This window comes from Abramis brama (assembly GCF_963993115.1).
Source record: "Abramis brama genome assembly, chromosome: 5".
NCBI classification, from domain to species: Eukaryota; Metazoa; Chordata; class Actinopteri; order Cypriniformes; family Leuciscidae; genus Abramis; species Abramis brama.
Genome location: NC_139967.1, coordinates 36200086 through 36344264, shown reverse-complemented (window position 1 = coordinate 36344264; position 144179 = coordinate 36200086). Strand labels below are relative to the sequence as shown.

The window sequence follows — 144179 nt, the reverse complement described above, 5'->3', positions numbered from 1 at the left end:
TACACATCTAGAGTGTATTCATGCGTAGCTATTTCATATGACATATTAATGATACTTTACCAAAGATAAATGTTTCGCATATAAAATCAAGTTTTCTCCAAAGGCGAATCTTTGCACAGCTGCCCTTTGTGCAGACATTACAAATGCTGAGGAAAACCGTTCTAGGTAGAGCTGTCCAGTTACTGATGTTATGAGGTATAGGATATACAGTGCAATGCATAAGTTAATACACCCATGCTAAAGTTGACTAAAAAGAGGAATAAAAAATCATATTTTGGAAATTGAACTTAATGCCGTAATTTACAAAATTAGGAAAAATCCAACCTTTTAGGACACCAATTTTCTTTGTGAATGAATAATGTATCGTAAATAAATAAATGTTCTTCCTTAAAATACATGGTGCATAAGTGAGTACACCCCTATGTTAAATTCCCATAGAGGCAGGCAGATTTTTATTTTTAAGTATTTTTTTTAAATTAATTTTTAGGATACTATGCATCCTGATAAAGTTCCCTTGGCCTTTGGAATTAAAATAGCCCCACATCATCACATAGCCTTCACCATACCTAGAGATTGGCATGGTTTTATTTCAGTTAGCCTAAAAGCTAGTTTGATTTGCATTGAGAGATGATCTTATGGAAAGTACCCCATGCCAATCTCTAAGTTCAATTTCCAAAATATGATTTTTTATTCCTCTTTTTAGTCAACTTTAGCATGGGTGTATTAACTTATGCATTGCACTGTATATATATATATATATATATATATATATATATATATATATATATATATATATATATATATATATATATATATCATGGGTTTGCATACATAATATGAAATTTTATACACAGGAAAAAATAACCTAAGGCTGAATATCTTAATATATATTTTCTTAAATAATTCATTATAATACATTAAAAAAAATGCATTTTTTGTTATTTATAGGCCTGAGGGATGAAACGAGAGTTAAATTCAACAAGAACAAAGAGGACAACAAAGCAGTAATTGCCACCTTTGCTTGTGGTTGAAAATGTTTGGATATAAAATAAAGAAATTAGCAACATATACAAGAGATGACAATTTTGAGATTTCGTAATAAAAATAAATAATATCGTTAAGGATAAGACGGAGGGTCACATTAGTAGGCTTAAATATAAGAACTTAAATCAACCCTAAATGTATTCACAAAATAAATGGGCAGCAGTTTCTTCAAAAAGACCACAAAATGAGCAAGTTTAATCAATATCAAGATATTTACAGAGAGATGAATTAAACGTGTCGTTCAAATCTTTTAAGCTGTTGCGCGTGTGATAACGCGTCGTAGGTCACATGATAACGTCAACATGGCAGATGTCCGGTTCGCATTCATACTCAACGAGATCTGGCTATAAAGTACCTACTCTTTTAGCGCTCGTTAAGTAAGTACTCATTGAAATTAAGTACCTACTCATTGAGTATGCGGTTTCGAACGCAGCCCAAGTATCAGATGTTCAGCCAACGGTCCGTGGGCGTGACTTCTGAGGCTGAGACTAGCGCCTGTATGAAACTACCAACTAAATCAGTATCAACCCATCTTTGCACTGCAGAGTTAGCAAAGAAGCTGAAGTTGCTTTTAGATTACACAGTTAATGCTGCTCAGAGGGCAGTAAATATAGCCTATTTACACAACAATTGCACAACTTAACGGTCATCCACAGCCTACTTGCGCCTAAAGCGCAACTTATGACGTCAGAAGTAGCGTAGTGTGTCATGGCGTAGCGTAAATATCAGCAGTACTTCACATTACTCGCATAAGTTGCACTTAGACTAAAGTCAGATTTTGACTTTTGGCCGGAAGCTAGTTATTTTACATTATACAGTTTTAAATTTGAGTAATTTTCTTACACAAACTAATCGCTTTGCTTTAAAAAGCCTTTATTAACCCCCCAGAGCCATGTGGAGTTCGTTTATGATGGATGGATTCACTTTTTTGAGATTCAAACTGTTGGTTGCAATTCACTGCCATTATCAAACTTGAAAGATATATTTTTAGTATATAGCCAGTATATTTTTTAATATAATTTTCATTTTAAAGTGAACCTCTCCTTTAAGTCCAGGCACAACATTGTAGGATGATAAGATGTGTACAATTTTTATTTACACTTTAAAGCTGGAATATGGTAAATTAATTAAATATTCTCTCAAGAGACCTTTTACTGGAGCCATAAAGACTTTCTCCTGAGACTGCATTCGGGTGCCCTTTCAACGGCTAAAGCATTGCAAGCATTGTACATTTAAATAACTAAACAGAGGTTTAGTGTTGATCCCTTGTTATCAAGGTGCTTTGAAATAAGAAACTGATGGTTCTGTTCAGATGGTTAAATTACTCTTTTCCATAGCTTCATTCCCGTTTCTGTTTCAGATTCATTCACTTTCACTTTCCATTTTACCCATGTATGCGTGATTGTGTGCATGTGTTTGTATAGATTAGTCATGTGTTTGTGATTTAGTAAAATAAAATTGTGCACATTCATGTGAGTTTGATTCTGGGCACTGCTTGTGAATCAATATCCCTTTAACGATGCACCGTAGTTGTAAAACAAAATGTTTTCTTTTCTAAGGTATGTTTATAAAAGTCAAGTCAAGTCATCTTCATTTACATAGCGCTTTTAACAATGTAGATTGTTTCAAAGCGGCTTTACAGTAACGAACGGATAATTTAAGGTAACAGAGATTGTTTTGGCTTTATAGCGGTTCTTGAATAAAGATATTTTCCAGCTAAAGTTAGTTTTTATTGATTCACTTCCGTCGCAAGGATCATTAGTTATTAAATTAGAGGCCGCTAAGACAACATCGTTCTGTCTACACAGACTTTAAACGTGAACCTGTGAGAAACGCTGATGGCACGAGTACATCAGGATTTATGGGAATAAAAAAAGATTGCAAGATCGCAATAGACATGAAGGACTATAATGCGTTAAGAGCTTGCTCAAGTACTGCGGAGCTAAACCATTTAGTGCTTTGTAAGTAATCAGCAATATTTTAAAATTTATACGATGTTTAATAGGGAGCCAATGCAGTGTTGACAGAAAGGGGCTAATATGGTCATACTTCCTGGTTCTGGTAGGAACTTGAGCTGCTGCGTTTTGAACTAGCTGTAGTTTGTTTATTAAGCGTGCAGGGCAACCACCCAGTAGAGCATTACAATAATCTAGCCTTGAGGTCATGAACGCATGAACTAATTGTTCTGCATTTGTCAATGAGAGCGTAATTTAGATATATTTTTAAGATGGAAAAATGCGGTTTTACAGATACTAGACACGTGACTTTCAAATGAAAGATTGGTATCAAAGAGCACACCCAGCAGGTTCCTAACCGATGACGAGTACTTAACAGAGCAGCCATCAAGTGTTACAGTATTCTAGGTTATTACGTGTGGAAGTTTTTTGTCCAATAATTAGAATCTCTGTTTTTTCAGAATTTAGTAGTAGGAAATTACCAGTCATCCAGTTTTTTATATCAGCTATGCATTCCGTTAATTTTGTGAATTGGTAAGTTTCGTTAGGTTTTAAAGAAATATAGAGCTGAGTATTGTCAGCATAACAGTGAAAGCTAATTCCATGTTTCCTAATGATATCTCCTAATGCATGTACAGAGTGAACAGTAGCGGTCCTAGTACTGAGCCTTGTGGTACTCCATACTAAACTTGTGATCGATAAGACATCTCTTCATTTACTGCTACAAACTGATAACGGTCAGATAAGTATGATTTAAACCATGCTAGTGCAATTCCACTAATGCCAACATAATGTTCGAGTCTATTTAAAAGAATGTTGTGGTCAATAGTGTCAAATGCAGCACTAAGATCGAGTAACACCAATAGAGAGATACAACCACGATCGGATGATAAGAGCAAATCATTTGTGACTCTAATGAGAGCTGTCTCGGTACTATGGTACGGTCTAAATCCTGACTGAAAATCCTCACACATATCATTTCTTTCTAAAAAGGAACATAGTTGTGAAGATACTGCCTTTTCTAGTATCTTTGACAGAAAGGGTAGATTCGAGATCGGCCTGATTTGAATTGACTAATTCCGCAAGTTGCGTTTTTTTAACAAGCGGTTTAATCATAGCCAGCTTAAAGGTTTTTGGTACGTATCCTAGAGAGACAAAGAGGAATTAATGATATTAAGAAGAGGATCTATGACATCTGGAAGCATCTCTTTCAGTAGCTTAGAGGTATAGGGTCTAACATACATGTTGTCGATTTAGATGAATTAACGAGTTTGCAAAATTCTTCCTCTCCTATAGCAATAAATTAATCTAATTTTTCCTCAGGGAGACTACAATGCTCTCCCTGATGCGATACTGTAGTAGGCGGTTGCATAGTTATAATTTTGTCCCTGATATTATCAATCTTATAAGTGAAGAAGTTCATTAAGTCATTACTGCTGTGTTGCTTGGAAATTTCTGGGCTTGAAGCTTTCTTTTTCATTAGTTTAGCCACTGTTTCATATAAATACCTAGGATTATGTTTATTTTCTTCTAATAGGGTTGAAAAATAAGCAGATCTAGAAGCTTTTAAAGCCTCTCTGTATGAAATCGTGCTCTCCTTCCATGAAACGCGAAATACTTCTAGTTTTGTTTTCTTCCAGTTGCGTTCCATTTTTCTAGCTGCTCTCTTAAGGGCCTGATTGTGCTCGTTGTACCTCGGTGTTGGACTATTTTCTTTAATCTTCTTTAAGCGCAACGGAGCAACTGTGTCTAAAGTGCTGGAAAAGAGAGTTAAAAGTTTCTGTTGCAATATCAAGTTCTTCTAAACTATCTGGGATGCTGAGATGATGAAACTGATCAGGAAGATTATTGATAAAGCAAGTTTTAGTGGCAGAAGTGATAGGTCTAACATATTTGTAACACGGAGTCGGCTTTGCAGCCTTCGCTAAATGTAATTTACATGAGACTAGATGATCTGAGATGTCATCGCTCTGCTGCAGTATTTCAACGGCATCAACATCTATTCCATGTGACAATATTAGATCTAGAGTATGATTACGACAATGAGTAGGTCCTGACACGTGTTGTCTAACTCCAATTGAGTTTACAATGTCTTTAAATGCCAATCCCAATGCATCTTTTTCGTTATCTACATGTATATTAAAATCAGCAACAATTAGTACTTTATCTGCAGCCAATACTAATTCTGATAGAAAGTCCGCAAATTCTTTGATAAAGTCTGTATGGTGCCCCACTTCAAAAGAATTATATTTAAAACTAGATTTCTTAGTGGTTTTGAAAATATTACTTTAAATTACAGCAACACCTCCTCCTTTGCGTTTCAGACGAGGTTCATGTTTATAACTGTAATCTTGTGGGGTGGACTCATTTAAAGTAATGTAATCGTTTGTAAAGACCTGTTGATGGCTAAGGCCACACTGAATAAACATTTAATTTGAATGGTTCTAGTTTTCTCTTTATTTTATTTTTTTGTAAGAGAAATTGATATTTCATTTGCTCTGAGGGATTACAGTTTTTCTTGATTGCTTAAACACTATAACCAGGCTTTTGAACTAAAATTTCAAAACCATAATGCCATTTATCAAAAAGCACACCCATTTCCCTAAACTATAAACACTATTCCCTGTTTTGACACATGAGTCAGATTTGTTGAACTGTCACTTCAAAACTCTACACACAAATCCCTTCATTTCTCATTGCCTAGACCATGTTGTCATTTAGAAAGCACTAGCATTCAAAATTGTTCACTCAAGTCAGCACAGCTTCAACTCAGTTAGCACACAATTACCCAAGTGGAAACACTAAGAGTCAAAATTTAACACACATCAATCAGAACATTCAATAGATATATAAAAGGGCCCAAATCAGTTTATTGAGTTTTGGAACAATGGATCCAGAAAGACATGAAGGAAGAGGGATAAGAAGGAGGAGGAGGAAGGGCAAGGACAAGAAGACAAGCAGTCTCAGATGAAATTCAAGTCACTCTAGTTGCCCATGTCTTTGTCAATGGTATGACTATGAGGGAGGCTGGGCTACGAGTAATGCCAAATTTGAGTTGCTTTACCGTCGCCTCGAGATACTTCAGGGAGGTGTGGGGCAAACAAAATTCTATCACTGAATAAGAGACATTTCCAATAGTCTTTGATGAGGTGTATTTTCTTGCAAGAAAAGGCCAGCAGTCGTACAGTCACACAGAGTGGCTGCAGAGTGTGACGGTGAAGGGAGGGCATCCTTTCTCCTTTATAGTCTTGACTCCCAGAATGTTATCTTTCTAGGCCAATGATGGTATTTCAACCATATGTGGAACATTCTTAGACTTGTTCATCATATTATCTCCTTGAGTGGAGGCCCTCATGTCATGTAACAACACTCTTTACCACTCCATTACATATTAGAATATGGTTTGTGTGTGCTCTTTTACTGTCATATGATGGTCACACACATCTTAAGTAAATATAAAAAAAGATTTAGAGGAGAGAGTAAAAAAAGAAAAGAAAAAAGTAAAACAAAGTAAAACAGGAAAAAAATTTATATTAATTAGTTAATTAGTTAATAAAATTAATTAGTTTTTGTGTATGTGTGTTGTACTGTGTAGTATATGAATGAATAAAAATGTGCCAATGTATCCATTGGTTGTGTCTTTTGTGTTCATCATGTGAAAAGGTTTGTGATGGGGGGGAACCACAAGCAACATAACTTACCAGTTTTGGAAATGTTGTTTTGAAATTATTGCACCAGTGTGTTAGACTATGTTGTAGTATGTGTGATTTTTAGGGCTTGTGTGTCCTGTCTGAGGGCAAAGTTTGGTTTTTCAGCAAGTGAATGGTTTTGAGTGTAGCGCTTCATTTTGACCTGAAAATAGGATGTTTGGGGAATTGGGTGAGACGTTATGGATTTGTGTTTATAGTTTTGAGAATACGAGGCATAGTTTCAAGAAATGTGTTTAAGCAATCGAGAAAAACTGTAATGTTTTTTTTTGTCTGTTTATTTATACATTTCTATATAATTATTTTGTTTCTTTAAATATTATTTACCTAAACATTGGAAATGGAAGTGCTACTTTGTCTCTTTAGCGTGCGTTAAACATAGAGCGACAAAGCCAATAATTATTCAGTTCTAGAGTGCACGCTACTGAGTAAATGAAACCACAACATAGATAATGAGTTTGACATTTTATTTAATTTTGTTTGAATGTGTACATCTTACCCGTGGTTCCGCCGGGATCCATGACTGCATCATGGAACAATTTTGGAATTAAAAGGGGGTGGCCTTTCCTGGTGTCCTTTATATATTCAGTTGGGAATTATGGGAAATGTAGTTTTAGGGACAATATGTGTTGGGGTCGTGTGTTAATTCGAATGTGTTTAAAGGATATTTTTTGTGTGTGTATGTTTAAGTGTATTTTCATTATTGCTTTATGGTAAATGTGATTTTATGTTTATTTGAGTTTATGTGTGTATATATATATATATATATATATATATATATAAATATATATATTTCCCCCAAGTTTGATGTAGCCTAATGGAATTAGAATATTTGTGAGACCCTTGTAATTATAAAAATGGTTTGGTCTGTGTAACGAGGTTCAACAGTTATGGGAAGAAGGAGGCGGGAACCGGCGAACATTCAATATATTTTAATGACAAAAATAAACCAAATACAAAATGAAAGTAAAGGCCAGCAGCCCCTCACGGACGACTGCTGGCCACACAAAACAGAAACAAAACACAACATAAAATCAGGCCTGTCCTCTCTCCCTCGTCACTGTCGTCGCTCCTCCTTTATGCTTCCGCTCCTCCGTGAGAGATTCGAGACCGGTGCGTCTCGCAGGTGTCGCTCATCAGAGTAATCACGCCACCGGCCTCATGCCGCTCTCTCACGGCCCTCGGCCTCGTCCTGCTCGCCACAGTCTGGTTTGTTAAACGATTCATTTTATGTGGCTGGGTTAGTTCTGGTGAGGGATCCCTGAGAAACATCTGAGACCCAGAACTCAGAATGACGTCCCATTTATAGTCAGTGTTTTTTTTCTTCTTTTTTTTTCTCTTTTTTTCTGCACAATGTTTGATCAGTACTTAGGTGTTGCAGTCAATAAAATTACACTTTGTTGACTCTATGAATGTCTCCTGAAAATTTTATAGAAGAACCCTTACACCTGTCTATTATAGAAGTTATACTTAAAGTTATACTTATGCATATTATGGACCTTGTTGTGAACCATATGCATATTGTGCATAGTATATTTATATACACATTTGCGATTTGTGAAAAAAGCAGAGGGGGATGTTTTTTCTTCTATTGCAGCTGTTAAAGTATCTTTTATAGAATAATTCTAAACTTTAATGAAACAATATTGGAACTTTTTGACATAATTTTTGAATCCATTTCTACGTTAATTCAGAGCGATTTACATTTAAATAGAGCAAGATTTTCACTCTAATGCCCTTTCCTTTCCTCATTGGGAAGTACTCATACACATAATAAACATATACGTTTGAGCAGATTACCTCTCGTTGGTTTCATTTGGATTACATAATAAGAGAATATTTGTTCCCTCAAGCTTTCTATAGACATTATTCTTATCGTGACTGAGGCAAGTAGCCTACAGAGTTTTGGTTCATGTCTGTGGCTCCAGTTCATGGAGACCAAGACGGCAGAAAGCGCATCCTGTTTGTTTTCTTTAGGGAGGGAGAAAATGTTTTCGATTTGAATCCCATTTCCTGCATTTACATACACTTAGGGACTATGGTGATACAAAATCCAGGAAACAATTTGATTATAATGATAAATTCTACCAAAAAGAATAGTAGGCTACTAAACTATGTATAAGAAAAAGATGTCTTGCTTTCTTTATTGTTTAATAGGGGTCGATCGCTAAGACTTTACAAAGTCAAAAATGTTAGCCATTAATGTGTTGTGTCTAAATAAAATTTAAATAATGTGAGAGTCAATTTCCACTGTAATGCAGAAACAACATAAAGACAGTATATTTTAAATAATTGTTTAATGGCATCTTTTTATGAATGAAGGCCATTATCACTGATATTAATAGAGCTACTGATGTCTCGATGAAAATGATTTCCCCCCCAAATTTTAAACATTTATTAGGCTTCAAAAAATATAACAACTTTTAATTTAAGTGAACTTAAAACAGTCCTCACATAAACCCATAATAAATGTCATATTTACCTGTGCCTTTCCTGTCTAACAGGTATGAAATATACAGAAATTGAATTTGTGTTTGTGTAATTGTTAGTTCAAGCGCGTGTTAGTTCCCTGTCCCCATAGGAAATTACACCCGTGCTTATGTGTAAACTTACCCGGTTTTGTTGCACAACCTGCTTTCTGGAATACCCTGTCGGGTTCTAACTTTGAGAACAGGAATTTTAAATCGTGCTTGGGTACAGTACAAGGCAACTGTCTCTAATGCGAGTATGTGAGTCTGTCACTAGCAAAAAGTGTCAAAATTCACTTTTAGGAATATTCTAATAGGCTAATTTCCCTCTGAAATTAATGTAAAAATGTAGCTAATTGAAATGGCTTGAATAGCAAATACAAAATGTAGAGATTATGAATAGTGGTCAATCCTCTCAATTATAATTTCAAGACTTATTATATTTATTTTATTATTCATCAATATAAAGTGGTCTGAGTAACAAAGCAAATTAATTATTTGCATTTTAAATGCTTTTACAGCATAAAAAAAATCAGAACTGTCAACAGTTTAATCTCGGCCAACATTGTGTGTCTCTGTGGGTCGGTCGATTCGGTATAGGAGCTCAGCAGGGAGGAAGTATCCTAGGTACTCTACTGTGTTTGGGGTGGTATCTGTGTAGTAATGGCCCCCCTCACCATGGTGACTGAAGCCATGGGTATGCTCCACTCTCAGGTCAAGACCCTGTGAATTGTGCACAACAGAAATTAAATTGGGTACAACAAACTTTAGTTAATATGAAACATTTAGCAAAGATTCAAAATAATATCGTCAGAAAAAAAGGAAGGTATGACATTGCTACTGGGTTGGTACTCACTGGGTCTCTGGACACCATGACAGTTTGAAAGATCAATGGTGCACTGACTTCAAAATGCCTGAGCCAGTTATCGACGTCCTTATTGGTGTTAAGAGGGCAGGTAGGGAATTCACGTGGCTTAAAGACAGAGCAGTGAAAAATTTACACACACATGTAAGGAACTTCCATAATTTATGTTGTAACATTTTAATTTTAAATTTAATCATAGTTCGAGTAGCTATATAAACGTCTACAGAGTTTAACAGTGACTGCTTTCACCAAAAAAGAAAAAAAAGAAAAAAGAATCACAACATTACATCTGAAAACGGACTATGTACACTACCATTCAACAGTTTGGGATCAGTACGATTTTTTAATGTTTTTGAAAGGTCTGCTCACCAAAGCAGGATTAATTTGATAAAAAAAGCCCTCTCTGGTTGTTGTATGTCTTCTCGTGTTTGGAGAATGAATGTGTTACACTTATCAGAATTAATTTATTTTCTTTTTTTTCTTCTTTTTTTAAAAGACCTCCACTTTTCTTGAGATCAAGGGATTTCTGTATCTAATCTTTTGGAAACGCTCAAAGCTTATTTGCATGGAAAATAATTTCTCGTTCTGCTTAAATCAAGAAGTTGCGTAATAAAAAGCTCTGTGAACTATGAACAGATTGGTAAATTGGACCAGAAATATGTACAACATCCAACTCCATTATATAATGAAAAGCCTTTTTTTGTAATCTGAATATATCTTCTTTCTACTAGCTAAGCAGTTTACTTAAATCATGACACCGTTTCTATATGTTTGGTGATAAGCCAGGAAAAGCACTTGCATTTCAACTTAGACTTCAGTTAATCAATCAATTATTTTTTTACTCTTCTTTGTACCAGTCAAACTCCTTTAAATTTTCTAATCTTTTTTTATTTTTTTAAATCTCAACATCCCACAAATCAATAGTGAGTCAAAAGCCAAATTTGATGATCCTATTAGTCCAACTAAAATTCTGAAAGCCATTACACAGATACAGAGCAGAAAATCCCTGCAGAGGTTTTTTTTCTCCACAGCTTTCTACACTGCTTCTCTCAGTTTTTGAAGAATCTCTAACAAGTTACACCTCGTCTGGCTTTATCTCTCTCGATGAGAATGCTTTCGACTTTGAGTGGGACTATTTATTTTATACGTTTAAAAAAATTGGGTTTGGTGATAAATTTGTGAGTTTTTTCAAATAACTCCACCACATGAGCTCTTCCAACATCAGCTTTCCCATTCAAATTAGCCTCAGACAGTTTCCGTTAACTGGGAGTTACAGTAACGAGTTTCATTTATGACATGAAAACCCTCTCAAGTTGTATTTACCCAGCTAATTTCATTGGTTGTGCAGACCTCCTGCAGTTTTGCAGTTTATTAAAAAAAAAAAATAGATATACAAAATACAGAACCATTTTAAGCAATTTGGCAACCATTTCTTTCATGCTTAAAAAAAAATTCATTACGTACTGTAACCCTTCCCATAGCCGCCGATTTAGGTTTCTGACGGTGGGTGCCCACCCTCCACAAACCCCAGCCCAACCCCCCAAAAAACCCGTAAAAAACGCTTTAACATGCTCATTACTCAATACTTTGTACTTGGTCGTTTTTCAAGAGTACAAGTCTTTTTTTTGGTGTGATGGCAGTGTGTCTCGCAAAAAGCAGCAGGCAGATTGCAAACACATTACCAACCAAACTAAAACTCATCTTCATTTACATGAGTGTTGTCGCAAGTCACTCGCTTGCTGATATACACGATGAGTTTTTAGTTAAATTAGTATACTTAAACTGCAATTTATCGTTGTGAGAAAAACAGACAGCACAAGCTTTTGAGTCAGATATGTTTTAACACTAAATATAATGGTAGAACTGTATAGAGTGGTGCAGTTATCACATCAGTCATCGTCCCGAAGTCAATGTTTTTTTTTAATAGGTTTTTGGTTAAAGGGCTCTGAAATAAGGATCTTGACTAAACAGTTTCACATTTTATTCTACAACATAAAATACATCAGTATTACCCCACTCATGATTTATTAAAGTTGTTAAGTGTCTTGAAAAAGACGGTTGCTAAGTGGCTAAATGTGACTACAGAAGCTGTCGGGGACATTAAACGTCATCACGCCAAACAGGTATACAGCCTCGTTAAGCTTATAGTTGTGCTCTTATAAACAGTTCTAACTCAAATTGTCAGGGAAAATGTTTTTAGATAACTGAAAGAGTTGTCGGAAGCTTAGTGATGGTGACGTTGAAGTCGTAAGACCATGGTGTAGTTCATTAATTGCCTACCTTTAGCTTTTTTACTTCTGGCGACTGCATTTAGGATTCAAAATTCATACAAGTTGTGTTCATCTGTGAAAATTATCTTGATGGACAAAACATGTAAGTATCACAAACTTTTGTTGATCAAAGAGCTTGTTTTTTGCAATAATCCCAAAGTCTATGTAAAAATCCTATTGGGTCTGTGTCGAGGGAACCAGTGTGATGCTAACTGCCGATTGGCCAACAAAGTGACGTCATACCTGCACCACTCTATTATGACCGTAAGGTCCCAATGTGAGATACACCAATCAGAAAGGTTCCCAAATCTCAATCGATTTTTTGATTGGTTAAAATTAATGGAAAATATTTAGTGTTTTTCTGTGGGTGCTCGGCCATTATGCGCTCGAGCCCTCGTGCACCCACGGGATCAGCGCCTATGACAATTCTCTGCATTTGGTCCCTGCTGTTCTCTCTCATCCCTGATTTATTAATAAACAGAGAGCAAAGAATTATTATTATTTTTTTTTAAAGAAATTGTATTCTGTTTTCCCACTAATGGTAATAATCGTTTACATAGGTGCATGCATATGTCTTTTTGTTGTTTTTCTCAGTATTGTTTCAATTACTTCTTTATTTTGTCTATATATATTATTATTTATAATTACTGTTATTTAAATGTATATATTTTAATTTACTATTATTATTTTCATTTATATTGTATTTGAGTGTCTTGGTGCAAGCATTCATAATCTTTTTTATTGTACCTGACTCATCAAATGTTGTATTGTCTTTTTTATTTTTGTAACACTTTGATTGAAAAGTATCAATAAAAAGAGTATTTACAGATGTGTTATAAATTAAACCAAGCTAGGATGTTCCACAAAACTCAGGTGATCTGCAAATTATCAAAGCTCATAAAAAAAAATTCACAAGTGAAATACTGTTATTCAAAGAAATGCTAACAACTCCCTAACATCTTAAAGGGTCACCCAAAAAAATTAAATCTGTCACAGAAGATCTTTCTTCTACAGAAGACAAAAGTTGATATTTTGAAGAATATTGGTAACCAATCAGTTTTGGTGCGCATTTACTTAAATTGTATAGACAAAAACACTGAGATGTGTTTTTTTTAAAATATATATACAGTGAGGAAAATAAGTATTTGAACACCCTGCTATTTTGCAAGTTCTCCCACTTAGAAATCATGGAGGGGTCTGAAATTGTCATCGTAGGTGCATGTCCACTGTGAGAGACATAATCTAAAAAAAAAAAATCCAGAAATCACAATGTATGATTTTTTAACTATTTATTTGTATGATACAGCTGCAAATAAGTATTTGAACACCTGAGAAAATCAATGTTAATATTTGGTACAGTAGCCTTTGTTTGCAATTACAGAGGTCAAACGTTTCCTGTAGTTTTTCACCAGGTTTGCACACACTGCAGGAGGGATTTTGGCCCACTCCTCCACACAGATCTTCTCTAGATCAGTCAGGTTTCTGGGATGTTGCTGAGAAACACGGAGTTTGAGCTCCCTCCAAAGATTCTCTATTGGGTTTAGGTCTGGAGACTGGCTAGGCCACGCCAGAACCTTGATATGCTTCTTACAGAGCCACTCCTTGGTTATCCTGGCTGTGTGCTTCGGGTCATTGTCATGTTGGAAGACCCAGCCTCGACCCATCTTCAATGCTCTAACTGAGGGAAGGAGGTTGTTCCCCAAAATCTCGCAATACATGGCCCCAGTCATCCTCTCCTTAATACAGTGCAGTTGCCCTGTCCCATGTGCAGAAAAACACCCCCAAAGCATGATGCTACCACCCCCATGCATCACAGTAGGGATGGTGTTCTTGGGATGGTACTCATCATTCTTCTTCCTCCAAACACGTTTAGTGGAATTATGACCAAAAAGTTCTATTTTGGTCTCATCTGACCACATGACTTTCTCCCATGACTCCTCTGGATCATCCAAATGGTCATTGGCAAACTTAAAACGGGCCTTGACGTGCTGGTTTAAGCAGGGGAACCTTCCGTGCCATACATGATTTCAAACCATGACGTCTTAGTGTATTACCAACAGTAACCTTGGAAACGGTTGTCCCAGCTCTTTTCAAGTCATTGACCAGCTCCTCCCGTGTAGTTCTGGGCTGATTTCTCACCTTTCTTAGGATCATTGAGACCCCACGAGGTGAGATCTTGCATGGAGCCCCAGTCCGAGGGAGACTGACAGTCATGTTTAGCTTCTTCCATTTTCTAATGATTGCTCCAACAGTGGACCTTTTTTCACCAAGCTGCTTGGCAATTTCCCCGTAGCCCTTTCCAGCCTTGTGGAGGTGTACAATTTTGTCTCTAGTGTCTTTGGACAGCTCTTTGGTCTTGGCCATGTTAGTAGTTGGATTCTTACTGATTGTATGGGGTGGACAGGTGTCTTTATGCAGCTAACGACCTCAAACAGGTGCATCTAATTTATGATAATAAATGGAGTGGAGATGGACATTTTAAAGGCAGACTAACAGGTCTTTGAGGGTCAGAATTCTAGCTGATAGACAGGTGTTCAAATACTTATTTGCAGCTGTATCATACAAATAAATAGTTAAAAAAATCATACATTGTGATTTCTGGATTTTTTTTTTCCGATTATGTCTCTCACAGTGGACATGCACCTACGATGACAATTTCAGACCCCTCCATGATTTCCAAGTGGGAGAACTTGCAAAATAGCAGAGTGTTCAAATACTTATTTTCCTCACTGTATATCTTCTTTTATGTTCCACAGAAGAAAAAACTCAGGTTTGGAATAATATGAGAGTGGGTAAATGATATCAAAATCTTTAGGTGAACTTAACACATATGTCTATAAAAGTTTAGATAATTTGTTTTATTGTTATTGTCTATAGAATTGACAACGCTGTAAATATAGAAAATAGTAATATAGTAATTTACGAGGCTGTGATAGTCATCCATACAAATTACAAAATCCAATAATTACTCAAATGCATATTATTTAGAAACTGCATGTGCTAATGTATTAATTTTACTATTTTAATTTCCATAATCTTGTGCATTATAGGCCCTACAAATATAATTTTTTTAATTATTACCATGATATGGATCTTTGCCTTCCCCTTTTGTATGACAAAAGTTCCCCCCAGGGCCATGCTCTTCTCCCCATAATGTTCTTCCATGGTCTTTCTCATGCAGCTCACAAGACTGTCCTCTCCAGTCCTTCTGCAGGCTCTCACCTCAATGACCTGCAATTGTAGTTATTTCAAACCATGTTACATTTAAAAGTTTGAAGTCAGTATGATTCATGACTTCTGAAGGACTATGTGACACTGAAGACTGAAGTAATGGTTGCAGAATATTCAGCTTTGCCATCAAATGAATACAATTTCAAAACTTTAAAATATATTCAAATATAAAAACAGTTATTTTACTGTATTTTAGCTCAACTCAACACTTACTGGCCCAAAACTTTTGAATGGTGGTATAAATATTCAATCAAAACATTTGAAGTGATTTTTTTGGGTTCCTTTAATAATTATAAGTAGCTCACTCCTTATCTTTTCATTACTTATAGCCATTATTAAAGGAAAATCTCCATGTAGTAACTCAAAAGTACTGAGGATGTACAGAGATGCAAAGTCCCCATGGTTTTTACCTTTCCAGGTTTGCCCTCACATGCATAAAGGTTTGCAAGGAGGCCAAAGTCACAGTCATGAAACCTGTCACTGTACTTTTCCTGCAGACATTTTCCATCCACTGGGTTGATGGAGGAAAAATAACTGCCATTCACTGCAGGTCTCCCCTCAGTTTCGGTCAGCACCAGAGGCATTAACTAGGAGAAAACAAGACAATAAAGTGTTAAAAACCCCATTGAACTTTTTATTAAACCAACAAGAAGAAAAATAGGTTTTATAGTGATATGACTTTTTTTTATTATATTTTGCTGGTAGATACGACAGAGTGTTTTGGATTTTAGACCGAAACCACCATATGTAGCACTATGCAGAAGTAAACATTTTCATTTATGAATGCCACTGCAAATTAACATAAATTTAAACATATTTGTAAAAGTACTAAAAGGACCGTTAATTTTTTTAGGTCTTGAAATTCTAATGTGGAAAAACTGCCACTGGTTTTAGTGTAGCTATACAGACCTCTCCATTTATCCCAACTGTCTTGGAGGAGACAGCACCAGCACCAAGAATAAATGCACCAGGTAGCTCCACCTCCTTGGACACAAGGTTCATGTTGTAAACCTTTGAGGGGAATCGGTTAGTTTTACAAATGTGCTTCTTTCTGAAATTACATTTACAGTTCATTAACGCACCTTGTCCAGTTGGACCAGAGGAATCAGATAGGGTACACCTCCCACATCAGTAATACGTGGTTTGCCACAAATACCTAATACAAAGTAACAAGTGTTGTTTAAAGAGCCTGTTACACCTTGACATACACAGACATACATCTGTACTCACCCTTGACAGGAAACCTGAAAGGCTCTTGTGTAAGATCTGGACAGTCAGCAACAGACACTTTTACATCAGAAAAATTCTTATTCAGTCCTGATTCCAGCACTGTAATACATACAAATATATTAGTCACTATAAAGTATGGAAGCCCTAAAAATCTTAGATCATTCCTGAGCCTAGTATCCAGCCTAGTCTCTCTTGGCGCATTGGATAAGGATAATGGCGACACCATGTCTATGGCAGAGTCCGGTTTGGAAGATTGGTCTCGCAGCCATATGAAGGACTCTGCAACGCAGTGCAGCGACATGAGCGATTTCCCTGATGCTATAGATGAGGAAATCCTCCACATCATGACCAAGGCAGTGAAAAAGCTCAGCCTGGAATGGTCTTCCCCCACTGAACCCACCCTCAGCCAACTAGATGAGTGGTTCCCTCAGTCAGGCCGCTGCCAGAAAGCTGACCCTCTGCAAGCGTTTCAGGCCAAGATGCTGAAACAAAATAGCCCTGAATATATAGCCCTGACTCGGAACTGTTTAAAGAGCTCTGCAGCACTACAGACCTGGCTACAAAAATGTTGGCCATAGTATGAGGAGTCTCATTGTGCTGGACAGACATCTGTGGATTACCCGGACTGATACTGTATAAAGGACTCTGAGAAAGCCTTATTCTCCCTATCCTCCTTAATGCACGATGGACCCTTCTGATGCCAGTTGCATGAAGACAGTTTCAGTTGCTACCCAGGTAAGTTTGAGAGTAGTTTTATCAAGCTCTGTTTTTTCTGGCTCAAGAAGGTGGATTGGTTTTTAGCGGTGTTCATCGCCATGGTAACTTGCGTTCTGGAGCAGGTTTTATTCTGGGTAAGAGATTGCAAAACAAAACTGGACTAATTAGCTTTGATATAAGTGACAAATATCAGATGCAATAAAGCCATTCCCTCTATATCTCTTGTTCCAAATTAAAGCAGTTTATAGTGGAAAAATTGTAGACAAAATTGCCTGTCTTTTGCTTCTAATTATTACATTTATAATTTATGTATAATAATTATGTTTAATTGATATAACATATTATATATAAATTATATCCTAGAGCTGGCCCCCTTGCCAACCTGAGCAATCAATGGAGAAGGGCCTTGGTTAGAGTGGTGAACAAGAAGCTGGTAGTTACTCTAGTTGAGCTCCATGAGAGCATTGTGAGCCCACTGAACCTGATCTAAACCAGATTGGATTTTTATTGTTTTGTCAACTCTAAACCTACTCTGAAATGCAACAGGTCTCTGGCCTTTTCGGGACTGCGGTGGAGTCTTTCTCTGCGCGCTTCCTTGAGGTGCAAAAATAATCTAAAATATATATGTCCTCTCATTCCTCTTCTGCGCAGTGCTCTTTTAACAGCACACTGCCAGCCTCTGCTTCAGCTCCTTAGAGGGAGTCTGAACCCATGATGAGACCTAAGACTCGTGGCTCAAACGCTATCCACACCCGCCTGTGATTCAGCCTCGAAACTGATTCAATTTCAGAAGAAGAAGTGGAAGAGTTAATTATACAGGCTGTCATACAAGTCATTATATAAGAATGGTGTGACAGGTCTCCAACTCTTCCTGCTAAGGCTGGCCAGTGGGTGTGGCTAGGAGGCTCATCAAGGGAGTGGCGTCCACCTGTTCTTCCCTCTATAAAAGCTTAGGCTGTTTGTTTAACTTTATTTTGTTATTGGTTTTTGAGTATTTTGTTTTCTATCTTTGATACACTTACATCCATGCACCAGACAGACATTACAGATGACCATGTTCACTTAGGCTATATTGTTCTGTTTATGTTAATAAATGTTCATTATTGCAAACCATTCATTTGCCATGGCTTTGAACCAGTCATAACAATGGTAATGCGTTTTATGTATCACTCTCTACAATGTCGGACACATAATGGTAATTAATATGATTAGCCTTTTGCTTGACTACATTATCAAACAGCTAATAATGTGTTGTTAATGTTATACAAACCATGTTCCCGTTCACCATCTCAGTTTGCCTTCTAAAAATCTGTATACTTAGAAATGCTTTGAAAAACGTAGAATGTCAGTCGAGAAAGGAATATAGTTCATCATAACATCGTAATATACATCATATACTTAATTCACCCACTCTATTGCTAAATGTCCCAGATTTTTCATATCAACAGAAAAATATAATGGGATTCTATTGGCTTCTTTACAGGCTTCAGGCTCCAGGCTTCTACTGAGACTCCCCTGCTTCAAAGCATAGTAATGATATGCTAAAGCCCACCTGCACATTGACGTGATTGGTTCAAACATAGTTTGTGACGTAGAGAACACCAGACATTTCTATTCCGTGGGCAAAGATATTTAAATGAGTAACACTGTGACTTCATGAGATCCAGAAAAATCTCTTTGTAGTCCAAACATACATTGTTCATTGTAGTTCTTGAAAAGGGGATTCTGAAATATCTCCCTTTGAAGTGGACTTTGAGTTTTGTAACCTTGCAGATCTTTTTTAATGCTCAAATAGCAACATTACACACTAACCAAAGCTGAAAAAGTGGAAAAGCATAATAAGACTTCTTTAAAATCATTAACATTTTTGCAGATTCTGCAAGAGCTTTGTAAACTTTTGAGCACAACTGTATGTTTGATTTATGCTGAAGTGCTTGGAACATGGCTTTTAATGGTGAGCCTTTTGTTTTTGTAATCAGGCTCTCAAAAGTTATATCAAAATTTGGATTAAGATTTATCGGCCAATATACATCGGTTATCGGCTTTCAAATATAAAGAATTATCGTATCGGCCAAAATTTTCATTTCGGTGCATCCCTACTAGTTTAAATTGCTTTATTATTATCTATTATGAATTTCTTAAATAACAAAACTTAAAAATAACAACAACATGAGGGCAGGACGATCAGAGGGTTGTTCCATAAAACAAGATTAGAATACAAGCCAGGCTTATTTTGGTTAGTCAGACTTATTGTCGGTGGATTCTGTTTCATAAAGCAAACTTAAAATAGTTCAAACTCAGTTACCCTGGCAACTTATGCTGGGAAACTAGCCTGGTCCAGGGCAGGCTAACTGTCTGGCTAAGCCTCAGCTGTTACACAGATCCTCTAACACTGACCAATAGGAACACAATGATATTACCACTGACACTCTCTCATACCATTATTGGACTTTATTAACCACTATTAGTCCAAAAATATATACACAGTATACAGAAAATCAACTTAAATAAGGCTACAATGATAAATTAGACAATAGATAGATGGATAGATAGATAGATAGATAGATAGATAGATAGATAGATAGATAGATAGATAGATAGATAGATAGATAGATTTATGATTAGAAGAACATTAGAACACAATCTAAAAAAAAGCTTTGTAAAGCAGAAGTTAAATTCACAAAATTAAAAATAAATAATTACAAAAGCACAGTATAAATTTTAACTGGTAAGATGAATCTGAGCTTAGTAATTGACAGTATATTAGCCTACATTTGATTTACCCCATTACAATAGTCCCTTTACAGTTATTGCTATCATAAAAATACACTTGTAGGTTTAAAATTCTAAATAAGGCACATCTAATGTCCAAATAACAAATATTTTAGCATATATATATATATATATATATATATATATATATATATATATATATTAGGGGTGACCCCGAATAGTCGAAGATTCGATGCTTCGATAGGAGGAGCCTGATTCGACTACCGATCTCCCGGTCGAATCTTCGCAGAGGTGTTATGAAACGAGGATCATGCCACTTTGGCTATATGAGGGCGCTCAATGACTGATTTCACATATAGCTTTTATGTCAATACGTTAATATTCAGCCTATTATGATAATGCTTGCTGTATATAAAAATGTGCAAAGAAAGAAGCTTTTAATAAATATTTTTTAACGTGCGTGAATAAATCCAAACACCCCGTGACAGATTTAAGTTTCACTTTCAATCCGTGACCGACAGAGCGTCTTCGCGGCAAGGATTTAAATCTTTAACAATGTCTGGGATAAGAAAATCTAAAGTGTGGATGTACACCATCAGAAAGGATATTCTCCAAGGCTGGATTTAGCATCAGGAAAACCATGATCGCACTTCTGCCGGCCAACGTTAACACGTTTCACGCATAGACTGGGTTTCACGTTAGAATGTATTTTATCCGCGCGCACAATTTGAAAAGACTAACGGACACAGACAGAGTGAAAGACTGGGTTTGTTCTCTTGATCAGGTAGGGTACAAGTGATTTCAAAACTTTACAGCCGGTTCTAATTTGATTTTTGGATGCTGTGAACATTTTTAGCTAAAAAGACTGCCTCTCTAGTTTAGCATTTATTGTTGTTTCTGCAGTTAAAGAGACAAAGTCGAAAATTCTAGCTTCTATCGTTATTTTAATAATTTCTTTATTTTAATTTTATTTATTGATCTGTCAGGGTTATCTAATCTAACTATTTGTGGCTTGTGTTTTGAATATATGTTCTTCTGCACTTTAGGCATTTTGCACACATTTGCTCACCTTGTGACTTGATTCTGATTTATTTCGTTTTGTATTTTTATTTATTAGAAAGGTATATTCTGTTCTAATTTAATTTAGTAAATTAATTGTTTATTTTTTCGGTGCATCGATGTTGTGCTGTAGGCTGGCCTAATCGTAATTTAGCCGATTTAATTGGATTTGCATGTGAAATGCAAATCCTGTCTGCAGTGTGTCTGCAGTCTGCAGAGTTATTTCTGTTATTTCTTAGTTTTATTGATCCAAAATGTTTTTATACATTTTCTTCTATATCTTTGTGTGATTTTCTGTACATCGCGGCTTTGAAACGTTAAAGCCCCGCCCCCATACACATGATTCGACTATTAGTCGACTATAGGCAAGACATAACGATTCTGATTCGACTATGAAAATCCATAGTCGGGGACAGCCCTAATATATATATATAGTGTACTTTATTATGTCTTTCAATTCAAACACATTTAACACAATTATACAAATTGACAGTTCCTTTAAAGACATCATATTTTCCCCCAATAAATATTCCTTATTTTTCCTTCTACTTTTTTTCTTTTGTGATAATCCCCCAACACATAGCCTAAAAAACACGATTAGAACAATAACCAAAAAGTACATAGTTAGACACTTTTACATATGATTTAAGGGGGAAAGGACAAAAAACAATAAATAAATATTAATAAAAATTTAACATTCACATATTTATATCAAATTCTTATAATGACACATAATTCCTAATAGTTATTCAAGTAATATTATTTGAATACCAAATATTCAATATTAAATAAGTAAATAAATAAAATAACAAATAACTAGAAATAAAAATGTAGTTAATGTAGGCTAATATATATTCCTTTATTTTATGGAATATTCTTTGATTTTAGAGTTGCACATATCTTTTCAAAATGTATACATTTGCTCTTAATTTCATGTTATCCTCTCCATAGTGTACTTTAGAAACTAAATCTACTCATATAAAACTGGGGATTCTTGCTTTCTCCAAAAAATTATTGCATTAAAAGCTGTAATTCTCAGCATTCTAAATAAGTATACGTCATCTTTATTAAGTAGCATAGGTCCTATACCCAAAACTATATTTTGTATCTTTATATATTTAGTTTCTTAAAAAAAAAAATCTTCCCTGAATTAGGCTAGGCTACTTCTGTTCGCTAGAAGTTCACTGCAACTTATCCAACATCCTAAAGATAAATTATTATAATTAGAAGATATTTCTAGTGTTATAAAATATCGCATATTAATTTGCCAAGCAAAATTTATATTTTAGTCAGAATTATTGCGCTCCTATTTGGCGCGCATGCGCGCAGCAGCGCTCGTTCAATATGAAGATTAGCAGCAAAATGGATACATTTGCATGACTTTCTAACATTTACAGATGGAGAATATAACTGTAAAATGTAAGTTTTGCACTGAGGGGGAAAAAAACATGTCACAAATGCATAAAACAGCACAAAATATACGCTGTTTGATGGTGGATCGATTTGATCCACGATCGACCTCTAGGGCTGCTTCAGAAACGCGTCGCGTGCACACGCAATTATCTAGACTTGATAAACCTGGATCAAATTAGTGAGATTGCGTGAACTTCAATTACCTTTTATGGAACCACTTTAGCCCCAATTTATTTGTTAGGCTCATTCAAGTCCGGTTTTGGAGTTTAATCCCCGCTTTTCTAAGCGTCTTTTATGGAACAACCCTCAGGTGATCAATAATTTTCCAACATAAAAATAAAATTGTTACAAATTAAACATTTAACAACATAATATCATAAATACAATAAATTAAAACAAACATTTTATAAAATGTATATGTTTCATAGAATATTTGTTGCGCATAACCCGTATAAGAAAGACTAGCAAATTTCGTTTCATGCCGATTTTAAACATAAATGTTTAACATTGATTCTTCAATTCCTCTGCCTTTTATTTAGTAGGATATCAATAGAGAAATAATACTTGATGCCCTTAATTTCTTTCAAATACTATCAAATATGACAGTACTGTTATACACTATACTATAACTGTCTGCTACACACAGCAGAATATGTTTTTTTTACTATTACGCCTTTTGCTAGTCTGCTTTAAATGTGTGTAAAGATCAACATGATTTAAAATAGTCATGTTGAACTTTGGACTCATGTCATTTGGTTTTACTCAAGCACAATGAAAGAAAAATAGTTAGCCTACACATGCAGCAGCAATAGCCATACAAATGTTGCACACATTACAATGAAATGCGAGTATTACCCTGACATAATTCCTCGAGATTTGGAACATGCAGCTGGAACTTTTCGGTCTTGCTAGTGTTTGCCATCCGTCTTGGTGTGTGTGTTAATCTATCTCTCTCTCTCTGACTGACTCAGTAGTGTTCCAAACCATAGATATCATATATAAACGCTAGATGTCTTATGGCGCAGTCACTTCTGGCATCACCGTTCGGCCATCTTGTCACAGTGAAGCTGTGAATTAAGGTGAGTGATCAGCACGCACACAAATCCTCTTATCTCGCTGAAATCTTGACGGATTTACAAACGGTTTGGTTTCTTACAAATGTTATTAACGTGGCTATAATTCCGAATGCTTGAACATGTATGTTATAATTATTCATATGTATGCAGTGTATGTATGCAGTGTCATAACTACATCTCTGACGTTTATAACAAACCAAACCGTTTGAAAATCGGTAGAAAATTGAGCAAGTTATGGTTATTTAAAAGTACATGCACCATTAAACAAGTGAGCGAGCACACTGTGGCAAGATGGCCGCCACGTGCGGACGTCGACCTCCATTGGCCAGCAGCGCGCACGAGACATCTAGCCTTTTTATATGATATCTATGTTCCAAACTGCCAAAGTCACGTGATTTCAGTTACGTCATAACGGTTCTTTTTCTTCTTCTTTTGGTTTTATGGAACTTTAAAAGTGCATACCGCCACCTACTGTGATGGAGTGTGAAAAGAATGAACTAAATACTCCTATATCCTATTATATAACCCACTATTCTTAATAAACCTCATGATTGCATTTATTTGTTTTCCTGAATTTGGACCATAATTTAATAAGTTGGTTATAGTGAATTCCTGGCACCCTACTGCTTGTAATTCTTCCTTAAGAATCCTCCTTTCTATATTATACACTCTTAGAAGGAATGTGTAGAAAAATTACACAACTTATGTGTAACACTCTAATTTACACATTTTGTGTCAATATTAACTAAAACTGTGTATAAAAAAATAATCTATTTTACACATATCCATGTGTAGTTTAAAGTTTACACAACTTGGGTATTTACTCAAAGCATTTAACACAATATGAGTAGACTGATGTGCTTACACACTTTAATGTGTTATGTTTTATAACGCGACCGTTATTTAAATTAGTTAGTCGAACTGAACCAACCAATAAGGTGACTTTTGAGTGAACATAATCCAGTTCCAGTCAGTTCAGTAACGTTAGTAGATAAAAGTCTGTTAACGACAGCAACTATTTTGTTTTTACTATATTGTTGAAAATAAAACATGTAAGTTATACCTTATCACTTCGTTATCGACTACCCCTCGCGTCAAAACTGTTCGTGAAAACCACCTCTTTACCAGGGAGGAGATGATTCGCGCCGAATCACGCCGGTGATGCTCAAGGTTCTTGAGGTAAGCTCGCTGTACTTGAATTATAATTTTTTTACTCATGTTCATTTACAAAAACAATATTTCCTGCTACTGTTATTTTAATACTGGTTTAAAAGCTAGGTTACGACGAGATTTCGCGGGCAAAAAACTCGACTATTGTCAATACGTTAAAGTTAGCTGAAGCACGGCTAAACCAAGCAGCTTTATGTTGATCAATGCTGCGAATTTGCGTGGAAACCCCGATTCAAAATCGGCATAATTTTTTTCCACTTTCACACGAAATTCCAGATAATGAAGAGACCTTTATTAATAAATGGATTTTACACGCAAAATTTGGCCAAGCAATGGTAAACGTGACCGCACCTAGATTGTAACTTAGTGCTACTCGATTTACAATACACAAAATGTTATCTGTAAGGGTGTTTTAAAAATCGTTTTATCGTTTTATTTATTCATTTGATTAACGTTACGTATAAAATGTAGTCGTAGTAGTGGATTTGAAAGTTTGCTGAAATGATTAGCAATATGTCATAAGTGCTCTTGAGCCAGTGATGTGCAGGCTAGGTAACTGTTAGCATACAATACATGTGCTAACTTTATATCAAATAAGTGACCTTTGCATTATGTCTAATATTTATTACACAGCAAATGAACCAATCAGAAGATGGACCATTTTCCACCGACCACCGTGTTCAGTCTCACCAGATTTAATTTATTCAGGTAAGTTAAGCATTGCAGTAAAACTCACTAAATCATTAATTCATATCAAATCAAGCATTCTAAACAACTTAAGTTTTTATTTTTGCATTCTTTTGATCTATTATTAGGCCAAGGAGTCCGACCTTACCAGGAAGGTGCCTAATAAGCATAGCCTATCAGTGCACAGGTAGGTTAGCCTAACTACTGAGGGAAAGAAAAAGATCATCACATGGGGATTTCTTGCATCATGTATCTTACTGTGTATTTGTCTCAAACAGCTGTCCCTTCACTGCAAACAACCTGAAATTGGCTAGCCTAAATCCCTGATTGCAGTTAAGCCTACGAATCTCAGCATTTTCGGAGAGAATTAAGGAAATGTAAGTATTAAAATTTAATCTGGCATAATTTAGTTTACAGTTCAACTGAAATGTTTGAATGTGCTGACAAAAGGGTGTTACTTACAAATATATATATATTCTGAATTATAGTATGATGGAGATTAAAAACAATTTGATGCTTGTGTAATTTTCTCCTCTCTCTCTCTCCCTATTATATTTTTATATAGTGTTGGAACTGCGATCTTCTCTGAAGAAGAACTGAGCACATTTGTCTTGGTGGACACGTTTGCATCCAGGAAACGGGACTGATGCATATGTCACACTTTTCTGGAAACACTTCAGGAGTTTCAAAGTCGCGATCTGATTGGTTGAATTCTACAGGATGTTCGGGAGATGTGAGTGTCGTGTTCTTTATCGGTTCGCCTGGAAACAAATGCTGTGACACCAAAACCCCTCATGGAAGAAGAATGCTATTGTGCTTGCAACTGTGACAATGAGCGCTTACCAGGATCAACTAAACGCTGGATTTTCAAAAGTATTTGAAGTTCGCGCTCCGTTGTTGCTGTAAACTTGCTTAACGTTCTTGAATGAATAATTTATTAGATGCAGCCAGTCTGTTATTGTAGGGACATCAACATCATATATTATCACGCCCCTAAACATGACGCAGAACAAAACGAACTGTGATTGGTTGCGTTACATGTCAGTCAAACGTCCTCTTGGGTGGTCCTTGGTCAAGAAAAGCTGCAATAGAGTCTAGGGATAGGTCTGGCTAAACAAGACTAAGTTCTGAACAGGATAAGTTAATTTAGGTTTAGGTTCATTTATGTATTTTTCCCAAAGGTGAACAAAATGCTTATTCCCAAAAATTGGCTTATTAAAGACTGATTTTATGATCACTTTTACTTCAATGCTGTGAAAAAGATGGAGGAGTACAGACATTGATAATAATAATGAGAACTGTTTCTTGAGCATCAAATCATCGTATAAGAATGATTTCTGAAGGATCATGTGACACTGAAAACTTGGAGTAATGATGCTGAAAATTCAGCTTTGATCACATGAATAAAATAATATTTTTTAAATATATTCAAATAGAAAACAGTTGTTTTACATTGTAGTAATATTTCACAATATTTACTGTTTTTACTGTACTTTTGTATCAAATAAAATATTTGGTGAGCATAAGAGATTTCTTTCAAAAACATTAAAATACTTAATATTTTCTAAACTTGGCCACCAATGTACATCAAGCCAAATATGTTTTGGAAATAAGTGAAATTATTTTGAAGGTGGGGAAGTGTGTCATGTTACCTAATGAGATTGAGAAAATAACTGTTTTATCCTATGTTGGACATTTCCTTTTTGACTGCTTTAAATTGTATTGTTCTATTCTGGATTGAATTTAATTGTTGATATGTCAGTCATTATAATAAATAAGATAATCAACCACAGACTTTTTGTCAAATGCTTATTTTGTTTAGGATTTAGGATTTTAGATACCTTTCTTAACACAGTGTGTGTAGCTAAGGATAGCACATAATGTGGTAATGTTACACATGTTTACACATCTTTTACACATATTTTACACATCTTTATGTTAACCTTTCTGACACATTTAGTGTGTTAAACTCATTAACACAGTGAATGAGTTAAAATTAACACAAATCTAGTAGTCCTGGAGCTCACCCACAGATGTGTTAAAATTTAACACAGGTTGTGTCATTTTTGACACATTCTTTCTAAGAGTGTAAGCCTTACATTTCTTCAATACATGTTCTACTGTCTGCTCTATTAAACAGACATCACATAAACCTGTGTTATGCTTCCCTATAATGTGTAAAGTATGATTTAGATTTGAATGTCCTGTTCTTAAATGTGTGAAAATAACTTGTTCTCTTCTACTTAAGTTGTGAATTATATTGCCTCTCTTTATGTTTTTTTGGACCTTGTAATAGTGCCGACCTGTATGACATGAGTCCCAAACTGTCTGCCATTTCTTATTGCACGCTACTAAAATAAAATGTTTTCCTTCTGATCTACTGAGTGAAATGTGTATATTTGGTTCTTTCATTTTTAATGATTCTTTGGCTATTTTGTCTGCTTCCTCATTACCTTGAATTCCCACGTGTGCTGGAACCCACATACATTGAATTATTATTCCCAACTGTCGTAAACTGTACAACCTGATCATGATTTCTGTTAAAATGTCAGTTCTATTTGTTTTGTAAACTCCCAAGAACTGCCATTGAATCAGAGCATATTATTCCTTTATAGGTTTAACTTCACTCTAGTGCCATTAGAATAGCTGTCATCTCAGCTGTATATACTGATGTGCCATCTGTTATCCTTCCAGCCTTCCTCACCTTAAACTCTGGAACATAGAATGCAGTCCCTGTCCTTCCAGTCTCTATACTCTTCCAACCATCTGTATATATTTGAGCAAATGAGTAGTGTGAGTTTTTTATATACTCATTAACATATTTGTTTATACTAACAACTTCCATTTCCCTTCTATTCTCGTGTAATTTTATGTCAATTTCAGGTTGAGTTAGTATCCAAGGTGGAACTGGGTATATTTTGAGTCTAGACCATCTTCATTAACCCACCCCTTTATTTTCCATGCAAAGCCTTTACCTGTTGCATTTAAAATTTCCCAGCAATCATTCAGGACTTCCCTTACAGGATGATTATCTCTTTGTCCCTGTAAATTTATCCAGTTTGCCATAGCCAATCTCAATCTTTTGTCATCTTATAAATAATGGCATTTCTGATGTTTACTTGCAATGCTGCAATGGGTGTGGTTTTAACTGCTCCTAAAATGATTCTTAATGCCTTAGCTTGCATGACATCGTTTCTTTAACAACGTTGACGATGCTGACTCATAAACAATGCAACCATAGTCTAATGTTGATCGCATAAGACCAATATAAATGCCCTTTAATGACTGTTTGTTGTCAGCACCCCAATCTTGTCCTGCTACTGCTCTCATTAAATTTAAAACTTTACCACATTTCTTTACTATATAATCTATATGGTCCTTCCAGATTAATTTGTCATCAAACCACAATTTCTCTAAAGAATACCCATATCATTTTAGCATTTTATTCTCTTTAATTTTCTTCCTTGTAAATATCTGGTAACATGTTTTAGATATTGAGAATCTGAAACCCTATTCTAATGACCATTTTCCAACTACTTCTATAGCTTCTTGGATTTTATCCATATTAAAAGGTATATTCCTTCCTCTTTTCCACATTATTCCATCGTCATAATTCCCGGAGCCACTTTTCCAAAAATATCGTTAATCATAATATGAAATAATATAGGACTAATCACACTTCCCTGAGGCGTTCCATTTTCCACAGAGTTTGAGATACTTCCCTACCCACTTGAACTTGAATTGTTCTGTCAAATAAAAAACTTAAAACCCAATTAAACATTCTTCCTTCTATTCCAATTTTCTTAATTTTAATAAGTAATCCTTCTTTCCATAACATGTCATATGCCTTTTCCATATAAAAGTAAACTGCCACTAATCCCTCTTTGACTGCTATAGCTTTCTTTAGATCTGTTTCCAGCTTTACTAATGCATCTAATGTTGATCGGCCTTTCTTAAAACCATATTGATTAGGTGCCAACGCTCCCTTACTCTCAAGTACATAAATTAGCCTATTTACAATTATTTTTTTCCATCAGCTTACATAAATTTGATGTAAGCGCAATTGGCCTTGAATTCCCTGCTATCGATGCATCTTTCCCTGGTTTAGCTATTGGAATTATTATTGCATGTTTCCATGACCTTGGCATTCTTCCTTCTACCCATATCTTATATCCAATACTACTTTAAGAATTCTGTCATTTGCATATTTGAGCATAATATAACAAATTCCATCTTGTCAAGGTGCTGTTCGTTTTATCCTGTGTAATACCCTTTTAAGTTCCCATATTTCAAAGTCAGCATCTAATGCTCCTTTTTCCATCAGGTCCTTTAATATATATGTCTTGATGTTGATTAAAAATGTACTGTCTTTTCATTCTATAATTCTCATTGAGATTTTCTTTACTTTTCTTTATGTGCTTTCTGAAAGGTTTTAACTAATAATTCTGCCTTGTCCTTTTCTGTAATAGCTTTCCTTCCTTCTCCTGAGATTAATGGCATTTCTGGTTTTATATCATCTTCTTTAAACAAATTCCATACCTCTCCTAATTCAGTTTCCTTCCCTATGGAATCACAATAATCTCTCCAGTATTTATTTTTTGCATGTAAAAAAATAAATATATAAAAAAAATGTATTTTTTTGCATGTCCTTCTAGCCTTTGCTCTCTCCCTCTGATATTCTATTACTGCTTCTGGTGTCAATGTTCTTTTCAGCATTTTAAATGCTTTATTCCTGTTTTTAATTGAATTAATGCATTCATAGTTCCACCACGGAACAGCTTTCTTCCTCCTATTTCCTTCAAATTTTGGTATACTCTCTTCTGCCGCTTTGACCAAACTCAAACTTAGTTTCTCTGTACTATAACTCATTAATTCTAACTCACATATTTTATTATACTTCTCCCAATCAGCTTTCTCAAATTCCCATCTATGTTGTTTTATCATCATACTCCTTGGCAATTTCTAATCCTACCGAGCAAATATTGGAAAATGGTCACTCACTCCCAACTGATGACTGCTCTAGCACTTCCCATTGACATTTCACTGCTATTGATGCTGAAACTATTGTTAGATCTACGCACAATTTTATTTGTTTCCTGATGTCGAACCTTGTCCCACTACCATCATTTAAGCATACCTCTCTGTTCCCCCGTTTGGTGTTTCAATTGCATTAGACCTTCCATGAATCATCCTATTTCCTTGCTCATTTTGAACCTTCTTTACTGCTTGTGCATATGAAACATTATGATCTGCTTTGTACTTAATTGCTTCCACAGCTTGTTTTTGTGCTATACATCTTAAATATGCTGCACTATGAGGACCAGTTGCAACACTTAGGTCAACTAGATCCCCACATTCTCCATAACTGTGTTGACCTCCACATTTGCAACAACACTTCTTTCCCTTGCATGATTCTGCTACATGGCCTAATCTTTGGCAACTGAAACATCTCAATGCAGGTTTTATAAAAGGTCTAACTGGGTAGCATCCCATTTTAACATTTTCTGGTAGCAGTTTCCCATTCACTGTTATCATAACTGTTTAACTTGACTCTCTTTTCCCGTTTCTGTTTGATGTCAATCTTTTCACATCTATTACCTTTTCACTCATTAACTGATTTCTTAATATCTCATCTGATAAAGACATTGGAACTCCAGTAATCACTCCTTTAATGTCATTCACCTCACCAGGCACATGACATTTAACTCCAGCTCCTCCAAACTCCTTCAATTTTAATGAGACATTAGTATAATTAAAGTAAATAATAGTAGTTAATAGTCTCTTGTTGGCCTGTTTAGCTGAGCCATCCATGGAACAAACAAAACAAGCCCTGAAAATTTAACATATTAAAAAATAACATATTGAAAATAACATATTAAACAGACACTTCATATTTAATCTCTAGTTGATTAATTGCATTGGATATATTTTACTTTCAATACATTTCAAACATTTTTAAATGGGTGTGTTAAATGTGTTTTATGCATGTTTGGCCTGAGTTTTCGTTTTATTTACACTGTTTTGACCAGCAGGCGTCACCAGCGTGTCGCGTTTCGAACGCTTCAAAACAGTGAATCATTTTGCAAAGCAATTGAGTAGTTGTTTCTACCACTACTCGCGCTTGTTTCGTGAAGCTTCGAAACCTTTACAAACCTTTTGTTTCGAATCAGTGGTTTGGAGTATGGTTTGATTTGGTATTTGCCAATGTCACATTTTTTTTTCTTTTTCATTAGGCTTGTTCGAATTGAACCGGCGCTGCACAGACCGATCGGTTTATGACATCAAAGTACCGCGAGAGCAATTCAAAAGCATATGGAGCCGTCTGCCCGTCTTACAATAGGCTTGTTTGAAATGCGCCTAGCCTCGCCTGAAATGTGTGCGAGAGTAGGCGGCTGCAGTGAGGGGAGGAGTGAAAAAAGCGCAGGCAAGACGGACAGTTCTCTCTTCTCGCAATGGATCTGACACCTGTGAGATCAAAGATGGATATCGCGGGATTCACGATATTCACGCTCGTGCACGGTGTTGCTAATAAACTGGATGTAATTTAAGTTCCGTTGCTTTTATATTAAAATAAATAAAATGAACAAGACACCCAAAGTACTTGTTATTTAATTCCATTCCAAATACATGTTTATCAATATTTTTTTCTTTAATACAGACATATGTGTTTTTATTTTTTTTATTTTTTTTTATAAAAATTAAATTGCATAACCGAAAGAGATCGCACTGTCAGATAGTTTGGGAATATTCACACATAAAATATACACATAAAACATGATATTAGAGTTTTAAAATCAAACATTTTAAAAGAGAACAATACATCACAGTTGTTTAAACCAATGAGCAAAGCTGTGTCGTCAGCAAGTCGTTTCCCATCATGCTTTTGATCAGCGCAGTCAGTGCAGTGGAGAGCAACTGCGCTCGCCTGCAGAATCCGACACATCCGCCTTGCGATCGCGAGAGATTTTTGACATATGTCAGCATGACATCAGAGCAAGGCGGACCGCACTCGGACACATTTCTAACCGGCATGCATCTCGCGCTGATCACCGGTGATCGATTCTGCGCAGATTTTGCTCATCTTAAACAAGCCTTTTCTATTCGCTCTCGAGGTACTTTGATCTCATTCACTGATCGGTCTGTGCAGCGCCGGTGACCGGTTCAGTCGAACAAGCCTTTTTTTCTTGCCAAAGTCACGTGATTACAGTAAACGAGGCTTCGTTACGTCATAACCGTTTCAAAATTTCAATGGTTCGTCGCTAGGGGCGATGATCTTTGTAAGCCCCCATGTGTAAGCCATAGACTGTGGTGTAACTTGTTGTAAGCCCATGAACCTATGGTTTTTATAGTATTATAAGTTTGTATACATTTAATGTATACATATTTGTATACTAAAAAGGAAGAGTTGTAGTTAACAGTCTTTTATTGGCCTGATTAACCAAGCTCTTCATAATTCTTTTTTTAAACCTTACAAATTCATTAAATAACACATATTGTAAAGAGACTTCATATTTAATGGTATTAGATGATTTGCTAAATGTATTTAATAGATTACACTTTCAATAAAACGTGCAATTGCTTTGTAAAAAGTGTTTTGCTTGTTTGAGCTGATCATATACCCAAATGATGGCATGCGCATGCGCATGACCAAACACTTTAGCTGATGTATTTCCTGGGCGGAACTGCATGGCGCCCGCCATATTAACACACGTGGATATGTTTGGCATAGAAGCAAGCGTTGTCTGATACATAATTTTCTTTTTTGATCAGTACTTTTGTGTTCAGGCTTGTAATCTTTTGCAGCCCGTGCCTCATAAGCGCCCGTTAGAGGTGCACACATAATCGACATCACGCAAGTCTACGAATACATGACAATTCTCATGTCATATATAGCAGTAGTACTAAATTAAATTACCATGGCTCTAAGAAGCGAAGACGTCAGAACGCAAATTGAGTCGCCGAACAAGCAGCAGATCGTACCGGTTGTGGCGCACGTAAGTGATTTGATCGACTTGGACCCGCACTCAGAGCTGTTCCTCGAAACTCCTCCGCCTGATGTTGTAAGTTCCATCAATGCTTGTTTTGAGCATTTCACCAACACCTTTGAGAGGAGGCGAGATGCTTCAGTCCACAGATCTTCTTCGGACAGGTAAAAAAAAAGAAAGTAAGAATGAACATGGAAACTAGACTGCTGTGTTGCTTCTCATCCTCTTTTGTTTTAATGTCTCCCTGCAGTCAATAATTTTGATCCCTTTACTCATCTTTGATCATCAAAACGACATATTTAAACTTTTTTTCCTGTGTAAATAATTTCTTCGTGCCTTAAAATTGCTTGAATGTAACACCCTTGCTTCATTTAGTTTATGCGGAGCCATTAAAGCAATAGTTCACTTTATGAAAGACAGTTGATGGTATTCACAGTACCAATGAAGTCAGTGGCTACCGTCAACTGTCTGGTTACCAACATTCTTCAAAATATCTTTTGCTGCGTCTCAATTCGACTACTCATACTACGCCCTAAAATTATGTAGGAGTACTCTTTTTGTGAAGAAAAAGAACATACTTTTGACTGTGTAGTAGAAGAGAAGAAACACTTTGGGACATACTCTCACGTCATACAATAGCGTCTTTAACGTTGCTCTCTGTCGCGTAGTTACACGCATCCTGTCGCGTTTAACTGATCTGTCAGTCATCTTGTCAAATATAAAATCCTCCACATTTGATTACCTATTGTATTGGAGAGAAATGCTGTAGCACGTTGATCTGCCAGTCGCGGGTCTTTCATGCGGAGAGACTCCTCCATTCATTCAGTCAGTCAGTCAGTCTTTATGTAACCAGGTTAAAAACCCATTGAGATTAAAATCTCTTTTACAAGAGTGACCTGGCCAAGAAAGCAGCTACAATAACATAAACATACAAATGCACATCAAAACATTAAAGCACAATCATGGATCACAACAGCAATTTACCAAAGGATAAAACATAATCTGTTAAAGGGGTCATATAATGCCATTTTTGTACAAGCTAATATGATTCTTTAGGGTCTAAATTAAAAGTTTGTAATATAGTTTAATTAAAAATTCTCATGAGTATTGTAAGAAAACACTCATTTTACCTGGTCAAAAACAGCTCTGTTTTCAGCAAGCCGTTTAAGTGCATGTGTCTTTAAATGATAATGAGCTTTGCTCACCCCATCCCTCTGTTCTGTGGGTGTTTTGCCACAACAACACACGTGCAGTGTTGCCTTGACAACAGTTGAGGGTATATTTTGAAGAATGGCAGCGGGAGTCTCTGAGGACACTCTGCAACCGTATCAATTTGAACCGGAGTCGGAAAAAAGGACATTTCTGAATGGTTGGTTAACGTAATGTCACTTTGATCTATCTTTGTATGTACTGGCAGGGTAGAGTAGTGAGATACCAACGCTATGTGTTTACTGATGTAGCGTTAGTTCATTAACAGGTTGATGTTACAGCTAGAGCCCTGCATTTCAGCCCGAGCCCGACGGGCCCCGACTTTTTTACGCCCCTAGGGCCGGGCTTCGGGCCAATTTTCACGTCATAGTTAAAATGCGGGCCGGGCCTCGGGCCTTTTTTGGGTTATCCTGCTTTTTATATTTTTAGACATTAATTTTAAAAAATATGAGAAGTTGACGTTGACGATAGAAAAACAAACATAGAAAGAAATTTCGTAACCTCATAACTTATGGCGTTATTTTCCTGTCAAATGTCGAGAGCGCATTATTGTGAAAGTAGGCTACATTAATATAATGCGCGAGCGCGAATCTCTCTGCTCGCACATGGAATATAATGTGCCGAGCGCGAATCTCTCTGCTCGCACACGGAATATAATGTGCCGAGCGCGAATCTCTCTGCTCGCACACGGAATATAATGTGCCGAGCGCGAATCTCTCTGCTCGCACACGGAATATAATGTGCCGAGCGCGAATCTCTCTGCTCGCACACGGAATATAATGTGCCGAGCGCGAATCTCTCTGCTCGCGCGCGGGAACTGGACGTGCCCTGCACTTAAAACGTGTTTTAAATACTGGCCATTATAGCCATCAGCTAATCTTATAGTTACACTGACATAAGACTGACATGACAGTCTGTCTCACGCACACAGAAGGTTTCCCATCAGCGCGACTCACGATTCACCTCATGTGCAAATAATGGAGAATATTAAGAGAAAAATCGCGTGCGTGAGAAAATTTTGTGATAGAAGAAAGGAGGATTGGGTTAAAACCTTCCACTGTGGATGCTTAGCTATTCTTTTTCTCCACGATGCTCTGTTAGAGACTGTTCTAACTTTTCGTTTGATTGGACTATTTTCGTTTAACTGTTGGAAACCTCTGATGTTTTTCGTTTGATTGGACTTTGTTTTCGTTTAACTGTTGGAAACCACTGGAAAAAAAGAATGGCCATGTTCTGTGGTGCATTTTTGAGGTAAGATAATCTGCAAGTTTGTTTTTAATTTATTTAATTTAATTTGTTTATAGGCTATTGCTCATTTCGTTTGCAAGCGCTGTTGCGAGCAGCCTGAGCCTGCCTCAGTATTAAAAAAAAAAATACTCACTGTGGTTTAATAAATAAATATTTATTAAACTAACTGTCTGTGTGATATGCTTGAAGTTTTTTATATCTATTGATTATTGTAGACAAGTAAGTATTATAGCGTTGATTTGAGAGGCTCAATTGATCAAACATTTTTTTCTTGCTGTCGGCTCGGTTTGCTTGGTCGTCATTTAAAAATAAAAATGCTCCAAACATTTGTCTAAATTAACCTAATAAAGAAATGAAAAGAAACATGAATTTACATAACTAACAAAGAAACATAACTAACAAAACTGAGCTAATTTAATGGCTGCAAAAAGTGCAAATAGGGCAGGCTGCCGCTGTGTAATGAAAAAAAAAAAAAAAAAAAAAACGGGCTCGGGTCGGACTCGGGCTGATAATTCTGATGAGCTGTCGGACACGGGTCGGGCTAGGGCCTGAGCGTCTCGGGCCAGGGCCGGGCTCGGGCCTAAATTTGAGGCCCGTGCAGGGCTCTAGTTACAGCTAATGGTCATGAAAAACTTTTTTTCGGTAAATGTAGGCTTGTCAGTGATGCGTAACGTTATCTATGCACTTAGGTACAACTGTCAGGGCTAAAGCACTAAAATTTTACTGATCTGTAAAAAATAACCAGTCTGTGAGACTATGACAGTCATTAGGCACATAAACAACAAATACTCAGACAGGAGCTAATAACTTTTTCATTGTTCTCGTTTATAAAGCAGTCTGGTGAAATGATTAGTGCAAACATGATAGCATTGACGTTGATCGTGGCTGATAATTCCCTTCGAAAACAAAAATCAGGCACTGCGTCTTCAGCGGTTCGGATTTAGGAACATCAAAATGACTGCTGTGTTCGTTATTACACCCAAGAACAGAACACCACAATCTTCTAGATGCCATTCTGCTCCAGCTTATCTACAATGCGGACTATGATGACAGCTCGCTGTCGGTGACAGCGAGGGCGGGTCTGTGTTGAAATGCTGCTGTCAATCAACAATCGTGGGAAGGGCGTCCGACCGTGTGACGTCACAAGGTCGAACGGCTTGATTTGAGACGGGGAAAACGTATAAGGAGATTAAAAAAAAAACACTGGATGGATTTTTATCATTACTAGTGCAAAATGCCTGTGCAAAATCAGTTTTTGTGTGTGTTTTAGTAATTGTTGGTTTGGTGCCCGTGAAAGAGACTGTGAACGCATTGAATTCAGGGAGCAGGCTAGGTTACTACAAATGATGGCTGTGAATTGTTGTAAAGTTTTCTTTGTTCGAAGCAGAGACCAGTGAGACAGTCGGGATCGCGTTCAACAGAAGTTATTCTTTATTGAGAACTCCTCTGTACGCGGCTGTAGAAACTTCCAACATGATCTAATCTAATACAGTATGCATTGTAGTTATATACATTCCAAGGGGGAGGGATTACATAGAGGTGGAGACTCTGAACAAAGCATGCAAATGAAGTAGGAACACACCCTACTCTGAGTCCAATTGAATCAGCATAACTACTCAAATGATCCAATCAGCCTGACGGTATCACCCATATCTTCACATGATCACAGAGACAAAAGCACAGCTGTACATTGAGCTTACTGGGCAGGAAATGCATAAGGGCAAAGGGTGAGGGTGAGAGTCTCAGGAATTGACTCATTTAGAGAACAAAGGAAAACCAGGTCGGGCAGGAATATCTTGCTGTAAACTCAATAATCACTTTCTCAGTTTATATACTAACTAAATTAAACATTTAATAAAAATGTAATCCAACAGAATAAACTATAATATTCAGAAGTAAACAGTGTAGCTGACTGAGTGTTTATGTATACCACAACCTTCTAAGTGCTAGTGCAAAATGCCCGTGTAAAATCAGTTTTTGAGTGTGTTTTTAGTAATTGTTGGTTTGGTGTGTTTGAGTGCTCATTGTTAAAATTACACAGCAAAAGTTCAGTGACATTTTTATTTGTGCATGGTAGAAAGCACACAGTGAACTCCGAGAAAACGCTATGCTTGAGGAAACAGTTTGTGAATAGGCTACTACAAATGATGGCCATGAAAGAGACTGTGAACGCATTGAATAGGATATGTTTAGTTGGTGAATAGCATAGGCTACTATTACACAGTAGCGATAACTTTAAGCGCACCAGAATGAAATATAATATTCAGAAGTAAACAGCATAGCTGACTTACAGATTGTTAACATCCACAAATGAATAAGCGCAAAACAATAAAAATTTGATAACAAAAAAAAAAAATGAATAAGCGTGTCGATTCAGGGAGCAGTGCAAAGTGCCCGTGCAAAATCAGTTTTTGTGAGCTGATCACCGTCAAAAAAGTTCAGGAGATATTTCTTAGTGATGGCTGATTTCAACAGTTTCAATATGATAGCATTTTGAAAAAAAAGTGTCATGAATTTATTGCATTTTTGGGGGAAAATAATCCGTTTTTATAATAGATCTTTGAAAATCCAAATCTGGATTTGAATTTTTTATGATATTATAACCTAAAGATGCTATGTGAAAGTTTGAAACAGAAAATAGTGGTTTTCATCTTGCCACTTTCTTGGTAAAGAAACACATTTTTACTAAAATTAATCAAAATGGATTTATCACGTTCAGGAACCAAACTATAATATTCAGAAGTAAACAGTGTAGCTGACAGTGTTTATGTCAGAATGTTTATTTTTAAACCACAACCTTCTTGGGGCTTCTTTGACAGATACAACCCTCTAATGTCAGAATGTTTATTTTTAAACCACAACCTTCTAAAAATGATATTTAACGATATCCTTAGCATTTCTCACCCAAACAACGTCAAACTTGGCACTGCACTTACTCGTGCCCGTGGCAAGACACCTGTCGAATTTGAAATCCATCAGACTAACGGTTCGAGAGATATGTGGTAGACAGACAGACAGACAGACGTTTCTGTAATTTATAGATAGATATGATGGTTGTGTACAGGCACTGCCAACACACACTTCAGTACAATCAACTTGTAAAGGTGCATGTACCATTAAATGACCCCTTTAAAAGTAACTTAAACTTGTTTAATGATGGCAGCATAGTCAGCTTTAAGATGTTTTGTAAAGTATTCCAAGCAGAAGCATTATATTTAAAGCCTTTTTTTCCTAGCTCTGTTCGAACCTGAGGAACTTTAAGATATAACAAATCATTAGAATGAAGATTGTAGCAAACATTTGTATTAGAAACGCAGAGAGACAAGTAAGATGGTATTAGACCACAAATAGACTTTTAAATAAAACGATGCCAATTAAAACTTAGAGTATACAAAGATGGCAATTCAGCTTTATCATATAAAGTGCAATGATGTGCTTGATAACTGTAACCAGTAATGAAACGTAAAGTGCTATGATAAACGTATACATTTAAAAAAATAATAATAAACTGGCCCGGGGCATTCATATAAAGCCAAATAATCCAATAGTGGTAAAAAAGTTGCTGATACCAAATATTTCCTTGCACTAAAAGGAAAAAAAGATCTGTTTCTGATATTCTGAGAAAAAGGTGTTCATGCATATATTAGGAAAGTTCACATTGTTGTTGCAGATGAAATATAACACGGATAACCTTACATAAATACTTTAATCAGATTAAATGTTGATTATTAGTCACTCAAACCTAAATCGAAACACTTTTTACTCGTGTTTGCATTTCTGAACTGAATCCTCCAAATCGCAATTTTAAATGGGTTGTGGGCAATATTAGCTGTTATAGTGAGCACGGATCCACACTTCGAAAATCGACCAGAAATAGTAGACCATCTGTGGACTTCTGTCATACTCTTTTCAACATGTAGCTTTAGGACACACTTATTTTAATCTCTCATACTATTTAGGATAGATAGTATGGACATTGAGACACAGGGTTATTTTGTGTTCAACAGAAAAAAGAAACTCCTAAAGGTTTGGAACAACTTGAGAGCAAGTAAATGATGACCGAATTTAAATATTTGGGTGTGCAATCCCTTTAATATGCAAATTAGTCCTCCCCTCCACTCATAATAAAAACTTTATCGACTAAAATAACTAGCTTCTGGCAGACAGCCTACGCAAGTCGACTTGCGCCAAAAGAGTAACATTGACGATGTATGACGTAGGAGTAGCGTAAGCTTTGACTCCTCTTGTTTGACGCCGTTCAAACAAATAGGGCTGGGCAACAAACTCAAGCTCCTCCAACATTTCTCTTTAAAAATTGTCGTTTTAGACACTAATTCGTGACTGATTTTTTTTTTTTGCTCTATCCTCTGCACTTCCGCGTTCGTCATTACGTTGTGTGTCAAGGGTTACTCTTTCGCCGTAAATCGATGTGTATAGACGGCCGTCTGCCAGAAGCTAGTTATTTTAGTCAAAGTTTTAAATATGGATATTTTTCTTACACAAGCGCATCGCTTCACTTCAGAAGGCCTTTTATTAACACTTTTATCATGGAAAGATGCACTTTGATGGAAAAATATACAGCCATTCACTGCCATTATAAAGCTTGGAAGAGCCAGGAAATTTTTTAATACAACTCTGATTGTATTTGTCTGAAAGAAGAATGTCATATAAACCTAGGATGGCTTGGGGGTGAGTAAATAATGGGGTAATTTTAATTTTTGGATGAACTATCCCTTTAATGTAGCTGTATGTGAATGTGAACAGTCTGCAAAGTTGTAAAGCTGAAAGGGCATCATAAATGAAGTTAGTTTATCTCAAAGAAAGAGTCAACGCTGAACCTCTCAAACGAGTCGTTTGGAGTTCGAATCTGTTTTCGCGAAGTTACTATTTGCATAATGGCCGCCTACATTCTGCGTGGACAGGACATCGACACAAACTCGTTTGTGTGGATATCATATCGTCAATACCAAGACGCTGTGCTCTCCGCCGTGAGAGTAAATTCTGTGTATTTTCACTTCCGAATGATGAGGCTGTGAAGAATCAGTGGTTAAAATTCATCTTTACCACAATACCACAGCAATATAATTGCAAACTTTTGCTGTGTTCCCTTCATTTTACTGACGACTGCTTCTCAAATCTCGGAGTTCAATGCGAGACTCGCAAAACGCTTGCTCTAGAAAGATGGGTTAGTACCCAGTTTATTTGGACCAACTTGCTCTTAAGTCTTAAATTAAGATCTGACAAGTTAATTTAGGATTTTTAACAAATTTGTATTACAGAAGCAAATCTTAAGTTGATTTAGGATTCTTATCCTATCTTACAAAATCTCATCTTCTCTGTAGTTAGGAAATCTTAAACCCCTCCATCGAGTTCGGTAATCAACTCTCAGTTCTGTTACCAAGCAACCTACAACGTGCAAAGAACTGCTGTGAAGTAAAATGGAAAAACTCTAGAGATTAAAATGAAGAAACAAAATAAGTGGTTGTAACGAAGGTATGTTGTTGTGGGATGGAGGCGGGAAACGGCGAAAATTTAACAACTTTAATAATCATAAAATAAATAAACACACAACGAAAGTAAAGGCGGCAGCCCCCCCTCACAGCTGACTGCCGCACACACATAACAACATATACATAACATAACATAACATAAATAGTTCAGGCCTGGTCCTCTCTCGTTGCTCCTCCTTTTATTCTTCCGAAGCTCCTCCATGAGAGATATACGAGACCGGTGCGTCGCGCAGGTGTCGCTTATTATCAATCATGTCACCGGCCTCACGCCATTCTCTCACGGCACTCTGCCTCGTCCTGCTCGCCACAGTGGTGCTTTTCATTTCATCAAGTTGATAAGCTTGGTAGAAAAGGTTATGTAATATAAAACCGTCTGCATTTGTGATCGTAGAAACGACAAACAAGCACTATTCTATACTGCTCAAAACTCGAGTTTGAATAGTCAGAAGCAAATTCTTAAAATATGAAAATATACTTACAGCCAGGCTGTGTCTGTGAGTCCGAAGCGCCAGACTGTGCAAAGATGGATTTGCCTATCTTTTTAGAATCAGCCTTTGTGCACAGCTGGCCTTGTACTCTCCCAGGTTCTGGAAACAGTTCTCCAAAAAATGCGCAGCACACAGTCGAATATTTTGGTTGTACTGTTCTGCAACAGTGTTGTAAATAAAGCTTAACCACTGTTTTGTAATTGTGTCCTCTTTTAGAAGGCCAAACAAAGTAGTTTGGCTTTTGCAATGAAAAACACACATCTTCACGACATGGCAGCGCCGGCGGTAACGACTTCTTTCTATGCATATACATTTGGGCGGTGTTATAAAACTCTGCCCCCACATACTGAAGTAGATTTGTGGGGGCGTGTTTGAACGAAGTATTTTAGGAAGGCGTGGCTGAGCCTTATCTTTGACAAGGAATATCTCTTTAGGTTTGAGAGTTTGAGCTTTGTAACTCTGCAGATCTTATACATGCACAAACTGCTACATAACATACAAAAGGAAAACAAGAGATCGCATCATATGACCCCTTTAAAATAGTATAATAGAGGCACTTTAAAGGGGACCTATTATGCCCCTTTTGACAAGATGGAATATGAGTCTGTGAAGTTTCAGCTCAAAATATCCGACAGATAATATATTATACCATGTTGTAAATGCCCATTTTTGAGTGGAAGTAAAAACTTGTTTTCGTGCATGTATCTTTAAATTCACTGCTGCTCCCCATCCTGCTTTCCAGAAGAGGGTGGAGCCTGTACAGCTTGTGCCTCGGATATTCTGCCTAAAACTAAAACATCTATTTGGTTTTGTTTAGGGATGTGCGCATCGACTAATTTGACAGTCGTTTAAACCAGGGGTTCTCAACCTTTTGCAACTCATGGCCCACCAATGACTGTTTAAAAACATTCCGAGGACCACCTTTGCAAATATGATGATGAACACAGAATAACAGAAAATTCAAAAAGTACAATGATGTACTCTGCTGTTATTTATGCCACCGTAGCAGACTAGGTCAAGTCAGATATATAGACTATGAAAACTGTCCTTGTATAAAAAAGACTTGACAGGTTTACTCAGTAATCATTTATTCCTGTAACAATGACAGGGCAGGTCAGACCAATGACTGGGTCAGACACACAAGGGGAACACTCTTTTAACAAATTAACAATACATCCCCACATCCAGGCTAACATGCCTGTAACATCAGGTCATACACACAAGAGGGGAACATTCTCTCAAATCATTAGCAGAAATGTTCAACAAAGTTCATTCACTGCAATTTACATACTGTAAGTGTAATTTATCAAATACAATTGGCAATATGAATGTGAATATGAATGATACTCCTTCCCACCCAAAAATGAGGAAGTCTAACAGGTGTGTCACATGTCAATAACAGTTTATCAACAATCACTCTAGGTCTAGGACCATTAATAAATCCCAACACATTACCATACAGTATTTACATGAGCGGGTTTTTGGAGTAGTTCACATGAGAAAAACCATATATACTTAGACACCTTGCTACAAAATGCATATTCTGCATACCCTCAGTGAGACACTTGGGCTTGCTTCTTGGAGATAATAAGATCAAGTCTTGGTGAAATGGGTGAGAGACTGACACGGAGAGTAGCATTCAAAGTAGCTTTCAGTTTGCTCCTTGCTTTTGATTTTGTGATAGTCACAGTGGAGAACCCTGACTCACATAAGTATGTGGTGGTGAAAGGCAATAGAAATTTGATTGCCCGCTTTGACAGAGAAGGATATTCACTTGCAGCCAGTAACCAAAATGAAGCAAGGTCAACTTGAGTGAGTTGGAGTTTTAGGCTACTGTCAGCTGATAGTTCCATTAGTTCATTTTCCAACACAGTGGACGGAGCCATGTCTTCTGAAGCAGGATCCACAGAGAATGGGTCCAAAATCCAAAGGTTTCCATGTCGAGGGTTCTCTGGGAAGTAGTCAGCAAACTTTTGAGACAATTGAGACAAGTGCTGGGTTATAACACTTGAAATGTGCACATGAGAAGAGGCTTCCAAAGTTTCACTCAAATGTGGAAACATGTCAAATCGTCCCTCCTTGACTCTTCTATTCCAAAGAATGAGTTTTTTCTTGAATCCCTCAATTTTTTCTGAAACCAAAAACACTGTGCTGTTTCTGCCTTGCATTGATACATTCAGCTGATTTAACTGATCAAATATATCAGATAAGTAAGCCAGTTTTGCACAGAATTGATCATCGGTGTAATGCTCAGCAAGAGGGGAGCGTTGCTCTTCCAGAAATGTGTGCACTTCTTTTCTCAGTTCAAAAAGACGTACACACATCAGTACACACATCCTCTTGAAAGCCACCTTATTTCACTGTTGGTACAAGAGCTGCAAATGATCAGCAATCAAGTCGTTCACACAGAGCTGCAAAACACCTTGAGTTGAGTGCATTTTTCTTAACATAGTTTACAGTTTTCACAGCAATGTTCATGACCTCATGCAGTTCTGGTGACATGTGCTTTGTTGCAAGACTTTCCCGGTGCAAGAAACAGTGCGTCCACTTTGCTTCTGGCGCTCGCTCTTGGATTTGTTTAACAACACCGCAATGTTTTCCGGTCATAGCTGCCGCGCCGTCTGTGCAAATACCTGAGCAGTATTTCCAATCAAGACCTTTTTCAGTGAAGTACTCATTAAGACAGTGCATAACATTATCTGCCGCTGTTCTCGTTGGAAGTTCTTTGCAAAATAGCAGATCTTCACAAAGATTACTGTCCATGTAGTATCGGACAAAAACTAACAGTAACGCGGAGTTGCTTATGTCCGTCGACTCGTCCAGCTGTATGGCAAAATAAGGGCTTGCCTTTATTCATTCCACGAGTTGGCACTCAATGTCATCGCTCATGTCAACAATTCATCTAGCCTCGGGTGTCATCGGAAAGTGGTATTGACTGAATTTTGGTTGCAGCTGCATCACCCAGTAACTCTCGACACATATCCACAGCACTTTGCAAAATAAGTTCCTCAGCGATAGTAAAGGCTTTCTTACTACGAGCAACACGAGCGGCAACCATATAGCTAGCTTTCAGTGTGACTTTTGATTGAGTTGATAACGATGTTATGACTTTTTGTTGATCCTGAAGCCCATCTTTTTTCCTTAAATATTCTTTTGGCTTCTCAACACAGCCCGGGTGTTTTGAGTTCAAATGTCTCTGCAGCTTTGATGGTTTTAGCACCTCATTTGACAAAATTTCTCCACATTCAACACACTGCGCCTTCGGCTTAGTCTCAGTACCTGCCCTTATAAAACCAAATTTAATGTATTCAGCGTCGTACTTTCTCACCACACACTTCAAAGCCTTGCTTGCACAGGTCTGTCTCCCACATCTGCTTTTCTTTTCAGAAAACGATCCATATTACAGTAACGTAATGTTACTGCATCTGATCAAACGAACGTTCAATCTGACGTTGTGACGTGATTGGTGTTGCGACATTTAAACATAAATTAGCTTTTAGATAATGCATCTTGACTTGACTTGAGTGTTTTTGATCAAATAAATTCATAAGAACAAATAGATAATTAGAAAAAATAAATAAAAATGTATTTGTGGGTAGTCTACCACTGCCTACACGGCCCACCAGATGGCGCTCCGAGGCCCACTAGTGGGCCGCGGCCCACCGGTTGAGAATCACTGGTTTAAACGAACGTTTTGTAACCGACTAGTCTAAAAGTAAGAAACCCTTAAAAGACTTCATATTGCGTTAGCATTGTAAAGCACTACAAACCCAAGAACTGAACCCCGAAAAAAGTCCCTCAGACCAGCACTGCTTCTCACAAAAACATCAAAATAAACCAAATTATTAAACGGTCTAAAAATACATATCTGGATCATTGGGACATTTTTGGCCAAAGACATATTAATTTCTCTTTGGATCCATGTCATCAGGTTCAGATCCAGTTCTTGCATTTAAGTCTCCACACAGCAGCACGTTTCCCTGGGCCTGGAAATGGCTGATTTCTGTGTGGATGTTGTTGAGATATTCCTCGTCATGGTAACGGGACTCCGCTGGGGGAATGTAGATGGCACAGAGATATGTGTCTGTAGTTGAAATGCCAATTTGGTTTAGTTTTAACCAGCAATGAAATTTTCCAACTGTAATAGTAGAAATGTGTTTGGCCAGATCAGAGATGTGTTTGGAACAGGAAGTACCACACCAGAATTCCTCCAGAGTCTCGTCCACGATGGACTGTACTTACTTTGACTGAGGGCACAATTACTTCAAAGTAGCCTGAGGGACAGTAGTTAAGCGCATCATTTCGACATCAGGTTTCAGTGAGGATTATAATATCAACATCTTCGATATGTATTAGAAATTCTGGGTCTGTGCTTTTAGAACCAAATTATAAAGAATTAAGACTCTGAAGACGCCTGATTTCTTCTTGCTAATGGGGACTTGATGGCCAGCAGGTGGACGTGGAGTTGGTGACTGCAGGTTTACAGGTGTGTAGTGAGCCATAGGTGGGTGTGGATGATGTGAGATGCTTGTCCAGCTGACGTCTCTCTTCACAGGGGTTGGGTGGTTGTGTCTGGGTATGTAGGGGTGATTCCTCCCTGGGGTCGGGGGGTTGTGTCTGGGCATGAAGGGGTGAATGGGCCTGTAGTAGGGCTGAACGATTAATCGCACTTTATATGTAATCACACTTAAATCGCGATTTTAAGATCATTTCGTAAAGGCTGCGATTATTTTTTTATGCGCAGCTTGTCATTGATGTACGGCTCTGTAAACGCTGCTCCATCTGAAAGCACCGTGAGTTTGAGTCACTTATAACATGTATTTGAAAAAGCAACACGCGTCAAACAGCTTTCCAAAACATGAGTAGCATTTATGAACCTCGTCCAACAACAGACATTTAATAACATGCATTTACTCCAAACTCACTTCATAACGACAGTTGAGCTCATCTTTCTGTGAGATGATGTGCCTTCTTACACAGAATAAGGCAGTCGTGTATTTATAAGTCATGTTTAATCAAAGTGTTTCAATCTTCTGTTTATTCAGCTACAGCGATAGGGATTTCCTGGAATGATGTGCATTATTGTACTTCTGTGGCAGGGCATATTTATCATGTTTGCATGAGCGCCCTCTGGCGTTCAGATGGAGCAGTATTTACTACCAATCAGCCGCACTCCACTGACAAGCTGTGCATAAAATAATCGCAGCCTTTGCCAAATCGTGTGCAGTTTTATTGCGATTAATCGTTCAGCCCTAGCCTGTAGTGTCCTGAAGTCGGTAGCAGATGTCTCAGTGACGATGGGGTGCGGCCCAGGGCTGCATCTTTAAGGGTCCTTGCAAAAATGCATCTCTGTGCAGGTGGAGTCCATCGTACAGGTGTTGGAGGCCGATGTGGTGGTGGACCAGGTGCACGTTTGGAAGTGTAGAACATCCATGGGAAATTTCAGTGTTGATGTTGTGGATGATGTGCCGTGATGTCATGTCGTGAGAGAAGTGTGGAGATAAAAATCTGGGATTCTGGGAAGTTTTTTTGTTGGTGATTTCTGCCATTTTTCTCACCACATCAGCAGTATTGTTGCGCAGTGAGTGAAGGTCATTGGTCCCAGTGTGGTTTATGACACATGAGGAGTCTCCTGTGAAGTCTCTGATAATCTGGTGGGCGTGGCCAGTTGTGCTGCATCATTTTGCAGAGACTTTCTGATGTGGGAAGAGTTTATGTGGGTCCAAGAACTTTCCATTGAGTCCATGAGGAGGAGAACATCTGGATCAGGTTCTGGAGGGTGGGCAGTGGAGGGTTGTTTTTCTGCAGCTGTCTGTGTTTGTGTAGTGTGTTCTCTGAATTCAGTGAAGTCCATTTCCAGCAAAGCTAAACTGTCTCTGTCAACGGTCCGATGGTGAAGGTGAAGGAATCGCTGGGCCTTCCTTCTCAGAGTCTGTGCCGTTTGCATGAGGCTCTTCTCTCTCCTCCTCTACTCTGGCCTTCAGCAGGGGGAAAATCTCCTTGAATGAGTCCAGGCTTGCCTTATTGCCTTGCAGAAGGAAAGTGCCTTTAGTATAGTACGTTATGGTGAGAATTGGGTTGTCTGTGTCCAGCATTTTATCTTTGCATATAGTTAGTCTTCCAACTCGACCGATTCCTCCTTTAAAAATGAGCTTGTATTCCTCACAGAGGGCTGATTTCCATGCAGTTATCAAAATGGTGTAGAAGATAAGGTTGTTCTTGATTCTTCTCCCATTGAGTTCAATGTAGTCAGTGTACAAGATCAGGGTTGTCTCTGAGAGTTTTCTCTTTGTGTTTTTTTCGGGCCTGTACCAGGGTTTCCGTTGTCCGGTAATTGCCGGACATTGGCCGGAAAAAAAATGAAATGTCCGACAAAATTAAATCTCTCCGGTCAAATTGTCCGATTAAAATTGCCTAATAATCCCGCCCCCCTAACACAATCTGAATTTGAGAATAAGCCTAAAATGTATAAAGCAAAAATACCCAGACCTTTGGCTATGTTATAAAGGAACAGGCTCTACCGTTTGAAAGTTATTAAACAACATCGCATGCTGCATTTCAAATAAAGCGCACGCCTAAAACGGCTGTAATATAGACCTAAACAACGAACGAATGAGTGAGACGTTTCAAATATGGCCAGGCCCAGGCAGACTTGCCTTAAAAGCTTTTTTCAGAGGCCAGACGCGACGGACGATGGTGAATCAGGAACGCCTGAAGCCTCAGATGTCCAGACAGCTCCACCACCACCGGAGAAAAAGCCGAAGTGTAGGGCATATCGGTCGGAATGGAGTGACAAGTTCCCATGGCTAAGATGTGAGGTAGTTGATGGTAACGAAAAAATTTTCTGTTCGCACTGCGAAAAGGCAGGACGACGCAACGGATTCACAAGAGGGTCGAATAATTTGAGAATGTCTGCTCTCATTGAACATAGTCAGAGTAATGACCATGTTGCGGTGCTCAATTTAATGCCACAGCAGGTTGCGATGAAAGGCCACTGTGACAAGGCCACGGAAACTTCTAAGAAAAAACTATGCTCTCAGCTCAAAATTGTATTCCACATGGCAAAACATGATCTCCCATCTAACCATTTTGTAGCACAGACTGAGCTACTGCAAGCTCTCGAGGCTCCAGATTTTGTCACCACCGATGGCATTTATTGCCACAGCTACTCTGTGGATGATATGGAGAGGGCATTAGAACACGTTGTGGTGGAACAGATCCGTGAAAAACTGAAAAACAGTGACTTCATTGGAATAATAATTGACGAAACTGTAAATATCACTGTGAACAAAAAGTTAATTGTATATCTAAAGCTGGAAATAAAAGGAAAGGTGGAGACATGCTTTCTTGGAAATTATGATGTGGACTCCGGGACCGCAAGATGCATTTATGATCGCGTTGTTGCGGTGCTTCGCGAAATGGATATAGCACTGTCCTGTGTCATTGGCCTGGGTTCAGATGGTGCAAGTGTAATGGTGGGGTTGGTGCTTTAAGCAAGCAAATCCCTTTTCTATCCAGGTGCACTGCGTTGCCCACAGGGCTGCGCTGGACACAGCGAAAGCTGTGGAAAACATCAGGGCTTACAAAAACACAATCTCCTCCGTGTACTCCTTCTACAGACACTCTGCCACCAGAACAACCCGGCTCCGCCAATTAACAGCTGCACTCAGTGATGAGGACATGGTCAGCCTCAAGCAGCCGTGCTCAGTCCGCTGGCTATCCCTACACAGGGCTGTGGAGGCCATGAAGCACAACTGGGCAGCTGTGGCCATGGAACTTCATGAAGAGGCCGTGGGAGGAAATACCCAAGCACAAGGGCTGCTTGGTCAAATCCAGACCTACAGCTTCTTAGCCCTGACTCGCGCACTGGCCGATCTACTACCAGTGATGACAAAACTGAATTTAGTTTTTCAGAAAGACAACGTCAATCTTTCCAGCATCCGACCAATAGTGCAAGCATCTGTCGCGGCATTTACACAGTTACGAGATGTACCAGGTCCAGAAGAGGAGACATTCCAGGCGGGCTATAAAGACGGCACATACAAGGATGTCAAAGTGACCAATTCAAGCGACCGCTCCATTCAAGCTTTCAAAAAAGCCAGGGAACGCTATGTTCAACATCTGATAGATGCCATGCAAGATCGGTTCCCCGAGGATTGCATGGATCTACTTCACTGCCTCGATGCCCTTCTGAACCCCTCTAGATATCTGCAGACACATAGTGGTAAGTAGGAGCTGTTGATTTATTATACGGGTCATTCTACAGAAACGTCCACTTTTGGTATGGCAAGATGTCTTAAAATGTATTTATTTTTCTAACATTTAAACTTACACCACATTATTAGATTACTAAAAATTTTAAATCGAAATAAAATTTTATATTTTTTGTGCATTTATTTAAAGACGGCATGTACCTTTTTTTTTGTCACTGGTGTTACCTTGCTTCTTTGGCAATTTCAAAGGTTTTTATGAAATATTATTTCAAATTCTTTTTCAGCATATGTAGTCAGTTACTGAAAAATAATAATAATACAACAAATAAGGAGATTATGTTTTATTTATTTTAATCAGGTTTGTTAAAAGTGTGCTTGAATGAGGTTAGTTCGTTTGCGCAACCATGTATTTGCTATAACAATGAAAATATTTGAAAACCGGTTAAAATTAAGTAGTAAAGTAAATCTTAACTTTTGAGTGTAGCAGAATTAAATGGATGTAAAATTGTCACATGTGACATTGTATTTAATGTGACAGAAAAAAATTGATATTTTATAGTATAAATATAATATCAAATATATTTGATAGTTATGTATACATTATTGTATTTTAAATGGTGTAAAAACCTGTTATTGGCCTCAAAATAAAGCACTTTCCCTCTGTACATGACTGTGGGGACGAGCACTTCTGTGGTGCTTTGAATTCTACAGAATTAATCAAAATCAAATATTGCCACATTGATGGCTCAAGAAGGTGTAATTTTTAGTGCAAAATGTAAATTAAACTAGTGCAAAATGCCCGTGCAAAATCAGTTTTTGTGTGTGTTTTTAGTAATTGTTGGTTTGGTGCCCGTGAAAGAGACTGTGAATGCATTGAATTCAGGGAGCAGGCTAGGTTACTACAAATGATGGCTGTGAATAAACTATAATATTCAGAAGTAAACAGTGTAGCTGACTGAGTGTGTTTATGTATACCACAACCTTCTAAGTGCTAGTGCAAAATGCCCGTGCAAAATCAGTTTTTGAGTGTGTTTTTAGTAATTGTTGGTTTGGTGTGTTTTAGTGCTCATTGTTACAATTACACAGCAAAAGTTCAGTGACATTTTTATTTGTGCATGGTAGAAAGCACACAGTGAACTCCGAGAAAACGCTATGCTTGAGGAAGCAGTTTGTGAATAGGCTACTACAAATGATGGCCGTGAAAGAGACTGTGAACACATTGTATAGGATATGTTTAGTTGGTGAGTAGCATAGGCTACTATTACACAGTAGCGATAACGTTAAGCGCACCAGAATGAAATATAATATTCAGAAGTAAACCGCATAGCTGACTTACAGATTCAGTTAACATCCACAAATGAATAAGCGAGTCGATTCACCGTGCAAAATCAGTTTTTGTGAGCTGATCGCCATCAAAAAAGTTCAGGAGATATTTCTTAGTGATGGCTGATTTCAACAGTTTCAATGTGATAGCATTTTGAAAAAAAAAGTGTCATGAATTTATTGCATTTTTGGGGAAAAATAACCCGTTTTTATAATAAATCTTTGAAAATCCAAATCTGGATTTGAATTTTTTATGATATTATAACCTAAAGATGCTATGTGAAAGTTTGAAACAGAAAATAGTGGTTTTCATCTTGCCACTTTCTTGGTAAAGAAACACATTTTTACTAAAATTAATCAAAATGGATTTATCACGTTCTGGAACCAAACTATAATATTCAGAAGTAAACAGTGTACCAAACTATAATATTCAGAAGTAAACAGTGTAGCTGACAAGAGTGTTTATGTCAGAATGTTTATTTTTAACCACAACCTTCTTGGGGCTTCTTTGACTGATACAACCCTCTAATGTCAGGATGTTTATTTTTAAACCACAACCTTTTAAAAATGATATATTTAATGATATCTTTAGCATTTCTCATCCAAACAATGTCAAACTTGGCACTGCACTTACTCGTGCCCGTGGCAAGACACCTGTCGAATTTGAAATCCATCGGACTAACGGTTCAAAAGATATGTGGTTAACACAGACAGACAGACGTTCCTGTAATTTATAGAGAGATAACATTGTTTTATTTTAAAATGTAAAGAAATTGTAACCCTAAAGTGTTTTTTAAGTGTAATATTTCTGTAAAGGCTAGGGACAGAAAAATGGACATTTCCATAGAATGACCCATACAGGCCTATTTATAATAAGCACAGCATTCTTTTGTAGGCCTATAATTCTAATATCGTTCTCACCTATTATATTATAGCTCTTCAAGAATATGCAGAACCAGCGATCAGAAGGATTATTTGCTATTTTACAAGCATTGAGTCTGCGGACACCGCTCCTCTTATCGATGCCGTCATGACAGCGCTCCGTGGCTATGGAGGATTGCATTTCTCCACAGCCTGCGAAGTCCTCATGTGATTTCAATGAAATGTATCCAGAGTGGACCAAGCTCGCCAAGATAGCCTGTGTAATCCCTGTCTCGAGTGTTCCTGCAGAGAGGGGGTTCTCGCTGCAGAATCGGATCAAGACGAAGCAGCGAAGTCGCCTTGCGGAGAACAAGGTTACGCGGCTTATGCGCATTGCAAGTTGTGGAGAGACACTGGGAAGTTTCGATTTTAAGTCGGCAGCTGCACAATTCACCACTGCAAAACAGCGTAAAAAGTAGCCTAAAATGACGCGAGACAATGTTATAGGCCTAGTCATTTGTTTGTTCCAGTTCATTTGACAAGGAGTCATTTCACGGTGGCCAATTTAAATGTTACCAGCTAAATGAGACCTTCTGAGAGTGTATAATTAAGTTCACTTGAGTAAAAACAATAGGCTACTATTCAGATATTTTATGTGGGGAAGGGGGATTGGTTTGTTAAACTATGAATGTGAAACCATAGTAAAAACAATTGGCGTTGATTGACGCCAATCGGATGTTCATGTTTTTTTCCGTCTATTTGAAAGTTAGGCTAATAAACATGTTGCATTCTATACGGCCTGATTATGTCTTTTTTTTAAGTTACATAGCCTGCCTCCAGTTTTCCTCAACTTGACTTGCACTAAAACTCCAATTGAGTTATAATTAAATGCACTGTGTGGCGCTGTGGAGTGTTTAACAAGTTTATTATATTTGATCACAGTGGCCCTCCAGTACAGAGTTTGGACAACCCTGAAATAGACCCACTGGGGTTATTTAGCTATTCTTACTACTAAAGCATAAAAATACCATAATATGTTTGCAGATATTTAGGAAACATGCCGAATTCACATACTCGTTTCTCTGAAAACCAGTGCTACAGCCAGTAATTTTACTTTGAAATGTGTGTTCCGTGTCGGAATGTCTCTTTTTGTTTTGGTCTGTGCGATACCGCAAGTAATGAATACTTGTTTAACAAATCAAATGATTATGACAAGAAGTCGACAGATTTCATTTATCAAGTGACGAGAGTGAGGTGAGCTGACTGACAAGACGATGGCGAAAGATTTGGTTTCAAAGCGAAATGTAAAAGCACCTATTTGACAATATATTGGATTTAAATAGGGAACTTTCAAACATTGAGGCAATCTGTAAACTTTTCCTGATAAAGGTGGCAGCATGCCGAGGTACCACTTCTAATTTACACTCACAACAAGTGCAACACAAGAATGAGGCTGCCGTGCTTATTAGTTTTGTTAATAAAAGCTCTGTTTAAATTAAGTTGGTTTGTTTTTCCAAAAATCTCCATAAAATCATGCTTTAAGATGAAGTTTTAGTGCCAAAAACCACAAAATAGGATTTCATTTTACTGAAATGTTTCATTTGTAAATGTTTTCTCATGCACTGCATCACTTCTCTGCATTCCCCTATATAGTGATTCTGGTGAAAGCCTGTTTGTAACACAGTCTGTGACAAAAGCAGTCCGAACTGAAAGACGACATACTAGATCAACTAAGAGACCAGAGTCCATCTCTGATGATACTGGTGATGATGGAGAGGGGGTCACCAGCAGACTCCCAGCGAATGAAGACACAGAATTTGAAGAGGGAAGTGAAGGTCTGCATGCGGTGTGCCCAAAAAGAGGAAAAAGGATTGATTATGTTCCCCCTCAAAAAGCTACTTTTCCCTTTTTGTTGAAATCGCACAGACAGCGGCACCTGCCCATGAAGAAGCACCAGATTCTAGAGGTGGCGTTTATTCATGTTATCTATTTGTGTATTATGTCATTTTAAAATTACGTTCTGTCTGATAAAATGCTTCTGGAGCCGTATTCACAAAACTTCTTTAAAGGGGTCATCGGATGCAAAATTCCTTTTTATACGTTTTTTATCCTCAAAAAGCCTAAACACTCTCAATAATCAAGCCGTTTGTATTTTCTGTTGCAATATGATGGTAAAAAGGGTGTTGTTTTACACAACCATTGAGAAATTTTAACCAAAGTATGTTATAAACTTTACATGAAGACCCTAAAGAATCATACCAACTTGTGGGAAATGGGCATCCGATGACCCCTTTAAGGCCAAAAGTAGCTCCTAACTTACTGATTTGGGAGAAACTCTTAAAATAATGGGCGTGTCAGTCCTAGTTTTAGGAGTCCTACATTTTTTTCACAAAGCATTTTAACACTAAAACAGGTCCTAAATCTGTAAAACATTAGGAGTATTCAAGAGGACTCCTAAGTCACTAAAACCAAATTGCAAACAATCCTAATGGCTGTTGCTGGCAGTCCGCCTCGTCTCGAGCTGATTAGATTGATGGTTTGAACGTGCTCCTCCCAAACTTTGTTTATAAAGTATAATTTGTCGCTTCTCGAGATGCAGACATTTAAGAGGCTGACAATTAGCTGAACATATACTAGTTTAATTAGTGACACAGCCTACATTTTAAAACCTTTATTTGAATATGGCAACATTTTTATTTTAAAATCTTTATTTGAAAATGGCATCATTTTGTATTTTAAAACCTTTTTTTGAATATGGCAACATGATAGGCTACCTCATTCTAAATTATTTCTGATTAAATCGCTGACATAGACTCCTCCCCCACCAGCCAATCACCTTTTTCTTTTTCGTTTTTCCATCACAACCCCACCCTTTTTCTCAGCTTAAGTCTTCTCTCTATTCCTTAGTAAAAGTTGGTCTCAGCAGATTTGTGAATGGGTTTTAAGAGAAAACTCTTAACTAAGAACTTTTATTGTCATTTAGGAGAACTCTTAGTGGTAAGATAAAATGTTTTGTGAATACGGCCCCTGGTCTCTAGGAAAAAGAAAAAAAAACTTACTGTACTTTACTGTCACTGGTTGTTATAATGCTATCACTGTCATTTAAATGTAATTAATTTATGCATGTTTATTATTTGTTGTATTTCTTTTTTAGAACTCAGAAATTGGAGGGTTCCTCAAATGCATAAAGAAAATCAAGGAGGGTTATGTAAAAACAGGAAGAGCAATCAGTCCATATATGCTGGAGTCTCGGTAAGTTCTAATTAATAACAAACAAAATATAAATATAATTGTAAAATAAATATTTTTTGAATGCACGTATTTTTATACGTTTTTAATGAAAAACATGAACTTTGTTTCAGGCTAAATGATAACTCTGAGGGGGATGACCACAACAGTGATCATGAAGTCACAAAAGTGGTATGTAATTACTGCAGACTTAACATGCCTATGACTTTTGCACAGTGATAGATAGATAGATAGATAGATAGATAGATAGATAGATAGATAGATAGATAGATAGATAGATAGATAGATAGATAGATATGTTGTCCCACGGTGAGTCATTTTTCCCTGTTGCACCTACACAAAATTTGAGGGTTCCCCCACCTGCCAAATCCCACTTTAACCACTGTGTATATATGTATGTGTGTGTATATATATATATATATATATATATATATATATATATATATATATATATATATATACATACACACACACACACACACACACACACACACACACACACACACACACACACACACACACACACACACACACACGTCCATATCCATGAGCCATGAGCGCTGAACAGCCGCCGACGGCCTGGGGCTCACACCTCGGAAACGTCTAAACAAATTGCCAAATAGACGCTATGTTTACAAATCGCATATCTGCAAAATAGGGCTGCCCCTGACTAAAGATTTTAAGGCATGATGTATTCTCCTAGGATTTCCTGATACTTCAGTGAATCTATCTTGCCTTCCACACGCTGCAGGTTTCCAGTGCCAGAGGATGCAAAGCAGCCCCAGAGCATCACCGAGCCATCACCATGCTTAACTGTAGACAGTGTTCTTTTCAGCATACGCTTCATTCTTCTTCCCACAGACATACCGCTGATCCATAGGGTCAAAACGTTCCAGTTTTGTTTCCATCGCTCCACAGAACAGTATCCCAAAATCTCTGTGACTTATTTATATGATTTTGAGCAAATTGGACCCGACTTTACTTGTGCTTTTGGGTCAGTAGTGGGATGTACATCTTGGAGTTCTGGCATGTGTGTAGTACGCGCCTTACTTTGCTTTTGCTGAAACCTCAGTGCCTGTTGCCACCAAGTCTTGCTGCAGGTCTTTTGCAGTCACTTGAGAGTTTTTCTGAACCTGCCTTCTCAGAAATCTGGTTGCAGCTGGTGATAGCTTCCTTTTTCTGCCCTGTCCAGGTAGTGTAACCACTTTTCTTTATTTTTTTTAAATCCCAACAGAGATTTTCTATGGGGTTCTATTAAATCAGGTGACTGTGATGGCCACTGTAGAATCTTCCAGGACTACTTCTGCAACCATGCCTTGAAGTATGCTTGGGATCATTGTCCTGTTGGAAGTGTCTAATGATGCCTGAGTTTGGAGCGATATCCTATGTCTATGACCAAAAAAAATTAAGTTGAAAAAAATGCAAGTGCAGTAAAGCATGCTATACTTTTAGCTGCCTTCCACAATCCGCACGAACACTTGGATATGCGCCTAATAATAGCTCACATATATTTAGGTTAACATTAGAGAGAGCGGCCATGTAAAGTTGCTACTTGCATGTTTTAAAAGATAAGCCTTATTTGAGGTTGATGGATGATAGGCAAACGATTGGATTTCCTGCTCGACATACTGCCACTAGGACCCACCGTTAACTATCTTTCCCCTCATGGACTGCGTGACTTTGCCACTTCCTGTGGAGTTTTTTTTTTTTCTGCGACTAACTGACTAATCAAATCTTGGTCGACTAAGCCTCTTCTAGTTGACTAACGTTTAGTCGACTGTTAGGGGCAGCCCTACTTAAAACTACATTTCATGACACATCAACAGTGAGAGAAATGCTGCAAGCGGAGTGATGCATATATATTTATATTTATCACTGTGTACTAATCTGTTATTGTTGTTTTGCCTTTATTTCAGGATAAGAACATTTTTGTTATATGTTACGGTAAAGAAAGAAAAAAATGGCTTTCACAATCCATCTTGGAGAAGAGGATTCAGGATTCACTGTCAAAAGACAACGAAGAACAGTTACTAAATGTCGATGGAAAAGAGAAGGAAAGAAAAACTAAATCTACCAAGAAAAACAAGACCACTGTTTCTGTTAAAAAACAATCAAAAAAGAAACTCAAAGCTGTAGCCAGGACTTTATCAGAATCTTCCTGTGTCTCTCTCTCTGAGGAGCAGGAAAAACAACATGAGACATATGAGGTTTTAGCTTCATGTTCGGATGCTGAAGACTCAGATTCTTCCAATTGCCGACAACCTCTTAATAAGCAGATCATTCAGTGTGCTGAGAACTCGCATGGAAACAATTTAGTGGTAATTGAAGAGACACAGAGACACTCTGTAGAGGCAGTCAATCAAACGGAGCAGGAGGATGACATGTCAGGAACTGACAATCACCTTTCCAACAAAAGCAATTTCTTTTCACCCCAAGGGGGACACATTTCTGTACAGAATGAAATTCAACAGTCTGACAGTGACATTGGCTCAGTGGACTTATTCATGCCATTGAAGAAACATAAGAACAATCAAATTCATAAAACCATATCTATTAAAGCGAACATGGAGGAGAGTGATCAAGACAGTGATGTAACTCAAATAGAGTCTGAAGGACAGTTTGAGTCCATATTTGGACCAGGAACACCCAGATGGTGTGATGGTGAACGTCATGCACATGAGGACGATGAAAGTGACATAACTCAAATAGAGACGAAAGGAGAATCTGTGTCCGTGTTTGGAACAAGAACACCAACCAAGCTGTTAACAATTCATGACGTCAACAGTACCAAACACACTGAATCCCAAAAGACAGGCCAGAGTCCTGTTGTCCTACATACTGAACTGCTGTCAAGAAGAGAGGATAAAACAAGGCATAAAAATAAAAGGAGAAAATCAATGTCATGTTCTCATAAGGAAACTGAAGTCACAGAAATAGATACTGTGCAAGCATCATCTAAACATTTACCATTAGCTTCTCCATTAAGAGAAGTTTACTCAAGTTCCTGTGAACATGTTATCGTGGGTAAACAAAGAACGGTGGTGGAGATGGAAACGGATTCTCCAGATAGTCCTTTGTTTAAAAATGTTGGAATGAGCTATCTTAAACGAAAAAGAAAGGGTAAGAAGAGAATAGGTGCTACTATTTTGATAGAATGTGATACAAATGTAGATGCGAGTCAGAAAGTGAGTTCTGTTGATTATGTCACTGAACTTAAAACAACATGCAGAGAAAACAGGGAATTATGTGATGTAGAGGATAGAGTAACAAACGAAGAGCAAACGGCAGCATCAATTTTACAATCAGAAGAGACATCTGAGCTCTTGGACGAAATTATTTTATCTACAGTGGCAGATAGCAATGTTATCAAAAAGGCTATGAGGAAAAAGAGGAAAATGTACAAATTAAAAGAGCGTGAGCATGTGCAGCCTGGTGTAGAAAATCAGTTTGTTGAGGCAGTCCAGTTCAGTGAGCCACAAACTACTGAGCTGACGCTCAAAAGAACAAAAAAAAAGAGAAAAGACAAGGAGAGGACAAAGACTGCATATGTAGAGGGGAATAGTGCTACAGACATCCCATCAAACGAAACTTTAGACTTTGATAGACCAGAGGAGTTGACAATAAATGAAGGGAATCAATCCAGTGCAGCTGCTGAGACTGGTCAATTTAAGCATATGCAGACATCGGAGGAAATTACAGGGTTTCCGTCGCCTAATGTAACTAGATTAAAATCAGGGAAGAAGAAAAAGAAAAAAAGAGATGAGACTCAATATGGATCTGTTGATCTGGATGTGAGTTCTGTGTCTCAGTTTGATGCTGGAGTGTTTGAGCAACAGGAAGATCAGGTCAATGAAGAAAGGTGGAGCAATGACAGTGCAGCTGAACATTTGGAAGATAATACAGCAAGTATATTAAAGGTTGCCAAACACAAGAAGAAAAGTCAGAATTTAAGTTCTCCTCAAATTCATGAGATTATTGGACTGGAAAAACAAGTATCAGGCATGCAGTCAGAGAACACAGCAGAACCAAATAATTTCAGATGTTCAGGTGTCACTGACACTGTTATCACAAAGGACAAAGGGAAAAGGGCAAAAAAGCAGAAACTAAAAGAGCGAAAGAAATTAGAGCTTGCTTCAGATATCAAGGACATTGTGCAGTTTCAATATAGTGAGTCACAATCTACTGATTTGCCATCCAGAAGAACAAAAAAGAGAGCAAACAAGGACAAAGAAAGAACAACAATTAGCTCATCAAATGAACTTTTGGAGCACATTGATGATAGATCTCCAGAAATGAGAGGAAATAATGTGATTCAATCCAATGAGGCCACTGAGCAGATTGAGCATTTACAGTCATCAGAGGGAAATACAAGATGTCAATCACCCAGTGTAACTAGACTAAGTTTAGGGAAGAAAAAGAAGAAAAAAAGGGATCGGAGTGAGGAACGTCCATATGAATCTGTTGATTTGAATCTAGATGTGAGTTCTGTGTCTCAGTTTGATGTCACTGGACTGAGAGCTCAAAAGATGATTGAAAGAAGGCAGAGCAATGCAGCTGAACATTTGGAATATTATGCAGCACATGTTTTAAATGTTGCCAAACACAAAAAGAAAAGTCAGAATGCAAGTTCTCAATCTCAAGTTGATGACCTCATTGGACTGGAAAATGCTGTGTTAGACTCGCAGTCAGGAAATACTGCAGAACTTAAACGGAACAAGAATAAAAAGCACAAATTAAAAGAGCAGGTGGATACAGAGACTAATACAGTTACTCATAGTATGGACAATGTTCATTCTGTTGAGACGGATCAGTTCAATGAGTCACAAACTACTGAGCTGACACTCAAAAGAACAAAAAAGAAGAGAAAAGACAAAGAGAAAAAGACTGCATACTTACAGGAGAATAGTGCTACAGATACCCTGTCAATTGAAATTTTTGAAGCTACTGAGACTGATCACCCTGAGCATTTACAGACATCAGAGCAAATTGAACGATGTCTGTCACCTAATGTAACACAATTCAAATCTGTGAAAAAGAAGAAGAAAAAGAAGAATGGCACAGAAGAGTGTCAGTATGAATCTGTTGATTTTGCTCTGTATGCGAGTTTGGGGTCTCAGGTTGATAATGTAACTGATAGATCAACTACTGAACAGTCTATTGAAGAAAGGCCAAGTAATGTTGAACATTTTGAAAGTAATACAGAAGCTATATTAAATGGCACTAAACGCAAAAAGAAGAGGAAACGGTCAACTTTTTCTATTAATTTCAATTCTGACTTTAGCTCTTCCTCTGCACAATTGCAAGAAACCGTAACACCTGAGAGGAAGATGAAGAAAAAAAGATTCTGATTGCATTACAAATCATACAACACAGCAATGCAGACTGACAGGCCACTATTATTACCTCATTGTAAGATTCTGGGGTTTCTGCAGATAATACAAAGGATAAAAAAGAAGAGGAAGGTGTACACTGAAAATAAGGAAATCTCCATGTTTCCTAACACTGACTCACCTACAGCGATAAATCGAGATGACACACCCAAAAGACTAGGTGTCATGACAGAGCAGGTTCTGTTCAAACTGAGTTTAATGGGTATATCTTTGTTCAGTCATAAAGAAAACATGATACATATGAAGAGAATAACCTAAAGGAGGGATCAAGAGAACCATCTATATTGGCTGATGTGTTGTTGCACAAACAACATACGAAAAGACGAAAGCACAGAGTTTCATTCATAATGATGGTGCATTTTAGCTACAAGAACACGATAGAATGATAGAAAATATTTCACAGAGGTCGATATGTTGTTGTTTTAGACCTCCGACCTTTAGACCTTCAGAAGACAGACAAAAGGTTAAAAAAAAGTATTGGTAAAAGATTTTCTTTTCAGGATGAATCGTCATAAAAGATTAATAGGAAAGCAGTAAGAGTTTACAGATAAAAACGAATGGAAATGTATAAACCTGTGATGAATATTTTTTTAATTAAATTTATTTTTAAAGAATTGTTTGTGATACTTAGCTTGATTTAATTTAAAGCAAGATGAAATAAAAGTATGAAATGTAAAAAAAAAAGTATTTTGGCAAAACATATCTGCTGAAATAACATGCATACCTGTATATTATTTTTCTTTTTGTTTTGTAGATATGTAGATGATCTGTGGATCAATGGATTTATTTTAAATTAGAAAATATAAATTCATTCAATTTATACATTATACACTTTCAACTAGACTGAGAACAGAATAAGAAAAGTTATAATCTGAATCTGTATTTTTATAGACAACCAATGTGTTTGGTCAGTATAATTCTGACCTTAGCGTAAGCATATAGTGTCCATAATGGAAATGTATAGAGAAATGAAATATAGGTTTCCCCCATGTGATAAACACATCTTTACTGACCTTATCCATTCATTTCTTTTTTCAAGAATGACTACATTGCAAAATATTTAAAAAATGTTTGAAATGATGATGATATTTTAATGTGATGATTGTTTTCCTGTCGTTTAATTTTTCTGAGGGCTGAAATGGATTATAGCAATTTTAAACTATATGACTTCTGTGGATAAGAAAATATATTTTTAGAAACGTCTTTTGGTTCTGTCCATGCCATGTAAATCAATAAGCAGCAGAACTGTCTGGTTATCAACATTTCTTCTGAATAACTTATTTTATGTTCCACAGAAGTAAGTCATTAAGTCTTACAGGTTTGGGACCTCATGAGTAAATCATGACAGAATTTTCATTTTGGGTGAGCTATCACTTTAATCATTATATAAATGGTATTTCATAACAGCACCTCCAGTCCTCGAATTTAAATGTATTATTCTAGTGAGCCCATGGTTGGAGATTTTTAGGTGATTCTGCATGTCACGTCATTATGCCAGTAATGTGACCTTATGAATGATTTAATGAATCATTTGCTAAAACAATTAGTTAAAAAACACATTGGTTTATTCAGGAGTGTTGCTAAAGAAGTGCAAATGTTGAAGTTTGTTCATTTTTTACATATTTTGTTAGTTTATTGTGTATAAAAATCACTCACAATTGTGCTATTGCTATGAATTTCAACACTACTGTGATACTTGCAGACAACAGCACTCTGGTGTTTTGTTTTTTTTGACTTGACAGTCTTGTTGAATTTTGAAATGCTTGGCATTGACTTTATTCTAAGAACATTTAAATCCATTAACAACTATTTTATATACACTCCCCTTTTCAGTCCTCATATTACTGTAATTGTGAATTCATCACAGAGTTCTCGATCTGTTCATCTAGAATTAAAATTAGCTGCATTACACCAGTCTTTAAGAAGCCTGGATGTGATGTTTCTGACTTAATTATAGGGCTATTTCTAACCTTGCATTTCTGGCAATGGTCCTGGAATGTGCTGTGGCTAATAAGTTACACAATTTCTTGGCACTAAACAGTATACTTAAACCCTTTCATTTAGGTTTCAGAACAGGGCATAGTACTGAAACAGCCTTAAAGGCCATAAACGATCTCCTTACTGCAGTTGATACTGCAGTATTTTGATCTTGTTAGATGTCAGTCCTGCCTTTAACACCATATTCCATTCTGTCTTATTGGATAGACAGGCAGTTGTGCATCTGGAATATTGCAAGACTTTGATCATTTATCTTTTGTGCTGATGCAAAGGCTCATAACATGGCCTCCCAGCTAAATCTTTAAATCAGTATATTCAAAATAACTATGCTGCTATTGTGTTCACTCATACCTCTCCATGTGAACAGATTATACCACTGCTCTCACAGTTGCACTGGCTTCCCATTCATGCTTGAATTAACATTAAAAGCATTACACTGGGATGGCACCAGTGTACCTTTGTGATCTCATTAGTCCATATACTCCGTTACGGTCTCTCCATTCTGCTAACAATTTCACTTCATCAGCCTTAATACGATTTCATTCAAAGCCCCCAAGTTATGTAATGCTTTTCTTTTACTACCAGAAATGATCCAAATTTAGAACATTTTAAAAAGTTGCCAGTTATCATCTGGGCAAAACAGGTGTCAAAGGCCGGCTCATAGCCTGTGGCAAAAATGAGGGGACACGAACAACAGGTATAGGCCAATCAAAAAGGTTTTCTTTATTGTAAACCAAAAACTATTAACTTTAAACAAAGAAAAAGAAATAAGGTGTGAGAATGTAATAATGTAAGGTGTATGTAAAGTGCAGGGATGAGAATCTGTGTGTTTGAACATGACCGAGTGGAAACTAAGTAAAACTACAAAGGAACTAACAAAACAGGACACAGGTCATTTTTATTTGTATTTTAATACATCTGATTCTCATTTTAGAGAGAGATTACTAATAGCCTATATCTTAAACCCCATTAACATATTTTAATTTGATTCGCTTTGGTTTCATTTTTAACTTTTAATTTGATTTGCAGATAATGTTGTAGTAGCCTATAGCTACTGTTCTCTGACAGCATTATAGACTTGTTTTATTTTAAGTTGACCTACTATTGTACCTTGTATATGTGCATAGGCCACCAGCTCGTTTTTATTTATTCTCCGCGTATAATCTCATGTGACATTGTTGTGACCATGGCGAACATGCAGCCAACTTGCGAATGTGTTGAAACCCAACCTATGCGCGTTTAACATGACACGTACGCACTTAAGCTTGGGGCTTAGGCTTACCCTTCAAATAACCATTATATAAACAGCAGTCACATCGCGCCGACGGCAGTTGTGTGGAAACTTTGCGCTCTGTCTTTCGTGAACCGCGCACGTCGGTGCAGCCATCGCTATGAGTTCGCGTACTAATATTTCATGTTTACAAGAAGCCAAACGAGTGGCTATTTTTGGAGGCACACATGGAAATGAGATGTCCGGCATTATGCTGGTAAATATGTGGATGCAAAATGCAGCCGAGATAGAAAGAAACAGACTGGTGACTAAGCCGTTCATAAGCAATCCCAGAGCAGTGGAGAAATGTACCAGGTACATCAACACGGATTTGAACAGAGCCTTTACGCCCGAGAACCTCAGGTAAATATCGTGCGATACGTTATTTTCTGTACTGTCTGGCGCGTTTATGAATAGCAGATTTATAAAACTGAGCAGTATTGTTGTGTTGTAAGAACAATGGTCTTTAAAACTGTAGCAAAACTTTTGTTCGTGTGTGTTCGAGGTACATTGTTGCATTTGTGTTGTTTAGGCTACCATATTAGTCAGCTCGACGTCTTTGGCCGCTGTGTTGCACCTCTATTTTTTCGTCTCGCGCTGTTTTTAAGTAAAATCATTTTAGGAGCATTTCGTTGAGCTCAGTCTAGCTATTTTTAAAACACATTATCTGTAAACGTCTCATTTAGGCTACGTGACACAACATCACTGACTCGTGCGATAAAGTATCAATGGAGGGAGCGAGCAGTCAGCTGATCCGAGCCGCTCAACATGACTGTTGAGAAACATGAGTGAAGCATGATTGGGGTCACGAGCCTTCAGTGGCGGAACTAGAGTTTTATACATGGGGTGGCCAGGGGGTGGCCACTGCTACTTTCGGGGGTACACAGTACACACACACACACAGTGGAAAAGCTTATGGAAGGAATTGGGTCACTCTGTTTGTGTTTATAAGTGTTGAACATCCAAAATATTTGCAGAAAACAAAGCTTAAGCACCAAGGAGATAAGATACCGCATGTGTCTGTTATGTACTGCTGCGTTTATTTACAAAAAAACTCACATTTACAAAAAAAAACTGTTTTTTTCATTGTACTTGAAAAATGTAAACAATTGTATTGCCCATCAATATAAAATCTTATCCTAGGAAGATTTAATACAACATAATTCTTTCTTTATAATAATTTATAATTATTCTTTCTAATTATAATTTTTTTTTTTGTGTTCATTTTTGGGTGAACTATCCTTTTAATCTGGCAAAATCATCTCAACTTAAATTCCAGAATTGGGTATGTGATTGACTGCCTGTGTCTGGTAGATGCTCTGACCTGTTGCTGGTCCTGAAGTCTGACCACACTGACTCTGACTAGCCAGTGGTGATCCAAGGGCTGGGATCTGTTTGCACCTGATCTGCCTGTTAGTCATTTTAAGCCAAAATGGGGGTCAACCTTGAACAAATTGCAACAGAAGCAAACTCAACAGAAGCAAGAGATTGGGTTTGGGACTGGGTCTGTGGGACTGTTTCTGGGGGACGAGTCTGAGGGAAGAACAGGAGACAATGGTAAGGAGAATGCAAAGGACAAAAGGTAAAATAAAAAGTGAATCCCCAGAAACAGTTTTCGAAACTTTCCCCTAATGGGATTCTTCTAGACTTTTTTTCCTTACTCAGGACATATTGAGGATACAAAATTATTTGAGTTTGCTTCTGTTGCAATTTGTTCAACCTTTTTTCATAAAATGACTGGACTATGTTTGTGCTTATTTAAAAAGTACTCTGATATCTCTCTTTTTCTTTTCATGTTTAATTGACCCTGTTCAAAAATATGACAAATTTAAAATATGATTCCAATCATATTTATATTCTAATCATCATCCAATTACCAACATTTTTATCTTAACTCTTTCTCGCAGTAGCCTATAAAAAAAATGGTGTTTTTGGTAATTTTCACAATTTCATGGCACCCCAGAATATTTTGTATGAATATCTGAACATACCAAAAGAATTAACAGACAAAAAAAATTTTTATTCTAGCTTTGTGCGTTTTTTCACCACTTGAATGTTGGCAAGTTTCATAAAAAGCAACATGAGCAAAAAGCTGAGAAAATCGCATTTTTATCAAAGACTACATCTAGATCAGATTCATAATGATGATCAAAGCACAGTAGATCGAGTCCATCAACACCCTACACCCATAAAGCTTCACAGTCCTATAGTGATCGCATTATGATATCACTTGTTTCTGCTCTTCTTTGCCTGCGTTTTGATCTCCTATCCTCACATTAGCTAGAACATTTGTATACTGTAACGTACACACGGCAAGGTACTGCATATGCGTGTATTAGGCCTAATGTAGGCTATTCGGAGCAAACCACCCTGATGCTAAACCTTAAAAACTTACTTCAAATATGATGTTTTCTTATTCGGTGAAGTTCGGTATCTTGCAACCATCTCTCGTCCTCTGCTCGTCCGTTTGAAAACTGCGCGGGCGCGCGCGCTGCCGGCGAACGTAATTTTTTTTTTTAAATCAGCATCAGCTAGAGCCCTGCACGGGCCTCAAATTTAGGCCCGAGCCCGGCCCTGGCCCGAGACGCTCAGGCCCTAGCCCGACCCGTGTCCGACAGCTCATCAGAATTATCAGCCCGAGTCCGACCCGAGCCCGTTTTTTTTTTTTTTTTTTTTTTCATTACACAGCGGCAGCCTGCCCTATTTGCACTTTTTGCAGCCATTAAATTAGCTCAGTTTTGTTAGTTATGTTTCTTTGTTAGTTATGTAAATTCATGTTTCTTTTCATTTCTTTATTAGGTTAATTTAGACAAATGTTTGGAGCATTTTTATTTTTAAATGACGACCAAGCAAACCGAGCCGACAGCAAGAAAAAAATGTTTGATCAATTGAGCCTCTCAAATCAACGCTATAATACTTACTTGTCTACAATAATCAATAGATATAAAAAACTTCAAGCATATCACACAGACAGTTAGTTTAATAAATATTTATTTATTAAACCACAGTGAGTATTTTTTTTTTTAATACTGAGGCAGGCTCAGGCTGCTCGCAACAGCGCTTGCAAACGAAATGAGCAATAGCCTATAAACAAATTAAATTAAATAAATTAAAAACAAACTTGCAGATTATCTTACCTCAAAAATGCACCACAGAACATGGCCATTCTTTTTTTCCAGTGGTTTCCAACAGTTAAACGAAAACAAAGTCCAATCAAACGAAAAACATCAGAGGTTTCCAACAGTTAAACGAAAATAGTCCAATCAAACGAAAAGTTAGAACAGTCTCTAACAGAGCATCGTGGAGAAAAAGAATAGCTAAGCATCCACAGTGGAAGGTTTTAACCCAATCCTCCTTTCTTCTATCACAAAATTTTCTCACGCACGCGATTTTTCTCTTAATATTCTCCATTATTTGCACATGAGGTGAATCGTGAGTCGCGCTGATGGGAAACCTTCTGTGTGCGTGAGACAGACTGTCATGTCAGTCTTATGTCAGTGTAACTATAAGATTAGCTGATGGCTATAATGGCCAGTATTTAAAACACGTTTTAAGTGCAGGGCACGTCCAGTTCCCGCGCGCGAGCAGAGAGATTCGCGCTCGGCACATTATATTCCGTGTGCGAGCAGAGAGATTCGCGCTCGGCACATTATATTCCGTGTGCGAGCAGAGAGATTCGCGCTCGGCACATTATATTCCGTGTGCGAGCAGAGAGATTCGCGCTCGGCACATTATATTCCGTGTGCGAGCAGAGAGATTCGCGCTCGGCACATTATATTCCGTGTGCGAGCAGAGAGATTCGCGCTCGGCACATTATATTCCATGTGCGAGCAGAGAGATTCGCGCTCGCGCATTATATTAATGTAGCCTACTTTCACAATAATGCGCTCTCGACATTTGACAGGAAAATAACGCCATAAGTTATGAGGTTACGAAATTTCTTTCTATGTTTGTTTTTCTATCGTCAACGTCAACTTCTCATATTTTTTAAAATTAATGTCTAAAAATATAAAAAGCAGGATAACCCAAAAAAGGCCCGAGGCCCGGCCCGCATTTTAACTATGACGTGAAAATTGGCCCGAAGCCCGGCCCTAGGGGCGTAAAAAAGTCGGGGCCCGTCGGGCTCGGGCTGAAATGCAGGGCTCTAGCATCAGCAACTGCCAGTAGCAAATAAAATTTTGGGGTGGCACCCGGGGTGGCCAATCGCATGTCAGGGGTGTCCAGTGCCACCCCGGACCCCCCTCTGGCTCCGCCACTGCGAGCCTTTAATATTGCATCATAGACAACACGTAACAAATGCTGATTTCCATGACAGTGGCGCGACTTTTTGAGGACCTTTGTGCTTGAAATATTTTAAATAATGTTTGTTGAATTTCAATTTAACTTCATAAATGTGACATTTTACAGTGTCAGTATTTAAGGGAATAAAGAAAAAGAAATTAGAATGGTAAGAAATTCTAGGTTTAATTGTAGGCTAGTTAAACAATTTGCAAATAATATTTTATTTAAAAAATATGCACACATTTGCTTTCATTTGAATGTATGTCTAATCTCACATAAACACAAAACGTTTCTTGTTGCATTCAGTTATGAATGACATGGATCATGTAAAATAAATCATATTTTCAATTCAAAATGTCGAAATTCCAAAAACAAAAAAAACAATTTAAGTTTGAATCACTGTATATTACTGTGGGCTGATGAACAAATGTAAATGTATGTTTTTGACCAACGTTTTCAACTTTTGGTGTCATTTCTAACGAGAAATTATTATTGTAGTAATTAAATACTTGCTTAGTTATCACCATTTCTAGGCAAAATCAGAATTTCAGAATTTTGAATACCAGTGGCCATGTACACAAAGATTCAGGAGTGACATCCGCTCAATTAATGTATTTAAGCAATTATTATTGTCATGTATGTGTAAATAAATAATTTTTTCCTCTGATTCCTTGGCTTAGTACAATTCGATTGCACCATAGGACGTAATTTGTGTCATGAAACTTTTCCCACCAAATTTTTCTTTGGATTCTTTGTGTCATGCCGAATCCGTAGATACAGAGTTTGCCTGGATAGGATGAACCACGTGTCCGGTATTTAGAATTTTGACATAAATTGCAATATCCTTTAAACAATTTGACATATCTTAACATAATTTGGTAGGGATCGTCGACAGCGTGTCCTGAATATACCCGAGAAGTTTGAACACATCGCCACCTAGTTTTCCAGAAATATAAGTTTTTCTGCAAAAATACTTATAACTTTTGAAAACATTGTTAAAAAAAATAATTAAAAAAAGTCATTATGTTCCTTGGTGTATGCCGATTCCCACGATATCTCATTTGTCATTTTCCAACAGTGTGACTGTCCGCGATATTGAAGTAGGCCCTAAATGAAAAAAAAAGTCATTACTCCTCCTACAAATTTTGCTCAATTTTGTCTGAGCCACACAGAAATGACTGAACAGATTTTTGATATTTGCTACCGTTTCTGAGAAATTCCTCTCCAAAGTTGACCTTGCCTGTGTTTGTTGCCTTATGTTAGTTAGCTTAGCATGCTAATTGGTTAGTATGTTAACCATTTGTCATTCTTTCTAATGTGGCTCTTCAGCTATCAGGTTAACCACAAGCTACATTAGGATTACATTATTTTAACACAATAATCTGGTTAAAGTATTAAGTAATGCTTTGGTGTGCTCAGTCTCACATTAAAGGCTCTCCTCTGTGGGACAACTTTATAAAATTGTGTGTAATGTTGTGTCATTTCAATTCATTTATTATCCCAGTAAGCTTTTTACTAATCTTTCTTCCTCTAGTATCAGAAACAAGTTTTTTTTTTTTTCATTCTGTGTTCATTCTCATCTGAACTTCATTTTGAGTTAATTTTCACCTGTACTTCACCTGTCGCTCTTCCTGCTCTGCATTGCGCTACAGCCCCTTTTATTGGGCTTGGCCCCGAATTGTTACTTGCAGCTATATTTTTCTTTATTTTTATTTGACAGTTGTGCTTTTTCCCTGAACATAGCACAAACTGGACCGTACAGAAACTTTGATCCTAAAACCATGATAAAAACAGAACCATGAGTAATACACCCCTAATAAATAAATAAATATATATATATATACACATACATGCATACATACATACATACATACATACATATACATACACACACACACACACACACACATACATACATACATACATACATATATATATATATATATATATATATATATATATATATATATATATATATATATACATACACACACACACACACACACACACACACACACACACACACACACACACACACATTTACACATACATGACAATAATAATTGCTTAAATACATTAATTGAGCGGATGTCACTCCTGAATCTTTGTGTACATGGCCACTGGTATTCAAAATTCTGAAATTCTGATTTTGCCTAGAAATCCTGCAAAGAGCGATCCCTTTATAATCACTAAAAAGCTGTCACTCATCTGACGCGATCTCAAAAACATTGAAGCTGTCTACACTGCACAATGAATCTCTTTTTTACATAATGTCTATACTTTGTTATAATGAGAGGATTCGCAAGCATGCAGAACTCAAGGAAAATTAATACCACAATCATCTAACCTGTTTGGCCAGTGAACACTCTATTTTTTTATTAATTCTAAGAATTAAATTTTATTGTCCGGGGTAGGGTAAATAATTTTCTTACTGTACAGTACTACTCAGAGCATGTAGCCAAAATCTGCATGATTTGGGACTCCAGTAAATGAGCCACAAACAACTGTACATGAGACACAAAGACTTTATTAACTAGACTAAAGACTAATCTAACATATACACACACACACATGCATACAGTTTAGCAATGCAGAGAGAGCTGAAGCAGAATACAGGAAAGAAAGAAGTTCAGCATTGTTTGAAATTCAGCAGATCAACAGATCAACTGATGAGAGAGAACCAATTTGAGTCAGAAGATCTTTGGCGAATTGAAGACAAGGCTGCAGCCTGGCACAAACTTAGGGTCAGCTTCATCATCACATCAGACTTTCTCAGAATCAGGCAAAAACTGGGGGATCTTGTGATAAGTGATCTTTTAAAGTGTGATGTCACACCCTCTGGAGGTGAGTGAGCCAATAAGAAGTTGCTTCTTTGGAGGGTAACTTTATGACTCTTTGTTCTCTAGCAGGACATTAGCATAAGGAATTTTATTGGGTTTTTAAGAGTGTAATAACTTTAGACCAACAACTGTGCAAAGTACAAATGTCTCTCTTTACTGCTTGCATGATATCATGGAAAGTTACATGCTTAACCTGCACTTGACAGCACAGCACCCTGGGAAACCACTACAAAGACAAGAACCTTCAAGATTCTTATAATACTAATGTGTTAGCAAAATGTAATGTAAATTAACAAATAGGGAACAAAAATTGGAGTTCATAGATACCAAACTTGCTACACATGTGATTTTAGTTAACTGTTTTTAAAGCATTTAAAAAAAAAAAGTTGCCAGCCACCGCTAGCGTTTTTGATCATTTTTACAAAAATGTAATGGCCCCCATATATTTTGATAATTTTCACCAAAATTTTATGGCCCCCAGATTATGTTGTTGGATGAATATCTTAGCATATATATCAAAAGTCCCTCTGTTTTTAAACTAAATTTCATGCATTATTTTTTAATCAACATTTGAATGTGGGTAAGTTTAATAAAAAAGCGACATTTTGATAGCCTGATGTCGTCATACTCAGATTCTAGTCAGAATATGAATCTGATACTGCTCCATTGGGCTGTGATTATGAGGCGTGTTTCAAACGAACCAGGAAAGAAAATGCCTCTGCACTCAATTGGATAGACCTACAACCAATCAGAGCAACGGAGTAAGTGTGGTATGTTCTTCATTCATCTTTCCGATCGACAAATGCCTTGATTGCGGTTCTCTGTTCCTCTTTTAAAATTAATGTGCAGTCGATATCTTCTATAACAGACGCGATGGCGGAATCTACACATGATGTTTCATAAACAAAGTTTGGGAGGAGCACGTTCAAATAATTAATCCAATTAACTTTTCATCAAACAATTACCATGTCTACCCTATCAGCATGAGAGGAAGCATGTATTTATTCACTCTGTCAACTCACCTTACATTCCTTGACAGTTTTCAGCATCCCTCCACTCACTCTTGGCTTGTTCTTCCACAGCGAGGAATACGGGGTTTGTACTTTGGGTTTGGGTACTTGGGTTTGCCTCTCCTCAGGCAGCACGCTAAATATGCATTTATTCTATCTGACTTATTTGTAAAAAATAAATAAAAGTGAAATCTGGACATGTGTTACTAAATAACAATCTCTGGCACTAAAAATAAATATGGGAAAGAAAAGATTTAGGAGAAAATATATATATATATACAGTACCAGTCAAAAGTTTGGAAACACTACTATTTTTAATGCTTTTGCAAGAAGTCTCTTATGCTCATCAAGCCTGCAGTTAAAAAAACAAAAAAAACAGTAATATTATGAAATATTATTACAATTTAAAATAATGGTTCTCTTTATTGATGTCTTATGTGTCTTATGATCCTTCAGAAATCATTCTAATATGCTGATTTATGATCAATGTTGGAAACAGTTGTGCTGCTTAATATTTTTTTATAACCGGAGATACTTTTTTCAGGATTATTTGATGAATAAAAAGTTAAAAAGAACTGTATTTATTTAGAATAGAAATCTTTTGTAACAATATACACTACCGTTCAAAAGTTTGGGAACAATAACTATTTTTTTTTAAAGAAATTAGTACTTTAATTCAACAAGAATGCGTTAAATTGATAAAAGGTGATGGTAACGATTTATATTGTTAGAAATGTTTTTATTTTGAATAAATGCTGTTTTTATGAATAAATGCTGTTAACGTTTTACTCATCAATGAATCCTGAAAAAAGTATTCCAAAAAAATATATTAAACAGCACAACTGTTTCCATCATTGATAATAACTGAGTATCAAATTATCATATTAGAATGATTTCTGAAGGATCATAAGACACCAAAGACTGGAGTACTTGCTGATGAAAATTCAGCTTTGCATCACAAAAATAAATTACATTTTAAAGTATATTAAAAAAGAGAACCATTATTTTAAATTGTAATAATATTTCATAATATTACTGTTTTTTTTTTGTTTTTTGTTTTTTAACTGCAGGCTTGATGAGCATAAGAGACTTCTTGCAAAAGCATTAAAAATAGTAGTGTTTCCAAACTTTTGACTGGTACTGTATATATATATACAAAAGAAAAAAGAATGGGAGAGAAGTGAGAGACCTCTACAAGTCACAGGTCTTTATACTAACACCTATGGTGAGTTAATTAGGGATTGAATGCACCTGTTGCCCAACTAACATCTGCACTGTGTAGCAGAGCCAGGAGGGGGTAAACGGGCAGGCATAACAGGGGCAAGCCCCTTATGCATCCAGACTTGATTGGTTAATTGTGTAACCCAGTGTAATAATTTACAAGGTTTTTTTATATACATGTTTATATTTCATGTGCATTCTATAAATGTATATGGTTGTGAATAAGTTCTATGTTAATTAAGTTGATATTTATTATTTTTATTATTTTTGTATTTTGATATTTCTATTGTTTATCCAATCGAATTCACTTGTCCATGTTGGGTGTCCAATCAATGCTCTAGATTAAGGTGAAGGGGGCGGGAAGAATTGAGGGCAAAGTTGAACGAGGAAGAATTGGGAGAGCACGAGAGAGAAGAGCGTGCGCTCATCTGGTGTGATATTGTTTCACAAAATATATAGTATAACTAATACTATAATGTGTTTCAATAGTTAATGTAGTTAGTGTGTTGTCAAAACGAGAACAGAAACTTATACTACAGAGACGGGTAAGAATTATTTCTCCACAAAATATTTCTGGTTGTAGTTATTCCAGCCTCCATTTACTAATACAGCGAATGGACTATTTAAAGAGACTGAACCGTGTCTATCTTGCTCGGATGGATTGTGTGTTTAGTTGGCGAGTCGTCAGCATGAGGATTCGTGGCAGTTTCAGATGAGGATGAGTCCAGATGACTCGAGTTAACGTGAGTGCTCGGAATTCCTGTGGCCTTATAAGGAAATCGCCGCGATCGTGGGGTTGACGGACATCTAACGTCGTGAGGTGAAACACGCTCTTCTGATTGGGGATATTAAGGTATTTTTTTTGTTTGTTGCTCATTGTTGAGTGAAGCGGTCTTTTGTTGGTTTGTTGACCACAACGTACCCCAGCATCAAACAGGCCTGCAACGTGACAATGAAAGACTTACCGATTGAAGGTTAAGTGTGAGCTCATATTGCCGGCTTAGTATTTGGTTAAAGAGTATTTTGAATTTGAGAGAGTTTTGGGACTCAAGTTTGAAGTATACCCAAAAAGAGGGAAACAAATAACTATTTACAAAATTGTGAATATGTGAAATGTGTATTTGATTTATTTTTTTTGATTCATCTCTGTGAATTGTTGAAATTCCTGAAACTTGATCCTTTTACATTTTTTTCAGTAAATTGTTATTTAACTTACAGTATACTTGAGTGTTTTCAATTTATTATTATTTGAGGTAACATAAGGGATATAAATATACATTGAGATTTATTTATTTTTGGTTAAACAATTACTTTATTAACAGAAGTTAAATTCTAAAATCCTAATTCATAATTGTTTATGTGATTTTTATTTTAAAGTTTAAGGGACCCAAGGAGTTAAGTAACAAACACAGTTACACAGAATAAGTTGAAGTGAGTAAATAGGCACACATAGCTCACAATAGTTGATAAAACAAAGTTTATTCATACGAACTCAGAGCGCTCCATTATCTAACCATGTAGGAAAGGGTTGAAAGCGCTACATAAATTGGAGGCACCGCTGGGATCCTTGTGTGTCCCGTTACAGTTGTGTGCTGTAAAAGAAGAAACAAAAGTAAGTCTCAGTGATCATCTAGCTAGCACAGAGTGACCATGACTGCTTATTCTATATATCCTGGGCTGGTGGATGAGCTTAAAGGATGGTGTCGAGGAGAAATGCTTAATGAAGCACATGCGCTGATGGTCATTGTCCCTGAAGAAGTAGATATTTCTCAAATTGAAGACACCCTCCAATCTGTTAAATGTCTGGGGCGAGTGCGTGTGAGAGGACGCATGTACAACAGCAAACTGGATAGTTTGACTGTTTTATGCGAATGCAAAGAAGTTGTAGACCCTTCTAAAGTCCCTCCTGACATACTTCCCACAGGTGGAATGGTAGCCTGGCCGATTGTCATGGTGACACGAAGTCCAGTTTCACCAAGTGCTCCTTCTAGTGCAGAGCAGAATGATTCATCTACCGCTGTGGATGATAGCAATGTTCAGGAGTTGTTGGGCGCACACGATGGCTCGGCTGAGTCCATTATTCGTGCCGTGGGGGATCTGCTAGCTAAAATAGAAAAACCAGTGAGCGATAGCAGCAGTTATCGCCGCCTCCGTGTTTTTTCTGGGACTGTGCCAACTCCTGCCGGAGAAGAGCCTTTAGAACATTGGTTAGAGCAAGCGCGTCTCATGGTAGAAGAAAGCGATTGCTCAGACAAAGAAAAAAGACGTCGGATTATGGAGAGTCTACGAGGTCCAGCCTTAGCAATAATAAAAGCTGCTCGTGTAACCACTGCTGATCTCAAGCCAGAACAATGTTTAGAGGCTATTGAAAGTGCCTTTGGTTCTGCTGAATCAGGGGAAGAGCTTTATATTGCTTTTCGTTTGATGCAGCAACAGCCCAGTGAAAAACTGTCAGACTTTCTTAAAAGGTTGGAACAGGCGTTGACCAAAGTCATACAGCGAGGTGGTCTGTCGGTTGCCGCTGCAAACCGTGCAAGAGTGGAACAGTTACTTCGAGGAGCAGTTGCTGTTGATTTTATGTTGGTTAATCTCAAGTTGAGGGAAAGGAAGGAAAATCCTCCATCCTTTTTGGAGCTTTTGAGTGAGATTCGCAGTGAGGAAGAATATGAGGCGTCTAGGGCTAAGCTAAACTCCACTGTGCATAAAATCCATGCTAAAGCAGAGGCAGACAATAAGCAGACAGAAATTCAGACTTTAAAAACTGAGTTGAAGGAACTGAAAGCTATGTTCGCTTCTATGGCAGCCACCCCTCATGGAGGTGTGAAAGAAGAGGCGTCTGCTGGTCCAGTAATGAAAGCTACAACCTTAGAAAGTTGCCCCGACCCTGAAGTGACTGCACTAAAAAAACAGGTCAAAAGATTGCAGCAGAAAGTTCAAAGTAAAAAGCCCATTGCCTCTGTCGCCTCCTTGCCTGTGGAGACTTCTAGAAATTTCACTGGTACATATAAGCCGACCACGTACAGTGATCCAGATGAATATTACTGCTACCGCTGTGGAGAAAGTGGACACTTCGCCGCAAAATGCAGAAATGCTGAAAACCAAGCAAAAGTTGTTCGAAGATTAATCCAGTCGCTGAAAAAAGCCAAAAGTAGAGACTCGCATTCACTTGAGGCAAAAGACAGTACAACCAACTGTTCAGTAAAGAGGAGTGCTGTAGACATACAAAAACAAAGGCACCTTCCAGAAGGTTTGGTTGGTCCAACGTCTGTTGTTCAGATAAAGGTAAATGGACATGAATGTGATTCCTTATTAGACAGTGGTTCACAAGTAACCATCATCTTCGAAGCATGGTACAAGCAGCATCTGTCTGATGTTCCCATTCACCCTGTCACAGGTTTGGCCATTTGGGGTTTAAGTGAGTCTAGCTACCCTTACTTGGGTTACGTGATGGTAGATATTGAGTTCCCTGCCAAAATCACAGGAACCAAGGAAACCCTTTCAGTCTTGGCCTTAATCTGCCCAGGACCGTGTAGTCCAGATCAAACACCAGTTATTTTGGGTACCAATGCTAACCTTTTCAAGCGCTTGGCTCGTTTGTGTAGAGAAAGTACTGGAATGGACATTGCACAGACCTTGGGCATAAATGTAGGTTCAGTTTCCGAAGAATTGTCATGTGATCCTGCTAAGATCTCTGTTGAAGATGGAGTGGGCAGTGTACGGTGGCTTGGTCCTGGCCCCTTGTCCTTGTCCCCAGGAGGGGATTGCGTGGCGATCTGTGGGGTAGAGTTAAATGAACCATTAGGAGAAGAGGTTCTGTTGGTAGAGGCTTCTCCAGAGGCCACTCTGCCAGTTGGAGTGTTACTGCAGCCCATGGTAGTGTCACATTCTGAAATGGATGTCCACCATTTTCCAGTACTGATGCACAATGAATCCCTGAAGGATACAGTGATTCCAGTAGGAACAGTGGTTGGTCATTTACATCCAGCAGATCCAGTAGCATCCGCCCCAAAGACAGGAGAGTTCGATACAAACCTTATTAACTTTGGAGATTCCCCAATTCCTGAGACATGGAAGCAGAGGCTAAGGCAGGCATTGTTGGAAAGAGCTAATGTGTTTTCGCTTCACGAGTGGGATGTGGGTTTGGCGAAAGGAGTGGAACACCATATTCGGCTATCCGATTCTAGGCCCTTTCGTGAGCGCTCTAGGCGCTTGGCTCCTGCAGATATCGATGATGTTCGAAGACACATTCAGGAGCTTATGAAATCCGGCATCATCAAGGAATCACGAAGCCCCTACGCCTCCCCTATAGTTATCGCCCGAAAGAAAAATGGAAGCGTAAGAATGTGCATCGACTATCGCACACTTAATGCTCGAACAGTGCCTGACCAGTATACTACTCCGCGCATTGACGATGCATTAGACTGTTTATCAGGGAGTAGATGGTTTTCCGTCCTTGACCTCAGAAGTGGCTATTACCAAATAGCTATGTCTGAAGAGGATAAGGAAAAAACTGCCTTTATATGCCCCTTAGGATTCTATCAATTCGAGCGTATGCCACAGGGCATTACTGGGGCACCGGCGACTTTCCAACGTTTGATGGAAAAAGCTGTCGGGGATATGAACCTGCTTCAAGTTCTTGTATACCTGGATGACCTGATTGTCTTTGGGAAGTCATTGGAAGAGCACGAAGAAAGACTTCTGAAGGTCCTGGACAGACTAGAAGAAGTGGGACTGAAAGTGTCATTGGACAAATGCCAATTCTGCCAGACCAAAGTCAAGTATGTTGGACATATAGTATCTGCCGAAGGCGTTGCAACAGATCCTGATAAGGTCAAGGCAGTCAGCACATGGCCACAACCTACCGACCTTAAGTCCTTGAGATCTTTTCTTGGCTTCTGCGGATATTACCGTAGGTTCATAGCCAACTACGCTGCAATTGTCCGACCCCTTACTGAGCTCACGAAAGGTTATGCCCCTACCCAGCGAGGTAAAAAGTGGGAAAAAGATCGATCTAAGGCTTACCTGAAAGAGTCTGAGCCCTTCGGAGACAGATGGAACCAGTCATGCACCGATGCCTGTAAGCAGATCATTCAGTGTCTAACTAATGCCCCAGTCCTAGCGTTTGCAGACCCCTACAAACCCTACATTTTGCATGTAGATGCCAGTCTAAAAGGGCTAGGTGCTGTATTATATCAGGAGCATTCATCTGGTCTGCAGCCTGTGGCATTTGCTAGTAGAAAACTGAGTAATTCAGAGCAGAAATATCCTATTCACCAGTTGGAATTTCTTGCCTTGAAATGGGCGGTCGTGGATAAATTCCACGATTATCTATATGGAGCGAGATTCACCGTACGTACGGATAATAATCCACTTACGTACGTTCTTACCACGGCTAAACTTAGTGCCACTGGACATCGTTGGCTGGCTGCGCTATCCACATACGACTTTGATGTGTTGTACCGACCAGGCAAGAACAATATTGATGCAGATTTGCTGTCCCGTAATCTGGTAGATGAGGAAAAATCAGAGGGTTGGCAAAGCATCTCTGAGACCGATGTAAGGGCTATATGCCAGGAAGTTCATGTTGACTTAAAGCTCAACAAGTCACCTAGGTATGTAGAGCAACTAGCAGCCTCACCTGAGTGTATTCCTGATGCGTATGCTTTCCCTGTTCAACTGGAATGTGACTTCTTGGAGCAGAAATCCATAGCTGATTTGGCAAGAGCCCAAAAGAATGATGTTGTCCTGAGGAAAGTAATTGAAGCTTTGAAGCAAGGGACGTGGCCTACTGAAGTGAAGGTGAATTCTGAGTTGTGGCTCATGAAACGTGAGGAGAATAGGCTTCTAATTAAAGAAGGTTTGCTTTTCCGAAATAGTAAAACACCCTCTGGAGAAGAAGTTTCCCAACTTGTCTTGCCTGCTGAATTCAGGGAGGATGTGTGCAGATTGTTGCACGATGACATGGGTCATCTGGGCATAGAAAGAACCACCGATCTTATCAGGAGTAGATTCTACTGGCCCAAAATGGCTTGCGAGGTGGAACAATACATCAAGAACTGTGGAGAGTGTATTACTCGCAAAACACCATGCAGTAAAGCAGCGCCTCTACACCAAATTACTAGCAATGGACCAATGGATCTGGTCTGCATAGATTTTCTCTCACTTGAGCCTGACTCAAAAGGAATAAGTAACATCTTGGTAGTCACCGATCATTTTACACGGTACGCCCAGGCGTTTCCCTCAAGGAATCAGACAGCTCGCACTGTAGCCAAGATCTTAGTGGACAAGTATTTTGTGCATTATGGCTTACCTGGGAGGATCCATTCAGACCAAGGGCGAGACTTTGAGAGTCATTTAATCAAAGAGCTCTTGCTACTCTTGGGGATTCGCAAATCACGTACCACTCCATATCACCCTCAAGGTGACGCTCAGCCTGAGAGATTTAATCGGACCTTGCTCTCGATGTTGGGAACCTTGGGACATGAGAAAAAACGTCAGTGGAGTCAGCATGTGGGGTATCTGGTTCATGCCTATAACAGCACAAAAAGTGATGCTACAGGGTACTCTCCCTATTACCTAATGTTTGGAAGGGAAGCGAGACTCCCGGTTGATCTTTGTTTTCAAACGTCTGCTGATGGAACAGAAGAAAGACAGCATTCTCAGTATGTTGCCAAGCTGAAAAGAGATCTAAAAGAAGCTTATCAACTAGCCTCAGAAGCTTCCAACAAAGTGCACCAACGAAACAAGAGAGCCTATGACAGCAGAGTTAGATTCCAGGTCTTGGACATTGGTGATAGAGTATTGTTGAAAAATCTGGGACTGAGAGGAAAAAACAAACTTCAGAGTCGATGGAGTTCTTTGCCTTATGTTGTGGTTGACAAAATGCCCAACTTACCAGTGTATAAGGTGAAACCTGAACATGGTAGAGGAGTAAAAACCATCCATCGAGATCACCTCTTACCCATTGGACAGTCTGTGAGAATGCTGGAGAGTCCAGGATATGCATCACCTGAAAAGGCAAGAAAACATTCAAACTCAAACCAAACACACAAAAAAGTGCTAAAAGAAACCCAAAACCACTTACCTGAGATGACAGAATCCTCAGAGTCAGAGTGTGAAAGGTTTAATGTGCCTTACCAGAAGTATGTGCACAAGTTGTTGAAAAATAAGATGACAAGAGACAGATCTCCGGATAGTAATGCAAATGAGCAAGTAGCTGGTGATACTGATCAGGAGGAAAGTGATCAGGCTGAGGAAGAGTGCACTGACGACGACATTGTTGGTGAATCAGAATCAGACTCAGAAGTTGAACCCGACACTGTGACTATCTCTGGAAGGAAGTGTCCAAGATCAAAAGCGGTTATGCCTTCTAGTCAGAGATCCCATAGTAAGAGACCTGTGAAGCCTGTTATAAGACTGACTTATGACGAACCAGGAAGAAGTAGTGACCACCCAATTGAAATAGTCCATAGAGGGGTCATTATTAAACTAGGCCAGAGTTAAAATAACTAAATGAACAACGAGGTATAGACCGTAAAGTTTTGATTTAAATGTCTGATGAGGACATTCAGACAATTAGAAAGGGGAGGGTGTAACCCAGTGTAATAATTTACAAGGTTTTTTTATATACATGTTTATATTTCATGTGCATTCTATAAATGTATATGGTTGTGAATAAGTTCTATGTTAATTAAGTTGATATTTATTATTTTTATTATTTTTGTATTTTGATATTTCTATTGTTTATCCAATCGAATTCACTTGTCCATGTTGGGTGTCCAATCAATGCTCTAGATTAAGGTGAAGGGGGCGGGAAGAATTGAGGGCAAAGTTGAACGAGGAAGAATTGGGAGAGCACGAGAGAGAAGAGCGTGCGCTCATCTGGTGTGATATTGTTTCACAAAATATATAGTATAACTAATACTATAATGTGTTTCAATAGTTAATGTAGTTAGTGTGTTGTCAAAACGAGAACAGAAACTTATACTACAGAGACGGGTAAGAATTATTTCTCCACAAAATATTTCTGGTTGTAGTTATTCCAGCCTCCATTTACTAATACAGCGAATGGACTATTTAAAGAGACTGAACCGTGTCTATCTTGCTCGGATGGATTGTGTGTTTAGTTGGCGAGTCGTCAGCATGAGGATTCGTGGCAGTTTCAGATGAGGATGAGTCCAGATGACTCGAGTTAACGTGAGTGCTCGGAATTCCTGTGGCCTTATAAGGAAATCGCCGCGATCGTGGGGTTGACGGACATCTAACGTCGTGAGGTGAAACACGCTCTTCTGATTGGGGATATTAAGGTATTTTTTTTGTTTGTTGCTCATTGTTGAGTGAAGCGGTCTTTTGTTGGTTTGTTGACCACAACGTACCCCAGCATCAAACAGGCCTGCAACGTGACAATGAAAGACTTACCGATTGAAGGTTAAGTGTGAGCTCATATTGCCGGCTTAGTATTTGGTTAAAGAGTATTTTGAATTTGAGAGAGTTTTGGGACTCAAGTTTGAAGTATACCCAAAAAGAGGGAAACAAATAACTATTTACAAAATTGTGAATATGTGAAATGTGTATTTGATTTATTTTTTTTGATTCATCTCTGTGAATTGTTGAAATTCCTGAAACTTGATCCTTTTACATTTTTTTCAGTAAATTGTTATTTAACTTACAGTATACTTGAGTGTTTTCAATTTATTATTATTTGAGGTAACATAAGGGATATAAATATACATTGAGATTTATTTATTTTTGGTTAAACAATTACTTTATTAACAGAAGTTAAATTCTAAAATCCTAATTCATAATTGTTTATGTGATTTTTATTTTAAAGTTTAAGGGACCCAAGGAGTTAAGTAACAAACACAGTTACACAGAATAAGTTGAAGTGAGTAAATAGGCACACATAGCTCACAATAGTTGATAAAACAAAGTTTATTCATACGAACTCAGAGCGCTCCATTATCTAACCATGTAGGAAAGGGTTGAAAGCGCTACAATTGGTAAGACTGTAATTCCTATTTCATTACAATGGCAGGACATTTTCCAATTTCGGAGACATTACATGTCATAAATGTTTATAGAATATACATGCATGTCTGCCAGATTTTGATAATTGGATCATTTTTGCATGTGATGGCTCACACAATGAAAGGATGTTTAAAAGTTGTGAAGAGTTTGACAATTTCACTGAGAATCAACTCCTCAGTTTTGATAAACAAACCATGTGCTTTTAGGGATTGTGCAATGCAGAGTCCCACAATGAGCTTTCCTTAGGAAGTGCCATTTCTGTGTCTGTAGCTTTAAATGCTAATGAGGAGGAGAGAGGCGGGGCAAGGTGGAGGGTGGGGGTGTGGCCTTGACCAGCTTGCGGCCACGGTACCATGCGCTAATGTTTACAGTGGATGTATCGCAATGGCTCGTAGACACGCAGTCGTTCAAGCTTTCCAGCTTGACCCAGAATCTGATCTGGATGGAGAAGCACCTGAAGAAGTTACAACTCAGCGGCTACAGCAGGACGTCTCCGAATGGTTAGTTTAAAATATTGTGTCTGGATATGGTTCTTTAGTTGGTTTGTTTATGTATGCTGTTACAGAGATGGCGTTCAAAGGCTGCCCTCCCGTCCAAAGCCTGCAGGACCACATCAGCTCTCGTCGGCCGCGCTTTCTCAGCCGCCGGACAGGCTGCGTCCGCCCTGCACTCCATGGCAGTCCTGCAGATCCTCCAGGCCGATCTCCTCCGTGAATTGGAAGAGAAAGGCCCGGACCCGGCTGCCATCACGGATTTACGGAGCGCGACGGATCTCTCCCTTCATGCTACTAAATCCGCGGCTCAGGCTATTGGAAGGTGCATGGCCTCGCTCACCGTCACGGAGAGGCACCTGTGGTTGACGCTCGCCGTCATGAGGGAATCTGAGCGAGCCGCATTTCTTAATGCACCGCTCTCCCCCACTGGTCTCTTTGGCCCAGCGGTAAACGGGATTTTCGACCGTTTCTCGGAGGTACAAAAGACCACGCAGGCCATGAACCTCTTCCTGCCTCGACGCTCTAGCTTAGCTGCAGGCCGCTCTCGAGATCAGCCTCCTGCGCGAAGCTCTACCCAGCGTCCAGCCCAGCCTCCGTCTTCGCAGCGACGACAGGGCGGCCGCCCTAGATCGCGCTCAACCAGCCGTCACAGGCCGCCTCCCCCGCGGGGACCCCGGCCTAAGATCTGAGGCTTGAGACCTGAGCATGCGAAGTCCTCCTAGCGGCCGCAAGGAGGAAGAGATGGTTGAGTCCCGCCGTGGCCGGACCGCCGTCAAAACGTTCCGCTTTGTCAGTCCCCTTAAGAAAGGCTACTGCAAAAGTGTATTTTGCAGCCAACGAGCCGGTAATACAACCCGCTCGTCTGCATGCAACCGCCGTTTTCACGGCGACCCAGAGAAATCTCAAAAAGAGTGTAATGTCTGGTTATCCGTCTCACGCCGTTGGTGTTTTAAGTGTAGAAAATGTGCCCACGTCTCAGTGTTCACCCCTACACACAAACACGATAACCCCCGTGTCTCTCACTCTCACAGAGCCCACTCTCATAAAGCTGGCAAATGCCGCTCAAGTGTTAGATGTAGGAAATGTGCTCACGACCCCGTGCCCACACCTACTCACTGCCCGCTCTGTTACACGGCCAAAACTGCCTCATATCGGTCACGTTATGAATGTAAGTCCTGTGCCCGCTCACGAGCGCTCACACTTACTGACAAACGCTTCACCCCCGGCGTTGCTCGTGCGTCCCGGTTTTCTCACAAAATGCTCCCCGTCCAAAGCAACCGGGACATCGTGTGTAAAACGGCCAGCCATTGCTGTCAGCGAGCCGCCGTATTCAAGCACCAAGAGCGCGCGCTCCGCGCCCATACCTCTGGTTCAGGTTCTCGACCCCACGAAGTGCGGCGATCGAAACCCGGAGGCCATTCTGCCCCTAGCTGTGCATGCAGAAGCATGGGAAGCGATTCCAGGTGTGTCAGAATGGGTGCTGAGCACAGTAAAACAGGGCTATTCATTGCAGTTCGCTCGCCGTCCCCCGCGCTTTCGAGCACGGACCGAGACGAGAATGAATATGGAAGTAGCACACCTACTCCGTGCAGAAATAGCAAAACTGCTGTGCAAAGGGGCCATAGAACCGGTACCTCCTTCTCTGAGCGAGTCAGGCTTTTACAGCCGTTATTTCCTCGTGCCCAAGAAGGACGGAGCTCTCAGACCTATCTTAGATCTGAGATATTTGAACAAAGCTCTCATGAGAAGACCGTTCAAAATGCTCACAACGCGCAAATTCGCCCGAGGGACTGGTTTATTTCTCTTGATCTGAAAGACACTTACTTTCAGATTCAGATAATACCCCGTCACAGGCCATTCTTGAGATTCGCCTTTGACGGTCAGGTATATCAATACACCGTCCTTCCGTTCGGCCTGTCTTTAGCACCCCGTACATTCACGAAGTGCATGGACGCGGCTCTTGCTCCCCTGAGAAATCACGGTATGCGGATTCTGAACTATTTGGACGATTGGCTGATTCTGGCACAGTCAGAGATAGAATTTATATCTCACATAACAGTGCTTCTCAGCCATCTGGAAAGCCTGGGTCTCACGGTCAACTGGACCAAGAGCTCATTACTGCCCAGTCAGTCAGTCTCTTTTCTGGGAATAGAGCTGGACTCTGTGGCTATGACGGCCTGCTTGTCGACACAGCGCGCACGCCGTGGTCGACACCTGGCCTCGTCTTGCCAGAAGGGCAGCATCGCTCCTCTGAAAACATTTCAGAGAATGCTGGGCTGTATGGCGTCAGCTGCAGCAGTGCTTCAGCTGGGCTTACTGCATATGCGGTCAGACCGGGAGAAACGCTGTGGTCAGACCGGGAGAAACGGCTTCATATAAACTGTCTGGAGATGATAGCGGTCGAGAACGCGCTGAAGCGTTTCCTCCCATACATATGGGGCCACCACGTTCTAGTTTGTACGGACAACATGTCTGTGGTGTCCTACGTGAACCGCCAGGGCGGTGTCAGATCCAGGAATCTCTGCGATCTAACAGAACGCCTCCTCATTTGGGCTCAGCACTCACTACGCTCGCTGAGAGCCGCGCATGTGCCGGGCCACCTGAACGACGGCCCAGACAGACTGTCCAGGGACAGCGTTCCCCCGGGAGAATGGTCCCTGCATCCTCAGACAGTCCAGTTGCTATGGTGCCTTTTCGGCAAAGCGGAAGTCGTCCTTTTCGCGTCAAAAAACAATGCTCATTGCCCAAAGTTCTTTTCAAAGAGCGAGGACGCGCTGGCCCAAACCTGGCCCAGCCGCCCTCTATATGCTTTCCCTCCGATCTCACTGTTACCACAGGTAATCAAGAGAATCAGGGAAGCGTGCCACTCGGTGCTCCTCATAGCCCCGCGATGGGAGAACCAAACCGGTTCCCAGAGCGCATGTGCCGGGCCACCTGAACAACGGCCCAGACAGACTGTCCAGGGACAGCGTTCCCCCGGGAGAATGGTCCCTGCATCCTCAGACAGTCCAGTTGCTATGGTGCCTTTTCGGCAAAGCGGAAGTCGTCCTTTTCGCGTCAAAAAACAACGCTCATTGCCCAAAGTTCTTTTCAAAGAGCGAGGACGCACTGGCCCAAACCTGGCCCAGCCGCCCTCTGTATGCTTTCCCTCCGATCTCGCTGTTACCACAGGTAATCAAGAGAATCAGGGAAGCGTGTCACACATAGCCCCATGGCCGATTCCGGTGAAGAGATATCTTCTCTCTCAAGCCGGCGGCTCAATTTGGCATCCCCATCTAGAGCGCTGGTCTCTGCATGCATGGATAATCAACGGATACCCATTGCCTGGCCAGAAGGGGTTGTGAACACGATCACGCAGTCTAGAGCTCCTTCTACGAGAAGGCTGTACGTGTCTAAATGGTCTGTGTTCTCCAAATGGTGCGCCGACAAAAATCTAGACCCACGAACTTGTGGGGTCTCGTGGGTGCTTTGCTTCCTTCAAGAGCTGCTGGATGAGGGCAGGTCCCCCTCCATGCTCAAAGTGTATGTGGCGGCTATTGCAGCGTTCGCGGAGTCGATGCGCGGCCAGTCAATAGGAAGGAACGAGCTCATCATCCGCTTCCTTAGAGGAGCCAGGAGGATGAATCCCCCGCGGCCCCCGTCGGTTCCTATTTGGGATCTTTCTTTGGTCCTAGAGGCCCTGAAAACATATCCCTTTGAACCATTAGATTCCGTGGGTCTAAAATACCTCTTGCTCAAATCCGTTTTTCTGATAGCCCTGTCATCGGTCAAACGTGTGGGGGATCTATCTGTTAGCGCCGCGTGTCTCGAGTTTGGACCAAATGACTCTAAAGTCATCCTCAAACCGAGACATGGTTATGTCCCCAAGGTGATTGGCACTCCCTTCAGAGCACAGGTCATCTCTCTATCGGCTCTGCCAGCATCCGGTAGCGAGGGCGATGATAACCTCCTCTGCCCTGTCAGGGCGCTGAGAGTTTACATTACGCGTTCCGCCGCCTTCAGGCGCTCGGAGCAGCTCTTTGTTTCGTTTGGTGGGCACACCAGAGGTCTCGCCGCCTCGAAACATACCCTGTCCAGATGGATAGTGGACGCTGTCGCAGCAGCTTATGCGTCTAAACACCTGCAGTGCATGGCATGGCCTCATCGTGGGCTTGGTCCAGCGGGATTTCTATTCATGACATTTGTAAGATGACTTTACCCGTAGCGTAAGCAACTTACGCAATACTCGTTCCCTCTTCTAGAGAGAACCGAGGTTACATTAGGTAACCGAGTACGCTTTTTCCTTTTGCCTTCTCACTGCTCGTTGGAGGAAGACATGAGCTTGTTCCCAGGGAAACAGAGGAGGTTGAAATCCCAGAGTGCATTGGAAAGGTGTAAGGCCATTGGCAGGTTTGCGGAGGGAGTTTTGAGCGTATTCAGCCCAGACGACATGCTGGCTCCAATCAGTTTGAATCTGATGGCAGTACATCAGAAGTGAATTGGGCACCCGGTCAAAGACGATGTCCTCAGGCAGGCCGTAGAAATGAAATACTGTTCAGGAGGAGCAGTCACTAAGGCTTTGGGTAGCATGGTTAATGGGATAAGTTGACATGCTTTAGAAAAGGTATCAACCACAGTATTGGTATTGAAAGTGAAAAAAAAGTGAAAGTGAAGGCCAAGTATGGTAACCTATACGTGGAATTAGTCCTCTGCATTTAACCACACACATTAGGAGCAGAGTAGTGAGTAGTGAACACACACACACTGCAAACCGTGACACACCCGGAGCAGTTGGCTGCCATTATGCTGTGGGGCCCCTGGAGCATCACTCAAGGGCATCTCAGTCATTTCCTGCCGGTACTAAAATCGAACCAGCAACCTTTTGGTTACTAGTTGGACTCGCTAACCAGTGGACCACGACTGCCCTGTGATATTGGGAGGTCTGTGATAAAGTCAATGGCAATGTGAGACCATGGTCGTCAGGTCAGGGAATGGGAAATGGTTGAAGAAGACCGGCAGGCAGTTGTCTGGAGAGCTTGGTTACAGCGCAGGTGTGACAATTATTTATTTATCTGTCTTGGCATACAGTTATGTTCAGTGAGGGAATTGAAGTAAATTAGAATGTCATCAATGTAAACAATTACCCATCGATTCAACATGTCTCTGAATACGTCATTGATGAAGGATTGCAAGACTGACGGACTGTTGTTTCCATCCGAACGGCATGAACAAATATTCATAGTGCCCACTGCTGGTGGAGAACACCGTCTTCCATTTGTCCCCCTGCAAAACAAAGGCGAAACATACACAAGAGATGTTCACATGTTGATTGTTTTTATAATTTTTTTTGGACCAGCTGGAAGGCTTGATGAAATTCTCTGCATTATTTTTCTGTCCTCTCTTGCTTTGTGTGCTTGTTACATGTATCTCTGTAGTTTATTTTATTCCTAGTAGCAACAAAGTGTATAAATTTGGTGGTTTTGTGGAATAGGAATATTTCTGGAACCTTTTTTTGTTTTTTTCTAACTCAGCAGTTGGAGCAGTAAATAAAATATTAATCTAAGTCATAATGGTCCCTCAAGTCTCTAGTTTAGATTTGTCTTTAAATAAGTAAATTAGTTATTATTTTTGTAATAGCTGATCCTTTTGTCATTCACTTATCTGTTAAAAGAGTTAATGATATATCCGCACCTACCTGCTATTCAAGAGATTTTAACACCATTACCTGCCCAGTTTCCTGTATGCTATTTTAGGGCAAAGGTTTCAAAGTATTTAGTAGATTTGAACTTAAGCATCTTATAATTTGCTGGCACATGTTTATTTAAGTCACCAAGTGCTGAATTAAGTAAATGTATTGCTCTGTTTGCATTATGTATTGAAAAGAGATTGTTTTGTTAATTTAACTATTTGTGTTTTGTTCATTATTACTGTAATTGTTAATTAATATTGAAAAGGCACTTTCCATCCACAGTGCTCCAGATGTTCAAGGGCTGCCATATGAAGTCCAGAGGGCCAAGGAAATCAATCAGATGTTCGGGCCCAAAGGAAGCTCAGATGCATATGATGTCATCTTTGACCTTCACAACACGACCTCAAACATGGGCTCCACCCTCATTCTGGAAAGCTCAACAGACCTCTTCAACCTTCAGATGGTGCATTATATCAAAGTAAGAAACTAGTAACAATTATACTGTACAATGTTATTAAAACAATTTAGCATTATATTTTCATAGTTAAAAAAAAGAAAAGAAAAGAAGAGTTTTAGAGTTTTATTCAGCAAGGACAAAAGTAGCAGTAAAGACATTTATAATGTTACAAAATATTTATATTTTAAATGCTGTCCTTTTGAACTTTCGATTCATCAAAGAATCGTGAAAATTCAGCTTTTTGCCATCACAGGGATAAATTACATTTTAAAATATATTAAAATGTAAAATAGTTTTTTTAAATTGTATTATTTTGCAATATTTCTGTTTTACTGTACACTGTAAAAAATTTCTAACCCTCCCAAATCAAAAATTTCAAGTGACCGATAACATCTACATTTTTCAATTGGGCCAAGTGAAATTCTTGTTGCAATAGTCTGTTAACATTGGCTCAATGAGAAATAATACGTCAGACTAATTGAAAAATTTAGATGTTATCGGTCACTTGAAATTTTTGACTAGGGGATGTAATTTTTTTTTACAGTGTATGTTTGATCAAATAAATGCAGCCTTAGTGAGAATAAGTGATAACTTTCAAAAATATTTCAATCTTACCTACCCAAAACATTTGTTGCATGTACAATTTACCAATTTACATTATTTACCAAAACATACCAGACTTTTTTTTTAATATATATTTTTTTAATTAATTATTTTTTTTTTTAACATTAATTTTTCTTAATGTCATAAAATAAGAAATTAAGCAAATCATCTTTACACAGACAAGAACTCTTTACTCTTTACAGACATCTTTACTCTTCCCCCCTTACAGAAAGCTATGGCCCCCCACACCTGTTCAGTACTGTTAAATGAACACCCACAGCTGAAGTATTCAACCACACGCTCTGTGGCCAAACACCCAATTGGTGAGTACAAAGTCCTGGGATATTCAGCAGCCCAAATCTGTTTAATATTTGGACTGCTGAATAGTTTAATATTAAAGTACTTTAATTTTAGCCTGACTACGTCAGACTTCCTACTTCCGCTCAATTTCATTTTGCTTCTGTATTCAGTCTGAGAAAGCGTAATAGCTGAAAACAGCCGGCCAATCAACGAACAGAGGGCGGGCTGAGAGCCGTGACGTAGATGCTGATTGTACCGTGGATGCGTAGATTTACTTCACATAATCTGCAAAAGTCGTTCACAGCCATGTTCACTCCGGTATTTCGCTCGATGGTTTTGTTTTCGCATCATACATGTGTTTACAGTGGAAGTTAGATGCGGCTGAGCATGCGCATAACACACGCCATAACCAAACGTTATGTGATTGGCCAATGATTTTAAACTTCCGACAAGCGCTCCCCCCCAACCCCCCCCCCCCCCCCCCCCGCGAGAAAGAAAACGCTTTTCAGTTATGATATGCCAGACTCTGTCTACGAAGCAAAGCGAAGTAGCAGAGTTTGGTATTACCAGGATACTTTAATTTAACCAATAACTTCAATCAGAATACAATAGACTGTTACCAATATCATTTTATCAACATCAACAAATAGTCATCTTTACACTGCAAAGATGGAAACTACATCTTACATGGCATCTTTATTTGCAAAGATATCATTATGTTATGACTGGTTGAGGTACATGACTATTAACTCATTATTAAGTAAGTAATATGACATTTTGGTTTTGACATCCACGCTAAGCCATGGATTTCAATATCAAGCAGTTTACAACAAGGATTCCACTGTACATGGGGATGTCAAAATCCATAAACCTAATGCCATTTTACTTAATAATGAGTTAATAGTCATGTGCCTCAACAAGTAAAGTCATAACATAATTATATCTTTGCAAATCATTAGCTAATGATTAATTAAAGCAGACAACTAGAAGTTAAAATGCATGGCTTTGACCCATTATGGTTAGCACATTAATTTACACTTAGTTAATACTATATGTTGTTAAGGAATAATATATGATTAAATGTTTAATTAATAGCAATTCATATATTACTTTATCTTTTAATCAGATAGACTCTTTATTTGTGTCTGATGCGGTAATCATTAATGAATGGTTTAGTTCCTCATGAATCATACATAAACTCATAATTATCTGTGCATTAGTTAAGCATGAATTAATGCTTATTAGTGCACCCTTCTTGTAAAGTGTTACCGTAACAGTTGCACCTCATTTAACATGGTTTTACACTGCTGTCTGTTATCCTATCAGAATAGACCTGTGACCCTTTGTTGGGTTATGACCCACCAGTTGAGAACCACTGACTTATATAGTTGTGTTTCTATTGCAGGTCTTGAGGTGGGCCCTCAGCCACAGGGTGTTTTGAGAAGCAATGTATTTGAGTCCATGAGGACAATACTGAAGCATGCTCTGGACTTCATCGAGCTTTTCAATAGTGGTGAGATCAATGGAAGTTAAGCAGAGATCAGCATGCTATAAAGGGATTTCAAAAGCAACCAGGGTGGCTACAATAGGATTATTTCCTATATTTATTATACAATAGTATTATTCTCTAATATAAACCTATAGTAATCATGTGCAATCAGTGACAGTATGGAACCATAATGTTGTGTTTTTCAGATGTGTCACACAATTAGATGAGATATAGCACATTTGAATAATGTGTTTTTCATATCGTTTATAGATGCTTTATGTTTATGTAACTTTCTTTCCCCCATGGCCATCTGTTTCTCTTCCTGGATATTGTGTAGCATTTCAAGACAAACGGTTATACTCTCAGGTCATTGAGTAAGCCAGCACTGATTTAAATATGAACTGCCTGACCTCAGCATTTAAAGTCCCCCCAGTCAATCATTTTATCCCTTAAAACTCACCTTTGATCACCAAAAGGACATATTTTAAAAAAATTATTCCTTGAAAAAAAAAAAAATAGTCATGCCAAATGAAATGAAATTTCAGCTTAAATGAAATTCTATCTAGTTACAGATAGAGTATCTGTAATTTACTCACACCAGCTTAGAGATCCACTCATTAATGATCACATATTGACATGACTGGTTACAAGGTAGTTTGTGGCGGCAGAAACACCAGCGATTGTAGACTGTCTTTGGTTCACTGCAGTTTTATGGAGAAAAAAATTAAATGGTGTACTGTTGACTTATGAATTTGCACATGGTTGGTCTTAAAGCATATTTAACACACCACTTATAAACAACATTAAAAGCTTGATTTTCAACACCAGGGGTCTTTAAGCTAGTTTGAAATACAGACTTCTTCTTTAAGCGTTTATCTTCCTCTTTTTTTCCCCTCAACTGTGGAAACATTTAAACAAGGTAATCACATGTACTTTCAGTGTACTGACATGAATACACTTTCTCTGTCTCGCATTAAGCAGGAACATGTTGGGCTGGGCAAGCACAGCTAGTTTCTCTTCTGGTTTCAGAGTTTTTTTTACTTAAATACTTGCTTGCTAGTTGGTTAGTTTCCATGTCAATAGTAGCTTGCTGGGTTTTGTAATGTCATGCTGTGTAAAGGGCCGCATCGTTGTGGATGAATGTCTCATTGTGAGCTCTCAAACGTGCTTTTCGTTTGCCAGTGTAGATCCGTGTTTGGCCCACTTAAACATAACAAGCAAAAGAGGAGATCTGCATTATGGAAACTATTAATTAGGGGACTCAGGGATTTGACTGATGCAGGAGCCATCTGTTATGAACACAAGCTAACAGCTAAATGATCCATCTGTTTGAAAAATACATTGTGTTTCTCATATTATACTTTAAGGGATTTGGAAAAACTTCAGAATGCACAAGGCATTTTCCAACATGGTCATGTGTTTTATCAGCCCATTTTTTTGATCATAGACCTGAAAATGACATTTTCAACTTACCCAAGATACTGTATAGTATGAGCCCTATAAATCCATCATATTAGATTGAATGTGACAGTTTTTAAACTGTACCATACATTGTGCTTTAACCACATAATATGTTCCCCTTTTTTATGTTAAATAGCTTATTAATGATAATAATAATTTTGCATCTCTGCGCCACAATGAAAAATATGATTTACTTAAAGTATCAAGTTTTAGTGTAAATTTCTTCTCTAATAAGAGTCATTTCTTTTATTTCTTTCTCTTTTTTATTTTTTATAAATGGCTATATTTATAAATTTGGAATCCCTATCTAATTATATCTGAAATATGTATAATTTATACTTCAATATTGATTTTAAACATCTGGTTTATCCTCACTGTAAGAACCAGTGTTTCACAGTCAAAACAGTAATGTTTAAAATAACTTTTCACAACATTGGTCATTCATGACTGCTCTTTTAAATTAAACTACTTGAAATATGTTTTTTTTTTTTTTTTTCTAGATATTGAGAAAGTGAAGGGAAATAAAATGGCAACACATAGCCTATCATAATTCCAAAACTCTTTGTTCCAACTTGGAAAGTGCTATTTTTAGTGACCGCGTGTGTCTCCAAAACCTGACAGCTTTACAATGCTGAATGTTCATGGCATGAGTGTAAATAATACATATTATTGACATTTCATGAAGACAGTAAGACAAGATGGAAAAATGTGCTACTCTGAATTTCTCAACAAGTGGACAGAGCAAAACTGGTCTTATTTACAGAACATTTTTGCTTTTATAACATTTTTAGACCAGCTGGATCCCACTCCCAGCTGAAGAAACCAAAGCTGAAAAAATACACATGACCTAAGCATAATACACGTTTCTAGCTTACATAAGCTAGCTACATAAGCCACTGATTAGTAATTAATGGGATAGTTCACCAATTTTTTTTAATTTGGTTACACTTTATTTGAAGGTGTCCTTGTTACAGTATAACTATGCATTTAAGTACTGAGTAATAGTATAGCCGAATTGTTAGGTGAGCATATGGATTACACACTCCTATAGAAGACCTGTCAGTTCAGTCAGGACCACTTCGCCAAGTATGGATAAATAGATTTATTGCGATAATATAGCATACAGTTAGTGTTGGCGGTATGGAACTGTTCTGGGCAAAACTCCCACGCCTGTCCATGCAGCTATGCCTGGACAGAGCGGGAGAGCAGCAAGGCAAACCCCCCATGGGGTACAGAACAGAACCAGTATATGCATGATTACAATTCTCAATTACATTGTTGAAATGAGCAATTACATGTGAAATACAATATATAATAAAATTTGCCAAGATTACACTGTAAAGAAAACAAGTGATCAGAAAGATGAAGGTTGGTTAGGAGGAGTTGGGGTTGGAGGAGGGAGTTTAGATGCGAGCAGCAAGCTATGTGGGAATGCTGAAGGAGTGTGAGATTTATGTGTGCCGCTGAGATAGATGTCGACACCGGATTGGACCGCGTCATGAACAGCTGGCTACCAGCTGATGCGGGCTTGGCTGACGTGGCCTGCCTGAACTAACGCGATGCTTGATTTCAGTCAGGACCACTTCGCCAAGTATGGATAAATAGATTTATTGCGATAATATAGCATACAGTTAGTGTTGGCGGTATGGAACTGTTCTGGGCAAAACTCCCACGCCTGTCCATGCAGCTATGCCTGGACAGAGCGGGAGAGCTGCAAGGCAAACCCCCCAAAACAAACCATATAGCCGATACCCCCCAACACAACTGAAGCATTTGAATGGACCATAACGTGAATGTTGGCGTACATAATTATTTAATTTAATATGGGAAGCGACGTCCGAGGCTCAGCGAAAAAAGGGGGAAGCATACACCCCTAGCGGCTGCAATTCTATATTTCCAAATTGCGTGACATACTTACCTTAAGGGGGAAGCATCACCCCTGGCTGAGTAATTTAGGATGCAACAAGCGTGCTGCTTAGGCGAGTGCGTACGAGTTAACCTATATATGGTTAATGTATAGCCAGTGAATGATTGTACTGTGAAGCATCGCTTCTGGTAACGAAGATGCGCAAGCGTGTCTCTTGAGCTGATTAATGTGAATTATGCGAGCTTAAAGGGGGAAGCATACACCCCTAGCAGCGGCCAATTACTACAAGCTTGTATGCATAGCATAATACGAATGGCCATCCGGCAGGGGAAGCATACACCCTTTTTTTTAATTATTTTTTTATTATTATTATTATTATTAATTTTTATAACTGCGTCGGTAAAATACAACGTAATAGAATTACAACACGAACGTTAAATGGTGAGGGGGGAGAAAGAAAGAAAGAAAGAAAAAAAAAAAAATCATAGATTAGACAGATTCCATAGATTTTTGAGCATCTAAAATATCCTTCAGTCCAGGACGAACGTAACGTTCGTATGCGCCAGAAGACCATCTTCCCAGAGCTTTCAGTGTATGAACCGTTGTGACAGAGGCCGCTGATGTAGCTGCTCCGATGCGAAAAGAGTGCGACGTGTATAGCTCAGGTGAAAGGCCGCAGGATTGGCAGACCAAGCGAAGACGGGCGGCGAACCAGGTTCTGGACATGGCTTTCCCCGCCTCAGTGATGAATAGAGGTTCATCGGGATGAGCATGAGGGCGACAACTCAGATACCGGGACATGGAATTAAAAGGGCAGAAATCTGTGTTAGTACGAGCAATGGCAATTGAAATACCTTTAGATTCTTTATCAGACTTTGAATGTTTAAGAAAAATGGAAAAGAAATTATCGTCAAAAGTGATATCAGACAACGTGAGATCGTGAGAGGGATCAAAATGGTTGTTACGTGTAGTGAATTCACCCACCCTGAGAAAACCATAAAAAGCACATAGAAAAGCTACTTCCAAAAGTGAATCCACATAAGGAGTGAAGCAACCCTGTCTCAGTTTAACAACCAGTTTTTTAACAAGAAAGAATGTAAGAGGAAGGCGTTTGTCTTTGCCTTTTGGCGCTTCTTTTTTGATGCCATCAAGCAGCAGACGGATAGATGGATGCCCCAAAAGACTGCAGACTGATGGATCCAAGCATCTTAGATGAAACTGAATGCCTGAAATCTGACTTTTAATGGAGGAGGGCTGCATTTTTTGAGCTAAATGACAATGCATTATATAAGAACATACAATAGCAATGTTGACAGGCAAGACAGAAACAGACAATGTAAAGCAAAAGGTTGAAAATCGAACCCAAGCAGAGTCATACACTTTTAATGTAGAATTAGCTAAACCGGATCTCATGTACAGAGAAGCTGCGGAAAGATAAGACTGCAGTGTGGCGTTTAGTCGAGAACAGTCAGGGCGAATGCTGGGCAAGGCAGGCTCGAAGGAGAGGCATCTGGGCACATAGTTTTGAACTCCTGAAATTTAAAACGAGACAGACAGTCAGCTATTTTATTGTCGAGGCCGGGTATGTGAGCAGCACGGAGAGTAAAATTGCAGATAATGCTTATCCACATGAGACGCCTCAAAAATTTATTAATGAAGGGAACTGAGGAGCGCCCTTTATTAATAATAAAAACCGTTGCTTCATTGTCGCAGTAAACGAGAATTTGTTTTCTGGACCACTGATTGCCCCAGAGAATACACGCAACGATGACGGGATATAATTCCAACAGTGCTGTTGACAACGTGTTAGCCGGAAGATTCGATAATTCTTTTGGCCAAGCGCTAGCGAACCAATGATTATTGAAAAAACCTCTGTATCCGATAGAAGGAGCGGCGTCAGTAAAGAACTTGAGGCTGATAGAAGTTTCTATTAAATCGTTATAAAAAAAAGAAATTCCGTTCCACCCTTCACATAAAAGAGACCAAAAATGCAACTCGGATTTGCAGCTTGAATCTATATTGATGGAATCGTGCAATTTTTCGACTGTTTTTGATAAATCAATGAGCCTAGAAATGAAGGAGCGACCTTGTGGAATGATTCGCATCGCAAAATTTAAATGTCCTAACATAGATAGTAATTCTCTCTTAGTGATGGAATCGTGGTTTAAAAAATATTGAATAACTTCTCTGATTCGATCTAATTTATTTAGAGGTAAAGAAGCTTGCATGAGATTGCTATCTAGGACGATGCCGAGAAATTCTATTGAATTAACTGGTCCCACTGTTTTTTCTTCCGAAAGACGTATACCCAATGTATTAAAGGTTTCTTTCAAAATATTAATACATCGATCGGGTTTAGATTTTGGGTAGTCCACGACCAAGAAATCGTCTAACAAATGAAGCACGAAAGGCAGCTTATTTTCATTTAAAAGAATCCAACACAGCGCTTCCGATAAAGTATCGAATATACGAGGACTGTTGCGGCAGCCGAAAGTAAGTCTAACGGAATAAAACATTTTATTACGCCATTGAACTCCGAAGAGGTGCCACTGGGATGGGTGAAGTGGCATGATTTTAAATGCGTCGACAATGTCGGCTTTGCCCAGCCAAGCGCCCTTACCAGCTGATTTAATGAACTGAATGGCATGATCTACTGAAGCATAAAAAAGAGAAAAATTAGGAAGAGGAATCAAACTGTTAATGCTAGGTACGTGAATATTGTCGTGAGGAGCTGACAGATCTATTATTAAACGCTTTTTTCCTGAATATTTCCTTGTGGCTATACCTAAAGGATTGATGCGAAACACTGGAAAGGGGGAGCTATCGAAAGGGCCGATCAGATAACCTTTCTTAACCTCTTTTGCCAATAAACTGTCGACTACTTCAGGTTCTTTGATGGCTGATTGCAGATTATTGCAATGAAATGAGGTTGTTGGGAGAAATGTTAAACCTGCCAAAAAACCTTGAATGAGTCCAGTTATTAAATAATGCACAAAACAGCGATTGGGATGCTTTTTTAAAGCTTTGTCAAGTTCTGGAACGTTGACAGGTGTTGAAGGCTTTATTTTTTCTTTTTTAATATATGCATTCTCCGAGGACACACGGACTTGGGATGTCCGTCTCCGCAATAACTGCAAGCGTGAATAAACTTACAATTAGAAAATCTACACACATTTTCATTGAAGTTGAAACACATAGGGGTATGAATCACTGGGGTAACCTTTTCGGCTGCTTCGTCTTTGGGAACACGGCCTGTCGGAGTTTTAGCACTTCTCGGGCACAGAGAAGAGGTATGCGCTAAAGAGCCGCACAATGAACATGATAAAGCGCGGTGACCTGTAAAATGCCTACTTATTAAAGCCAAATCTACTACCGACCAGTCCAATCTTTGGTTGAACCGTTGAATGTACATTGCTGCCTTAGCAGAGAAAGATTTGTGGTACTCGTAGAAAAGGGTCCCACCATAGGTCATAGCGAGGTCTGAGATAATGGCTAAATAAGTGTCTAGTTCTAATCTGCGCTCTGGACTTTGGGAACAGGCCAGTCGGCTATAGCGAGCAGAGGAGTAGTTTTGTTGGCCAGACGCGAACTTCTCCTTATACTCGGGGCGTTGTCCGGATCTAAATCCTCGCCGGCGTTTTCTAAGAAAACTTGTTCTTCGTCTGAATCCAAATTGGACATGGTGAGTAAAGTAAATACAAATGCTAAAAATAGCAGTTTCCTCATTGCTGAAGTTTTTATTTTAATTTGCAGCCATGCAAGTTTAGATGCGAGCAGCAAGCTATGTGGGAATGCTGAAGGAGTGTGAGATTTATGTGTGCCGCTGAGATAGATGTCGACACCGGATTGGACCGCGTCATGAACAGCTGGCTACCAGCTGATGCGGGCTTGGCTGACGTGGCCTGCCTGAACTAACGCGATGCTTGATTTAATACCTGCAGGCACACTGACACTGACTTAAACTGCAGGAAACTGTCTACAGGGGATGTCTTGATAGGGTACTTTGACCAATAGTTGATGGTTCCCACCATCGTTCTATGAGCGGAGGAACCTTCTCACTAGTATCCTACTAGATGGTCAACAGCCACTCAGTGGTGCTGGGGCCCCAATAAGGCTTTCGAGCCCCAGCACTTCTAACTCCTTTGGCAGCCCCTGCATCCAGTTTGTCTCTCAGATGTACTGGCATTGCCTCTCCTCTGATCAAGTGGGATCTGGACGAGAGAAGCCACTGAAAAGTGTTAGGACCACCCAAGGTATCTTAAACTGTCCTGGCAGTGACAAACAAGTCGACAAACCACTTCTTCGGCAGAGGAAACCATATGATTTTGCAGAAAAAAATAAAAACCCAGTTTGAGGTTACCAGTGATAAGCCAGTGTAATGGGGATGATGCTAGGGATCTCATTTTAGAGTGGGTGGGACCAATCCAAAGATACCGCCTTCTTTAATACAGGCAGCCCCTGACCAATAAGGTGCTACCACTCACCACAGCACTACCAGAATGGGTGTTCTATACCATCCAAAAAGTAGAAACCCATTTGCTTAACTTGGAATGCAAGGACAATAACCACTGGAATGACCACATACAAAGGTCTAGTCGAAAATATTAATGCTAGAAAGACAGCTGTCCTTGATAATTAACTTTCCAAACAAATTGTCCATGTCACTGCTCTTTAAGAGATAAGATTAGCAAGAACAGGTACCATCAAGAAGGCAAATTTTACAATTTACTGGTTTGGGAAGCCAGTTGATGAACCAAGGCTATATGGTACTGGATTCGCTATATGTAACAACCTAATCAGCAGTACACAAACATCCACTGCAATAAGTGACAGGATATCACATGAATGAGAATGGTCAATGGCCTTGTGCCACCCAAGATCATCAGCTTGAGTTTGTCATTGTCAAGCAGAATTACAGAAAAGAAGTCATGAACTTACATATATACAGTACATATACAGAAACCTACCTGCAAAGCTCCAGTTACTCACTTGTGTAAAAATGCTGTAAAGTGAGGAGGCTTTCAAAAATAATTTCATAAATAGATTTTTTTTTTTTATCAATTAACTTCTATTAACTAAATCAAATCAATATATGGTGTGACCACCCTTTGCGTTTAAAACAGCTTATAGGTACACTCGCACATGGTTTTTCAGCTTTGCAGGTAGGTTTCTTCAAACGTCTTGGAGACGTTGCCACAGTTTTTCTGGATTTAATATGTCTCAGTTTTTTCTGTTTCTTCATGTAATCCCAGATGGACTCGATTATGGTGAGATCAGATCTCCATGTGGAGCATACCGGCTGTTGTCAGACTCCATGTGAATATAAAAATCTCACTGGATTATTACAATTAATGACAAAAGGAATGTTTGGAAATGTAAACGTACTCGGTTACCTAATGTAACCTCGGTTCTCTCTAGAAGAGGGAACGAGTATTGCGTAAGTTGCTTACGCTACGGGAAAGTCTTCTTTCTTCGAGATCTGAAGCCAAAAATTATCCTTAATTTTGTATTCATTGTCAACGCAGTGCGGCAGCCGGCAGACCAAGGCAGGCTGTATAAGCGTGCTCATTGGCTGCTCGGCGGCAACTGCTTAAGCCTATCAGTGAGCCTCGTGAAACGTGGCCTCCAATGAGGGCGCTTCGCGCCCTCCACACCCTTCTAACCGTCAAGATGGGTGTGGCCAGAGTGTATATAACGAAGGCTCACAGGCTGAATATCTGGTTTTCGTAGTCTGAAGCGCAAAAGCTCGTGGCGCGACACGGCAGGTTACGCAATACTCGTTCCCTCTTCTAGAGAGAACCGAGGTTACATTAGGTAACCGAGTACGTTCTCTTACGAGAGGTTCTCTCGTATTGCGTAAGTTGCTTACGCTACGGGAACCCATTGTCAACGCCGTGCGCGCCGAGCATCCAGCACTTGAAACCCAGGGAGACCGGGGAAAACATTCTGCTGGAACAGGTGGCCGGTCGGAGAGACGGGCCAGCACAGTACAAAGCACTTCACTCAGTGTATAAAATAGAGCGGCGCCGCCGGTCTATAAGTATATATCAGTGCAAAACAGTGGGGCCGGCAGCGCGAGCCCACACAGTACATAAGCACACATTAGGGGAAGAAAAGAGCGACATCATCGGTCTTTTACGAAGAGAATAACCCCCCGCGCAGCAGAGTGGAAGACGGGCGGCCAGCAGCGCGGGCCAGCACCGGTAAACAGCGCGTAACGGGGAATGATAAACAGAGCGGACCAGCCGGTCTGAGTATAAAACACTTCACCCTAAGTAACATGCCAGAAATATCGTCAGCATGTGAACGTAGTCTGCACATGAGCGACTGGGCAGAGCATACATGTCACTTATACTGACAGCAATTTAGCCTGTAAGGCGGGAACTTCCAGGTCATAAAACCTCACGAATGTCGATGGGGAGGCCCAGCCCGCCGCCATACAAATATCGTGGATAGAAATTCCACTGGACCATGCCCACGAAGAGGCCATGCTTCTAGTAGAGTGGGCTCTGATACCCAGAGGGCACTGCAGGTGTTTGGAGGCATAAGCTGCTGCAATTGCGTCCACTATCCACCTGGACAGGCTCTGTTTCGAGGCGGCGAGACCCTTGGTGCGCCCCCCGAAGGAGACAAAGAGCTGCTCGGAACGCCTGAAAGCGGCGGAGCGCGTGATGTAAACTCTCAGCGCCCTGACAGGGCATAGGAGGTTATCACTGTCCCCATTATCGGATGCTGGCAGAGCCGAAAGGGAAATAATTTGTGCCCTAAAAGGGGTTCCAATCGCTTTGGGGATGTAACCATGTCTCGGTCTGAGAATGACTTTCGAGTCGTTCGGTCCGAACTCAAGACATGCAGGGCTAACAGATAGCGTGTGCAAATCCCCCACGCGTTTTACTGAAGACAGAGCTATCAGAAAAACGGTTTTGAGCGAAAGGTACTTTAAATCCACAGATTCAAGCGGTTCAAAGGGAAAAGCCTTCAGGGCCTCCAGGACCAAGGACAGATCCCAAATAGGAACCGAGGGGGGCCGCGGGGGATTCATCCGTCTGGCTCCTCTGAGGAAGCGGATAATAAGCTCGTTCCTTCCTAATGTCTGGCCGCGCGTCGTCTCAGCGAACGCTGCAATAAGCACATACACTTTGAGCGTGGAAGGGGACCTGCCCTTGTCCAACAGCTCTTGTAGGAAGGAGAGCACCCGTGGGACCCCACATGCACGTGGATCTAAGCTCTTAGTAGCGCACCATTTAGAAAACACCGACCACTTAGACGCGTAGAGCCGTCTCGTGGAGGGGGCTCTAGACTGCGTGATCGTGTTCACGACCCCTTCTGGCAGGTCAACGGGTATCCGTTGATTACCCATGCATGCAGAGACCATCGTTCTGGATGGGGATGCCAGATCGATCCACCGGCTTGAGAGAGGAGATCCTTTCTCACGGGGATCGGCCATGGGGATGAGTGCGACAGCCTCACCAGCTCTGGGTACCAGGTTTGGTTCTCCCAACGCGGGGCTATAAGAAGCACTGGGTGGTGCGTTTCCCTGATCCTCGCAATGACCTGTGGTAACAGGGAGACCGGGGGAAAAGCGTACAGCGGGAGGCTGGGCCATGTCTGGGACAGCGCATCCTTGCTTTTCGAGAAAAATTTCGGGCAGTGAGCGTTGTCTCTTGACGCAAAGAGATCGACCTCCGCTCTGCCGAATAGGCGCCAGAGAAACTGGACTGATCGGGGGAAAAGCGTACAGCGGGAGGCTGGGCCATGTCTGGGACAGCGCATCCTCGCTTTTCGAGAAAAATTTCGGGCAGTGAGCGTTGTCTCTTGACGCAAAGAGATCGACCTCCGCTCTGCCGAATAGGCGCCAGAGAAACTGGACTGTCTGGGGGTGCAGGGACCATTCTCCCGGGGGAATGATGTCTCTGGACAGTCTGTCTGGACCGACATTCAGGTGGCCCGGCACGTGCGCGGCTCTCAGCGAGCGCAACGAGCGGTGAGCCCACACGAGAAGGCGTTCTGTCAGCTTGCACAGGTTTCTGGATCTGACGCCGCCCTGTCGGTTCACATAGGATACCACTGACATGTTGTCCGAGCGGACTAGCACATGGTGATCCTGTATAAATGGGAGGAAGCGCTTGAGCGCGTTCTTGACCGCTATCATCTCCAGTTTATGTGGAGGCATTTCTCCTGGTCTGACCACAGGCCAAAGACCGGTTTGCCCTCGAAAAGAGCGCCCCAACCTGAGGTGGAAGCGTCCGTCGAGATAACTTTGCGGTGCGAGATGGCTCCCATTGTCACTCCCCGCTGGTACCAGTCGGCCGCTAACCAGGGCTTCAGTGCTGAAATGCAGCTCTGAGTCACTCTGATTCGAATGCCGCCGGAAGCCCAGGCTCTGAGAGGCACTCGGGCATTCAGCCAGCGTTGTAGCGGGCGCATACGTAACAGACCCAGCTGAAGCACTGCTGCAGCTGAAGCCATACAACCCAGCATCCTCTGAAATGTCTTGAGAGGTGCGGTGCTGCCCGGCTGGAAAGACGCAGCTAGGCGTCGAATGCAGCGCGCGCGCTGTGTCGACAGGCGGGCCGTCATTGCCACAGTGTCCAGATCCAAACCCAGAAAAAGAGGTTGATTGACTGGGCACTAATGAGCTCTTGGTCCAGTTGACCGTGAGCCCCAGGCTGTCCAGGTGGCTTAGAAGCACTGTTCTGTGGGCGATGAGTTCGGCCTCTGACTGTGCTAGAATTAGCCAATCGTCCAAGTAGTTCAGAATTCGCATTCCCCGACCCCTCAGGGGAGCGAGAGCCGTGTCCATGCACTTCGTAAATGTACGGGGTGCCAGCGACAGGCCGAAAGGCAGGACGGTGTACTGATATACCTGACCGTCGAAGGCGAATCTCAAGAATGGCCTGTGACGGGGTATTATCTGGATCTGAAAGTACGCGTCTTTTAGATCGAGAGATATAAACCAGTCCCTCGGGCGAATTTGCGCGAGAATTTGCCTGGTTGTGAACATTTTGAACGGTCTTCTCATAAGAGTTTTGTTCAAACGTCTCAGATCCAAAATTGGTCTGAGAGCTCCGTCCTTCTTGGGAACGAGGAAATAACGGCTGTAAAAGCCCGACTCGCTCATAGAAGGGGAAAACCGGTTCTATAGCCCCTTTGCACAGAAGTGTAGCTATTTCTGCTCGAAGTAGATGTGCTACTTCCCCATTCACTCTGGTCTCGGTACGCGCTTGAAAGCGCGGAGGGCGGCGAGCGAACTGCAGAGTATAGCCCTGTTTTACTGTGCTTAGCACCCATTCTGACGCGCCTGGAATAGCTTCCCACGCTTTCGCGTGTGCAGCCAGGGGCAGAATGGCCTCCGAGCTCTGATTGCCGCGCGTCGCGGGCTCGAGAGCTCGAAACGGAGGCGCGGGCGCAGCGCGCGCGCTCTTGGTGCTTAGATACGGCGGCTCGCATGCAGCGATAGCTGGCCGTTTTACACACAGTATCCCAGTGGCTTTGGACGGGGAACATACAGTGTGAGGCGCGACGCGCGAGGGCGGTGTCAGGGCGAAATGTTTGTTAGTATGTGTGAGCGCTCGAGGGCGGCACAGGACTTGCATTTAAAACGCACAGGACTTACATTTAAAACATGACCGGTCGTGAGAGGCCGTGTGACAGAGCGGGCAGTGAGTAGGTGTGGGCACGGGGAGGTGGACACGTGACCCACTTTTAACACTCGAGCGGCTTCTGCCTGCTTTATGAGAGTGGGCTCTGTGAGAGACACGGGATTTATAGTGCTTGTGTGCAGGGGTGAACACGGAAACGTGGGCACATTCACTGCATTTGAAACACATACGGCGTGAGCCGTGCAACCAGACATTATGCTCATTTGAGATTTCTCTGGGTCGCCGTGAGAACGGTGGTTGCGCGCAGGCGAGCGGGTAGATATACCGGCTCGTTGGCTGCGAGGTAAACATCTGCAGTAGCCATGGCAATGGGGACTGACAGAGCGTGAAGCTTTGACGGTGGTCCAACCGCAGCGGGACTTAACCGTCTTTTCTTCCCTCGTGTATAGAGGCTCAATAATAATCGAGCACCATGAGTAGGAGGGGTGCGAGAGGCGGGTTCGCTTTCTGTATGTAAGAAAAGCTGGCCGCGAGCTCGGAGAAGCGAACAGCATAAATTTGATCTGTTGCGAGAGCCGGGATCGAACACGGGTCTCTGGTACGAAAGCCTATAATTCCGCCACTGTACCACAGGGGAGAACACAATAGCTTTCGGTTAGCGCGAGCATATAAGTGAGCGACCTCAAGTTTGTTTGCAGGCGTGCGTGTAATAAAAACAGGCTCGTTTACTGCAATAGTAATATTTCCAGCCGCCTGAACTTAAGAGCGGACTGAGAAATGTGTGAGAATTGGCGGTTTGTCCGGCCACAGCGGGACGAAAACACTCTCTCTCCTCTTTTTGCCGGTGAGTGAGGCGCGCGCGCTGAACGTTGCTCGTGACCGTCCGCTCTGTCATCCCTTGTGAACGGCGCAATCTGCGCGGCCCAACAAGGGGGAGAGCGGGTTCGCTTTCTGTAAATAAGAAAAGCTTGCCGCGAGCTTGGAGAAGCGAACAGCATACATTTTTATCTGCCGCGAGAGCCGGGATCGAACCCGGATCCCTGGCGCAAAAGCCTAAGATTCTGCCACTGAGCCACAGGGGAGAATACATTAGCTTTCGGTTAGAGCGAGCATATAAGAGCGTCATGTCTTGCGACGGCGTTTGCTTGCAGGCGTGCGTGTATTTATAACAGGCTCGTATACTGCAATATGAACAATTTCAGTCGCCTGAACTCAAGAGGGGACTGAGAAATGTGTGAGGAATGGAGGTAGGTCCGGCCAGGGCGGGACGAAAACACTCTGTTCTCCTTTCGCCGGTGAGTGACGTGCGAGGACGGAGTAGCTTTCTTGTAACGTAAAGAGAGCTCCAGGACCGTCCGCTTCTGCCATCCCTTGTGAGCGGCGCAGTAGCGCGGCTCGAACAAAGGGAAAGGAAGCTCGCTCCGAGACCGTCCACTTCTGCCATCCCTTGTGAGCGGCGCAGTAGCGCGGCTCGAACAGAGGGAGTGTATCTATCTCATTCGCCTCATCCCCTGACGCGGCGGCGGCGCGGGCGAGAGCCGGCGGTTGAACGGCCGGGAGGGGGGGGCGGAGAGAGCGAGCGAGAGAGAAGCTCGAGGGAGAAGTTCCGGCGAGCTCCTCAGTCACATCAGTGTCCGGTGGTCTCTGCGAGCGGCGCTTCTTCTTGCGCGGCCCGGCAGGGACAGGCGGAACGACAGCTTGGTCGAAAACTTCAAGTCGAGCCCGCAGGGTCGACATTGAAAGTTCTTCGCACTCGGGGCAGCCGCCCGTAGAGAGTGCGGTGGCGGCGTGCTCGCGGCACAAGGCGCAGGAAAAAACGAGGCATTTTTAGAAAAACGCCTCGTGCTCTTTTAGAATGAGAGAAAGTATGTGTCGCAGTAGGCGAACACACACAGCAGTAAAAGGATATGTCGCCGGATAGCGTAGCAGGCACGGATGGCTGAAGGCGGCGAAGGCGGCCGGCTTCTTCAGGCGCTGTCCTAGGCTTGCTGGTCGCTGGTTTCAACGGCGGCGGCTCTCAAGATCCAGCGATGCGAAGAGCTTCGCTGAAGACAAGAAAATCAGATATTCAGCCTGTGAGCCTTCGTTATATACACTCTGGCCACACCCATCTTGACGGTTAGAAGGGTGTGGAGGCTCATTGGAGGCCACGTTTCACGAGGCTCACTGATAGGCTTAAGCAGTTGCCGCCGAGCAGCCAATGAGCACGCTTATACAGCCTGCCTTGGTCTGCCGGCTGCCGCACTGCGTTGACAATGAATACAAAATTAAGGATAATTTTTGGCTTCAGATCTCGAAGAAAGAAGACTTTCCCGTAGCGTAAGCAACTTACGCAATATGAGAGAACCTCTCGTAAGAGAACTAATATTTCCTGCTGACACACAACAGCAAAAGATATAAATTACTGGCTTAAAACCATTTTTTGGGCTGAAAATACTAAAGTGCCTAAGACTTTAGCACAGTACTGTACCACAGCGCTGACTGTGACACTGATCACAATCTAGTGTCATCCATAACCATTAAACCAAAGCCTTTCCACCATCAAGTGAAACAGTCCCAAAAGATTGACATTCACAAAACAAAGCTCCCAAATCTCAGAGAGGAATATGGCAGCAGGCTTGAAGAAAAGTTGCAGAACATTCCCAATGCCCCAGACCCTGACACTATCTGGGAAGACATAAGAAATGTGATCTATCACTCTGCTCTACAAACTTTTGGAAAGAAAAGAGGACAAAACCCTGATTGGTACAATGCCTCCTTACAAATTACTCAACCAGTTCTTGAGGAAAAGTGTCAAGCTATAGTCAAGAACCACAAGACAAGCAGCAAGCTCATATCATGCTGCCAAATCTGCTGCACAAACAACAGTTCAGAAATGTGCCAAAGAATACCGGGACACTCTATACCCTAATATTGAAATGGCAAGAAACTCCGAAAATTTTAAAGCTATGTATAAGGCTATCAAAAGTGCAATAGGACATACCCAGACCTGTGGTGTGCTCAAGAGAAAAGATGGTACCATCATTGAAGACAAATGAGAAAACGTGCACATCGAATAGAGCAACAGTGAGTTATACAGCTCAAAAAGCACCATTTATTATGAAACTTTAGCTCATCTTCAAGGCTAGCCACTTCAAAATGACTTGACTTGACTTGACTTGACAGACTTTATTGTCATTCAGTATACAACAAGTGTGTACAGAACGAAATTTCGTTTGCATAGGCCACAGTTTTTACAGTTTCAGTACAATGCAAATGTTTATGCAAAAAAAAAAATTCTGTAAGCAAAATATAAATAAATATACAAATAGCAGAATGGATTAAATATTAAATATACAAATATCTAAATAGATGTATGACAGCAGTCTAGTGTAAGACCAGCAGCACTAAGTATTATTTTTTAAGTGTTCAACAGTCTGATGGCTTGGGGAAAAAAGCTGTTATAGAACCTGGTGGTCCTACACCGCATGCTGCGGAACCTCTTTCCGGAGGCCAGCAGAGTAAACAGACCATAATGGGGGTGAGAGGAGTCGCTGCAGATTTTTCTGGCCCGAGATGCACAGCGGTTCTCTGCAATGTCCTGAATGGAGGGGAGAGAAGTGCCGATGATTCTCTCTGCTGTCCTCACCACTCTTCTCACATCCTTCCAGTCAGAGGCACTACAGCCTCCACACCACACTGAGATACAGCTGGTCAAGATGCTCTCTATGGTGCTTCTGTAAAATGTGGTGAGGATAGGTGGGGGCAGATGAGCTCTTCTCATCCTCCGTAGGAAGTACATCCGCTGCTGTGCCCTCTTCACCAGTGATGCAGTGTTTACAGACCAGGTAAAATCGTGTGTGATAAGCACCCCCAGAAACTTTGTACTGCTGACCACCTCCACAATTATGTTGTTGATGAGTAGTGGAGCATGGCTGGGCTGGTTCTTCCTGAAGTCGACAATGAGTTCTTTGGTCTTGTCGACATTCAGGATCAGGCTGTTGTCTCTGCACCAGCCCACCAACTGCTCCACCTCCTCTCTGTAGGCCAGGTCCTTGTCATCCCTGATGAGGCCTACCACTGTTGTGTCATCCGCAAATTTCACAATGTGATTAGTGGCGTGCCTAGGGACGCAATCATGTGTCATTAGAGTGAACAACAGAGGACTCAGGACACAGCCCTGTGGGGAGCCTGTACTGAGGGTGATGACGCTGGAGGTATTCTGTCCAACCCGCACTGACTGAGGTCTATCAGTGAGGAAATCAAGCAGCCAGTTCCGCAAGGGGGTGCTGAAGCCCAGAGGTTCCAGTTTGTCTACCAGGTGTTGAGGGATGATGGAATTAAAAGCTGAACTGAAGTCCAGGAACAACAGCCTAACATGCGTGTTCTTCTCCTCCAGATGTGCGAGGCTCAAGTGTAGAGCGGAGGAGATGGCATCCTCAGTGGAGCGATTTGGCCGGTAGGCAAACTGAAAGGGGTCAAGCGTGGGAGGGAGTCTGGAGATGATGTAGTCTTTGACCAGCCTTTCAAAGCACTTCATTATGATGGAAGTCAGTGCGATGGGCCGGTAGTCATTTAGAGAGGTGATCCGAGATTTTTTAGGCACTGGGATAATGGTGGCGGTCTTTAGGCACGATGGCACTGTGGCTTGGTCTAGCGAGGTGTTAAAAATATCCGTCAGAACACAAGCCAGCTGGTCTGCACAGTCCTTGAGCACTCGCCCCTGTATGTTATCAGGGCCTGGGGCCTTCCGGGTGTTTACCCTCCTCAGAGACTTCCGCACATCAGCTATGTCCAGGCAAAGTGTCTTTTCTTGCTGATGGGGAACTGCTTTCTCTGCACGAGTGCTGTTTAGTGCCTCAAACCTCGCAAAAAAAATATTTAGTTCATTGAGGAGGTCAGTGTCAGCTTCACCTCCAAATGGAGGAGTTACCTTGTGGTTGGTGATAGCCCGTAAGCCTTTCCACATGTTGCTGATGTTGGTGGAGTCATGGAACAAGTCCTGGATTTTTTTACTGTGAGTACGCTTTGCTAACCTAATGGCACGGTTCAGATTGGCTCTTGCTGTTCTCAGAGCCTCCACGTCGCCAGACTTGAAGGCAATGTTCCGTGCTTTTAGCATCTTGCGTACTTCTGCAGTCAGCCAGGGTTTCTGATTGGCTCGGGAAATGATGGTCTTCATGATGCTGACATCCTCTGTACATTTGCTAATGTAAGCTGACACTGATATGGCGTACTCATCAATGCTCGTATGACCGTTGTAGGTGGCAGCTGACTTGAACATGTCCCAATCAGTGCAATCAAAACAGTCCTGGAGTACCTCCATAGCCCCCTCCGACCATATTCTCACCTGCCTCACTGTAGGTTTCCCACTGATGAGCAGGGGCTTGTATGCAGGGATAAGCATAACAGATAGATGGTCTGACAAGCCAAGTTGGGGGCGGGGGGCTGCTCTAAATGCACCTTTGATGTTTGTATAGGCCTTGTCCAATATGTTCTGTCCCCTAGTTGCGAAATCCACATGCTGGTGGAAGTGTGGGAGAACTGTTTTCATGTTGGCCTGGTTAAAATCCCCAGCAACAATGAAGATGCCCTCAGGATAAGTGGATTGCAGCTCACTGATGGTCTTGACTTGATGGTCAAAATGACTTGGATGCAGAACCAGAGCTAGATGAGGTAATAACAATAGTACAAGCACTGGGCAGAGGCAAAGCTGCAGGGTCTGATGCAATACCAGGTGGGCTTCTTCAAGCTGGAATAGAACCCTTAGCCCGGCATCTCTATCAACTCATTCTGAAGTGCTTACGCTCTTAGCATGTTACCCAAGATTTCAAGGATGCAAAGATCACCCCCTAAAATAAAAAAGGGGAGAGTGGAGACTGTGAAAATTACAGCAGAATCTCACTGCTGAGCATTACAGGGAGAGTCCTGGCTTGCGTATTATTGACTTGCCTTCAACAGCTATCTGAGGTCATATATCCTGAGTCCCAATGTGGCTTTCGGCACAACCAGTCCACTACAGACATGATATTTGCTGTGAGACAATTACAAGAGAAATCAAGAGAACAAAATCAGCCGCTCTACCTTGCCTTTGTAGATCTAACCAAAGCTTTTGACTCTACAAAAACCTATTCCCCTTCTTGTCCCTTCTATCACTCTTTCATAATAGAATGCAAGGCAGAGTTCAATTTGATGGTGATCTGTCGAATTCCCTTGTAATCGAAGTGTGAAACAAGGCTGTGTGTGTCAGGACATACACACTGAGCGAAAGGGTAAGTTAATCCAAGTTAATCGAAAAACACCTGTAAACAGCAGTTGTAGAAAAAAAGTCAAGTCACCTTCATTTATATAGTGCTTTTTATAATACAGATTGTTTCAAAGCAGCGTTGGAGTGAATATAATATAGGAAATGAATGCAACAAAGATTGTTTTGGCTGTACAGCAGCTCTAGAAGAAAGTCACTAGCTTAAGTACGTTTTTAATTGATTTATGTCACGGTTCACAAATCCTTGTGTTCATTTTGTGGATCTGTTGGTGTGTTGTAGGTGTTAGGTCTATGTATGTGTTGCTTGTTTGTTGCCTAGTGACTAGCTTATCACTCCAATCAGTCACTTCAGCTGCAGCTAGTTTACTGCCTATATCTAGCTGGAGTTATGCTGGGTGTCGGTTCATCACTCATGTCTTGTTCTCGTTGCCAGTTACCTCGTCAGAACTGCTTGCTGTGTTTGCTGAGTCCTGTGTGGTGCTAGATTACCAGTTCGGGAATTTACATCGACCAGTCTCTTGTAGTGCACCCTGAGTATTCCTATTATGGTATCGTCTGTCAAGTTTCATCAGTCTCCTGCATCTTGTCTGATCTGAATACTTTCTCTGTCTAATAAACTTGAGCTACTTGCATTTGGATCTGGAACTCGTTATTGTGACAGAACGAACCGACCACCATCATGGATCCAGCAAGTGCGTCCGAATTGAGCGCAATCCTATCAAAGAGCGATATTCGCATGCAACAACAGGAGGAACAGACGATAGCCACGGGTCGCGCTGTTCAGGCACTGGTGACCCAAGTCTCCGAACTAATGACCCAGTTGCAACAACTAAGGACTGAGACTGCGTCTGTGCAACAAGTCACCGCCATCCCATCTGCTTTTGCCGCTCAGAGTCAGACCACTCGTGCCACTGAGCCCCATCTTCCGCCACCAGCATTCTACTCCGGTGAGCCCCAGTTATGTCGCTCGTTTTTAGCCAAATGTTCTCTGTACATCTCTCTTCAACCTTCGTCATTTCCTATGGAGGAGGCTAAGGTGGCCTTTGTTATAACCCTGCTCTCGGGTCGAGCGGCCAGTTGGGGAACTACTGTGTGGGAACAGAGACTTCCGTGCTGTGCTTCGTTTGAGACATTCTCCCGGGAGCTCAGAAAGGTCTTTGATCGCACTGCTTCCGGTAGAGGCGCGGCGCGACTTCTCGCGGAGCTGCGTCAGGGAGATCGTACTGTAACGGAATATTCGATTGAATTTCGCACATTGGCTGCGGAGTGTGGCTGGAATTCAGAGGCTCAATGGGACATGTTTTTATATGGACTTTCTGAGACCATAAAGGATGAAATTTACTCTTTGGATTTACCCGCGGGGGTGGATAAACTTATAGATCTGGCTATTCAGGTGGATACGAGACTACGGCGAAGGGGTCCACAGACACAGCGAGAGTGGCCTGCTAGTGCACAGAGTAAGGTATCTTTTTCTCCTGGTGAAACTGTCTTTTCCAGATCCTGAACCCATGCAAATGGGCAGGTCCCGTCTATCGCAACAGGAGAAACAAAGAAGAAGAGGGAGGGGATTCCAGTACCTGGTGGACTGGGAGGGTTACGGTCCGGAGGAGAGAAGTTGGGTTCCTGCTAGGGACATTCTGGATCACTCCCTTATTGATGATTACAATCGCCAGGTAGGTTCTCCTGGGAGTGCCAGGAGGCACTCTTAGGGGAGGGGATACTGTCACGGTTCACAAATCCTTGTGTTCATTTTGTGGATCTGTTGGTGTGTTGTAGGTGTTGGGTCTATGTATGTGTTGCTTGTTTGTTGCCTAGTGACCAGCTCATCACTCCAATCAGTCACTTCATCTGCAGCTAGTTTACTGCCTATATCTAGCTGGAGTGAGTTATGCTGGGTGTCGGTTCGTCACTCATGTCTTGTCCTCGTTGCCAGTTACCTCATCAGAACTGCTTGCTGTGTTTGATCCCCGCGTTCTCCTCTGAGTCCTGTGTGTCGCTGGATTACCAGTTCGGGAATTTACATCGACCAGTCTCTTGTAGTGCACCCTGAGTATTCCTATTATGGTATCGTCTGTCAAGTTTCATCAGTCTCCTGCATCTTGTCTGATCTGAGTACTTTCTCTGTCTAATAAACTTGAGCTACTTGCATTTGGATCTGGAACTTGTTATTGTAACAATTTATTTCCGTTGTAAAAAATCATTAGTTATTAATTTAGGGGCCGCTTACACAACACCGTTTTCAACTGAAAGCAGAAAACCTTTAATGCATTCTGGCTGTTGATTTACACGACAACAGTGTTTTGGTGGCCTGAGAACTTATGATAATGCAAGTCCTTCTCTTACAGATGTTGGTTGGAGATCAAGTGAATAGTGAGGTTTGAGGAGGGATACATGGAATTTTGGGTGAATTCCGTAGTGCGCTAGGAGTTTTAACTCATAGGTGATGCGGTTAATCTGTTTGACGACCTGGAAGGGACCAATGTATTTGGGACTAAGCTTTCGGCAGGGCAGGTGCAGTCTGATGTACCACGTTGAGAGGCTCTTGTGTGGCGCAGGAGGTGGTGAGCTTCATCCCACACCCTCCCACTCTCTCCCAGAACCAGTGATTTACAGAAGGTGCTTCAGATGGCTTTCTTGATTGGTAGCCGAACATTCACTGGAATGGAGTTAGACCGTTTGTTTTAACATTTAACATTAGTTATTAACTTAGGGGCTGAAACAGAAAACCCTTAATGCGCTGTGGCCTGCTCATTCGCATAACAACAGTGCCTGGTGGCTCGAGAACGCAAACCTTGAAATAGGTTCCAAGGTGCAAGCCTGGAAAAATTTTGAAGAAAAAAGCGCAAACTTCAAAAACGCAAACCTGTGAAAACGCTGACGGCGTGCACATGCATATTACATGTTTAGTCTAAAGGTATGCGGCGCGTTTGAATATATATGTGCGCAGGTGTGTAGTCTTTCTTTATAAATTGACCTCAACAAATTACTTGTCTTGCCTTAAAAATTTATAATACAGAATTATTTATAGCTTCAGGATTTATGGGAAGTTTTCTCGGTTCGGACGGACCTAATCTATGCAGCCTTACATGCAGAGGTGGACAGTAACAAAGTACATTTACTTGAGTACTGTACTTAAGTACACTTTTTTTGAGTATCTGTACTTGAGCATTATTTTTTGCCAAATAAGGCCAAATAAAGAAATTTACATGCTGGATCTTCCTCCAAGCTTGAATGGACTAATTGAGTTGGCACCGAGAGTCGATGCTCGGCTGAGCAGGATAAGTCGCTTCCATCGGAGTCTTCATTTTGGCGACGCAGAGGACTGCCGAGTCAGCAGCACGGACACGGTCAGTCCCGTTTCAGATCCCGAACCCATGCAGGTGGGCAGAGCTTGGCTTTCCCGAGAGGAGAGAGAAAGGCGGAGGTCCCAAGGACTTTGCTTATACTGCGGCAAAGCGGGCCACTTTATCAATTCCTGCCCGGTAAAAGACCACGCCCGGTAGTAACTAGGAGGCTACTATCGGGTGGGATTTCTGCCAAGAAGACCTCATCATCTACACTCCTCTCGGTAAGACTGAGGTGGGCAACACACTCACATGACACCAAGGCTTTACTGGACTCGGGGGCTGAAGGTAATTTTATGGACGCTAGACTTGCTCACCAACTTCAGCTCCCCATCTCACCACTCACGCACAAGATTTCCGTCGCTGCTGTTAATGGCCAGGAACTTCCCAGTATTTCTCAAACCACTGAACCCATTTCACTCATTACATCTGGCAACCATACTGAGACAATAACCTTTCTCCTCATGGACTCACCACTTGCACCTATAGTACTTGGCCATCCCTGGCTCACTCGACACAACCCCAGAGTCAACTGGGGTCACAATTCTGTGTCTGCTTGAAGTAATATGTGTGCAGTGCAGGCAGTGAATTTATCTAACGTGCCTGAGGAGTACCAGGACCTGAAGGAGGTGTTCAGTAAGTCCCGCGCTGCTTCTCTCCCTCCACATCGTCCCTATGACTGTGCCATAGATTTAGTGCCAGGTGAGTCTCCGCCTAAGGGCAAGTTATATTCACTTTCTGTTCCAGAAAGGGAGGCTATGGAGAAATATATTTCTGATTCTCTAGCTTCCAAATTCATTCGCCCTTCCTCATCTCCAGCGGGGGCGGGGTTCTTTTTTGTGGGGAAGAAGGATGGGTGTCTGCGACCGTGTATTGATTATCGGGGGTTGAACAACATCACGGTAAAGAATACTTATCCTTTGCCGTTGATGTCTTCAGCCTTACAGGGAGCATCCATCTTCACAAAATTGAATTTACATAACGTTTATCATTTGGTCCGCATAAGGAAGGGTGATGAATGGAAGACCGCATTCAATACCCCCAGGGGGCTCTTTGAATACTTGGTCATGCCTTTCGGGCTGTCCAATTCCCCAGCGGTCTTCCAGGCACTCGTCAATGACGTGCTGAGAGACGTGGTTGATCAGTTCATATATGTTTACCTGGATGACATATTGATTTTTTCATCTTCTCTCCAGGAACACGTTCAGCACGTCAGACGAGTGCTTCAGAGGTTACTAGAGAATGGGCTTTTTGTCAAGGCGGAGAAATGCGTCTTTCATGCACAGTCTGTTCCCTTCCTAGGATACATCGTCTCGTCTGAGGGAGTGCGTATGGATCCTGACAAGGTTAAGGCTGTGATAGATTGGCCAAGTCCAGATTCCTGTAAGGCCCTGCAGAGGTTTCTGGGGTTTGCCAATTTCTATCAGCGTTTTATTCGCAATTTCAGCCAACTAGCCGCACCTCTGACTGCCTTGACCTCCCCCAGAACGACGTTCAGGTGGTCCGATACAGCCGAGGCTGTATTCGCTAAAATGAAAAGTCGCTTTGTTTCGGCTCCCATCCTCATTGCCCATGATGCATCACGTCAGTTCGTGGTGGAGGTCGATGCGTCAGAGGTGGGAGTAGGAGCAGTACTTTCCCAACGTTCTTCCACAGACGGCAAGATGCACCCTTGCGCGTTTTTGTCCCACCGTTTATCACCTGCCGAATGTAATTATGACATTGGTAACAGAGAGTTGTTGGCCGTCAAGTTAGCGTTGGAGGAGTGGCGTCATTGGTTAGAAGGGTCAGGGGTACCTTTTATCGTTTGGACCGATCATAAGAATCTTGAATATATTAGATCTGCTAAAAGACTCAACTCCAGGCAGGCTCGATGGGTACTTTTTTTCCGGACATTTTGACTTTTCTCTCTCATACCGGCCCGGGTCCAAAAACATCAAACCCTATTCTTTATCTTGCATTTTTGATCCATCCGAATGCCCGGTTACCCCCGAGTGTATTTTACCCGAGAAGATAGTTATTTCCATACTTACATGGGAGGTCGAATCGAAGGTCAAGTCGGCCTTAGAAGGGGTAACGCCTCCGCCCGGTTGCCCACCGAGTCGATTGTTTGTACCGGAGGAGTTACGGTCCAAAGTTATTCGATGGGGTCATTGCTCCAACATTGCTTTGTCATCCAGGAGTAAACTGGACTAGCTGTTTAGTAAAGCAACGATTCTGGTGGCCATTAATGGATCGCGACATACGCAGTTTTGTTTTGGCTTGCTCAGTTTATGCCATTGGTAAGACGTCTAACCGACCTCATGATGGGTTACTCCATCCGCTGTCTGTCCCTTCGAGACCCTGGTCCCACATAGCGCTAGATTTTGTCACCGCCCTCCCGCCCTCTAATGGCATGACGGTTGTTTTAACCGTAGTGGAGCGGTTCTCGAAGGCAGCACATTTCATCCCCTTGCCCAAATTACCTTCAGCCAAGGAGACAGTGGTGACTGTTGTAGACCACGTCTTTCGTTTACATGGCCTCCCGATGGACGTGGTCTCCGACAGGGGGTTCCAATTTGTGTCCAAATTCTGGAAAGAGCTCTGTAGGTTACTAGGGGCTACAGTCAGTCTGTCCTCGGGTTACCATCCCCAGAGCAATGGTCAGACCGAGCGAGCCAACCAAGATTTGGAGAGAGTGTTGCGATGTTTGGTGTCCAATAGGGCTGCACGATTTGGGGAAAATGTCATATTGCGATAATTGAGGTCAATATTGCGATATGCGATATAATAAACAAATGGTTTCATGAGTCAACTTGCTTGGTTCTCAAGGAAAATAAATGCACACACAGATTAGTGATAATCTGCCTAAAGAAAAAAAGTTATTTAGTCAAGAGCAGTGAGTGTTTTTCTCTGTTCCCTTTGTTCTTTGATTAACTTTAGCGACAGATATAATTAGTGGCTACTGTGTACTGTCCCTTTAAGACCAGTCGCTGCTGTCAGAGACGCGGATCTCACACGCGCCTCATTCTCTCACGAGTCACAACTCTTCACGTTCATCATAAGACTACTCTTATGTTATGAAGATACTCGACAAAAAGACATTTTGGCATAATTGTGTGTGTTATTGTTCGTTCAAGCTCGAAAGAGAACTGTATTCTGGCATGCTGTTTTGTGCGCATGCACGATATTAGCGCAAGTCTTTCTGTGTGTCACAGTCAGGACATTCACAGGCAGCGCGTTCTTTTTTGTCTTATCGCGCATGAATGGTTTAAAAGCATTTGCATGAATAAGAGCGGGATCATGTAACACTATCCAAAGGATGCCAAAAATTAACAGATGCTGCATTAATTGTGTTAACAGCGCTAATTTGTTTATTTAATATAAAATCGCAGCATTTTGCGTCATATAATCGCGTAGGCTTGACATCGCGATTGCGATTGCGATATGATTAATCGTGCAGCACTAGTGTCCAAGAATCCTTCATCCTGGAGCCAACAACTTTCTATGGTTGAGTACGCTCATACCTCATTACCAGTGACATCCACGGGCCTCTCTCCGTTTGAGTGTAGTCTAGGGTACCAGCCACCAATTTTTCCGAGTCTGGATTCTGAAGTCGCGGTCCCCTCCGCTCACGCCTTCGTCCAGAGGTGCCACCGCACATGGACCAGAGCCCGTGAGACTCTGCTCCAGGTGGGGGGCGCGCACTAAGGCTAAAGCCGATCGCCACCGGTCAAGGCCTCCCGTATACGTCGTGGGTCAAAAAGTGTGGCTTTCTACCAAGAATATTCCGCTCCGTGTCTAAGCTAGCTCCCAGATTCATCGGCCCGTTCACTGTCAAGATCATTAGTCCGGTGACAGTCCACCTCAAACTTCCTCCGGCGTACAGGAGAATTCATCCCGCCTTTCATGTCTCCAAATTGAAACCTGTTTTTCGTTCTCACCTTAATCCGCGGCCCCGGTTCCCCCACCACCGTGACTCGTAGACGGGGAACCTACGTATTCGGTCAATCGTATTCTGGACTCGAGACGGAGGGGACGCGGATTCCAGCACCTGGTGGACTGTGAAGGTTACGGTCCGGAGGAGAGAAGTTGGGTTCCTGCTAGGGACATTCTGGATCACACCCTTATTGATGATTACAATCAACAGGTAGGTGCCTCTGGGAGCGCCAGGAGGCGCTCCTAGGGGGAGGGGTACTTTCACGGTTTATGAATTCACTGTCTCCTTTCGTCTCGTCTTGCATTGTTTGTGTGTGTGTGTGATTGTGGGCGGGGTCGCTGATCGCTGCTGCTGATCAGCACACCAGCTGTGTATGATCAGTGCGCCAGCTGCAGTCTTTGTCAGAGCGTTTTTGGTGTTCCTAACTGACGACGAAGTCTTGACAGAGCAGCCATCAATTGTTAGACAGTATTCTAGGTTACTACTGTATGTGCGGAGGTTTTTTGTCCAATAATTAGAAACTCCAATTTTTTATATCAGCTATGCATTCCTTTAATTTGGTGAATCGGTAAGTTTTGTCGATGCGCGAAGAAATACAGAGCTGAGTATCATCAGAATAACACTGCAATGCTTCCTAATGATATCTCTCAAGGGTAGCATGTGCAGGGTGAAAAGCAACAGTCTTAGTACTGAGCCTTGTGGTACTCCATACTGAACTTGTGATCGATTCAACTCTTCATTTACTGCTACAAACTGATAACGGTCAGATAAGTATGATTTTAACCATGCTGATGCAACATAATTTTTGAGTCTATTCAAAAGAATGTTGTGGTCAATGGTATCAAATGCAGCAATAAGATCCAGTAACACTAATAGAGAGATACAACCACGATAGGATGATAAGAGCAAGTCATTTGTAACTCTTATGAGAGCAGTCTCAGTACATATGGTCTAAATCCGGACGGGAAATCCTCGCAGATACTATTTCTTGCTAAAAAGAAACATAGTTGTGAGGATACTGCCTTTTCTAATATTTTTGACTGAAAGGGTAGATTTGAGATCGGCCTGTAATTGATTAATTCTGTAGGATCAAGTTGGGTTTTTACATTAAGAGGTTTAATAATAGCCAGCTTAAAAGTTTTCTGTACATATCCTCATGACAAAGATGAATTAATGATTTTAAGAAGAGGATCTATGACCTCTGGAAGCATCTCTTTCAGTAGCTTAGTCAGTATAGGGTCTAACATACATGTTGTTGATTGATTAAACATGACCTCCGCTGTTTCCATGGCAGTTGGAAGTCCTTTTTAGGGAATCAGCTTGCAGGCTTTCAGGAAACGCTCCACAATTACAAGGATGCATATATATCCGTCTGAGGCTGGCAGGTCTGTGATAAAATTCACCCCTAGGTGTGACCAGGGGTGACGTGGAACGGGCAGCGGGAGGAGTTTCCAGACGGTAGATGGCGAGGGACCTTGGAGATTCCTTACAACCTTGGAAGTACTGCTTGATGTCATTAGCCATGCCAGGCTACCAAAAGCTGTCCTGTATTAGTGAGAGGTTTTGTGTTGTCCCTGAGTGGCCAGTGGCCAAAGAAGATTGTGCTGACTGGATTAACATCATTGGTCTGGCCTACATAGGTCATTGGCAGATGCTTCCGTAATTTGTTTATCACTGAATGGGATTTAAAATGATCGAGGAAGGAAGCACTGGTTTGGATCATTCTGGCACTTCATCTGGACTATGGAGTCGTGACAGGGCATCAGTTCTTACATTCTTTGATCTAGGTCGGTACGAAAAAATGTAACCGTGTGAAGAACAAAGCCCATCTGGCCTGTCTGGGGTTTAGCCTCTTTGCTTCATGAAGATACTGAAGATTTTTATGATCAGTGAGGACGGTGAATAGATGTCGAGCTCCCTCCAGCCCAGTGCTCTCTGTTGCTGATGTCATAATTCTGCTCCGCCGGGGTCAGTTTCTTTTAAAAAAAGGCACATGGTAGGAGTATGTTTGACTTTTGCTGCTTGAAAAGCACTGCTCCTACTCCAGATGTAGAAGCATCCACTTCAACTACAAAAGGCATCTCAGGATCAAGATGGAGGAGGATTGGGGCAGTAGTGAAAGCTGATTCTAGTTTCAGCTTTAGGTGTCCATGACATGACTTGGGCCTGTTTTTTAACAGTGAAGTCAGTGGAGCGGTGAGCGAACTGTAGTTATAAATGAAGCGGTGATAGAAATTGGCAAAATCAAGGAATCTTGGGAGTTCTTTGATTGTTGTGGGAGTCAGCCAGGACTTGACTGCTGAGACCTTCCTCTCGTCCACCTGGATGCCTTCCTTACTGATCTGGTAACCAAGGAAATGGATGAAGGAATTATAGAAACTGCAATTTTCAGCTTTTAGGAACAGTTGGTACTCACACAGATGTTGTAGGACCTCCGAAACATGGCAGGGATGTTCTGCCAGACTCCCTGAGTATATCAAGATGTCGTTGATATATACCACCACAAACGGGTTCAGGAACACCTAGAGTACCTCATTCATGAAGTTCTGGAATATGTTGACCAGTCAGTATTGCATAACACAGTACTCATAGTGTCCTGCAGGGGTCACAAATGCTGTCTTCCACTCGTTCCCCTCATTTATCCGGATGAGGTTATACATGCTTCGGAGGTCTAGTTCAGTGAAAATGGAAGCACCGTAGAGTTGTTCCAGGGCTGCTGGGACAAGGGTAAATGGATAACGGAACTTGATGGTTATTTTGTTGAGTGCCCGGTAAGCAATGCAGGGCCGCAAGCCTAAACCCTTCTTGGCGACGAAGTGTTTGCTGGATGCAGCAGCTGGAGCAAAAGACTCTACATGCAGGCTGCCAACACGCAGCAAAATTAGCTTTACTTGATGATGGACGTACCCTCTGCAACTACTATTACAGTTCTTCCTGTTACTGATTGAGCCTTGTACTAGGGGTGGGGGAAAAAATCGATTCTTAGATGCATCGCGATTCGGACGTGGACGATTCTGAATCGATTCACAAATGTAAAAAATCGATTTTCTAATTATTATTATTTTTTTTCTAATAACGTAATATTGACGGAACGTAAAAGGCGGAACTCTAAAGCGGACGTGCAGTGCGCGGACAGTCTGTGGCGTGCACATAACAGAGATGCATGATGGCTGAGCGCCAAACTCGAACGGCACCCTCTTCGTTAAATGCTAACGTATGGAAAATTGGCAATTTCATTGTGACCTATTTAGTATTTTTTGTATGAGAGCTGCTTTCTGTATTGTTTAGTTTTCACATCAATATGCTGTAAACCGATCTGTTATACGTACGTTATACTGCCCTCCACAGTCACAGTATGTATCAGTGCAATGCCAGATGTTCATTCACTTTTTTTTGTATAAGCTGTTTTTGATTGTGGTATACAGCAAACATTTCAAGTCATAACTTTTTATTATTTAGTTGTGTATAAGAGCGGCTTTGTATGTTACTAATTATTCAGAATATGTGTAAGTCCACAAGCATTATGTTTGTATGAAAGCTGCTGGTACATAATTCTATATTTTTGCGATTTTGCTACAGCAAAATGTTTTTTGTTTTTTTGTCTGAAGGATTATATTGCTCATTGTAAATAACAGGAGGATGTTGGTTAGAAGTCTATTATTAAATGCAAGAGATTCAGAATATGCTGAAGTTTGTATTCATTTACTACAAGTACGCTGCTAGTACAGGCACACATTTATTTTCCTGTTGGTTCTTTGCAATGTTGGGACATATGCTGGCAAATGTAACCTTACAGTTGACTTGCCAAATCACTTCCAATTGTTTTATTAATAAAATGAATATAGGAAGTATTGGAAGTAAATTATGTATGGGTCATCATAGATACTTTGCTTTAAAAGTACCAAATAAGTCACACAAAAAAAAAAAGATGCATCGATAATTGTTACCCTCTGAATCGAATCGTGAGGTGCCTAGAGATTCCCACCCCTACCTTGTACAGGGTTTGAGTTGTGGTCTTTTAAAGTTTGAGCTGCCTGCAGAGCTGCCAAGAGATGAAGTTGCCAGCTGACCCAGAGTCAAGGACGGCGGTAACTGAAATTACAAGATCAGAGGCAATCAGTGTCAGTTTAGTGGTCAATGGAATGAGTTTGATAGAAGGACTGGTAACTGAACTCACCATGGGACAAGGAGCATGAACAGGGCATGTGGAGGTTCATTGTCCTCCAGCTCCACAGCATAAACACAGATTCTGGGTCAGCCGACGGAATCTTTCAGTGGGAGATAAACAGTACTATCCATTTGCATGGGCTCAGACTCTGGTTCGGAGAGGCCAGGTCGCTCTGGCTGGTAATGGAATGATGTGGAGGACTGCAAGGCGGTGGTCTCCTCCAAGCAACTCTGCATGCGTTGGGAAACTCGGATTGAGTGCTGAATGAATTTTTTGAGTCCTATGGTGTCCTCATAGATGGCAAGTTGCAACTGCAGTGCAGGTTTGAGACCCTGTTGATAAGTCGGATTCAGTGCGTGTTCATTCCAGCCACTAGATGCAGTGAGGGTTTGGAATCTCAAGGCACAATCAGTCACAGAGCTCTTTCCTTGGCGAATATGATATAACTGATCACATATGGAGGAATCAGCCAATCAGCCATCCAAACACCTCTAAAATGGGCCACAGAACTGTTCACGGACTGAGTGATAGGACTTGACTGATGACAGATGGTTTCGGCCCACTGCAAGGCTCTTCCTGTTAACAGTAAGAGAACAAAATATATTTTAGAATGTACTGTGGGAAATCACTTTGGTTGCATTTCGAGCGCCAATGAACAATGCAGGAGAAAGCCATTGCAGTCCTCCAACGAGCCAGAGTAGGGTGCTGGTTTGACCATGGCAATGCATGACTGGCAACGAAGATCAGTGAGGTAGTGTGCTCTTAGGAAGGGATGGTGGTGACCGGTAAGTTCTCTTTTCATAGTCTCAGCTGGTTCCTTGAATGGATCAGTATTTGTTGGATTCATCTTAGCGTTGTTCTAGCCTTTTGTCACGATATACACACTGAGTGAGAGGGTAAGTTAGTCCAAAAATACTTTATTGGTCACACAGCAGGTGCAGAAACAAACAGAAGAGGAAATATTGGTTAATGCCGATGATGGAATAATAATAATATAAGTCTTTTTCTTACAGATGCTGGTTGGAGATTGAACCATTGGAGTACACACCTCAGTATTTTGGTGGAGTATGTAATGCAGGGAAGTATAGCAGGAGCGCAGAGCAATAAATAAGACAAGAGTGTGTCATCATAGAACTGCTATATGTAGATGATGCTGCATTATGCGCATCTCCACCAGAGCATCTGCAGACTCAGCTTGACTGTTTCTCATGCTCATGTGATGTTTTTCCACAATCTGACTTGTGATGCAAACTGGAATCATAACCACACCATGTTGCTTCATTTGGCCAGAGGAGGACTGGTCACCCTACTGAGTTTGGTTTCTCCCAAGGTTTCTTTTCCAATTCTGTCACAGATTGAGTTTGGTTTCCTTGCAACTGTCGCCTCTGGTTTGCTTAGTTGGGGACACATAATATTCAGCAATATTATTGATTTAACTGTACTGACACTATTGGATGAGAACTGAGCAGGACAATGACATCACTGTTTTCCACAGAGCTTCTTTATAGCTGAATTCAACTCATTTTATATTAAAAACACAGTAACTAAACTGAACTGAATGAACACCGAACTGACCTCAGCTGATCACTGACACTTATTTTCTTTTTAAAGCTGCTTTACAGCAGAATTAAATTCTGTTTGCATTATTGAATTATTATTTTTCTGTTTATCCCTGTAAAGCAGCTTTGAAGATAGATTTTAGCATACCAACAAACTCCTGGACCCAGGCAGCTCAAAACCAAGCCAAATGGAGGGCTGATCTATACAAAGGAAAGGCTCAAGACCATGCCAGCAACCTCCAGCGGCTAAAGGAATGTTAGCTATGCCAGCTAATATATGTTTATATAATCTATTGTGAATTGCATTGTCGCTCGCGACAGAAGTGTCAGGTGTGTGGCTGTAATGACGCGTGCAAGTCTTTGAATTTAAATTCGGAAACTCGGAAATACTACAGGAATACTACTACTACTATTACAGGAAAAAGCAAAAAAACACAACCACTTTAAACACGACTCATTACAAGGAACAGAGGAAACTAATGGTATAATGGTATAATCCAATCTAATCCAATCAGAAACCATAGAAACTAACTAGCAAACAGAACTCAGGAAAAGCAGCACAGGGAACAGAATGAAAACGAAACCAAAACAGAAGTTGCATGTAGGCTGCATGTAACAAGGACACTGTAAAATAGTGTTACCGAAAATTCTCTCATCATTTACTCACCCATCTTTGAGTCCATAAAATGCTACTTAATGCCTGGCTGCTGCTCATTTGACACTTTCAAAACCACACACAGCAATTGTGATGGTAATCCATACAAATCCAGTGGATGAATTATTGTCTTCTGAAGCGAAACACTAAATTTTTTTAACTTTTTAAAATATAAATCAATGCTTCCGATCTACTGTCATACAGGCAATCAAGAGGGGGACATTGTGACGCAACATAAATGCAAGTTTGCGTGAGAAGTAACGTGGAAACACAGAGGACCACCATCTATCGCCACAATAAATTTTGGTCTTTCATTATATGGACAAAAAAACACACAAAAAACACAAACACTTTGAGACATTTTTTTTTAATGTTTGTGTTCCACATACTGTAAGAAAGAAAGTCATGGCAGTTTGGAATGACTGAATTTTCCACAAAGAGTGATGTCTCTTTTTCCTTTTTCCAAGGAGAATCATTTCATTTTCCATGATTTTTTAACCTGTCATAGGTGTGGAGTTTCCTCCATGTACAGTGGAAGTTTTCAGAGTCCAGGAGAGAATGGACTACCCCAGGGACACCAACGGCAACATCACAGCTATGGTGCATCCTCATCTACAGGTATTCTAAATGGATCATCTAGTAAATGCATACAGAAGCATGTTTTTTATTAAAGGAAAATACATGCCCTTGAGCGATGTATAAAAGAGTTGCTCTTTATGTCAGGGACAGAGAGAGGGGAAACACGTGTAAGAAAATGTGTCCTATGACTCAGATGTTTGCTGTGCTTGTTTTGACTTCCAGGCTTCACTTGTTTTCCACAGTAGCCTAATGGTCCTGTTCCTTTTCCTTTTTCTTTCTCTTTCTGTGTAGGACTGTGATTGGGAGCCTTTGAACCAGGGTGACCCTATGTTCCTAACTTTCGATGGGAGAACAATCCTTTATGAAGGTGCCAGCACAGTATATCCCACGTTTATTAATGAGGCTGCCTATTATGAGAAACAGCAGGCGTTCATGACCACTTGCGGAGAAATACTGGCTGCCAATGCAATCAGAAAAGCTTTCAAGTAATGTTTTCTCCTAAAAATGCACTGTGAACAACATTTCTTATTTTTGAGTAATTATAATACAGTTTTATAACATTTTAAAATTTGACTTGTTACACCACAGATCTATTTAATTGAACAGTAAAAAAGCCAAAAAATTACTCAGATTACCTTAACAAAAGACACTGTGACCAGAGACAATATCTAAAATAAATACTTTTATTTATATACAAATATAAATATAAATATATGCATTATATATATATATATATATATATATATATATATATATATATATATATATATATATATATATATATATATAATTTATTTATAGTAAAGTGTATATTATAACAGTACCATCCATTTAGGGCAGTAAGATTTGGGGTGGTAACACTTTTATACAGAAAGGACACATAAAAAAAACCCAGTTATTTTTAAAATAAATGCAGTTCTTATTATTTGAACTTTCTATTCATCTAAGAAAATTTTTCGTCCTAAACAATGTATCAGGTTTTCCACAAAAATATTAAGAAAATGCTGCAAAAGCTGACAATTCAGCTTTGCCATCAAAATAATAAATTACATTTTAAAAGTATTTTAGTAAATCAATCAAAAGTGGGGAGAAAATCACATTATAAAATAAATGTTTTTCTCCAATGCATGATGGCCACAATTATTAGCACCCCTAGAAATTCTTATGAGTAAAATATTTCTGAAGTATAGTCCCATTCATATTTATATTTTTACCACACCAGGGTGACTAAACCATGAAATTGTCCAGCCATGACTTCCTGTTTCACAGGAGTATACATTTGAGGTGGCACAAAGGCCAAATTCCCTTAATCATCCATCACAATGTGTAAAACCAAAGAATATAGTTCTGATGTGCAGCAAAAGATTGATGAGTGTCACAAAATAGAAAGTGGCTGTAAGAAAATAGCTAAAGCATTGACAACTCCCATTTTCAACATCAGGGCTATCATTAAAAATTGCAACAGAAGTGGACATGTGTCTATATTGTGTCTTAATGCAGGATAGTTAGAGTGACCAAAGACCCTTCAAGGAGAATCGCTGGAGATCACAGCTGGAGAATGGCAGAATTTGGTTGAGTCTTGTGGTCAGACAGCCTCAAAAAAGACCCTACACCATCACAAGTGGTTTGGGAGGGTTTTAAGAAAATAGATAAAAACTTAAGTATATTCAGTATATATCCAGACACTACTGGAACTTCAAATGAGACCAGGCTCTGTGTTTTTTGGCAGCAAACACAAGATGGGTTTGGTGCACTCAGGGGACAGTTAAAAATACTGCTGATGTGGACCTATTTTTCTGTCAGAGGCCCTGGACATCTTGTTAAGATACATGTCATCATGTATTCTATCAAACACCAACAGATAAAAAATCTAAACCTGACTGCCTCTGCTGGAAATCTTATAATGGGCCATGGCTGTATCTTTAGTCAGGACAATGATCCAAAACAAACATAAAAATCAACACAAAAATGTGTTCTAATGAGTAGGGTAAACTGAAGATTAGAGTGCACCAACATGGACCTCGGAATTTGAAGGATGAGAGATTTTGTATGGAAGAATGGTCTCTGATCTTCTGGTGTTCTTCAACTTCATTAGGGATTATAGTCATAAGACTCAAGAGCTGTTAAATTGGCAAATGGAGGTTGCGAAAAGTATTAAATAAAACAGGGCCAATAAATGTGGCCATGTATTGGATAAAAACATTTATTTCTTAAAGTGTATATATAAAGTGTATATTATATATATATATATATATGTGTGTATGTATAAAATAGGCCTATTTGCGTTCTCTCACAAAGATATTTGTGTTCTCTCACAAAACTATAACTATATAAAGATAAAAAAAGTTTCTCGGGGGAATGCAAAAGTTCTGCGAGAGAACGCAAAAGCTTTGAAAAATATTTTTCCCTCCCATCCTATATTTTTTCCACCGCCATGTCCCTATAGGGCTCTGTACAAATGTATGAATGCAAAGAGCAAATTTGTTTTTTATTTGTAGTCTTTAGATTAAGATTGATTTTTATTTTTACAATGTGTATTTTCTAACACTTTTAATGATTTTCAAATATTGTGTGTTTTGTACTAAAATTGTTTGATGAAATCCACAGTATGTAGTGATGAATTTATATTCCTAGATTTTTAAAATACTATATAGGTCTACCTCTAGTATATATGTCTGCACAATTCAGATCCTGGTGTAGTGAAATGCACAAGCTCAGGAAAAGTCTTCACTGCCCTCTAGCCTCTGATCCAACAAACTGTTGACTCAAATACTGACCTGAAACAGCCTTAAAACAACCACAAAATAACCTCATAATAAAATAAAAATAAAAGCACTGTGCTTTTACATCATGCATCATGGAGAATTAATCATATCGAAACTGTGTATTTTGTGCTGTTTGTGTTGCTAAAGTCTGTTGTAGTTTAAGTTTTGTAGTTCCTTACTTCATCCTCATTTCAGTGGTGCAACCCAAGTATTGCCTTAATTGAACAGAGTCTGAAAGAAAGAGTTACAGTAGGAACATACAGTTGGAATTGGGGTTTTATATTATATAGAAAGTAGACTGGATTGCTGAATATGTTATAAAATGCTCAGCAGGCATTGGAAGGCTTTGTTTAGCAGAAGTATGATTTCAGAGAAATATGTATTCTGTTTTCACTATGATTTTGTTTTGTGATGTATGTGTCCTGTTGAAATTGTTGAATTGTTGTGCATTATATTTTGAAATGTGTTTTAAAACATAATAGCCTACCTATCTATGCAAGAAATAATACATTCACTTTCCCATTGAAGAAGAATCTTGATTATTTTTAACACATTTACCAATTATTCCATACATTTGATCGCATACTGTCTTCTGTGGTGTCATTAGGTTCTGGTAATAAGTAATGCTTGAAGTTCAATGTTGTCAAAATGTGGAATATAATGTATTTTAATGTAAGCAGTCACAAATGTATTTGTATAGCATGAAGTCTTTTCAGTCTTAATGAGATGGATTTATATGGAGTAAAACTTTACAATATACAACCAGAGATTTCTATTTTGTCTCACACAGATCTTCCCAGAAAGAATAATACAGAAAAAAAGTTAAAGGTCTTTATTAAATCTACATGAATGACATGAATGTGATGACAATGACATATTTTTTTGTTTACGGTGAACTATCCCTTTAAGGTCCTACAGCTGTGGCCAAAAGTAGGCTATTGGCACTTTGGCAGAGACATAAATGTTGTGTTTTGCAATGTTTGCTGCTTTATTTGTGGTGTTGATTCACATTGTTTCTAGATTATTGTGCAGAATGATCAGATGCATTTTAAATAATTGCAAAAAGCTTCATTGGCCAAAAAGAGAACTTTATCACAAAAAAAGAAAAGAAAAAAAACACACAAAAAAACTGTTTTTTGGCCCTAGCACAAAATAACCAGGTAACATGATTTCACTAATCATATCAACAAGAACACGGGAAAGTGTGAACAAGTACTGGTCAAGTGAAATCACCCTATCATTTTGATTGGATTCTAAGAGCAGACTGATTGCTATAAAAGGAGGGAAGAAGTGCTTCCAATCGTTGTGTTCTTGTGTTAGTAGTAGTTACCTCCAAAGAAAGACGTGCAGCCATCATCACTTTCCATCAAAATGGCCTCACATGCAAGGAAACTGCTGCAAAGAATATTGCACCCAGAGTGTCCAGCAAGCGTCAGGACTGTCTCCTCCTGAGGAGTCAGCTTTGGAATCACGTAACCACCACTGCAGAGATTGTTCAGTATTGGCAGGAGGTGGGATCGGAGGTGAAGACTTAAGACAACTTCTCCCAACGACCCAGTAGCAATTTGGTGATGATCTGTCCATTTTCATGCATGATTGATCACCATGTCACAAGGCAAGAATGATAATGAAGTGGCTAATGATTGTAAGATCATTACATTGAAATTTTGGATCCGTGGCCAGGCAATTCCACAGATCTTAATCCCATAGAGAACCTGTTCAATCCCCAAAAGGTGAGTGGACAAGCAAATTGTGATCAACTCTGTGCACTTGTCATCAGCCAGGATTTGGACCATAAGCTAATATCCAGCATGCCAGAGTGAATTGCAGAGGTTATGAAGAAGGGTCAACATTGTAAATGTTGACTCTTTGCATACTGGATATTTTTGCCAATAAAAGTCTTTAAAACTTATGAAATACTTATCAGTGTTTTCCAGTATACCACAGAAACATTTGAAAAAATATATCTACAAATACTGAAGCAGCAAAATTTGCAAAACAAGATCTACATCACTGCCAATATTTTTGGCCACAGCTGTACATGTTCTGCTTTTGTTAGATTGACCACTAGAGGGCAGAAGTTCATCATCATCAAATCTCACATGCATAAACTGAAAAATAAAAATGGTGTAGAAACAAATTTCACTCAAAAATTGCTTGTAAATTTCACAAATAATTACAAACAAACAGCAATTAACAATGATTTAAACAACATTTTGAAGTAGAATCACTGAAACAGTATTTTGTGTGTGTGTGTAAAACCGACAAGAATAATCTTTGTATATTTACTTTGAAAAATCCTTTTTTACAGACTTTTGCCCTCATACTAACCTAAATGATCTGTGGGATGGGCAAATATATGTACTAACATAAAATGGCCATCTAAATCTTTGTTAAATCACCAAATACTAAGCGATTTTATCTCAGATTAAGGTTCATCATGCATGTCACTGTGCCCTTCCTTTTTCATAAAGTCATCCTCATTTATATAGCGCTTTTAACAATGTAGATTGTTTCATATGAATTCCATATGATATATATGAATTTAATTCATATGATTGTTTCATATGAAATACCATTCATCAGTTTGCTAGAAAATGTGGAGTGATTTTAATGTGTCAATCACCATGGTAACTGAAGCAAGTTATGTATCATGCATTTACAAGTCACTGCTGATCAGCAAAAGATGAATAGGCTTTTAGTAAAGATGACCTTGTGATTCTGGGATGGAGTAAAATGGAACTGGAACAAACAAACAAGGCCTTCTAAAGGTTTCTCTCTTCTCCAAATGAAAGCTATTGTGCTGTAATTTTCCCCAATTATTATTAGTTTTTTATAATTTAGTTTTTCTTTTTCACTCTTTCTTTTTTTTCATTTCATGTTTCCCTTCATGTGTTACAAACAAATATACAAGCAGTAGTTCAACCAAAAATGTTTGTAAAATTATTTACTCACCCTCATGTCATTTTAAACATGCATGACATTCTTTCTTCTGTTGAACACAAAATAAGATATTTTTTGACCATACAATGAAGGTCAAAGTGGTCCAATGTTGTTTTGGACCCCATTGACTTTCACTGTAAGGACTAAACAATTTAAACATTCTTCAAAATATCTTTTAGCAGAAGAACAAAAGTCAGGTTTGGAATGATAATGAGGGTGAGGAAATGATGACAGAATTTTAATTTTTGGGAGAACTATCCCTTTAAATCCCTTTTGGTTGTTAACCTGTTAAAATGAATAATTATTCAGCGCTTCCAAATTTTATAATGGCAGTGGATTGCAAACATCAGTTTGAAGCTCAAAATAGTCCATCCATCCATCATAAAAGAACTCCACACGGCTCCAGGGGGTTAATAAAGGCCTTCAGAAGCAAAGCGATGAGTTTGTGTAAGAAAAATATTCATATTTAATAGTTACAAAGTAAAATTCTAGCTTCTTGCCAGACTGAAATATATCAAACTTATTTTTGAGAGCTAGAAATGACTGCAAGTGAGTGGCGACAACCTTTTCCATGATTTTTGAGAGAAACGGTAGATTGGATATTGGGCGATAATTAGCAAAGTCAGTTGGGTCCAGATTTATTTTTCTTTAGTGAAACTAGAAACAGAGGCAGAAACAAGATACATATTTTCAAGATGTGAGATAGGAGCAGACATGACAGAAGTACAGTGTTTCAAAAGGAAAGTAGGTGCTGGATCTAATACGCATGAAGAAGAATTGGATTTCTGTATCATTTCACTAATTAAGATGGGGTTGGTCAAAGTTAAGCTATTAGGCCTAAGCGTTTGGATAGACTGAGCTTGCTCACAAATAGAGGTGGTCAGTTCATCACCAAAAGTCCCACATAAAGCATCCAGCTTTCCCTGAAAGTGGTGCAAAAAAGAACAGCATAAGTCATCAGATTCTTGTTGACTGCATTATACATGGGTGCATGGATTAGCTTGTTTACTATGTTAAATAGTGATTTAGGTCTGTTGTTCGCATTATTAATGATTTTGGAAATATAAGAAGAGTGAGCTGCATTCAAGGCTGTTTTATAATGTTTAACATAGGAATAAATATACAGTTAAACCGGTTTTCCTGAGGCGTTCAAGTTGTCTGCCTCTAGCCTCTTCTTACATACTGTCTAACACTTGATGGCTGCTCTGTCAAGTCTTCGTTGTCGGTCAGGAATCTGGGTGTGCTCTCTGATACCAATCTTTCATTTGAAAGTCACGTTTCTAGTATCTGTAAAACCGTATTTAATATATCTAAATTACGTCATATTCTCTCAATGACAAATGTGGAACAATTAGTTCATGCGTTCATGACATCAAGGCAGGATTATTATGCTATAATGCTATTATGGGTGGTTGCCCTGCACGCTTAATTAACAAACTACAGCTGGTCCAAAATGCAGCAGCTAGAGTTCTTACCAGAACCAGGAAATATGACCATAATAGCCCAGTTCTGCATTGGCTCCCTATTAAACATTGTATACATTTTAGAATATTGCTGATTACTTACAAAGCACTAAATGATTTAGCTCCCCAGTACTTGAACAAGCTCTTAATGCATTATAGTCCTTCACGTCTATTGTGATCTCAAAATTCTGGCCCGTTGATAATACCTAGAATATCAAAATCGACTGCTGGCGGTAGATCCTTTTCCTATTTAGCACCAAAACTTTGGAACAGTCTTCCTAATATTGTCCGGGAAGCAGACACACTGTCAGTTCAAATATGGACTAAAAAACACATCTCTTTGACCTAGCATACACATAACACATTATAAACTTCTATAATTCAATGTTAGGTTGCATAGATTAGGTCAGCCGGAACCGGGAACACTTCCCATAAATCCTGATGTACTCGTTACATCATAAGAAGGATGGCGTCTACGCATAATAATACGCATGTGCACGCCGTCAGCGTTTTCACAGGTTTGCGTTTTTGAAGTTTGTGCAGAGATAACCTTTTTTTTCCCAAAAATGTTTGGTGTCGTGTTAATGGCACCTAAGTTAATAACTAATGATCTTTGCAACGGAAGTGAATCAGTCACAACTAACTTTAGCTGGACAATAACTTTATTCTAGAGCTGCTGTAAAGCCAAACAATCTCTGTCACTGTAATTTCCTATTATCACTGTAAAGCTGCTTTGAAACAATCTATATTGACTTTCACAGCACGTAGCTCAGCATTAAACCATGGAGAGGAGTGGGACAAGGGAACAGACCTAGTCCTAATTGGAGCATGCTCGTCTAAAACGTCAGCAATAGCAGAGTGATACAAATCAAATATCTTAGATGGACAGGTGAAATCAAAAACATCAGAAATAGCAGACGAAGCAATAAAAGCAACAAACGTATTAGCATTGATTGCACTTTATATGCTTAATATATACATTACACTATATGTATATATATATATATATATATATATATATATATATACACAGTATATATATATATATATATAATACATAATACAATATATAATTATAATACATAATACAATATATAATTATAATATATAATACAATATATATATATATATATATATATATATATATATATATATATATATATATATATATATATATATATATATATATATATATATATATATAATAGTGCTTAACCTCAGAATGTCCAACACAAATAAATTTTTCAAGGCATGAAGTTGATAGTCATAGAATGGGACCAAAGGATGCAAAATCTCATGAATTATTCAAATGGATTCCTGTACAGTATAGCTGAAACTGCGTTTGAATGTCCGGTGCTAATGCATGAGCACACATATTAAACACGTATTCATGGTGTGCTAGTTGCAAGTAAATTGCTAGTAATATTTGACCCTACCCTACCTACCCGTCTCCGATGTGACGTACGGCTATCAGGACACACATCTCTCATCTTCAGTTTCTCATAGAACTGCTGGAACCCGGCCTTCCAGTTCTCCAGTGACACTATGATACCCATATCAAATTTGTCCTGCACTTCTCTGCTACTGGTATTGACATCGGGTGAGAAGGGGAATCTGAATGACAAATAGGCTCTGAACAGAAAATGGACCGTTAATTAGACTCAACTGGGTCATAAATGTCTGACCATCCACAAACTACCTTGAAAGTAATGCATGCAGAGCAGAATATAGGATAATGTCCATTAATTATTAAGATGCAATACACATCTTACAATTGCAAAAAAATATTTTTTGAGCAAAAAGGTTCTTCAGAATTTTTAAATATCTTCGCACTAAGAAATAAATGGTTCTTCCAAGAACTTTTCACTAAAAGGTTATTTTGGGGAATCCAAAATAGTTCTCAGACACTGCGGTAAAAACCCCCTTAATTTTTAAGATTGTAAACTGGAATGATGACTCAATTCGAATACAGGCTGTTTTCTTGCAGACTGCATGAAATAAATGCAAAAAAGTGAATCGCTTGTAAAACAATGAAACCCATCTTGCGATCCACACAAAGATTTCTGTGTATGTCTTTCGACTGTCTTTATTACTAAACTTTTGCTCATCATTACTATTGCTCCAACTCCAACATTTATACTTATTATCATATAATTTATCATATAGGTCTATTTAGTTAGTGTTATGTTAACAATATTATTGCTATGTTAAATATTATAATTAAGTTGTTAATTTCATTTTTTAATGTTTACACTTGCACTTTATTTGTACTATTACTTGTTTGCTCAATGTGCACTGTTATTTTACTTTATATTGCTTATTTTGTAAGCATCTAAACTACATAGGCTACGTTTATTTACATTTTAAAAAGTAGGCTACATTTGTTTGTCAACCTGAACTGAATTGTTTTTCAATAAGCGAACGCTTATTTACTCAACAGGTGTGGCTTAAATGTTGTGTAAAAAAGCAACCACAGGCTGGGATTTTGCACTTCTTAAATGTAAACGGCCAATGGATTTGATTGGCTCCGTGTCCAGCTGACGTCAAGACTTTTCAATGTAGCGGAAGCTGAAAGTTTTTTTCAGTTGTAAACTGATCAGTGGTGAGTGTGTGAGTGAGTGGATATGCGAGAAAGGGAAAATGAGCAGTCGCTACTTCACAACGGGTGTTTGAGGCAGTGAACCCAAGTTGTTTTAGCAGGAACAAGCCATATTCAAGGACTTTCCCTCCCCCCTACTCTTGTTGGACAATGTGGGAACAGGCGGAATTTGAGAAGCACTGGAGGAATGAGTTTCCCGACGGGGAAGTGCCCGTGATGAATCTCCACTCGGTGGAGGACATTGAAGCAGAGCTGGAGAAATGCAAAGCCAATCTTAAGGTGTTACAGCAGGCTCTGTCGGAGGAGAAGTTCAAGGTGATTTACCTTCAGACCACCATCGCGCAGAAGAAGAAACGTTATGACATTGAGAAATGTTGGAACAAGGCAGATTCAAAGAAGAACAATACTTGCGGGACAGACAGCAGAGATGAAGTAGAGCCTTTCGCCCGGGACATACTCCGGGTCGGCAAGACAGGTAAGCCCATCCCCCTCCCTCCTCGGAAAAAGCCCGATGTTCAGCAAGAACACCCATCTCCTCGTGACATCTCTCTGTGCGTTGCCGAGCAACGGGACAGCGCGCAGGACAGTGACCACGAGTTCGAGGACGTGGAGCTCAACGTAAACTTCCTGCAAAAAAACATTCTCAACCCAAAGAGTAACGTCCGGGAGAGTCACCGGCTGAATCCTCGGGTCCGCATGAGTCGAGATCTGGACTCGGATGACGGCAGACTGTCTCCTTCACTGGCGCTCCGCGGCTCTCGCGGGTCTGGACGCAGCACACCTGACGGATACCCGAGCTCCGACCATGACGACGACTCCTCTGCAGGTAGGCAAGCAAGCTTAACAACTAAAAACTCCTGCCATACCTCTTATCACCTGCAAAGCACCAATTAAGATGCCTTGGAATGTGAAGGAATGTGAGCTACTCAGCTGCCACTGTTTATCACTTATCATAACTTCAGGCCGGTTTACACTGAATGCCTAAGCAGAGCGTATGCAGTGCAGGTATGACGTCACTTTGTAGGCTAAAGCATGGAAATTAGTTAGCATTTTAGCACTTCCAGTTCCATTGCACCACTCAATTAGCAACACAGTGCATGAGTGTGAATCCTGCGATAACCACCTTTGATCTCGTTAGGTGTCTTATCCACTACGAGAAGAGAGAACTGTCCGTCTTGGCTGCACTTCCTCCCCTCACTGCAGCCGCCTACTCTCGCCTAAATTTTAGACGAGGAGAGGTGCATCTCAAACGAGCCTATTATAGCATTCGCACTGCATGCCGAGGCAGTCGTTTCGGCGCAGATAAAAATAACACATTTCACTATAAAATCATGAGGTGTTTCACAATCACCATATGACATTCACCACTGTGAAAAAATAATAATACACGAAAACACTTCTTTGCTAGGAGTTTTTGCCCAAGCTTCAAAGGCCTTTTCAAATAATAAAAACTAGAGGAATATCTCAAACTTTTAAGGGATAGTTCACCCAACAAATTTGAATAACCTCATGATTTACTGACCTTCAAGCCTTCCTAGGTGTATATGACTTTTTTCTTCAGATGAATATAATCGGAGTTATATAAAAAAATGTCCAAGCTTTATAATGGCAGTGAATGAAGGATGATATTTTGAAGCTCAAAAAAATGCACCCATCCATGATAAAAGTAATTCATATGGCTCCATGTAGTTAATAAAGGCCTTTTGAAGCGAAGCGATGCATTTCTGTAAGAAAAATATCCATATTTATAACTTTATAAACTAAAATAACTAGCTTACAGCAGATGGCCTACGCAAGTCGACTTGCACCAAAAGAGTAACATTTGACGCAATGTAGGAGTAGTGTAAGCTTTGATTCCTCTCGCAGTTCAAACAGATAGGGTTTGGCAACAGACTCAAGCTCCTCCGACATTGCTCTTTAAAAATTCTCATTTTAGATTTCTAATTCTTGACTGGTGTTTTGTTTTGCTATATCCTCTGTGCTTCCGCGTTCGTCAATGCGTCATGTGTCAGGTCAAGGGTTACTCTTGATGCCTACGGCCGTCTGTCGGGAGCTAGTTATTTGAGTTGATAAAGTTTTAAATATATGGATATTTATGGATAATATATGGATATTTAATATATGGATATTTATGGATAATATATGGATATTTAATAAACCCCCTTTATTAAACCCCCGGAGCCGTGTGGAGTACTTTTATGAGGGATGGGTGCACTTTTTTTTGGCCTTAAAAATCATATCCTCCATTCACTGCCATTATAAAGCTTGGAAGAGCCAGGACATTTTTTGATTTAGCTCCGATTCTATTTTTCTGAAAGAAGAAAATCATATACACCTAGGATGGCTTGAGGGTGAGTAAATCATGGGGTAATTTTCATTTTTGGGTGAACTATCCATTTCAGATTACTTTTAAAGGCTTATATACAGCATGTTATACTGTATGTCTGTGAGACAGTAGGAGAGGAACACGGTCGCATTGCAGCAGAGTATGCTGCCCATCATAAGTCAAAGCACATGACAGACAGTGGTCAGAGGAGAATACCCGAAAAACATGACAGAATGAATAATACTCGTCCGTAGAGCCAGACCAATATGGATTTTTGGGGACCGATATTTGGGAGTAAAAAAGGTCTGATATCGATATATTGGCTGATTTTCTTTGTGTATTATAGTACAGTACCAGTCAAAAGTTTGGACACCCTTTCCCATTCGGGTGTCCAAACTTTTGACTAGTACTGTATATAGAATACAGTGTGTATATATATATATATATATATATATATATATATATATATATATATATATATATATATATATATATATATATATACACATACTTAAACACATTTTTTGCAGTGATCACTCACATGTGGTTATCAAACACTTTATAATAATGTGACAAAGATATGTAATGGAGGTAGGGTGAATGATAGAATGAGAATTATATATTTGAGCTGGAACCAAACTAGTTTGCATTGCATGTTCTGTTCTATATTATATTTTAAATACTGTAGCTTAATCTTCACTAATGACTTCATCCTCCTTATTTATAACATTACATCAAAAATAGCTTGATGTGATAAGTGTCACTGGCAAAACCTTATTATCTTCTATTGTTAGTCTTATTTCCTCTAGTCTCTACCAGTGGTGGAAGAAGTACTCAGATCTTTTACTAAAGTAAAATTAATAATACCGTAATGAAAATATGTACTTTTACTTAAATATGATTTTAAATATGTAATTGAACATAAGTAAGTAGTCAGCAAAATGTACTAAACGTGAAAGTACTCATTATGCAAAATGGCTCTATATAAAGTGTTATAATCTATCTATAAATTACAGAAACGTGTGTCTGTCTGTGTGCCTCTCTGAATGTCTGTCTGTATGTCTGTTATTCACATATCTCTCGAACCGTTAGTCCGATGGATTTCAAACTTGACGGGTGTCTTGCTACGGGCATGAGTAAGTGCAGTGCCAAGTTTGACGTTGTTTGGATTAGAAATGCAAAATATATCGGTAAATATATCGGTAAAAGAAGCACTTAGAAGCTGGTGGTTTAAAAAATAAACATTCTGACATTAGAGGGTTGTAGCTGAAAGTGTGTTTAAAAAATAAACATTCTGGGCCCTATCTTGCACCCAGCGCAATTGACTTTGTATACCTACGCATGTATCATTCCTATTTTGCACCCGCGCACAGCGGACTTTTCCCTCCACAGACGCACGTCGGTAAATTAGGAAATTAACTTGCGCTCCCTGGGGCGGTTCAGCGCAAAGAGGAGGCGTGCAGCAGTTCTCATTTTTAGAAAACCATACATTATTACAAGGAAAAATATTAACACACGAGGGAAATCATTGTTGTGTCCATGAAGATGTGAAAAAATAGCCATAAATCTAGCTTACACATTTACGCAAATTATTATATGCCTGTTTAACCGAAGCTAATTTGGGTGGGTTTCTCCCATCCCCACTGTCACTTCTCTGTGTTTTACGGCCCTGACGAGAACGTCTGTCTCCTCGGCTGTGAACCGCTCCTGGCGTGCGCCTGGCAAATCCGCCGTTATAATAGCAATCCGCCATGGAACAAGCGAGCCTGCTCTTAAAGGGTCATGAAACCCTAAATCAAATTTTCTGAGATTTTAACAGAGGTATGTGTGTTGAACACCATTGAAGACAATGTTAGCATCTGTTAGATTTAATAGTAGGGGGAAAATGGTTACATTTTAGTTTTTTTCCGCTATTTTCGTCTTCCGGGTTTAAAATCTTCATCGTGTCTACGTCACAGGCTGTGACGTGGCAGAGCACTATAGTACTTTGATGACTCATCGGTGTCTCATAATTATTCATGACTGAGTTTTCTTATCCAATGAGAAAACACTGTCTCTTAATTATTCATGACACCATGTGGAACTTTCCAAAGACAGACATGTCAAACTGTGATATCGCGTAGTAGATGAGAGAGGTAATAATGGGACGCGCGTTTGTTTTCGTGGTGCAAAAGTTCCAGTGCGTCTTTCCCCGCGATTCTGCCAGGTCTAGACTTCGGCCATCAACCACGGACACATCTAAACTATGGGTGTGTAGCAACCATTCAACTGGAGAAAGGTGGACTTCGACCTTGTACACCAATGCAGGTTGCGTCTTGCGAGTGATGCGGTCCCGAGGACTTTTCCTATCGCTTCAGAGGTGTGTGTGTGTGTGTCTAAAATGTAACCCTGACCGTTTTACTTGCCTTTTGTTATATAATCACTCGTTATTAAAATTTAGATATTTCGATAATACCTCAATTGTATGGAACGTATGCTTAGTTTGTGCAAATGTTTATGTCATTGTCCATCTTTATTATGTGGGTTCAGGGGGCGCGTACATCTAGGCTATGTACGGAACGTTTTTTTTTTTAAGCGGAAAATTTATTATTTTCAAATATATGCATTTATAGTGTGTATATAAACAAATATATATTTTATAATGGCATAATTGCATATACATTTATATGTTTTAAATAGAATTATGATTACTGTAGTAGGCTAATATGTGTAGCAGCAGGGCATTCAGTTACTTTTGAAAGGACAAAAATAAGGTGTCGGTGTATTTCATTAGACTTTAACTTTGCCAGCTATAAAAAAATCTAGCATTTCCTCATGTTTTACCACTAATTTTTAGTGACAGTCGATATGCATGGGCCACTTTGGGCTTTGACCACACCCACTCCCCTCCCCTCCCTTCTACTCACAGCCACCATGCCCATTTAAGTTGCATTTTTCAAAAAGATTGTGAGCTAGACTTGAGCTGAAAGAGGGGGGTTTCATGACCCTTTAAAGGGAATGTGAGATGTCGCTCAGGGGTGCGTTTCCCGAAAGCATCGTTGGCCAACTATGGTCGCAAGTTCATCGCAATGTCCATTGAACTCTATTGGTAACGACGGAACTTGCGACCATAGTTGGCCAACGATGCTTTCGGGAAACGCACCCCTGATTGGTTTATTTCACGTTACACCCAAACCACACCTATGAATAATGAAGCTACTTCAGACCAACCCATTTTAGATTTGCGTCGGCGCAAGAGTCATTTATCCCGCCGGTATAAAAGCAACAGCGTCCAAGACCCGCCCACAAAGTTACTTGCGTTTCGCGCTTGATACTTGCGTTTCAGGTCATTAAAATAGGGCCCTCTGACATAAACACTTTGTCAGCTAAACATTAAGTCAGCTACACTGTTTACTTCTGAATATTAGATTTTATTCACGGCCATCATTTGTAGTAGCCTATTCACAACAAACTGTTTGCTCAAGCGTAGCGTTTTTTCGTAGTTCACTGTGTTGCGCTTATTCATTTGTGGATGTTACACGAATCTGTAAGTCAGCTACACTGTTTACTTCTGAATATTATATCTTTCTATAAATTACGGGAACGTCTTTCTGTCTGTGTGTGTGTCGGTAAAAGAAGCACACATCGGCTTTTGCCGCTCTAGCCGCTGGCCACTCCCCCTCTCAAAATCGTCAGACCGATAAATCGGTTGGGCTCTACTTGTCTGTATATTTGCAGTACCAACAAATGCTGTATGAAAGCACAATGGGCGCGTGCTTTTCCCGCTCTGCATACCCACAGCTTCTTTGCTGCCTCCGCTCTGCTTGCGCATCCAGTGTGAAACAGGCTGTGGAAGCGCATGTTGGATATGTGTGTCAGAGGATGTTGCTCAATGAACAGTCATTGCTGAATCTTTCCAAATGGATATCAGGTTACATGTTCTGCTGTTGAACATTTTGATCATAATGTTGGAGATTGAGAGGCATGTTTACTATGGCCTCCGAAAATTTGGACATTTATGGCAAAATCTATATCTCTATGTTTTCTCTCGCTTTCGGAACAGATTTTGTTCACTAGTGAGGAAATGGAAAACCTGGAGTCAAGAAGTGATTACAGAACTCTATAAATAGGAGAGGGGAAATCTTTGCTACACTGTTGAACTAAATGGCCAAAATTTGTCTGAAACTTTACTCAATGTTATTTAGGCCACTTGTTTATAGAACAGTTCTATAAAATTAAAATATCACACGCTATCATACTGTCATACTGAATATCAACAAGGCTGTAATAACCAGTGGCCTAGTTCCTAACCAAATCAACACTCTTGCTCTTGTAATATTGTTGTTCTAAAAATCATGTTGTCTAAAATTGCATCATTGTCATTTGTTGTCCGTATACAGTCACCTGCAATGCACAAGATTTTCTCTTGGACAGTTTAATCATATTCAGAATGTATCAAAATCATCAAGTCTTATGTTATTATTTCACAATAAGGTCAGTTGAGCATCCATAATTTGCTCTCACAACACCACTGCGGCAAAGAGGAAGAGGCCCCAAATGAGGCCCCAAATCTGTGATGGATCAGCACGCGGTGCTTTATGAGACAAACTCACATGCTGCTAGTCTTTTACTGGCATTGACCCATCTACGTAAAATTTTATGCATAACTTTTATGCTGATCAAAGGCCAGATCCCAACCCAGACACCATATACCCAAACTTTGTATTTACTTTAAACTTGTGGTAAGGCAACATACTAGATACTGCATATTTGTTAGGAAAGTACATTTGGGCAGTGGTGTGATTTTACAATAATTATGTTGTTTTACCTTGATTGATATAAACCTTTGATTTTGTTAACAACAAAAATGTTGTTAGTAGTACATTAGTCTACATTAGTCTGTTTTATTAGATTATTTGGTTTCACTTTATTTTGATGGTCCCTTTACACATTTTGTTGACTATAAGTAACGTTGCACTTGCATATTAACTAACAGTCATTAGAGTATTAGTAGAGTATTAGTAGACTGGTAGGGTTAGAATAAGTTGACATGTAGCTGCAAAGTTTCTTATAGTCAATAGAATGTCTGTTGGGGGAGCATCACAATAAAGAGTTAGCAGATATTAAGCAGACAGTTTACTAATACTCTAATGAGAGTTAGTTGACATGTAGTTGCATGCAAAGTTACTTATAGTCAACAGAATGTTCAAAAGGGACCATTAAAATAAACTGTTACCGATTATTTTTATTATTTGCATTTCACGTTTTTCTCTGCTATCCAAGACCACATCAGAACAGACCTGCAACCCATTTTTTGAACATGAGCCAATGCCTTTGAGTGTTCATTCTAAAGTGGATTGATAAGAAGCATCCAGGCAAAAACAAATCTGTTTCCGCAGTTTAGTTGATTAGTTGATTCAAGTTATACAATCATAGCAATGCCATTTGTTCAGTGTCGCTACATTTATCTGGCATTTTCAGTGAAGTTAGCATGCACATCACTTGCACAGCTCTGTTAGACTTTGTTCATGATATTTTGGTGGAGTGATCTGGTTCATTTAATATAGGATAATCAGGGACTGGAATTGTGTTGCAGTGGGTCAGAAGGCAAAGAACATCTGGGTCTTTGGAGAGGATGTGTGGAAGAGAGATAGAGATGAAGATAAATGCATAGGGAGTGTTGGAGAACCAGTGAAAAATGACCTATTGGAGTGTTATATTGTGCATAAAATTGATATATTGTGTCACAATATAGGCTAGGGCTGCACGATTATGACAAAAATCATAATTGTCGATTATTCCCTTGAAATTGTTATTGCAATTATTAACTATGATTATCATAATTTACATTGAATGATGTTTTGAATAGCTTTATGCCATTGTTTGAAGCGACTGCATGCCATTTTGTTATATCAAAATACAAGCTGAAAACACTCTTCCTGAAAAACTTTTTTTCGCTTTTCTACAGCATTAAGCTTCAAATGTCAAATATATTTATTTATTTAAAGAAACCTTATTTAAAAAAAAACCTTAAGATAAACTGTAGAAAGAAAAAACACATCTTAAGCACACAGAATATTGTAAGTGAACTTGTTTTTTGTAATTGTGCCTTTAAACGATTACATAATTGTGGCATCCGTAATTGTAATCGCGATTACAAATTCGATTAATTGTGCAGCCCTTAATATAGACTATATTACAAAAAAGAAATGGGATGATATGTCAAGTCACCTTAATTTCTATAGCACTTTTTACAATACAGATTGTTTCAAAGCAGCTTTACAGTGATAATAGGAAATTAATGCAACAAAGATTGTTTTGGCTGTACAACAGCTCAAGAAGAAAGTCATTGTCTAGCTTAAGTAAGTTTTCAATTGATTCATTTCCGTTGTAAAAATCATTAGTTATTAACTTAGGGGCTGCTTACACAACACCTGTTTTCAACTGAAAACAGAAAACTTTCAATGCGTTTAAGACTGTTATGAAATTGAATGTTGACAAATATGACATGAAAACATGTCTATGAAAACATGAACATATGACTAGAAAAAATATCACTGCTAGATTATGATGCATCAATGTTCACATCTAAGAAACATCTAAAAGGAATAGCTGCTTGAGATAAAGCTTTGAGTAAATGATCTCCAGTAAACTGAAGGCCGTTCTATGACATCCTATGAGATTAATAATCAGATATCCTAGATACATAACATAAATGTAACATTACAACTTGCATATGCACAAAAGGACGTGAATGCACATGTGAACTTGAGCGTGCTTGTTTTTTTACAGTTTTTACACGGTTTAAAAAGGGAACTCTGGATGCGCTCTTCCCTACAGCACGCTGATACAAAGGCAAATAAAGCACAGAGAATATAAAACATTCCATCACCTGTTCTCGTTATAATGCTATATATGGCGTGTAAATTGGCGCTGCACATCTTGCA

The 144179-nt window shown here is 39.8% G+C and overlaps 4 protein-coding genes and 1 long non-coding RNA gene across 9 annotated transcripts in view; 4 read left to right on the top strand and 1 right to left on the bottom strand.

Annotated features, from left to right (window-relative positions):
- Nucleotides 1-8988: 8988 nt before the first annotated feature.
- cUnh11orf54 (chromosome Un C11orf54 homolog) lies at nucleotides 8989-23745 on the bottom strand. 2 transcript variants are annotated; one of them, XM_084113294.1, is made up of 8 exons: nucleotides 23548-23745; nucleotides 16771-16869; nucleotides 16623-16696; nucleotides 16450-16524; nucleotides 15951-16127; nucleotides 15391-15540; nucleotides 10031-10147; nucleotides 8989-9897 (listed from the first exon to the last, which is right to left on the bottom strand). In XM_084113294.1, exons 1-8 carry the CDS (start codon nucleotides 23612-23614, stop codon nucleotides 9724-9726), a joined length of 933 nt encoding a protein of 310 aa, XP_083969420.1. In that variant the 5' UTR covers nucleotides 23615-23745; the 3' UTR covers nucleotides 8989-9723. The 2 variants fall into 2 exon arrangements, with proteins under 2 accessions (XP_083969420.1, XP_083969419.1); XM_084113293.1 differs by having other exon boundaries at nucleotides 16450-16551; nucleotides 23548-23705.
- Nucleotides 23746-24708: 963 nt separating this feature from the next.
- On the top strand, nucleotides 24709-27416 carry LOC311082457. Its single transcript, XR_014606130.1, has 5 exons — nucleotides 24709-24947; nucleotides 25572-25646; nucleotides 25754-25812; nucleotides 25904-26002; nucleotides 26191-27416. It is a non-coding gene; the product is annotated as an uncharacterized lncRNA (long non-coding RNA).
- Nucleotides 27417-32526: 5110 nt separating this feature from the next.
- pho (phoenix) lies at nucleotides 32527-61715 on the top strand. Its single transcript, XM_084113284.1, has 5 exons — nucleotides 32527-33774; nucleotides 54116-54428; nucleotides 55617-55714; nucleotides 55825-55882; nucleotides 57628-61715. Exons 1-5 carry the CDS (start codon nucleotides 33542-33544, stop codon nucleotides 61057-61059), a joined length of 4134 nt encoding a protein of 1377 aa, XP_083969410.1. The 5' UTR covers nucleotides 32527-33541; the 3' UTR covers nucleotides 61060-61715.
- A 2634-nt stretch (nucleotides 61716-64349) lies between these two features.
- aspa (aspartoacylase) lies at nucleotides 64350-126792 on the top strand. 4 transcript variants are annotated; one of them, XR_014606127.1, is made up of 8 exons: nucleotides 64350-64732; nucleotides 89193-89388; nucleotides 90200-90293; nucleotides 91676-91783; nucleotides 123378-123429; nucleotides 125087-125196; nucleotides 125449-125524; nucleotides 126658-126721. XR_014606127.1 is itself a non-coding variant. In XM_084113296.1 (7 exons), the coding sequence occupies exons 1-7, from the start codon at nucleotides 64491-64493 to the stop codon at nucleotides 126660-126662; spliced, it is 831 nt and encodes a 276-aa protein (XP_083969422.1). In that variant the 5' UTR covers nucleotides 64350-64490; the 3' UTR covers nucleotides 126663-126792. The 4 variants fall into 4 exon arrangements, 3 of the variants coding, with proteins under 3 accessions (XP_083969422.1, XP_083969423.1, XP_083969421.1); XM_084113296.1 differs by lacking the exon at nucleotides 123378-123429 and having other exon boundaries at nucleotides 126658-126792; XM_084113297.1 differs by lacking the exon at nucleotides 126658-126721 and having other exon boundaries at nucleotides 125449-125764.
- Nucleotides 126793-134911: 8119 nt separating this feature from the next.
- The window catches only part of abr (ABR activator of RhoGEF and GTPase), a 296797-nt gene continuing 287529 nt past the window's right edge, over nucleotides 134912-144179 (top strand). The window contains exon 1 of the mRNA XM_084113285.1: nucleotides 134912-135753. Coding sequence (XP_083969411.1) covers nucleotides 135078-135753 — 676 coding nt within the window. The 5' untranslated portion in view covers nucleotides 134912-135077. The remainder of the gene's footprint in view (nucleotides 135754-144179) is intronic.

What these genes read in the sequence shown, in the direction of transcription:
- pho (XM_084113284.1), top strand. Translation starts at nt 33,542, where the DNA reads ATGGCTCTAAGAAGCGAAGACGTCAGAACGCAAATTGAGTCGCCGAAC. An exon ending in CACAGATCTTCTTCGGACAG is followed by an intron (nt 33,775 to 54,115) that starts GTAAAAAAAAAG and finishes TCCCCTATATAG; the next exon opens with TGATTCTGGTGAAAGCCTGT. An exon ending in AGAAGCACCAGATTCTAGAG is followed by an intron (nt 54,429 to 55,616) that starts GTGGCGTTTATT and finishes TTTCTTTTTTAG; the next exon opens with AACTCAGAAATTGGAGGGTT.
- cUnh11orf54 (XM_084113293.1), bottom strand. Translation starts at nt 23,614, where the DNA reads ATGGCAAACACTAGCAAGACCGAAAAGTTCCAGCTGCATGTTCCAAAT. An exon ending in TCTCGAGGAATTATGTCAGG is followed by an intron (nt 16,870 to 23,547) that starts GTAATACTCGCA and finishes TATGTATTACAG; the next exon opens with TGCTGGAATCAGGACTGAAT. An exon ending in CTCTGGTCCAACTGGACAAG is followed by an intron (nt 16,552 to 16,622) that starts GTGCGTTAATGA and finishes TTCCCCTCAAAG; the next exon opens with GTTTACAACATGAACCTTGT.
- aspa (XM_084113295.1), top strand. Translation starts at nt 64,491, where the DNA reads ATGAGTTCGCGTACTAATATTTCATGTTTACAAGAAGCCAAACGAGTG. An exon ending in AGATGGTGCATTATATCAAA is followed by an intron (nt 89,389 to 90,199) that starts GTAAGAAACTAG and finishes CCCCCCTTACAG; the next exon opens with AAAGCTATGGCCCCCCACAC. An exon ending in TGTGGCCAAACACCCAATTG is followed by an intron (nt 90,294 to 91,675) that starts GTGAGTACAAAG and finishes TTTCTATTGCAG; the next exon opens with GTCTTGAGGTGGGCCCTCAG.